Below are 144179 nucleotides of genomic sequence, written 5' to 3'. Positions count from 1 at the left end.
CCCCTGACCTCCGCCCCCCCCTTCAGCACTGCACACACACACACTCCTAACACACACACACACACACACAAACAGAGCTCTGCAGCAGTTCATTTAGACCAAGCCGTCAATCATCAAAGACTGGACAGGTCCAGTCTGGACTAGCCTATCTGGGACGCCGGAGGGGGGGCGGGGGGGGTTGTGTATGTGCGTTTATGTGGATGAGATATTACATGTCTGCTCGGTCCATCTGTCTTGTGGCGTGAGTCCCAATTAGTTCAGGTTCCTTGTTATCCTCGCCGATGATGTCAGGGCAACACGGGGCAGGTGGATCGATGGTCAATAATCCTGAGGTCGGGGCTGATTTATTTGATTATTCTTTCTTTTTTTTTTTGCCCTTTAAATACTTTAAACCAAGTGTGAAAACTTGAGAGTGATACATGTTTGACTTGCGGGCTGAGCCACACACTGCGCACGGGCCGCATGATGTCACTACCCGGCGCAACCACAAGACCTCACCGCCGAATATTAGGTTAACTGCTGAGCTCAAGGGCACTTTGACATTAATTGTGGAGGGAAGTCGGAGCATTTTATCATCCGAATTTTCCCATGTGGTCCAGTAATTGGAACGGGGGGGGAACAAAAGAACCATTAGGCGATCACCTGCAGCTTTATAAAGTGGATAAAAGACATTAAATAATGAAAACAGCAGCTTCGTACGCGTCCCATTGTTAAATAAACGCAACAAAGCCGTGCATTTTTAATTATTCCTTGAGCGGAGGAAGTTTTGCGATGGGTCAGATTTGCGAAAACTCTTTTACAATAATGTCAGAAAGTGCAAATCTAGTTTTGACTTTCATCTGCATGATCAGCTTCACGTTAGAATATACAGTAAACATTCACTTGCCTCTTTATTCTCCCCTTTGCTCTTCAAAACAAAGGGAATCAACTGTAGCTGTAAATATGTATTCTTTAGTTTCAATATTTAGCATTATTAACATTAGACGTGGGAAAAAATATCGATATGGCAATATATCGCGATATTTTTAATCCAATACAGTATCAATTTTAAAAGAAAAAGTCATAATTCGGGACAATCCACACTTTTTTCACCACCTTTTTTCTGGATAAATTGGAAATGGATCATTTGGATTAATATTGTTTTTTGACCCAATTTACTTAAAATATTGAAATATATCGCAATATCATGACATCGTATCGTGACTCAAGTATCGTATCGGTGAAGTCCTTGCCAATATCCACCCCTAATTAACATCTACCACCGTTAAGGCCTGAAATTTCAACACTCTAGGCCATGGGTCTTCAACAGGGGGTCTGCAACCCCTAGGGGATCTGCAGAGGTGCTGCACGGGGGTCGCAAAATCTTTGGTTGATTAGACATTTTTTTTATATATTTTAAAAAAAAAATTAACTTTCTTTAACTTAAAGTCATCTTTCAGTCAGCACTCCACTCATTCAGCGATGCAGGAGCTGTCTCCACAGCCACCGTTTCACACAGAGCGCCACACTAGACCTGTTAAACTATATATAGCTGCTCAGCCAATCACGACATTACACGCTTACTGTCGGGTTCCAAGAGCCTGTTCAGTCCCCAGGCTGTAATATTAGCAGAAGAGAAGCTAACAGTGCAGCTCGCTCTCATCAGCCAAATACTGACGCCAAAATGCATCGCTTTGTAACTTGAGCAAACTTTTTTTTAAACAGCTTAACACTGAATGCAAAATGATAATGATGATGTCTATTTATAAATAGCACTAGGTTGATTTTAATATAGAACACATATCGTAGGTAGGGGGTCCCTAATTAATCTCTGCATCAGGTGGGGGTCCTAAGCCATTGGTAGAGATCCCACATGAGATCCCCAGAGGGAAAACTCTGTGAACGGTGGTAATTATTGGGGGATCTTATAATAAATTTAACAAAGGCGACCGAGATCCTTTTGATTAAACGCCTTCGAGATCAGACTCGGAGGTGTTAATTCGTCACGACTGAAGCCGACCTCAGGCCCCGAGCGTGTCACAGCGGGGTCGGCGCTCCCTCCTAACAGTCGCTTTGGTTCCCTGTGTGGTCCCCTTGTCCGAGCTAAATGGAAACAAGAGTGTTCGACAAACAGCCTGTCCGCCCACGGGCCATTCCCCCCCCTCCAGACGCCACCGCGGCTGCACGCTGGATTTCACACCGCCGTTTAAACTCGTCGCCTTAACCCCTACGGCGCCCTCCAGACACCGAAACACAGCCCGCCGCCCACGCCGCCGCCCACGCCGCCGTCACTCACTCACCCGTGGCTCCGCCCACACGCGCACACGTGCCGGTTAACCTCCTAATGAGGCGGCACGGGTCGCGTCGCCTTTCCGCCGGGCCCCCGCGGGCCCAGGCCGACCTGTCTCGGCGCCTCGGCTTTATCCTCGCCCACGCTGACTGATGCCTGATGGACTGCCTCACCTAATTGAGAGGCTGAATTACCGACTGACTGACGGACTGTGTGACTGACTGGGTAAACACGGGGGCAACGCTGGGACGGCGTGGGCGTGGGAAACCGCTCTGTGGACCGGAGCGCCATGGGGTATTTTTGCGGTAGCGCTTTTCAAACTTCAAGTCTCCCAACGGGTTGCACAGCTTCGCCGTACAAAAGCGTCATTTCGTCCAATTTTTCGTAAAATAACGGTGGTTTTTGTTCACCACTTTTCACTCCTCTGCTTCGAAGTGTGATGGCGAACACATTGCGAGCAGAATGTAAAAGATTTGTGTAGGAGAAGCCGCTAATTCTCTTCATTTTCTTGACGTTGAATATGTTACACACCTCCTTTTTTTTTTTTTTATTATCACACTTTAAGAATAATGGTTGGGCCTATAACGTCTCCTACGCAAAAGCGATGGGCCAACACATAAGCATCACCTATTTGTCTATTCCTTTCAGTGATTGTATGATGGAACGTGTTTGTGTGTGTGTTTCTGTCTGTGTGTGTGTGTGTGTGTGACTCATGCCAGTCCGTCACTGATGATCATCTGCTGCGAGTGTGGCAGCAGCGCCGAACACTTGACTGCACAACTGTTAATTTCTCTCTCTGTGAATAAATTAATAGTTCATAAATAAGCGAATAAATTAAAGAATGGATGGGAGGAGAGAATGGGAGGAGAGGAACGGGGGCAGGAAAGGGAAGAAGAAAAAAAAAAAACGTTCTCATCAGAAAAATTTAATTTCTCACTCCGACACCCACGAGAACGGGGGGAGGGAGGGAGGGGGGGAGGTAATGGATGCGAGTGTGCGCGCTTGTGCAAAAGGAATTCATTTTCAGCGTTTCTTATCACACTCTTCTGAGCACTGACATGTTTGCGTGTTTTTCTTTTTTTTTTTTTACTGTTTCCCAAGATCCACATTTGACAAACATCTGTGCTTATTATTGAACACACACGACCACAGATGCCTGACGGAGAATTTATTTTTTTTTCTTATGATGATGAACTGTGATGTCGCTGCAGCTTTGGTTTAATTTAGTTTATTGGCGCGTCAATAACAATAAGTCGATATGACCTTAAACTCCTGCAGCCACTCCCCTGTTTCACCTTTAAGGCTTCGGGAGAAAGTCGATCAGGGTGGAAAAAAAAAAAGGTGGAGGCTGCTTCTTCAGCTGCTCGGCCGTCAGCTGACGTTAAATGTACGATTATTACGTGCGATGCTGTGTCTTCTCTTAACGTTAGTCCATGCGACGGTGAATGTTGCTGCAGTATTTCAAATATTTAAATTTAGTTGAGTAATTCAGAGATTTCTTCCGTCTGTGTGAGTTTATGTGTACATACACGGATCAGCCAGAACATTATGACCACCGGCTGAGGAGAAGTGAGTGACACTGACCATCTTGTGACATCACAGCGTTGTGCTTGGAAACCTTCGCACCTGACGACCACGTCCATGTCGACCTTTTTCTCTGAATATTACCGTCAAGTTGGCAAAATGCTAGCAAGCGTAGATCGCTAGCCGGCTTCAAATGCTGAAAAGCAGAACAAAAGAAAACAAACAACAACCAAAAAAAAGGCGTCCCATCGACCAATCAGGACATGATGTGTCAGCGGTTGCTAAGGAAGAGGGAAAAGTTGATATTATTTATTTGTTTATTTTAGATAGGATTTATCCTGCATTTTAATGGAAATAGTTATAAATAGCGTTGTTGTTTGCTAAGTTTGTGAAATTTACACTTTAGATTTGCATTCTTAATTATAAAAATGGTTCATTAATCACGTTTGTGGTGTTTATATATAAAAAATCTAACTTTTTCCTACTCAGATTCTATGGTTTCATGTGGTTTTAGGTCTAATGTGTGAATACAGTTTGTCAAAAATGAAAAAAACTAAGCGTAAAATGACACGTGAGGTTGTGCTGAACAGAACGGCACCAAACAAGGCGACAGTGTGAACTAATTTTAAGTAACTTAAAGCGAACAGACAGTGGGACTGAAAGCTGATGAGCGTTAAACTAATGACCACAGTTACCACACACGTCCACCAGTAGCATCTACAAACAGGGATGAATGTGTAAACTGTAACATGCTGCTCATGCTGCAGTCGACCCTGCACAAGGACAGAGGTTGATGATGTCCAGCTGTTGATCAGCTGCTGTGATTGGCCTCATGTTCCTTCCTGGAGGAGGAGGAGGAGGAGGAGGAGGAGGAGGAGGAGGAAGCAGCAGTGGCTCCCTTTTTGGCAGAGTGTTGACTTGGAATGCAGAGAAGTGTAACTTCAGAAACTGTTCTCAAGTTCAATTCCCTCTCGTATTCCCCCTTTTCTTTCCCTGTTCTTTTTCTAGACTTGTTTTCCAGCTAAAATGCCACAGAAGCTCCATCGTTAAAGTGATGAACTGAACTTTAACTGTGGTCAATAGCTGCTAAACACTTGAGTTGTTGTTGTTTTCCTTTTTAATCTGTTTTCGTCATTAAAGGAGTCTTCTCTCTGGATGCTCTGCTCACGTTTTATCTACATGTCACTCAGGGTTAGACTCTACGGTGTTTGTCACGGCTCAGACCCAGAACCAGACCAGAACCAGACCCAGACCCAGATCCAGACCCAGATCCAGACCCAGACCCCCTGAGACGGGCTGGTGACGCTGGGAGTTCGCTCTGAAGGAGGGAACTTAAAGGTCAAAGGTCGGGCTGGAGGCGGAGGTTTGAACGGTCGGAGGCAGGACTGTGGTTCAGATGGAGACGGTCTGAGTCAGACTGTCAGAGAACGGACCCTGATCCAGGACCCTGATCCAGGACCCTGATCCAGAACTCTGACCAGTCTGGTTCACATGAGACAAGTCAGCTGTGACAGACCCCGAGGAGACCTCAGTTCACCTCCTTTTCTTTTCTTTCTCTCATCCTGTCTTTTCCCTTCTTTTTGGTTTCCTTCCTTCCTTCACTCCTTCCTTTCTTTCCCTCCTTCCTTCCTTTCATCTGTTTTCCCTTCCTTCCTTCCTTCCTTCCTTTCTTCCTTCATTTTCTTTCATCCTTTCTTTTTCCCTTCTTTTTGCCTTCCTTCCTTCCTTCCTTCCTTCCTTCCTTCTTTTTGGTTTCCTTCCTTCCTTCCTTCCTTCCTTCCTTCCTTCCTTCCTTCCTTCCTTCCTTCCTTCCTTCCTTTCATCCATCCTTTCTTTTTGGTTTCCTTCCTTCCTTCCTTCCTTCCTTCCTTCCTTCCTTCCTTTCTTTTTGGTTTCCTTCCTTCCTTCCTTCCTTCCTTCCTTCCTTCCTTCCTTCCTTCCTTCCTTCCTTTTCTTTTTGGTGTCCTTCTTTCCTTCCTTTCATCCATCCTTCCTTCCTTTCTTTTTGGTTTCCTTCCTTTCATCCATCCTTCCTTCCTTTCTTTTTGGTTTCCTTCCTTCCTTCTGTCCTTCCTTCCTTCCTTCTTTCCTTCCTTCCTTATTTTCTTTTTGGGTTCCTTCCTTCCTTCCTTCCTTCCTTTCTTTTTGGTTTCCTTCCTTTCTTCCGTCCTTTTCTTTTTGGTTTCCTTCCTTCTTTCCTTCCTTCCTTTCATCCATCCTTTCTTTTTGGTTTCCTTCCTTCCTTCCTTCCTTCCTTCCTTCCTTCCTTCCTTCCTTCCTTCCTTCCTCCCTCCCCCCCTTCCTTCCTTCCTTCCTTTCATCTGTTTTTCCTTCCTTCCTTCCTTCCTTCCTTCCTTCCTTCCTTCCTTCCTTTCATCTGTTTTTCCTTCCTTCCTTCCTTCCTTCCTTTCATCCATCCTTTCTTTCTGTTTTCCTTCCTTCCTTCCTTCCTTCCATCCTTTCTTTTTGGTTTCCTTCCTTCCTTCCTTCCTTCCTTCCTTCCTTCCTTTTCTTTTTGGTGTCCTTCTTTCCTTCCTTTCATCCATCCTTCCTTCCTTTCTTTTTGGTTTCCTTCCTTTCATCCATCCTTCCTTCCTTTCTTTTTGGTTTTCCTTCCTTCCTTCTTCCTTCCTTCCTTCCTTCTTTCCTTCCTTCCTTCTTTTTCTTTTTGGTTCTCCTTCCTTCCTTCCTTCCTTCCTTTCTTTTTGGTTTCCTTCCTTTCTTCCGTCCTTTCTTTTTGGTTTTCCCTTCCTTCTTCCTTCTTCCTTCCTTTTCTTCCTTCCTTTCTTTTTGGTTTCCTTCCTTCCTTCCTTCCTTCCTTCCTTCCTTCCTTCCTCCTCCTCCTTCCTTCCTTCCTTCCTTTCATCTGTTTTTCCTTCCTTCCTTCCTTCCTTCCTTCCTTCCTTCCTTCCTTCCTTCCTTCCTTCCTTTCTTTCTTTTTTCCTTCCTTCCTTCCTTCCTTCCTTTCATCCATCCTTTCTTTCTGTTTTCCTTCCTTCCTTCCTTCCTTCCTTCCATCCTTTCTTTTTGGTTTCCTTCCTTCCTTCCTTCCTTCCTTCCTTCCTTCCTTCCTTCCTTCCTTCCTTTTCTTTTTGGTGTCCTTCTTTCCTTCCTTATCCATCCTTCCTTCCTTTCTTTTGGTTTCCTTCCTTTCTTCCTTCCTCTTTCTTTTTGGTTTCCTTCCTTTCTTTCCTTCCTTCTTCTTTTTCCTTCTTCCTTTTTTCTTTGTTCCTTCCTTCCTTCCTTCCTTCCTTCCTTCCTTCCTTTCTTTTTGGTTTCCTTCCTTCTTCCGTCCTTTCTTTGGTTCCTTCTCTTTCCTTCCTTCCTTCATCCATCCTTTCTTTTTGTTTCCTTCCTTCCTTCCTTCCTTCCTTCCTTCCTTCCTTCCTTCCTTCCCCCCCTTCCTTCCTTCCTTCCTTTCATCTGTTTTTCCTTCCTTCCTTCCTTCCTTTCATCCATCCTTTCTTTTTGTTTCCTCCCTCCTTTCCATGGACCGTGGTTTTTGTGGCAGGTGGAGGTGTAGTTGGAGGTGCAGGTGTAGGTTGAGGTTGTGTTGTAGGTGTAGGTGTAGGTGTAGGTGGAGTCCGTCCGTCTGTCAGAGAGCGTCTGACGTGAGAGAAGTGAGCTGTGACGGCTCCTGTGGAAAAAACCTCCGAGTCCACATTAAAACATTAATACATGAACGTTTCGACTAAACCGAACGATGTCGCGGCCCGACATCTTGTTCCAGATGAAAGTGTGATGAGCGAGGGGAAGCACTAAAAAGCTGTCTTGTTTACGACTTTAAAGAGAATACGTCTTCATTTTTGATGAGCTCCACATCAAAAAACTAATGCGTCCTCAATGAGCGATAATGTTGCGCTGCCGAGAATGTGTAATATGCGCTGATTTCCCTCGCTTGTCATTAGCGTTTCCAATAAACAGCGCAGATACTTGGCCGGCCGTCCGGGTTTTAAGGATGACTCCTCGGGGCTGGAACGAGGCCACGGCTCGTTTGTTTTCATCCTCTCTTCCTCTTACGCCGCGCGCCGTTTGGAAAGACTTTCCCCGGGATTACATACACCATGAAAAGCAGATTACTACACTCGCTGAGGCAGCCGCGGGATGAGGTCTGCTCAGACCACTCCCCCTTCAATTATTTAGTTTGGCGCCGCTCGTTTTTGGACGCGGGCCCGCGCGACCTTACGACTACATTTTTTATTTTTTTTGTTCCCACTTTCCCCCGAATCAAAATGCGATGATATACTCAGTGAAAGCAAAGGCCAGACTAAACACCTTGAGTCACTTGCAGAGACAAAATAAGCCAGAGAAGTAGTTTCATGGATGGTTTGCAGCCTTGGCTGGTGTTGACCTTTCCTTACACACGTTTTTTTTGTGTTTTTTTTTGTGTGTGTTTTTGTGCAGCGTTTCCAAACTTTTTCTCCGCGTGATCGTCCTGAACGCGCCCTTGAAGCGAGCGAGCGGCCTGACGACGACGACGACGGACGCTGCAGAGAATCCTCCCCATAAAGAAAAAAAAAAATGTTTTTAATTATTAACGCCGGCCCCTCTCCGCACTGGCAGGACTCCAGGACACCCGTGGACACACACCACATCTCACTCACTGCCATGAATTCACACACACAGACACACACACAGACACATGAACTCCCATGAAAGTGAGCGGACATATGGAAGCAGTGTGTCTCACCTCTCTAATAAAGCGTGACACACATGCTCACTAATGAGGCGATACATCCCCGACACCAAAGGCTTTTTGTTGCATTTCACATGAAAGTAAACACAACGGACACAGTGCAACAACGCACGCACACACACCTACATGCAGGAGCAAGTGTGCGTTCCCCCTTATATGTGAACACACACACACAGAGTGGATCCCCGGGCGCACACAGGCCGTGTGCAGCGTTTGTTTGTTGTGTTGTGTTGCGTGTGTCAGCAGCCTGTCAGTGTGTTGTGTTGTGTTGTGTTGCCAGGCGAGCGGCTCCGCCCCCTCCCACTGATAAAATATGCCTTTAAAATGTCAGCGTGTCCCCACAGACCAGAGCACAGGCAACAAATCGATTCACATTAGTTGTTCAATTGACTTTGGCTTGAACTTCGCTCCTGCTCTCTCTCCCTTTGTCACCACGTTCTCTTCTTTCTTTCTTTCTTTCTTTCTTTCTTTCTTTCTTGTTGCATCTGTTTGTCCTTCCTTCCTTCCTTCCTAGTTTCTTCTTCTGTTCTTCATTTTCTGTATTCCTTTCTTCCCTGTCTTTTTTTGTCTGTTCTTCCTTGCTTCATCTATTCCTTTATTTCTTCGTTTCTTTTATCATCCATTCTTTCAATTGTGCTTCCTTCCTTCCTTCTTTTACTCATCCGTTCTTTCTATCATCCTTTCTTTTCTTTTTGGTTACTTTCCTTCCTTCCTTTCCCCTTTTCGTCTGTTTTCCTTCGTTCCTTCCTTTTCTTTCTTTTGTCCTTTTTTCTTTCATCCTTTCTTTATTCCCTTGTTTTTGATTTCCTTCCTCCCTTCCGTTGTCCCTTCTTTCTTTCCTTCCTTTCTTCCTTCCTTCCTTCTTTTTCACCTATTTTTTCTTTCTATCATCCTTTCTTTTTCCTTTCATTTTGGTTTCCTTCCTTTTCTTTCTTTTGTCTGTTTTTATCATCCTTTCTTTTCTCTTCATTTTGGGTACTTCCTTCCTTCCTTTCCCTCTTTCGTCAGTTTTCGTTCCTTCTTTTCTTCCTTTTCTTTCTTTTTTCTGTCCTTTTTTATTTCCTTCCTTCCTCCCTTCCTTCCTTCCTTCCTTCCTTCCTTCCTTCCTTCCTTCCTCTTTCTTCTGTTTTCATTCGTTCCTTCCTTTCTTCCTTTTCTTTATTTTTTCTGTCCTTTTTTATTTCATCCTTTCTTTATTCCCTTGTTTTTTATTTCCTTCCCCCCTTCCTTTGTCCCTTCCTTCCTTTTATTTCTTTTGCCCTTTTCCTTCCTTCCTTCCTTCCTTCCTTCCTTCTTTTTCACCTATTCTTTCTTTCTATCATCCTTTCTTTTTCCCTTCATTTTGGTTTTCTTCCGTCTTTCTGGTACTTTCATTCATCTTTTATTTCCTTCCTTCATTCACTTCTGTTCATCCTTCCATCCTTTCTTTTTTCCCTTCTTTTAACCGTCCTTCCTGTCCTCTTTATTTCTTCCTGGGTTCCTTCTCTCACTTCTATCCTTCTTTTGTCTGTTCTTCTTTCTTCTTTCCTCATCTTTCCCACCTTTTGTCATCCCTTCCTTTCTCCTCCTGGGCCCCGGCCGTCATCTTTTTTCTCTCCTCCTCCTCTATTCTCTCCTCCAGCTGATCTGAGTGAGTGAATGTGGCGTCCCCGTTCAGCCTCCACCTCCTCCACCTCCGCGGTGGCAGCGCTCATTTCAATTTTCACCTCGTTTCAGACTTATCACATTGACATCATTAAGGCTCCCTCTCAGCGGCGCACTCATTCGTTATCCTCTCCATTTTACACCTTTCCATCTCTCCCTCCCTCTGTTTCTCCCCCTCTCTCTCCTGCTCCTTATCTGTCCCGCTCATTGTCAGAGGATTTAAAAGGCTCTCTGTTTGAGAGCACTGAGTGTCTGGGCTTTGGTTTTTCATCCCGGTGACAGAAAACCTGTTGGAGTCTCCTTATTCAGAATGAAAGAGTGGGACATTCCTGCCTTTCAGAGGCGGGTAGCAGGGAGCCGCGCTGGGCTCGTAAACCTGAAAAAAGTGCCACATGACTCACTCTGTTTGTTCCTTTCAGCAGCGATAATATGTATTTGTCCCGGTGCAAGCTTAGGGGAATGTTTTATTTAACTATTAACGGAGCTCTGCAGATGATTTAAACTGGTAATTAAGAAGAAAGTGGAGATTCAGGATTGTGCAGCGATACACTGGTCGCCTTGAAGATTAGTTGCCCTGATGAAAATCGCAAAAGCGTTTTCTCAAATGTCAACATTTGCTGCTTTCCTCATTAATATTTCATGACAAATTATTTTTGGACTTCAAGGAATTTAAGGTCGTCGCCACTTGGAATTTGTGGAGGAGCGTTTCAGCGGCGCTTTCTGCCACTTTCTTAAATTATTAAAGACAAACTTGATGGTTCTGACCCTTCAGCTGATTAGTTGATCATGGAAAAAAAAAAGAAAGATTTATTGGCACAAAGTTAATAAAGTAAATAAAACTAAAAGATGATTTTAACCGCGCGGAGCGGCGTGCTACACTGAAAACTGGGCTCGGATCTAATCAAAGCATCAAGTGATCTGCAGCTGCTGTTTGTTCAAATGACCAGAAAGCAAACTTGGCACAGTGCGTCTCCCAGGTGACCACTTTGACACGATGTCACACAGTGTGACCTAGATGTGACCTAGATTACAAAAGCTGTGCTTTAAAGCAGCGTATCGCAACCGTTATTGAGCCACGGCACATGTTAAACATTAGAAAAATCCAATGGCTCACCACCAAAACACATATATAACGAAGTAATGATCATCTACTGTTAATTTACCTTGTACCATACCTAATGGTGTGGTCCATTTACCTCGGGGGGCGGAGTCAGGCCCTGGGAATGACGTCACATCTGAGTTATTGGCGTTCCAGTTACAGAAGTCAGGAAAACAAGATGGTTGCCTCCATGAAAGCGCTAGCCTTATCCATTTTTTTGAATTTTATAGTTTTAAAAAATCTTGATTTGAACTGATGTTATTGCTGTAATGTTAAACTAATTTTATGCCATTTAAGTTGCACCAATTGTAGATCAAACAGATAACTTGAACCGAGTTGGGTTGGAGTTGAGTGAGCAGACGTTTCGATTTTACCTGGGTATTGTTTTTGTAGTTCCCAAGTAACACATGAAAAACTTCCACCGTAACAGCATTTCAACACATGTATGTCGAAAAATACTGTCTGTTCATAATATTACAGGAGATTCTAATGACTGTTTAGACACGGTTCGGCCATATTGGATCCTATGACTTTCTGAGTAGAAAATCCGGGGGACGTTCCAGTTGAAAATTCCAACTCAAAACTTGGAAATTTCTCGCACTAGCCGTAGAATCTGGACTTAAGGCGGCAAACGTGCTTGGACACGGGACGATTGCCTAGCACAAGTGCGCCCTTAAACAACTTTTCTCCACATGCTAAGCGTAAACTAAGTCGGCTCGGTTGGTTCCCCAGTGAAAGTAAATCCAAAGGCAGGAGAACTTTCATTGTATTGTCTTGAGCTCCACTTTGTTGCTTTCTTCTTGTCACTGCTCGTGCTCGGACCTTCATCCTGGTCAGAATTTTCTCCAGGGACCAGTTCGGATTGAGTGCTTCTTCTTTTCCAGTATTTATCCATCACTGCTGTCTCACTCCAAGTATCATGACTTATTCTTTTGTTTGAATGGCAGCGTTAGTGATCTACCTTCTGCCATCTAGTGGTAGAGTATTAAATTGTTCTGCCTGTCACTATATGTCACTGACGTAGACAAACAAAGACTAATTATTTGCAATAAATAAGTAATACTTTTTGGACCAATTTAGTGAAATTGGTTAATTTCGTATGGTGATCTCCAATGGGAATCGCTCCTTTAAAGCATTGACTCGTTTTCACACTAAGTCCGGACCTCCCGACACTAAAAATAAAGGATTAATCCACCAAGCCTGTTGTTGCAGTGCTTACCTCATTACACACCAAGGCGGTTGTTAGTGTTGGGTTGTGGCCGATTGTCTGTGGCCCCAGTTTTTTTTCCGGCGCGTCCCATTCTTTTTGGCACCAGTCAGACCCCTGTCGCCATCTGCACTAGTGACTCAACACGACGACAGACGAGAGAAACCTCCGAGTTAAAACGGCTCTTTGTGTTTGGCGTCTTTATATCATCTGAACATTCAAATAGACAAATATTTTCACGAGAAGGCGACCATCCAGAATGAGTCATCTGTACGTGAACAGATGACCGGTCAACCAGACAGCCTGGAGCCTGGAGCCTACGGTCCTGTCGACGTCCATCTACTGAAGAAGTTTTCTTAGGAAATGGTAGAAACTCTTTCCACGGGCCGGTTTGGCGAAATTGAACCGGGAACCAAAGCCGAACATACTGATTAAACCCAGTAATGAAGTGTATCGCGTCACGTGACCGGCCCGGAGCTCCTCCCGCAGCCCCGCGCTGTACAGTGTGTTTATGCGCACAGCCTTGCAGCTATATGTTTGCCCGACTACTTGCCTCAGCTTATCTCCCAACCGGCAGCGTCTCGTTATCTGTGACTTGGAATAAACGCGGTCGTAATGTGTGGTACTTTACTCCTCTTATCTGCGCGCACTGTTTTCACAACACTGAAATCAGTTTCACCACAGTGTTGATACTTGACTACGGCTCATCTTATTGTGCTGACAACATTAGAGGATCTTTTTTTTTTTTTATTCCTACAACATCTGAATGTATTCCGCTTCTTGGCCCGGCTCTCGCTTTTAAAAGATTATCCGAACAGCCGTGTTTTCACAGAAGGTGTTGGTGGTGCTGACAGGTCGGAGGTCAAGTGAAGTGAAACCGGCGGAGCGAGAGGTCGAAGAAGAGGGAAGAAGAGAGCACTCGCGAGGCGAGGAGGAGGCGGAGGAAGGTTAAGACCTCGGCGAAAAACGAGACCGTGCTTTAACCTTCGGGCTAAACCAACACTGCCTTTTACCTAATGAACAACAGGGGCCCACATCTGCATTGTTCGTTAGGAATCTGCACGGCCATCTTGGATCAATTTGAGGACAAATAAAAAAAAAAAAAAAAAAAAAAATCCAAGTGCCAGGGCCATTTCTGGGTCTCCGGTGTCCTGCCTGCCACACCGCAGACTTTCACAAGCCGGGACGTTAGACTGCGCCTCAAGGGAAGAAAGTGAAAGCTTTTCCACACACACACACACACATACACACAGTTTAACACACAGTTTAACACACAGCGCTCACCTCCCATCTATAAACAGAAGCTCAGAAGCAGGGCGCGGCCCTGCGGGCAGTGTTTTTGGAGGGGGGAGCTACAGGTTCGAGGCTGGTGGCGACAGTGGCAGCGCCGCGGTGAGCCCTTACGAGCTTGGCGTCATGCTTCCAGCGTGTCGTACCTCCCCGCCGCAAGAGCCCGTAAGGACGCCGTAAAGTCCAACAGCCGTTCTCGACAGGAAACTGAGGTCTGCTCCTTTTTTATAAACATCAAAACCAGCGCGTCCTAATTACCATCCGCCCTGCGCGTATGCACATTTGAGCGTGCGCGCGTGCTTACGTAAAGGCTCGCCGTCTGTCCAGTGTGTTCACACTTTTCACAGACGCACACACACGCGCACAGACACACAAACGCGACGCTGATAAAAGTCAAAATAAGGGTGCCACATGGGATCGTTTATCTCGCGACAGACCACTTCTGTCTAATTAGTGTGAAACAGTGGAGAGAAATATAGGCAACTGTAATTAAAGAAGGGGGCCGAGGCGCGTTGTGTATGTGTGTGTGTGTGTGTGTGTTGCACATATGTTGCTCACGACTGTGTTTTGCACACGAGGTGCGTCCGAATCCCCGCGGCGATTCGGATGCGGCTTTTTTTTAAAACAAAATTTCATCCACACCTCACGTCTTTGAAGTAAACGCCAAGATTAAAGGTTTCCTGCGAGCCTAAAACACTCGCTCACGTTTCTTTCGTCTGTCCAGGTGACTTTCTTTTTTTTTTTTACAGAAATACCTCAAAATTCAGGTCTCTCCGACAACCGGGGCATCTGCAGCCGTGTTGTGGTAGGAGTGAGAACATAATCTGAACAGGAAATTGCTTCGGAACGCAAGGGTTTATGGGTATATGGAGACAGATTATAACGTCTTAAAGCCAAGTCACTGATGCTTGGGAAGCAAAACAGAAAAAAATAACCTTGGGCAGATTGCAGTCTGGGCTGATGCTCAGATTCTATTTTTGTATGTACGTTTTAACCGGTTTATACGGCAGGGAGGGTTAATTATAAGAACACAAAGCTATTTCGCTGAGCTGAAGTTTACGGGACTAGAGTGAGATTGGTTTTATATGGCCCCGAGGGCCAAATATACAACCCAGTGTGAAATGCTGGTCAGATAAATAGTTTAATTGAGTCTGGCTTGTTTTTAATTGTCTGGATTCACCTGCCATTAAGAGACGTGACCACAGGAATTCAACCAAAAATAATATTATCATGTAGGGTAAATAAAAAATCCAGAGCGTACACCGTCACGTGTCGGTCATCTCCGACTTTGCTTGCTTTGCTTTTTTTTTTTTTTTTTTGTTGCGTCATGTTTACCGTTGTGTTGCGTACAGAGGGGTTTGCGAAAACAATTTGTCTCGGCATAGAATGTGATAAATAAAAGCCATATGTCTTTGCGAGAACAGATTGAGCCCCGTGTGTGTTGACAGTACATTTTGTCCCAGTGGGGCTTCCATCTAAGCCTTGACATTTTCAGACAATATTGCGGTGTTGAGCCACAGTTAGGATTTCATAAGTCAAGTTAACACTAGAGACGCTTGTGTGTGTGTGTGTGTGTGTGGATCTACTCGCATAACGATCATCTCTCTCCCTGTCTTAGTCTTTCAGTGTCTGTGTCGCAACACTTATTACTTTTTTGCGGCGGGTGTGTACATGTTTGTGTGTGTCTGTGCGCATCTGTCACCCGACGTGCCTCAAGTCTCCGACTACGTTTCTTTTGAATTCGCACTCCTTCTCTTTCGTTTCATTAACCTGTCTGCTTTCTGTCTGGGGTATTATTTTTCCATATTTATCCGTCTGTCTTTCCCCATTTTTGTCTTTCATCCAGGTGTCTTTTCTGTTTTTTTTTGTTTCTTGTTTGTTGTTGCCATCAGGGTGCACAGTGTCCACGGTTTTGATGCTATCTGCCGCCTGATATTTGAACTAATGCGACAATTTTGTGCCATTCCCTCCAGCGATTGCTTGGTAAAAACAGGCTTTTCCTCTTTTTCGGGCGGTTGGAAACCGACAGGAGGCTGAGAGAAGCTTCAGGTACACACTCACCGGCCACTTTATTAGGTACACCTTGCTAGTAAAAGGTTGGACCCCTTTTACCTTCAGAACTGCCTTAATTCTTGGTGTCATACTATCATAGAGGTGTTGGAAACATTCCTCAGAGATTTTGGTCCATATTGACATGATGGCATCACACAGTTGCTGCAGATTTGTCGGCTGCACATCTATGATGAGAATCTCCTGTTCCACCACATCCCAAAGGTGATTAGTTGGTCTGTTAGGTTGAGATCTGGTGACTGTGGAGGCCTTTGGAGCACAGTGAACTCATTGTCATGTTAAAGAAACCAGTTTGAGATGATATGAGCTTTGTGACATGGTGCATTATCCTGCTGGAAGTAGCCGTCAGAAGATGGGTCCACTGTGGTCATAAAGGGATGGACATGGTCAGCAACAATACTCAGGTAGACTGTGGCATTCAAACCATGCTCAGTTTGTACTAATGGGCCAAGAAAATATCCCTCACACCATTACACCACCACCACCAGCATGAACCGTTGATACAAGGCAGGATGGATCCCTGCTTTCATATTGTTTACACTAAATTCTGACCCTGATATCTGAATGATTGGAAGAAGATTGGAAAAACGTTGCCTGGTCTAACGAGTCTTGATTTCAGCTCCAGTTTCATTGAGCCTGTGAGAACTGTAGTCTCAGTTTCCTGTTCTTATCTGACAGGAGTGGCCCCCGGTGTGGTCTTCTGCTGCTGTAGCCCATCTTCTTCAAGGTTGGACGTGTTGTACGTTCAGAGATGGTATTCTGCATTCCTTGGTTGTAACCAGTGGTTATTTGAGTTACTTTTGCCTTTCTATCATCTCCAACCAGTCTGCCCGTTCTCCTCTGACCTCTCACATCATCATTTCTATCCATAACAACTGCCACTCACTGGATATTTTCTCTTTATCAGACCGTTCTCTGTAAACCCTAGAGATGGTTGTGTGTGAAAATCCCAGTAGATCAGTAATTTCTGTCTGGCACCAACAACCATATCATGTTCAAAATCACTTAAATCCTCTTTCTTCCTCATTCTGGTGCTCATCTAGAACTTCTGCAAGTTGTGTTGATCACCTCTACACACCTTTGCAGCCATGTGATTGGCTGATTAGCTATTTGTTTTAACATTCAGTTGAACAAGTGAGTCTATACTTAGATATACTTTCAAAAAAATGACATTCTATAGGCTTTGAGTGCATTATATATGTGACATGTCACAGTATTAAAACCACAATAGCAGTGGTAATAATGTCTGAATTCTATTTAGCTGCTTCGGTTTCAGAGTCCTGGGGATTTCCGTCTCTGGCTCAGTGTCACAACTTAATGGAACCCGCGAATAAAAACACATAGTAACTCTACGCTTTCACGAGTAGAACAAACGTAGGCTGAGAACTAGCGCACGATACATCATCTTAAGAGGATTTATTATTGTAGAAGTTGCCATGTAGAGTTTACACAGCTTCTGCAAAACCAATTTAGCCTGAAATAACACGCGTGCAATAAATCCTGCCTACGTTTCGAGGTTATAACGTTCGGTGCTTCGGAGAGGTGTTGAGTCAACTTTGTGGTCATTTTGGAGGGAAGCGAGCTCGGACCGCTGTGGAGCTGTATTACGTTACGCCGAGACGTCTTTTTTAATATTTGGTCATAAATTGATATAAATTGCGCGGACGATCATGCCTCCGCTTCGCGCTGCTACCACCGACAAGTTTAATGTACCACCGTGTGATGTTGCGGTGTGTTCGGTGCACTGCTGTGCTCAGAGCGTTATACGCCGCTATACGGCACACAGCATTTATGAAAAGCTTTCAGGGATGTGACAGTGTTTGTTCATTCTGGCGGAAACACAACAGAGGGAAAGGGAATTCTGCACTTTATCCCCTTTTCAATACATAATGCTCACTCGGGGAATTCTTTGAGCCACAGCCACAATCATCACCTCCCTCTGCCCTCTCTCTCTCTCTCGCTCCTCTTAGTTTCTTTCTACCTCCCTCTACCCATCATACCGCCCTGCTTGCTTTTCTTTCTCCTCTCACAGGATCCAGTGTGTGTGCCTCTGCATCTGCCATGACACAGCGTGTGTCTCCTGTGAGAGTTTTTTATATATATATATGAATGTATATAATGATTTTTACGCTTGTCTTCATGGCCTTCCGTTATGTCTCAGAATAGCACGGCTCTTTTTCTTTTCTTTTCTGCACGCAATTGCATTCACAGTCTATGCAGCTTGTGCGTTTGTGCAACATACATGTTATGAATCCTCTCAATGTTGCTCCCTGATCGATATGGATTCTCTGGGGCCGATGCCGATTCTGACAATAGGGCACAAAAAATGATGATAACCGATGTATCGGCTGATAAAATTTTTACTTTTTGCAATAATGATGATACAATGATACAAAGATATAAGTTGAAGGGAGAACATTGTACTATTTTCAAATAATATTATCGTAACTTGTGAAGGACAAGCAGCATATCGACATAAAATAAATCAAAAACATGATAAATATCAACTTCCACCTGAAATGCTTTTTCCGTATCAGTGCCATATGTTAAAAAACGCAATCCATGTTCGGATGAAAATAAATATAGAAGACAATGGTTTTTGCACGGCAGCGATGGTCTTATCTAGTCTGGAAGCATGTAGCTGAGTCTGAGTGAGCGTAAAATTGCTTTGAGGATCTGTAACGACTCGGTTAAAGTCTTTATCGAGGTAATATGTAAGCTAGTTATCTTAGCGTTACACTAACTTAAGCCTCCATTAAAGTGATTAGCAAGGTCATTTTTAAACTATGTTATCTAAGCGATATCCTAACTTTAGCCATTACTGACTCGGTTAAAGTCTTTATTGAGGTAATATTTAGGCTAGTTATGCTAGAGTTATCCTAACTTTTGGATGCTAGAGTTATCCCGCCTTTTGGATTACCATGACCTGGATGACTAAGAACCTTCACAGACTTAGCGTTATCCTAACTTTGGCCATTACGGACTCGGTTAAAGTCTTTTGTGAGGTAATATTTAAGCTAGTTAACCTAGCGTCACCCTAACGTCAGCATTTACTGCCTCTGTTAAAGGTTTTAGTGAGGTGATTTTTAAGGTAGTTGGTAATGTTTAAGCTAATTACCCTAGCTTGATCTTAACTTAAGCCGTTACTGACTCAGTTAAAGTCTTTAGCAGGATATTATTTAAGCTAGTTATCCAGCGTTATCCTCCAAAGGGCATTTGAAGAAAGACAACTGGACTTGTGTTATGTAACTGTGAGAACCTTCACAGACCTAGCGTTATCCTAACTTTAGCCATTGCTGACTCGGTTAAAGTCTTTATCGAGGTAATATTTAGGCTAATTATGCTAGAGTTATCCTAACTTTTGGATTACCATGACCTGGATGACTAAGAACCTACACAGACTTAACTTTATCCTAACTTTGGCCATTACTGACTTGGTTTAAGTCTTTTGTGAGGTAATATTTAAGCTAGTTAACCTAGCGTCACCCTAACTGCAGCATTTACTGACTCGGTTAAAGGTTTTAGTGAGGTGATTTTTAAGGTAGTTGGTAATGTTTAAGCTAATTACGTTAGCTTGATCTTAACTTTAGCCGTTACTGACTCAGTTAACGTCTTTAGCAAGGTGATGTTTAAGCTAGTTATCCTAGCCTTACCCTAACTTTAGCTGTTGCTGACTCAGTTAAAGTCTTTAGCAGGATATTATTTAGGCTAGTTATCCAGCGTTATCCTAACTTTAGCTGTTACTGACTCAGTTAAAGTCTTTAACAGGATATTATTTAGGCTAGTTATCCAGCGTTATCCTAACTTTAGCCGTTACTGACTCAGTTTAAGTCTTTAACAGGATATTATTTAAGCTAGTTATTCTAGCATTATCCTCCAAAGGGCGTTTGAAGAAAGACAACTGGACTTGTGCTATGTGAGAACCTACACAGACCTAGCGTTATCCTAACTTTAGCCATTACTAACTTGGTTAAAGTCTTTAGCAAGGTGATATTTAAGCTAGGCTATGCTAACTTTAGCTTGCTAACACATCATTCCTGCGTGACAGACACAACGAGGCACGTCATTGTAAATGGGAAACACAAGGACATCATTTCTAATAAAAGCACCATATTACCTGCATTTTATTTGTGAAAAATTAGCGTTAAAATAAACCAACTTTTGGCCGATTACCAATTATTCTCTCATGGCTGTAATTGGCCAATTAAATCGATTGGGCCCTATTATGCATTTTAGATTTTCCCACTCACCTTTTATAGCGTTTGTGTTCACGTTCACATAAAGTCATTGATTTGAAGCACGGTGCTTATTGGGTTTGTCTGATTTTTCTGCTTGTGTTGCTTGTTTTTTTTTCTATATGGCATGAGTTTGCATGTTTCCCTGCCTGTGTGCGTATTAATGTGCTTGGGAAACAGCTGGCGTGGCTAATGGCTGTCCCTCCCTGCGTCCCTCCCAGATCCTGTCCTCTCCTCCACACTCTGCTCATTCAACTGAACACTGATTCTTCTTTTTCTTCTTCTGCTGCTGCTGCTGCTGCTGTTGTTGCTCTTCCCTCGTCCTCGAGGCTTCACACAGGAGCAGGTGTGTGTCTGTGTGTGCACACATGTGTGTGTCATAGGGGGAAGATACTGAACCATATATGAAGAGAGGGATGAAATGCTAAAAAAGAAAGAAAAAGAGGTTGAAAATAGGTGAATGCGGGATTAGTGTTGGGGAATTATTTACGGTAATGATGAAAGAACAGAGATTGCATTAGTCTGTGGAACAGTAATGTAATCACCGTGCAAATTTAAATTAAAGCTAACAGCGTGGTCTTGAAGTCCGGAGAGAATGAAAGAGTAGCGGAGGAGTAGGAGGAAGAGAAGGGGGTTCGGCATAAGCGAGTTCAATTAGCAGAATTTAGTCTATTAATTAGCGCTATTAGCAACACCACGCTGGGGTGTTACTTAGCGAGTGTGTGTTTGACCGTTTGAGATTTGATTTGAAAGTGACTTGTTAAGAGCCGTAAACAAGGAGCTTTGAAAATGCCGGGGAAGGAACACACACACACACGCACGCTAACGCTAACGCAGTCTATGGAGATGTGGTTTGCATTAGCATTTTCGAGAGCGTTCCTGCTCCGAGTTGCACAAACACACACATCCGATGAGCAGTGTGTGTGTGTGTGTGTGTGTTTGTGCAGTGGTGCGGCCCGTCTTAGCCCTGGAGTGTGTTTGTGTGTCTGCATGTGTGTGTCTGCATGTGTGTGTGTGCGTGCCAGGCTGTCGTGAAGTGGGCGCAGTTTGTCGTCCTGGCTTGCGTGTCTTTTCTTCATAAAAATGCCACTCAACTCCTCCACTGAGAAATCAGGAGCAGCTGGCGGCATTTTCTCTCTCTTCTCTCTCTTTCTTTTTTTTTTCCTCTTCCTTTTCTTTCCCTCCTTTTTCAGGCCACTCAAGTTTGCCTCTTCACGAGTCTCTTCCTCTATTTTTAGTTTCGCCTGCACTCCGAGTTTCGTATCTCGTCGGCTTTTGTGCTCTGTCTATCTGTGACTTTTTTGTCCCGAACCAACTCGCCGGCCTCTCTTGACTTCCAAAGGCCAGGAGCTCCACTTTTTCAACAACACCCGCCCTCCTCCTCCGCCGTGAAAGACATGAATCATTTTTAATTCATGATCGGACAGGACTCCTGACGGGGGGGCCCGAGAGGTCCGACTGTGCGTTTGAGTCTCGTGTGATGATCGATGGTGAGAAACGGGGGAATTTTCCAACATTTTCAAGTTCAGATTAATCTAATTCAAGAGGTCGTACAAAAGCCAACGCGCACACAAGCGCGTTCGCACTGGAGAAACGGTGGAGAAGCAACAAAGGAAACCTCAGACCACCCTCTTTTCACCCTCGTGTCCACTCAGGCTGGTGAAGCTCATCGACGCCCTCTGCTGGCGGGAAGCGTCCCCTCCGCCGGGGACACTTGTTGCCTGTCTGCCTCCACTCACTTGGTTTTAATTGTGTTCTTATTTATATATTTCACTATTGATTTTTTCCTTTGGAGGCTGATGTGGCTCTAATCCACAGTGACTGGCTGTCATGGTGTGATGGATGGAACAAAGCCAGTAGGCAAACACAATGCAAGACAAGTGTGACATGCGTGTGTGTGTGTGTGTGTGTGTGTGTGTGTGTGCGCGAGTGAGTCACCGCGTGTGTCTTGCTTGTTTAGTTGTGCGTTTATGTTTGTGTCTATGTTTGCACTTTGTTCTCTATTAAAGTGTGTGCGCGTACAGATTGGCAACGCCGTGCATGTGTGTGTGTGTGTGTGTGTGTGTGTGTTGGCGACATGATGAGCATGTGGTAGCTGCCGAAGAAAAATGGCAAGACGCAGGACAATGTGTCATAATTATGCTCAGGGTGTCACCCTGAAAACGGCGTTAAAGTCAGATGAGGTGGTGTTTACCAGTACGAACAGACAAATAGAACACCATATTGGTGTCAGCTATCTGCCTCTTTCTTTTTTTTCCTCTCTCCAGCACTCACACATATGCACACACACACACAAAACTCCCCATCCCTTGTGGCCACGCTTCCCTTGTCTGTCACTTCCTGTGTGTATTTATGGGTGTGTGCCAGTACGGTAAGTGTATGCAGTGTCTGCCCCATTTCTTCCCTTTGCTTCAGATATTATAGTGATGTGGGGGAGGAGGAGGAGGTGGGTGGTGGAGTAGGGGACAAGTCCCGCAATAGATCCAGGCATGGAAAGAAGGTCAGCGTATTACTTATCAAGGAGGGGGAAAGAGAGTAGCGCAGAAGCACCAGGAACAAAGACGCGAGCATAATTTAGGCAGAAACAGAAGGTGAGCCCACTAGGCGATGATGTACCGTGAGTACGCACTGTACGTCCAGGACACGGGAAAAAGATTTACAGCGGCAAAAAAAATTTAAAGCTACGCCGCGGTTCAGTAACCTGACGTGACAGATGGTTTATTGCACCATCTGGGAAGCCATTTGGAAAATGGCAGGCACTTTCAAACAATACTTGGCAGGTGAGTGGATGAACCATCTGCCTGTCACCGGGGCTAACTTCAACCGATCGGTTCAGCTGAACCGCACGAGGAGAAAACGACGCGCGTTTCGTCGAATGCCGAAGCGCGACGACTTCGGACTTCGGGCGGTTGGTAGGTTTGGATTTGACGAGTTCAGATAAAAGTAGAGACAAGAAGGCGCAGAGAGAGCTAGCATGCGTGCAGTGTAGCTAGTCATGTAGTTAGCATCTTTGCCTTTTTCGGTAGCCGCTAATAGTTCCTAGCCAGGTTTACACGGAGACTTTTTTTCCTAATTTTGTAGTTTCAGGACAGCTGTTTACATGTGAGGTGATATATTCCAATGATGTTTCCATGTGTCTCTACTTTTAAGATGCGACATCTATGAAAACATCATGTGACCGATCTCTCGTCTAATCAGCAGTAGTTTCTATTGTTCTTACGCTTTTATTATTAAAGCAACAGCTCGATTCGGAAAGTTTCTATCCACTCTTGCTGTTGTGTTGTTCAGCCTTATAGTAGCCGGTCTTCAACGTCTTCCAGTGGCTCACTTCGGTCTACACCAGCTTCAGTTCATTTCTGATGGACCTTTTTAAACAGTTGTATTTTTTCCTGCTATTAAAAACAAGCAAAATCTACCAGGTTGACTGATCTAACCTTGTATGTAGGATGAGATATATGCTTCCCTTAGTGACACCCTCTGTCTCTTTCTATATCTACATAACATATATATATATATATATATGTGCTTCATTTTTATTTGTCCGCCTTGTTGATGTTGAGTTTTTCCTAGTTTTGATGGTGTCTGGTCAGTTCGTAACTGTAACCTTGTTCTTGAAAACGTTAAAAATAACATATCCCCGCGGCAGCGCAGACCAGTCGAGGAAAAGAAAACGTCACTGCGCATTCTCGATGGAGCTGATGGTTTCATTCGGTTTGGGCTCCTAAACCGAATTTAACTGGAACATATGGCTCCATGTAAACCCAGCTACCGATGGGTGTCCCCCCCCCCCAACACACATCTGTGTATCATCCACCAACACGTGAAGCCTGGCGGGGCTGGACTCTTGTAGCGATCCCCGTGAGTCTTTTCCGAGAATTCCAGCTGCCTCTCAGACTCGGAAGTTTTATTGGATCTGAATCCAGTGTCAAATAAAACCCGCATCCTTTTTAAATCCCAGATTGAGATTTGAGAGGCTGTTTCACGATGTGGAGATGATGGAGTTTTGATGCGTCGAATTAAAGAGCGTAAATTACTTTTGCACAGCCTCGTTCGAGAAGCCACAATAGACCCAACGTCCAGTTCAGGTGCTTAAAGTCTGGCCTTGGCTGCGCATGTGAATCCAGGGCCATCGTTTCAGTGTAAACGCACGGGGGGCGGACTCGGAAAGAGCAGCCCGGTGCTTGTATAGTGACTTTTCTCTTGGCTTGTAACAAAGTCGTTACACAACTTCCTTTTGTTAGCCTTGGAGCCTAGCGTCTCTTAAGACGCAGTTACCCATAGAGCTCAGCCCTATATAGAAAGGTGAATGAAAACAGCGAAACCGAAGGGACACGGTGAAAAAAAAAACGATAGGAGTCTCCGGAGACGGATTGGAAAAGATGAGAAAGGGGATGAGAAGGCAAACAGAGAAGAGATTCAATTTCAAACATTACAATTCAATCAACATTATTCTTCCCCAGGCGGCAATGACTGCAGGAACGCTTTTAAAAACACATAAAAACATCACAAAGATTATATTATGCACTCCAAAGGTCACGATTGATTCAAGATAGGGCACACTTAAACCGTTCCACTCCAGCAACGCAAAAACGCATGAGTACATAAACGCTGAAAGAGGAGTGGGCTGACAATGAGAGAAAAGACAAAAATAAAAAATAAAGAGGAGAGAGCGCGTGCAAATGTGAATGGGAGTTATCAAAGAAATTGGAAGATTGACGAAAAAGGGAGAGAGGCTGTGGAGGTAAAAAAAAAAAAAAGAAAAAGAAAGAAAAAAGCTGTACTTAGCAGAAAGAGACGTGAAAATGCCTGTAAAGAGGATGAGGCGATAAAAAAAGCTGATAAAAGGAGAGGAATATGCTTTAGCCGGAGCTCGTAGCAGCGAGAAATTATCTAAAATGATATAAAAGAGCTTTATGCGGCTCGCATAAAAGAAGGAACGTGCTTAATGCGCGCCGCGCACTTTCCTTCCCTGAATCTGCCCCCAAAAAACATCCTTAAACGTCCTCCTCATTTACTCCCGAGCTCCAAATATCATAAAAGGCGTGCATGTGCTAAATGGATGTTATCACGTGTTGAGCTTCATGTGTGTGTGTGTGTGTGCAGTAAGTGATGTTTGCTCTAAGCACTCGCTCGTCCAGGACAGTGAAGTGGTATAATGTGTTAGAGTCCCTCCAATATCTATCGAGCTACACGGCTGCTACCAACTAATACACACCCAAGGGCACAGTGAAAGTTCTTTCTTCACTTATTTTTTTCAACTTCCACGTGTTCCTGTTTAACTAAAGTAAATATAGACGTTTAAATTTACTAGTGAGGACTGTCCTCGCCCTTAACTTGTACTCTAAATCCTAAAAAACAGACATTTTTTCTAATAAACTGCACGATGAAGCGCTCACAGGAGAGCACTATTTTAGGCCTTTCTTCTCCCACTGGGGCGTTTTTTTTTAATTATTTATTTCATTTTTTTTGGGTGTCACAGGATAGTAAAAAACGCAGTCTACTCACACTTAAGCAAACACACACGGACACGGCACAATAAAGCGGATTTACGACGGGGCAATTTATGATGTAGTTCCGCGAGCAGCCTCGCATAGCTCCGCGTAGGGTCATATTTGTCTTATACTTCATCCCGTTGTGCTCACTTCGGGAGTTTGTCGAGGAGGAGGGAAAAAAAAAAAAAAGCATAAAACCGAAGCCGTAAAGCGAAGCTCTCTCTGTTTGTCGGCGCACATAAAATGGCGGTCGGGGCCGAGTGTCTGAATTTCATAAATGCTGATTGGATATGGGCGCAGTGGGGGAGTTGAAGGACTTTGCGTCGATGTCACGGCGACTTCACGGCGAGGTGACGCTACCTGTAGGAGTTAATTATCACATCTTTCATATCACAATCAAAGCTTTTTGTTTGTAACCCACGTGCAGCTGAGGGACGGCGAGAGCTGCAGGAGGAGTTCAAATTGTTGCTTCACAGTGGTGGACCAATAACGGCTCCAAACACCGGCTTCAAAGCTTTAAGCTGCAGCGACTGACTACAAATAACAACTGCATGAATAGGTACTTTTATTTTTTTTTTTAGGAGTAAGGACACCTTGAGCCGCAAGTGACCAGCTTTAAGTATTCAAAACTAGAATATTTTGACTGCTTACGTCTCTAATGGATCTCTGCTGCCGTTTCAGAACCAAGAACAGTTCTGTTTTATGTCACGACACGCTTCAAACCACTGTACAGTCTATGGTCATTTTATACCGCACTTAAACATTTTTGTTGGCCTTATTAGTTTGGTTGATTTCACTTGGGAAGAAAAGTGCATCATATTGTTTACAGGAAAACAACATTTTTTTTTTAATAAAGTGATTTATGCAGTTATGTTCCGGAAAAAAACGGAAAAGTCTGGGCACCGTGGGACTGACAGCCAGTGTAAACAAAAATTCAATTTCTTCTTCTCCTTCCTTCCTTAAAACAGTCCGCGTTCGCGTAACTCCCATCTGTTTGATGACACTCGCTGTGATGTCGACGGCGAGTTTCCTCGCGTCTCATAAATATGCATGTCGGCCTCCGGTGGCGAACATGCAACGCGCGAAAAAAGGTGTACGCCGAGATTAGGTGAGGTTATTTCCTCGCGTTTGGATCGAAAAGCAGCAATGGTCGCCACCCTGCCGCCGCCACAAAAGAGGGACTGCACGCTGTCAACGTTTTAACATCGAAAATGAGGCGTAGAGAAGAAAAAAAAGAAAAAGAAAAACAGAAGGCCAACACGTGGGCTACTGTGACACATTTTCTTCTCTGTGTGCTCCTTTCTCATCGTGAATAGTGCCATTACTTGTAGTTTTAGACAGAGCGAACACACACATTGTTTGAGCGGTAAAAGGACTGAGAGAGAGGGAGAGATTCGCACACATCTCTCTTTGGCCTTTAAGAGGCGGAAGCTGTCTGCGGTTTGTCATTTAGTGACGAGCACGTGAACAGAATAGGGTCGTGACTTTAAGAGAATACTCCGAGACGGAGAGAGAGAAGGATGGAGGCGGAGTGGCGGAAAGAAAGATTGGAAATGAGGGAACGAAAGACAGAAAGAAAGAAAGAAAACGAAGGGGAGGACAGGAGGATAAAAAAAAAAAAGAGCACATTGCAAAGGGAGGAAGATGAGGAGGAATGGGTAAAAGAAACAAAACGGATGGTGGCGATAGCGGGATGCTTGATGGCGCTTCTGGGCGTTCATATTTCAGCCGGTAGATTCCTGTCAGGACGGGAAAGTGTTTGTGTGCGAGCGAAATAGAGAGAGGTAGTAGTTTGTGTGAATTAACCGCCCCCCAAAAAATTGATCAACGGTATCGCCGAGGGACAGATGTGAGTTCACACGCTTATATTGAAACTCCGACACCACGTTGAGTCCGTACGCGGCCTTCGTGCACGCGACGTCCACACATCCCGATGAGCTCATGTGCCAGTCAGCCAAGGCCTTCAGCTCTCAGCCGCACACTGTAACTCTCGCTCAATCACATGGATCTCTCTCTCTCTCTCTCCCACACACACACACACCGACACACAATCAAATGAAAGAACCCAGCGAGCGTCCCACAGCTGGGCACTGATGAGCGAGAGGGAGAGGGCGTCGGACCCGCTGTGTGAGCAGGCACTATTTCCATACAAATCAATGGAGCGTCAGGCTAAGCTCGGGGACACATCAGGGGACAAGGCTGGTCACACACGCGATGAAGCTGCACGCACACACACACACACACACACGCGTATCACACTCATCACGACATGCAGACGCAGGAAACCGCAATCACCTGCCCTTTACACTGCATCACACACCCTCGCACGCAGCCAGCTGGCTGATGATGGCGCATCTAGGGGGGGATGAGTGAGCAGGCAAGGTTATTTTCACAATAAAATGTGCTGCACTGATTACTTTCTGGAAACCTAAGATTTTTTTTTTTTTTTTTTAAAAGAAACGATTTAATGGCGTGCAGCGTGCCGCCACAAGTGTGGACATGGACACCTCCCTCCGCGTGTTCAACGTGAGGTTGGTCGTTGCGGGTTTCAAATCAAAGGGATATTCCGCATATTAGAATAAAGCTTTTTCAGTTTTGCATAAAGTGTAGAGCCTCAATGATGTATAACAACCTCCAATGTGTCTGGTTAATCTAAAACACCCAAAGTTGTGGTGTTGTGGGGTGTTGTCTGCGGAACAATTTCCGTTTGCTCGAGCCATTTTCTCGTTGATGACGTCCTGCTGCCATGCGTGCTGAAATGAGGCTTTAATTAACAAAATTAAACTGTTGGAATTCATTAAGAGATCAAACAACATGGAGACTTTGCAAAAAAATAGACATGTCATACCACTCAAAGATTTGTGGCAAAATCGACCGTTGCTCTCCTGTGCGAGCTGGGCATTTGTGGGAGAAAATGGAGGGTCGCAGTAAATAACATGTCCCTGGCAGCAGAGTGAGCAAGTGAGTGGCTGAGGAGGAAACATCCTAGCTGGGGAGCATGCTAAAGGTAAGGCCAGCTGAGTGGTTTTAGTAGTTAGTAGTAGGGCTAAACTAATCTCTTGGTTGTTGAAAGTCACATGGTTGGCAAGGCTAGTTAGCTGGTGTCTGCTTGTTGGTTGCTAGCTGGTAGCTGACTGCTAGCCTGCTGGTCAGTTTTTCAGTTGGACTGAGCTTCTAAATGTGTTTTGCCTCAGATCTTGACACAAGGGATTGTAAAATCTCATCTGTAATAATGAATGTATCAACAGGAACCATTGTGAAGGTTTCTGACCTGGACTTTGGACTGTTAAGTGCGGTTTATACCTCTGTGGGTCTAGACGCCGTATGCTAAGCACATACTTCTATGTGCTTAGCTTAGCTGTAACAACGCCACCCAAACGCTAGTCTGTGTCTTTTTTGCCAATTGGGTTAATTTCTGTTCTTCTTTCTGCTTCACTTTCAACAATGATGACTGAAACTTTGCATAAATCTCCAAACCGTGTCAGTTAACTTGTCCTCGTTGTATTCTATCTTTTTTGATCCAAAACAATCAATATGAAAATTGAGGAGACGCGCTACTACAAAGCAGACCAATCACAACAATCACAACAATCACAACCCTTGCGGTCTACGTAGCTGTGACAGATTTTCCGCGGCTACAGTGTTTGGGCCTGTGTCGGGTCTTGGGCTGTTGTTGCAGCTCAAATTGCGCAGAACCTTTTGTTGAAGACTCGAGAGCAGATGTTAATGTATAGCTGATGCAAAATGATGCTTTATGAGATATAAACACTTTGTTTATGTGTATGCGGGCGTATAAAACTAAATGATGTATATTTGTGTAGACACGGCGCTTTGAGTGGATATAGCCGCACTTTGCAGATAAATAATAAAGGCTATTTAAGTCTTGAGTTATTCAAAGTATTAAATGACTTGTTGCAGTGTGTCTTGGTGTTGGCAGGTTCTTAAATAACTAATTACCACTATGTCACATTATTCCTTTATGAGAAAACACGTCATATGAATGTGTCTCAGGCAGCTATGTGCTTTTACTAACCATCCATTGTCTATTACCACTTATTCTTAGAGGGTTATTGGGGGTGTCTGTGGGGGTTAAACTTTTGCCCGAAGACGAGTCATACAAATTTTGTATCTCCGAGCCTCCTCAGTTAATCTTTGCCCGATTTGTTCCATCTGTATTGATCCAAAACTACCTACTACTACTTTGAAAAACTGCGGAGATGGAGAGGCAGCCTGAAATACTAAAGTGGAAGCATGCAACTACCAAGCGGACCAATCGCAGCTCTTGTGGTGTGCGTCACGGCCATAACTAAACCACCTGTAACACTGAAAGGTCCCACGCCAATGGAGATGTGTCTTTTGAATGTGAGGAAAAAGCTGGAGTGCTTCAGTAAGTCTTTTTGTTGCTGAGTGGAGGCCGTCACACTTAGGTCTTTTTTTTTTTTTTTTTGGTCCACAACTATGGACTTTCTAAAATGTTGTTACATATTGTACAGCTGGCCTTCCTGTAGCCTTATGAAAGCACGTCTGTGGGCACAGTAAATATAATTTAGACGAGAGCATCTGCTTTGTGTCTCATCCCCACTTGGGCTGAAGAGGTGTATCAGCTCGTTCAGAACCAGTCCAGGCCTCTGATGACAAATGAGATATGATTCACTCTTTAATTAGAGTCCACGTGTGAGGATATATCTTCTTCTGTTTCTTTACCATCCTTCTGGCGGAAAGGGGCTAATGTCACCTCATCTTCAAGCCACAAATTCTAGGAGGGAAAAAGAAAAAGAAAAAAAAAGCTGGATACTTTTATCTTTTTGGCCTGAAGACTGTCACACGTAAAATGAATTTCAGCCCAAATAGTCTAATGGAAATGGAAATGACAAAAAAAAAAAAAAATACTCATCAGTCTTTGAAAAAAACTCATAATGTTCAAACCCTACCGCACACCAATTTTATCTGCCATCGTATTTCTTTGTGATGGGGGAACAGGAATTAAGTATTGCATTAGAGCAAGCGTATTAAAAGGATAAGAGCATCACTACAAGCCCCGACAGAATTGTCCAATGATGAGGAAAGAAAGGGATAGAAGGAGCAGGGAGGACGGAAAAAGGTGAACGGCGTAGAAAGGATGTGTGTGTGTGTCGGGGGCAGAAAGACAGAAGGAGGAGACTGAAGAAGGCTGAATTACCCTGAGTGCCGGGATGAACAAAGACGAGGAGGAGAGAGCCCGAGCGAGGGCCATTCATGCTCTGCTGTTTGGTGAAATAAAATGCTAGGACGGAGAAAGAGTGAGATGAGGAATTAGAGGGGTGATCAAACAAGCGGAGGGAAATGAGAAGGAAAGCAGAGGCGATCCATTATTAAACCGGCCGGGGCTGGACGGCCAGAGAGTAGATGGATGGAGGGGAGAGAAAAATTGAGTTAGGGAGAAGGGGGGGAGGGGAGAGAGTGAGAGACCTAGCAAATGAAAACAAACAAGCCATCATCCATCCTGTCCTCCATTGTTGCTTAGTTCCCCGTAAAGGTCGGCGTGCTTTTCTTCTACTAGAGTTGTCAGGAGGGAGGGAAGGACGGCGACCGGGTGGAGAAAAAGAGGGGGGAAAAATGGTTGAGATTTATCTGTCGTGGAGAGGAGGAGGAGGAGGAGGAGGAGGAGGAGGAGGAGTGGCAGCGACGGCGGCGGCGGCAGCGGCGGTGCTCCAGAATTCTTGATCATCGCCAGGGCGACCAGTCACCTGGCAACCGGGTACACAATGGCTGCGGTAGCCTTGGCAACAGCGTGGTTTCCGTCGGATGCACGGGGAGGATGAAGAGGCGGGCAGGGAGACAGGTAGACAGATGGAGTGATAGGGAGAGGAGTGTGAGATGGAGGGCAGGAGGGTGAGATTGAGAGATGCAGAGTGGAACAGGAGGAGGAGGAGGAGGAGGAGGAGGAGGAAAAAGGAGCAGGTGTAAACAGAAAGCTGGTATATCACACCTCAACAGGTGCAGAGGACCGGCCAAATGTGTGTAAAGGCATAATGAGAAATGTAATAAGCTACTGACCAGGAGGACGGCCCGCCATATGTGACCCCGCGCCGAGGAACAATGTGTTTGTATACCTTATTTGTACGTGTGAGTCCGCGCGGACGCGTTTAGATGGGAGGCAAGCGACGGCACGTCTCCCGGACCCGCGTGTGCGCACGCCGAGCTTTTTCACAGCAATTTCCTCTTCCCCCGTTTTCGAATGGAGGAACCCGGTGCGCTTCGGCTTCGGCGCGAGCGCCTCGAGGAAGGGAACTTGATGAGTCACATGTCGGGGCCCCCGAAGACGAGAAAAAACGCAGACTAGTTCCTCTGGCAGAAGTTGCCGGTGATTCACAGGAGCCTCGGATGGAAGCCCGCGTTACATATTCATGTGAAACGCCCACACGTCGTGACGCAACACCGATGCAAACCTGTGCGATTTGAACGTGCACACACGACCACACAAACACACACAATCTAAACTGATTAAAGTGTACCAATAGATCACCGGCACACTCATCCTCTAAATTACTCACTTTTTAATATGACATTCAGCGTAGACGTGATTTAATAGTTAGCATTTCAGATAAGACTTATTGAGGCCTCTGGGCCTGCAGAAATGAAGTTATTTAGTGTGTGTGCATGTGTTTGGAAGGGCAACTGAGATTGAGATTGGGTTTGTATCGCCGTGCGTGTGCGTGTGTGTACTGTAGTACAGCCTATAAGCCCATTAGCCCCAGGTTAAGTGATTTACAGCTTCGGCTTTAAGCTCATCCCGCAATCTCATCCCCGACGCCCCTGTCTATCTACACTCTCTATCTACCTACCTTATCTGGGAGATTATTCACACACACACCTGTCAGTCTCCTCGTGCAGACACACTTCCAGTCTCGGAGACAAACACAATACAAGAAACAGCGCTAATCACGCAAATGCATACAGTGTATATAAACATCCATACGTGAGCAAGCACGCCGCTCCTCATTAGAAGGCGCCGCGCTCCCGGAGCCCCGGAGCACAAAGGAGGTGTTTCATCTGCTCTGTATGTTTGTTCTCATTGTGGATTCTCTTTGACGCGGACGTCCTCATCAGTGCATCTAATGGCGCCATACACTCAGGTTTCAAAGTATGCATGTGTGCATGTGTGCATGTGTGCGTGTTTGGGTGAGAAGAGGAAATAAAGGAGAGCGTGTGCGCTAATGCGCGCGTGATCAACCTAATAAACTTCACAGCTGCTCCCCTCACACGGCCACTTTTATGGGAGCAGCGAGCAGCCTCCGACCTCTAAGACAAAAGGAAAACGCAGAAAGCTGCTCTAAGGACGGATAAAAGCGAAAGAGGGAAGTGCTAAACGACTGCTAGAGCTCCTGCATCACCCTCCCCAACTCCCCTCCGAACCTCCCTTACCTCCTCCTCTTCACCCCCTCCAATCCCTTTTTTTTTTCTAACTCTCTATTTCAAAGGGACAAAAACAGAAAAAAGGGAGAAACCAACAGCGTCAAAGCAGCAACTCCACTTACAAACACGCAGACATTATAATGGGGCGGCCGCAGCGTTGCCACGACAACGCACGGGGAGGGGGGGTATGGCGACACCGAGGAGTCATGAACGGGAGAGAGGGGGGGCAATAAAGGGAGGTAAAAAAAAAAAATAAATAAATAAAAGACGGAGGTTGTTATCTTGGGTGTATTTACCTGTAGCTCTTGTGGCTGTTTGGCAGGGACGTCTTTTCGTCTCGTCACTGATCTGCCGTGTCAGTCACTGAGTCGATGTGTTTATCATGCTGCCTTTTATCATGAGGGGAAGTGAGATGGAGTGCAAGCTCCCTGCATGGATGTGCTGCTCGCATCTGTATTCAGGTGGTGAAACGAAAAAATAAATAAAAAAATAATAATAGGAAAAAACAGCCGAAGCTTTGATTTCCCTACGTTTGCGGAGATATTTTTAGTTAAATGAAATGAACAGCTGTTATCGCGCGGGTTACTTTGTCACTCGCTTCGGAGTTCGCCTGATGCTGCGGCGTTTGCCAGCAAATGTTTTAATGTGGCATAGAGACAGATCTGACAGGTTGCACTGATGTTGAATGGCAAATTAGGGGTTGAGACTTTGGCTGCTATTTGTGTTTTGAGGAATCCTGGCCTAAATAACTCCCTGATATCAGTATACATTTTTAAAGCCGCTTATTAACAATTATCGTGCTTCGGCGGTTCTGAAAATACGTCGTGTTCCCACGCAGGTATCGGATATGTCGGTATTTGCATGTGTGCGCTGGTTAATGGAGGCGGACTGGATGGAATAAATGGGCGGATCAGGGTGCGAGGACACCTCTGCATGTGGCTGCCAACCTCGCGATTAGTGGAAGAGAACCACCTGAGCAACAGCCGCCATCTGAACAAAAACTACCCGAAGCCTCAAATAGGTTTTGCGTTAAAGCATGGAAGCATTTTTAAAACCTGCTTTGGAGCTTCGGTGGGTACTTTGGTCCATCTGTCCAACTTCAACAGATTAGATCAATGAACCATATAACAAAGTAGGAGAGCAAGTCTCAAGTCTGAGAAGCTTGGGTAGCTAGTAAGGTACGTAGTTAGCATTTTTGTAGGCGATTCTTACTGTCTTTACAGGAAAAATTTGGGCATAAAATGCTCTCTCAGGAGTGAACGTCGTCAATAGTTCTTCAGAGAATGGTGTACCTCTCCATCAGCCATAGATACATGGGTCAAAGCCTGGCTAGGGGTAGCTGTCATTGGGCAAGAGACGGGGTACACCCCGGACAAGTCTCCAGTCTATCACAGGGCAAACCTTTGACGGGCAACCACACTGACACCTACGACCAATTTAGTATCACCAATTAAACTAACGAGCATGACTTTGGGCGGTGGGAGGAAGCCGGAGCACCCGGAGAGAACTGGGAAATGGATTTGAACTCATAACCTTCTTCCTAGTGAGGTATCAGTGTTAACCACCTCCCTTTTTTAAACCCAGTCTCCTAGGAATTCAGTTCATGTTGGACAAACCTACCACCACCCGATGTCCTCCAGGTTTAGATGGGAGCGTACCACACCTGGCCTTCATGTATCCGAGAATTGATATGATCAAAGAGCAATTCACTTTTCAATATCAAAACTTTCCTCCCTTTGTTCCTTGCTTCGACAAGTTAACCAATTTGACCAATCCCATGTGATGACAAATTTCATAATTCCAGCAATTACTCAACCCCTATAAAAGCGCGGCATCTGGCTGTCTGCTGTTGTTGCCTGCGCCGTTTGCCCTGACTAACTGTCTGTCTCAGTAGTCACCACTCAACACAAAGCGTTTCACAAGAAAACTGGATCCCTTCTGGATGTTTTGGCTACAGGTGAATGCCAAGAGTATGTGTCGCAACCTGTTACCCCTCCTGTTCCGCGCTACCGCTGTGGTGCTTTAAGTGATAATGTCGATCAATAGTGTAATGTCGAGTCTGCTGTTGGTGGTGGAGAGTCTGAGTCAATGGTGTTTTTCCTCTTGGTGCATGGGAGCACAGTCGAGTCAAGAGCAAGGAGGGAATCCAGTAAGACTGAGGGAGGATGGGCTCTAGTGTGTTATTTACGATGTTTAAGATGTTATTTACAAGGGTGATCTGAATATATCTACCACAAAGAATGGAAATAAATAGAGTAGCATCATGAAGACTGCTGTTTTCACAGATGGCAAGGCAATGGTGTCAAGTGGTTTGAATTTGAAACAAAAGTATGTGAGTACAGGAAAAACAAAAACAACAACAAAAAGACTGAATTAATTAATAATACATGCATGTTAATATACGCTGATCGGCCACAACAATGAAATGATCTAATTGCAGTGTAATGTTCTGGGAAACCAGGGTCCTGTGGATGTTATCTTTAATACGTACCACCACTTGAACATATGTTGGAGACCGAGCACATGTTCCTTACATCCTTCTGCCATGTGTTCAACAGATAAGTGGTGCGTATTCATCTGGTGTGCACCCAAAGAAGTAACCAGAGCACCGTCTTCCATCACTCTCTAAGTCTGTATCTGTTTAGGCTCTGTCTGCGGCGGACAGACGTCAGCAAGGGAACTGGTTCACGGCCACATATAAGACAAACTGTCATTCACTCTGTGTTTTAACAGCTTTCGATCAGAACCAACGTGAACTTTTTCAGCAACTTGACCAACAGTAGCTTCTCTGCTGGATCTCACCTAACAGGCCAGCCTTCACTCTCCATATGCATCAGTGAGCCCATGGTCGCCCATGACCCACTTTCGCTGTTTCACCTCCTTCCTTGGACCATACTGACCAGTGCAGGCCCTGAACACACCACGGGCGCGGCAGTTTTGGAGATACTTGTCGTTTAGCCATCAAAATTTGGCCCTTTGCAAAGTCACTCAAATATTCTGCCATCTCAACTTTGAGGTCAAACTGTTCGCTCGGTTCCAACTGATTCAATTCATGAATACCATCATGCTTATCGGTTCGCCTCGTCAATACTTTTCATGCCCAGTCTTGACATCCCAGCCCAGATGGTGGCGGTAATGAACCTAAAAGTTATTTGCCGACCGCCATAAAACCAAAGAAGAAGAATCTTTATGTCGGAGCACGTCGTTCACATCACCTGGCGACAACAAGGAAGACGCTGTACAGACTGAAACGATCCAAAGTGTGGCTTCACTTGTCCAGAAGGAGAACGCACGACATTAAATACCGATAGTGCCAACCTCTGGTCAACAAGTGCAACAAGTCTCAGCAGAGCAGTGCTAGTGAGGATCCATTTTCTGCTTTCTTACACAAGCTCTTATCTCGTGTTTAGAAAATTGCTGTTGTTTAAACGAAACCACGAGCGGCTGCTTTTTCTAGACCAAAAATTCACAGGAGGAATTGATAAGGGAATCGATAAAGAATTGGATCGATAAACAGAAACGATGGTGCATTGGTGTCAATAAAATCTTATTGAAGCCCATCTATCCTTGTATTACGACATAATCCTTGTTATTCATTTGATCAGTGATTATGACCAGTCATAATGTTATGGAAGAATAATAATACATGTATCATAGCATACACTTAACATGAAGCCAGACTAATGAAGATGTTTCTTGCAGTTCTTAATTTGTCTAGAAATCAAAATTCTGTTGAACTGCATTATAATAGATTTCAATATGAAGTTGTGTGTTGGCTAAACTCAAATAAAAAAAGAAGGTGAACTGAGCATCTGTTGGTCTGACCTTCATAACGTCCCAGGTCACGGAGGCTGAGGCCTGGATTCAGGTCTGTGCTTTAGTAATCCTAAGAGCTAATTCGCCCAATAAGAACCACCGGCACATAAAGTACAAGTAAACCACGGGTTCAGCCTGTGGCTCAACAAAACTGAGCCTCCGACATAGAAAACAGGCCGCGGCCGTATGAAAGGGGATTTATGTTGTTGCCGGTTTGAAGCGGAGACGTCTTCCAGAGAGCGTCTGCAAGAGGTGGACGGGCGGCGCTGCCTATTGACAGTCCGCGCATGGATCAAATACCCTGGGCTGTGTTGGCGGAGACAAACAGGAGATGAACACGATGTCTGAATGTCAAGCCAAGACCGGCAGAGGGTCAGAGGAGTCAATGATGGAGCCACCCGCAGTCAATGAAGGGAGGGCGAGGAGGGAGGGGGAGGATGCTCGATGCAGTGGGTGGAGGAAGAAACGGAAAAGGACGCGGATGTTGAGTGGATGATGAGGAGAATGAGCGCGGGGAGGCGTAAACAGGCGGCCGCGCACTCACGGTTATGCCGGATTGGAGAAATGAGCTGGAGAGGGACTTAGAGAGTGAGACAGAGTGGAGTGCAGGAGGAGGCAGATGGAGCTGGTTAAATCCTTGTCCTGAGTATTGTACCAATTGTGGCATAGAGGCAGACACAATAGCCGAGCGGTCTCCTGTCGCTTCCATAAACAAGATAAATTGATGAGGCTCCCCCGCCCACTAACTTCCTCCGTTTGTTTTTATTGCCTTTCCAAGAGAACGGAATGGAAACCTACTCTGGTAAAACAAAAAGAAACCCTCCACTAAATATTCCTTTCCCGCTCTCCGAGGCTTTCTCAATAGCATCATGGATGAGTGGCAGCATTTGATGCCATTGTCTCATATGAGTAGCTTTAGCTTGTATTAGGGAAGAGGCCCTTTCAGTGTTGCTTCCATGTTGCCGAGATCAAACTAAAAGGGATGTAATTCAATCAGTTAGGTTTAAGAAGCCGCCTCTTTACAATATGATTTGATTTTAGTGTTTTTTCATTTTTTTTTTTTTTATTATTTTTGGACAGACAAAACATGATGGAGCATAACCAGTATTGATTTTGACTATATTTTCTCATCTTTGACAACCTCTGGGATGTTTTCTCTGAGTCGCATTTTATTTTGATGGACAGAAATGTTTTATACAGATGTGGCTGGCTCGGAAAAAAACACAAAGCAATCTATTGAAAATGGGGCCTGGGAGTCAGTAAACAGAAGGATTACAGCGCGTAAAGAATAAGGCTGCGAGGGAAGAGAGATGCATTAATAAAAAACAGAGGTTTCGGTTGTGTCGCTCTGTCTGAGACACTGATTTCAAGATATGCTAATGCTATCTAAATAAAACAGTGCAGACCATCCAAAAATAAAGTGAAACAATCTCATCCAAACAGGAGCTGACCTTTACACACTGACATTTTTGCAGTGAAAAATCAAAACAGGAAGGGAAAAAAACCAAAAAAAATGAACAAAAAACCCGATTATGAAAGTAGCTCCGAGTCTCCTGTGGTAATTATTCTGTGCTTGTCTACTTGTTGATGCAGTGTTGTTAGCGGTGATCTATGCTGCCTTCAGCGGAGTCGGTGATTTACTGTGAGCTCTAACTCTGACACGGGCCGCGGAGGGAAGGGATGGGGTGGGGGGTGGGGGGGTCACGTTAAATGGCTGTCGGACCGGCCATCCATCTTCCCGCCCAATCAATGACGCCATTCAGGCAGATTTTATCCAATCAAAGCGAGGCTGTGCGTCATGACGGGGCGAGAGCGGTGCAGGAAGCTTCGCACACTGATGCTGGGGACGCTTGGAAACCGTGCGGACAAAATGCAAAACAACTACAGCGGCTAACAAGGCGAGGCGCTCTGTGTCGAGGGAGGCAAAACCAAGCAATTCTTTTTGACCCAGTGGAAACAAAAACCTGAGACCGGGGGCCCCCGTTGACATACACCGATCAGGCATAACATTATGACAGAAGTAAATAACACTGACCATCTTGTGGCAATTCAGTGTTTTGGATGTGGATGTTACTTGGACGTGTACCACCCACCTAGACCAGATCAGACACTCCTTGATGGAAGTAGGATACAGCTTGACGCAAACACACACACACACACAAAGAGTTTAGGAACAACTCAAAAAATACAAAACAAAACATGAAGAATGGCGCAAGGTGTTGACCTGGCCTCCGAATTCACTAGATCCCAAACTGATCTAGTATCTGTTGGGATGATCCACAGACTCAAAGACCCCCATAAACCATATGATGCCTTCCATACATCTAAACTAGTTCAGATATTTTTTGCATCAGCAGGTCATAAATGTTACCATTTTCACCAGTTAATGTCGTGCAGATGACGTCACCACAACTCGACCAACATTTCAAGGTCTACCCTGCGGGAACGTAGCTGCCCACACCGATCGCGTCGTGGCATTTGTCGCAGTTTCAGCACAATGTTGGGAGCTGGGAGTGTGGTAAAGAGGCAGTAGCTTGGTAAGCAGAGCGATTGTCCAACAATTGAAAGGTTGTCAGTTCCCGTGCTATCCCTAGTTTGTCTGTTGTGTCCTAGGGCAAGACACTTAACCCACCTTTCTCCCAGTGTGAACCCCACTGGTGAATGATTGCGAGTGATTGATGTTTGTTGGTGGTCTGAAGGGCCGTTGGCGTGGATTGGCAGCCATGTTTCCATCCGGTTGCCTCAGGGCAGCTGTGACTACTGAGGTAGTTTACCACCACCACCAGGGTGTGACTGAGCAGATGAATAATGTATTATTATTATTTAACAACACAAAGGAAATACGTCTTAACACCTTCCAGTGACGGTAGTCGTTATTAGTCACTTCTCTTTCTCTTGCCGTGCTCTGGTTCCCTAAACTAAACAACCAATCATAACTCTTCTGACACTGACTGACGCTAACTGGGGACCGGCTAGTGCTAATGGTGCTTATGGCCGTCAGCTTGATGGTACAACAATCATTATGTTGATGCGCTACGTTGTTGGAGGATCAAAACCAGAAGATACACTGGAAGTAAATATATATACACATCATGTCATGAGAAAGTCTGATTGAAGCTGTGAACGGTGCAATTTCACAGCCAAGAACTCCAAAAATCCAGCCTTCCCTGAATGCACCAGCAGGAGTTACTAAAGCAGACGTGCTTGCAGTCGGTACAGAGGTTGGAAATCAGCCTTCAAAGTTACAGTGGAAATGGAACGATGTGAAGTCTGTGTGATTTGTAGTTAATGGGCTAAAATGCGGAAAACTGCCAGCGCAGTCTCCTAAGCTAATAACCCCACTGAGAGGCGTCCTTGTCAATCTGAAGCCTTTAATCCATCTGTGTGCTCTGACTGGCTCCTATATTATTCATGGAAAAGTTTCCCTCTTTCTTTAAGGTAATTTATTTTCATCATTCACTGCGAGTTTCTGCTCTGGGTTTGTTTCTGGGGCCTCTGTGGAAAGCACTTATGGGGAAGCAGAAATTGTTTTTGGATGTCTCTATTGTGTTATATATACAGTATAAAACACAATATCTTTGTGCTCATAACTGAGCCAAATATTAAAAAAAAAAAGAAAAAAGAAACACAGAACAGGGTAATGTTGCGGAAAATTCCATTTTATCCCGATACAAGGAAGATGATTCATAGCATCTAAGTGGTATTTTGAGGCCATGCATATTGGCTATTTGTCAACACAACTAATAATTAAAAAGATTTCCTTTTTAAATGGCACTTTCTCCGTCTGCACTTCACAATGACTTCCAACTTTTGCCAAGTCACACTCAGGCTCATTCCCCAGTGCCCTTGCTTCAGAAAGAAATCCTCTCCTTCAAAGTCATGCATTTACCAGAGTAGCGCATGGTCAGAATTGCAAATAAATCATCAAGTCGGGCCCAGACGTCTCACCAGGAGGAAGCTACACACATCTATCGGTAAATGATTGGTGTGTGTCTAAGCCAGGCTCCTATAGAGGAGGGAAGCAGGCTGCTGATGAATGAGAGTCTGTGGCTTAATGAAGTGAGTTTATTGCCCGGTGATCAGTAGTTAACGGACAGACCTCCTCTGGAAATATACTAAAAGCACATTACCTCAGGGAGACGGAAGGGGCAGGCCGACGAATGTAAGGAACCCAGAGTAAACATGTAATCACAGAAAAGGTGGAAAAAAAAGAGTTTCAAAAGAGAGAAGGAAGAAAAAGGCTTTAAATGAGCCAAGATACAAACATTTAGGAGGTGAGTAGATACCTGTAGTGTCTAAATTACAGTGTCTAAATTACGCAATTTATGCCGCGGGGGTTTCACATCACCGCAAGAATGCTAGAGCTAATGTCAAACAATATATCCCGGCGCACGCAAAACCCAATCCGTCAGCTCGTCACTTTCAGTTTTGGTCGTTTATGTACAAGCGGCGCGGGGAGTTCCTCCCAAGGTCATCTTAATAGACTTTTCCTTTCTCACACATCACACTCGCGCGGCCATACGTACTTCGCCCCAGCGCCATAAATCACGTTCACCGGCGCACGCACATCCATCACTCCGAGCGAGTCAGAATGACAAATAATACCTCCAACAATAGGTCCTATTCATCAATACGGCCATATGTTTTTCAGCAGTGAAAAATGTTGAAATAATGGAGCAAAACGTATCCCAAACAAATATGCATGAGAAATGTTTGAAGAACTTTTCGTCGCGGGCCAAACTGAAACGGAATATTTCTGACAGAGGCAAGCAATAAACCTTGGGTTTAATTTATCTGCCTCCTTTGTTATGTCTATTTGCATTTCCCATGGTTTTTTATATTTTAAATAGAGAATGCAAAGTTTGTGTAATACATTGCAGTCCATATGTATGGTTTGGGTAAAATCATTTATATATCTAAACAAATGTATTTGGAAGGGGACTAAATGTAAGAATTTATAATAAAAACTTGAGGCACAGAAACCAGCCATCAGCTCACTAATGCAGCTCGGAGAATCCTGCATAATAGCCGTAAATGACTGCACAGCTAGCCAGAAAGGATTCCAGTGTCAGCCCTCCTGAGTCGGTGTTAGATGTCAAGAGAGAGTGTTTCTACTTTGAAAACAAAGGAAGTTGAAGGGGTGGTGGAGTCGCAAGAGTCGCATGGCTTTCACCTACAAGGTCGTGTGCTGTGTGGATTATTTCACCGCTGAGGTTCATTTTATATTGGGATAAAAACTCCTTAGTTGGGCTCAGGCATTCTGAGTCCTAGACGCTTTCCAGCTACTTTAGGCTAAGAAAATGCAATAGTTTAGAGCATACGTCTTCAACAGGGGGTTTGTGGAGGTACTGCAGGAGGGTGGCAAAGTCTTTGGTTGATTAGACATTTTTCTATATATATGTATATATATATATATATTTAGAATTTTCCACCACAAATTTAAATCTCTTTAAATACATGTTATGAATATGAATCCAACATATTTTAGAGCAGAGGAGAAGCTAACGGTGCGTGGTTTATATTAGGGATGCACCGATCCGATATTTGTATCGGTATCGGTACCGATATCGAAGAAAATTCTAGATCGGGTATCGGTGACAATGAGCCGATCCATATCAGTAGTGGATGTTTAATTCCCATTTGCACTAAACTATATTAAGAGCTGATTGCTATTTATTTTGAAAGTCTATCAACCAAACCAGTGAAGCTCAATTTCAGCTCCTTTATTTATTATTTAATATTTATTTTGTTTTACATTGGATTTTGAATCCCTAATTGCACTGACCGAACCACTTACACTTGTTGTATTTTTATGGTTAAGATTGCTTTACTGGTGCACAGTTATTAAATAAATAAGTGATTCAATACATTTATATCTGTTGATTTGTTTTTTAAAAAATAGGAAAGAAATATTTAAGTCAAGTCTGATGTTGCTTTGTACAAAAGAAAGATCCCAGTCTTTTCCACACAATGAAACTTACTGTTTCTTACCATAATTCTGCGTTGTTTATCTGTATCGGTATTGGCTTGGTATCGGCCGATACTAAACCTCAGATATCGGTATCGGTGGTTAAAAAAAAGGCGGATCGGTGCATCCCTAGTATATACAGGTATGTTTGTGTTTATGGCAGTTGCACTTGTGTATTTTCTGAATAGCTTAATATTGAAAGCAAAATAAATGTTAAAATACGTCAAATGTTGGACGGATATCAGACACACCAAACAGACATAGGCTAAGACATGTGATGAATATACCATGTTGTAAAAGAATATCGCCTGTAGTTTTCACAGTGGCTGGATTATTCAGTCTTAACAGAGGGATGAAAACATCGACTCAATGCCAGAAAATAGGTTGTAATTGAGCAAAAATCGTAAAACAGTGAATTATTGCACAGGGCAGCAACTTTTAGAATATCCCTAGTACCTGGAAAAGCACAGACTGCAGCACAGAACATTCGACTTAAGCCTCGCGGCGTCTAGCATTGCCCAAGTGGGTTTCCATTGGATTCCATTCAAAACACCTTGTGTCTGGCAGGCTTTGACCAAACAGCAGCATCTGACACGGTTTGAACGAGAGCAAGCACCTCCTTATTTAGATCCGGCACCGGCCAATTTTCACAATGATTCAGACGCTGACCTTGACTCGGAAGGTTTTCTGAGTCTAATTCTGTTACATACGCTGTATGTTCTCTGGTCGCAGCAACACACAGTGATACATCGCGAGGGAGTGTTTATAGAGTCGGCCAGTGCAACAACAGAGTAAATATTCCTGTTCCTGCATGAACAGGCAGGAAATAGATGATATTTACAGTGGATGATAGAAATGACAATAGCAACTCTACGATACAGATAAACAGAATACCGCTCTGTTAAATAGACCCACGGAGTATAATGCAGTCTGCTGCAACTGTTACTGCCATTACACACTATCGCTGAAGTGGTATTGATACTGTATGTTGTGACCCTGAGGTAGACGCTGCGTTAGTTAGATGTGTTACTTCTATACGTCCAACCACACAAATGTAAATATTATGGACAGAAACACCAGCTTTTATTTGACCTATTTAATGTACATGTGATTGCAAATGTTTTTAACAACATAACCAAATACTGAACATTATATACACTGATCAGGCATAACATTATGACCACCTTCGCATTATCGTGTGGGTCTCTCTTGTGCTTCCAAATTAGTTGTGACTCATCAGAGAATGGACTTTTTTCTGTGTGTCATTGCTATGAGGTGGGGCTGCTTGGTCCTGCTACATGTCTAAGTAACATCCACATGAATGCCACATCCAAAAGTTTCCCAACACAACTTGTCAGAAGATCAGTCAGTGTTATTTACTTTTCCTGTCAGTGGTTTTAATGCTGTGGCTGATTGTTGTGCTCAGTAGATTGTACAGTAATGTGACCCCTGAGTAGCGCTGGCTTTAAAAAATTCCATTTTCCATTTTCAAATTGATTGTTGTTTGTAACAACGCGTCGATTGATAAAATCCTTTTATATGTTGTTTATGTTTTTTTTTTTTTTTTTTAATGTGCCATTTCCTGCATCCTCTTGTTAAAAACCTTTCTGTGGTCTCGCATGACTCGTCCCCTGAGACCTCACAATGAGATTTGTCCGTCTGTGATGAAGTTACAGATCAGAGAGCACCATCAGGATTGGAAACTGAAGCGTGGCAGCATCCTGGCTTTGAAACGTATGACGACGGAGAAGAGCTGGACAAAAGCAAAGCCGAGCGCAGGATGTGACAGGTACAGGTAAATCCCTGAAAACGGTGCCGACGTTGTTTTTGAAAATCTCATCCTTAACTTTTTATTGAATCGAACTGAAATAAAATTGAATCAAAACTAAGTAGCGATACCCAGCTCTACCCTCTAATAAACCCCTTCATGGCCTACGTCACTGTGACGTCACAACGTTAGCTGGAGGCAAAACAGAGGGAAGCTGGAGGCGAACACTGTCACTTTCAACCAGGAAAATGTCGTCTTGCTGTATTTTGGGGAGTGAGACAACAACGTTCACACTTGATATCGGATAAGATTAATATGTAAAGCATCATCAGTTTCAGCCTGGATAACGTTATGGGTTAGAATAAATCGTGACTGAAATTACGTCTTAGGTTAATGCTTATTCAGGGGATACATGCTAATGCTAACTGCTAGGTAACTCAACATTAATTGTATGTTTCAGGGGCGTCCAAACAGCATTTACTACGTTACCTTCCACAGTGGTTCCACTCACTTAATATCTCTAATATCTTCTAACATCTAATATCTTCACTTGATAAAGACTTCGTCCCCTCTTTGTCCTCCTTTGGTCAAATTGTCCATCCAGTGAGTGAGAGTGTAGGGGTCGGTGAATATAGTCCCATCAGTCAGTCAACTTTTTAAAATAACACTCACAGTCTCAGAGAGTGAATGTATCAGTATATTCTCTAAAATATGTGTTTTCCTCCTCCATCTGTGCCAAAACAGTCCATTGAAATATGCTAATTGGTGTCTACAGGCTATAGTGTTTGAGATCTTTTGCCTCCAGTTAAGCCCCGCCCCTCCAAAGAAGGTCACATTGTTTACAAACCGTGAAGGGTCTATAGAGTAAAAAGTATAAAGAAGTTAATCAGCTTCACTGCATTAAGCACATTTCTAAATTTACAAAATTTTAACTACTATACAATCCTTTCTTTGAAGTGTGAGCTGAGGTGTGGATGGCTTGAACCCTGCACCGTTGATTTTAGCGACCGCTGACCAGTCACATGACCCCCCTATTAGAATCTATTTGAATATACTCGAGCTGAAATCTATGAGGCCAAATAGTGGCTAGATTGGAGCTCTGATGAGGTCCATCAGCCCCGTTAACAATCTGCATTCAGGCACAATGCTGACTGATTACTAATCAGAGACGCTAAGAAACAGCCAGCTGCTCAGCCTATCGCGCCTTTCCTGCAGACACGCACAAACACACACACACACACACACACATAATGCAAGAGCGGAGCCGAACACGCACGGCGGGTCAAAAATTGTGATTGCATCTAGGTGTGGAGGCAAGTGTAATGCACAACATGTATGCGTTTGTGCGCACACACACACTCGCGCACAACATCCTTTTCACTTTTTTTCTGTGTGTTTCGCTCAAACACCACTACACACACACACACACACACACACAGACACACTAACGCAGACCTCTAACAGCCTTCAATCAGCACCAGTGCCATGCAGAGATGAGAGGACCACACCTTGTTCTGAAAACAACTGAAATCAGTTTAAGCACACGTTTTACCACAGTGCTCCTTGTCCGCCTCCCCCCCCCCCCCCGTCAGCCTCACCCCATCTCCCCCCCACCTTCCTCGCGCACTCTGCACCGTCTCCTGCTTTTTTTATTTTTCGCCGTGTACCACCTGAGCTCTTCAAGGTTGCCGCCACAATTTGGGTCATTCGGCTCGGCCCCGTTTCAGCCGCCCGGCGCAGACACGGACGCGTGCGCACACATCCAATCACACACCTCCCCCTCTGTGTATTACCTGACACTGCCAGGTGGGAGAGACTCCATTACCGAGTTGAACTCTGACCCCGCCTTCGACTGCCCGGCCAGAGAAAAAGAGATGTGTGCCGTGTATCTGTGTGTGTGTGTGTGTTTGGAAAAGAGAGGGAACAAGAGACGGAGGAAAAAAAGAAAGAAAAAGAAAGAGGCGAGCAGCTGAAATGAGGCCAGCCTAAATGTTTGTGCGCCAATGAGCGTGCACATTTGTTTTTTTGTGCCTGTGTGTGCACGCATGGGGTGGAGGCGGAGGTGGATCTGGAGGGGTGGGGGGGTGGGGGTTGATCGTGCGTGTCTCAAATGACACCTCTGGCCATTATTAAGTCCACTTTATTCTCCGGCCTCTGGCACATTTCCACTCTCCATATGTTCGTATTTTTCTCTTGAACCCTGGTCCACAACAGCGCTCGGCGAGTTTTCACACACAAACAACATCTTATTAATATTCAAAGGAGTCCAAATAGTGTCTGACTTTGGGAGTTGGATCACGTAACGTCAAGTCTTGCACACAATAACTTGGAGAAGGCCTCGACTATAATAACCAGATAACACAATGTGCGAAGCTAGGTGTTCGCACTCGGTTGCTATCTTTTGTCGCGAGTTAATATTATTTTTATTCCGCGCATTCCGACACGCAGACAGGGCGCAGTTAACGTGATCCAGATAAGCGTGTTTTTTTTTTTTTTTTTTGTTTTCGCCGTCACCCCGGTGAAAAACAGGTGAATGACTCGGGGTTTATTGGGATTAATGCATTGAAAAATGACACAATGACACTGATTTCAACCCTCAGCGCTGCTGCATTAGCTCCAGTTTGTCTCCGCGGCCGCACCGTGAAAACCTTTTCTAAACAAACCGCCAAAGAGAGACGTCCATAGTTTGGCGCAAACAAAATTCCACTCACCCTCCATTGTGTTGCTGTTGGAGTTCACTCTCTATCTCAAATCAGCCGTGAGCGAAGTGACACAACAAGCTCGCGGTGGGCCTTTTTTTTTGTGATGCCGGGCTGTGTCCGTGGGCGTCTGCGGCCCTAGTTTTACGCTGCTTGCGATAGTCGGAGCCCTGTCGCTGGCTTTTCTACTCGCTCAGCGTGATGGATTGGCGGAGGAACAAGATCTCTGTGATTTGCTGTTCGTCTTACAACCAGTGTTATGAGAAGCAAAATGGATGTGACGAAAGTAATGACACGGTCATCTAGAATGAATACATTTTAGGCCACGATTGGTATCGTTGGCCGATTTTTTACCCATTTAGGACCTAAACACATGGAACTTCCTTAATTCACCAATGGAAATAAATGTATTCATTGCTGAACGTTGGGTAGTTGGCCCTTTACGGTAAAGATGACGCTTTGCAAAACCTCAGGAAGAGTTGTTTGGAGGAATTTGTTGGTAAAAACCAAGTCAGTTATACCTTTGAGATATCACAAAGGTCTCCCAAACAAAAAGCACACTTTGAATTTTGTCAATGGTCCAAACCATTGTGAAGTACGATAATTTAAAAACTGCCTACTTCAATGGATTGCCGCCGATCCCTTTGGTTGTAAAGGGTTAAAATGATCAGGTCAGTGTCGGGGCCTCAGTCAGCTCTGATCTCCTGTGGTTATTTATTTTGGCTCCACCATAAACCAAAACCAACATCCCCGTCGTGTCAAAACATCTTCTTCCTCTTCTGTTTTAATGGTGGTTTCCTTGCATCAAAGCCGCCGGAAAATCAAAGAAGATGATGAACACGACTAAACATGTCAGCTGTCTGGTGGTGCTTTGCTCTGGAAAATGAAGTCCGTCAGATGGCAATTTGCAAATTTTTAAGTAAGTAAGTGGATGCTTGGCGAGGTGGTGGTGAGACATTGATGCAATGGAGCGGAATACGTCGATTACACTCAGGCAAAAGCTGCATTGATGCAACAGACGCTGAATGCTGCATTTAAAAGAAGAGCGATAGAAGGCGGTAGAGATGGTTACAGAGTTTATGGCGTTGACTTTGACAGCTCTGTTTACTGGACTTAATACAGTAACATGGTGCACATGTGGTTTAAGGGAATACAAGTAAGTCAGGATCTCAAGGGGAGGAAGTTTTGTTTATTCAGGATCAGATCAGGACCAGCTGATATTGTTTGCACTGGTCAGATCTTACATGCAAGTTGTCCGTTGGCTGTATTCTTTGGTTAGTTCTTGTTTTTGACCAAGAGAATGACAATATGAGTCTTTAATGTTGGCTCCATGTGTCCATACATTTAGGTTACTGTCACATATTTGTGTAACCAGCAGTTTGTATTAAGATTTTGATCTCTATATGTACAGTAGATACAAATAAAAAACAGTCTGCCACACTTGTTAAATGTGTATGTTTGTGATAAAAAAGGATAAATCCCTTTGTACGGAAGCCCTAAGCGGTCATTTATTTACATATTATAATTTTTTTTTCCATTGTCCTGTGATAACGAGTTAATTTCCTCTCTTTTGTCGAGATGTCGATATATTTAATCCGAGAGTGGTTCCGTCACGCTTACTGATGGATGACCTTAGCGCTATAATGTAGCGAAATAATAGCCTGATGTAATGGGTCCGCTGTAAGGTGAGACGTTCGTTTAGCGCCCTAATGTTTGCTAGATTTCTGGGAATCTTGAGAAAACAAAGCTTCGTTTTACCAAGATAAGGAGATGAATCACCCGAGATCTTGAGAAAACAGGAGGAAAGAGGAAATAAACTCATTATCATGGAGAAACAGAGGAAATAATGTGTATGAATGTATGGCCTCTTAGGGCTTCCGTATCTACGAACATTTATACCTTTTATTTTAGAAAATACAACCTTTTTTTTTTAAGGCCTGAACTGAATTTAAAGTACAAATTGTTGAACTGGGATCAACGAGAAAAAACTGGAAGATACGTATGAGCGGTAACAAATGTCATGACCGAACAGAGCCCCCCCCAAACTCAACTTGGATTTCATGAACAGGGACTTCAATGAAGCGAAGGAGGCAGCTGGCTCCTGCCTACACGGTTTGACTGATGAGTAGGAAACGTAATATCAAAAGAACACTCCATTGTTTATTTTACTGCCAACGATGAAAACGAAATCCCGCGTATTAAACCGGGGACGGGAGCTCCGAGCCAAAAACGCCTTGCCAACGTAAGGCCGCACTCCTCGTCTCTGTTTACAACATCACGCCCCAAAGCAGTGCACCGTGATATGGAGAGAAGGAGGGTGGTGGGGGGGGGTTTGGCTAATGTGCACTGAAGAGTGTGGGAGACTTTCCGCTCGTCTTTCATCCTGGCTTTTGCGGTGACGCTGCAGGCGTCTCCTGGTGCTCGAGCTCTCAAACCGATGCAGAGCAACAGCCCCCTTTCTGTTTCCTGAACGCGGCCTCCCGCCTCCCTCGACGCCATGCCAAGGCTGCGGCGGAGGCGCTGGCGACGAGGGAGGAGAAGGGTTCCCTCTGTGTGGAACTTTTAGCGCACGTGTGGGCGTGTCCACCGGGGGGGGGGGGGAGAAAGAGAGATCTTGCTGTGAGGGTGAGTTTTCATTATGCATGCTGCACCTCTGGGTGCATGTGCATTTGTGTGTGTGTGTGTGTGTGTTTGAAGTTGGGGGAGGTGGCTGCGTGACAGAGTGCGTTTGACGGAGGCAGGCAAAATGGTAGTCGGATCAGTCACTGTGGTAATTGGGCGCTCTTGACGTTGTCATTTTCGGCGCCTGGAGCTGCCATTACGGCGTATGAGTTTGTGTGTGTGCAGCTTCTCTGTGTGTGTATGTTTTTAGTGATGCTTCACATTAGGCAACCTCGAATGCAGACCACATGCAACTTAACACGTGTGGCTCCTGTGCACAGCATCCCTGTCATGTATGTGGAAGTGACACACACACACACACACATGTTTATGCATATCTGTTCAGTAGTTAATAAGACAAATCCGACGCATGAATATTTAACCGTGACACGCGTCCCATATGGAACTCCCACCGCACCACGCTGCACAAACACATGCCTTTATTGTCGTAGGCAGCCTCCCTCTTTGAGGAAAAGCAAACAAACAAACGTTTAACGCGTCTGATTTCACATCAGTCTCGACTTCAACCGCCTTGGTGAGTTTTTATTTTTTAGCGGCAGCTTGGGGACACGACACTATCAAGCATCTATCAAGCATCTATCAAGCATCTATCAAGCATCTCCCCTCCCCTCAACCCATAGTAACCCCCCCGAAGACGCCCCCTAACAACATCCTGTTACCAGACAGCGCTCAGAAGACCCACGTCCATTCTCTGATGGGCCGTTTTGAAGCTACACAATATTAGGACGGTGGTCATAATGTTATGCCTGATCAGGGTATATATACATATATATATGAGGCATATTTATAATAGTAAAAATAAATAAAAAAAATTTAAAAAGTACAATTTGTTACTCAATTCTCCCCACTTTACTTGCTCATATGAGTATTTACTGTAAGAAATTAAAATTTAAGGAGCTATTTAGCTCAAAAGTACAAAACTGTCCTTCCTGATATTTTGACCTTTTCACTCAATGGTACGTGATGTATCACCATGATGTGTCTTTCTGGATAACGCTAATAACACATTTATAATTTTTTTTATTTTAAAATAACCTATTTCATGTGAAATATGACATTGATGTGTTGAAGATTAAGCTAATGTTTTACACAGTAGACCCAGTTAGTGCCCGATTATAAAGGAAAAATAGTTGTTTTGTCGTTCCTGGATAACGAAGGTTTTCTGTTACCCAGGACATGTCCTCTGTTAGAAAGATAAAGATGTTAATCAATTCAGTAGCTGTAGGTTTTTAGACATTGATTTGATGTTGTACTGTTGTTCTTTTATTATTATTATTAATAGCAGCTGATTTTGATTTTGTTTCACTTTTAAAATCCTTATACGTCTTTGACCCATATATACTTGGAGCAGCCGTACAAGGTGACACCCTGTGATCGGTGTCTTGCTCAAGGACTCTTTGTCCATGGATGTAGAGGAGAACCGTTAACCTTTTAGTCCCGCGTCCACTTTCGTAACCACTTAAAACGAACCGATTGCTCTTTTAAAGGCAGGACTCCAGTTAGAAGGACCTTTCATTAACCACTGTTAACCGGGGACTAAAAATCGGTACAACCAAGGACTCCGGCTGTGTCCTTTCAGGATGGTATTCATTTAAACCAGTTTGTTTAAGGTGTGGACACGTTTCCGTACACGGGGAAGGTGTTTTTCCCCTGAAAAAAGGGTGCGTGATTAAGCAGATCTACTCTGGATGTCTCACTGGCAGCTCGATCCGTGCAACGTGTTTCCTTCGTGCACTTTTAAAGGGAATTTGTTATTTTAGTACCTTAACACGTGTCAGTGCGCTGGAATTGTCTTACCTCCTGTTTCCTCCGTTTAGTCTGCAACTGCATCACATTCGCCGTCGAATGGTTGAGTTTAGACAACCGACAAGCGCTTGATTAAAAGTTTCTGGTGTCGATTCAGTCATGAAAAATTCAATGTTGACTCAAACCGCGGCACCGGAATCACTGGCTTTTTCATTAGCCAACCACAACTGTGTTCCTTCTCCCACCTCAAAATAAATGTTTTATCAGTCTAAACCTAGTGCTGAGGGACACGCCTGCAGTCTCAAAGCTGTCTGCTTTATAAGCCCAGCCATGCGCACTGACCTTTTTTCCGTCACCTGCATCCCGTGACTTTGCTGATTGTGAAGAAATGATGAGAACTTTTGTTGCCGGCCGACATAAGCCTGCCTCTTTATCTTCAGTGATAAATGGAAAAATAAACTACGAATTCAGTCAGTTCATTTTACGTGCACGTGAAAAACACAAATTATTGCTTTCACCCTTTAAAACCTGAACTAGATTTTTTAAATTTTGAACTAAACACTGGGAAGTTGCGCTTTCTGGATAAAAAAGCTGCCATTATGGTAATGATGATTCACTGCTGCTGCAGGTTGGGGAGCAATGCACTGTAAGACAGGGGAGCCGCAGGAAGAGAGAGTTGTTTGGAGGAATTTCTTGGTAAAAACGAAGTTAGTCATACCTTTGAGATGTCACAAAGATGTTCCAGACAAAAGCACAACTTGCCAGTGTTAAGTCACACTTTGAATTTTGTCAATAGTGCACAACTACACAACTACTCTGAGCAACAGTAATTCAAAAAACACGAGTTTTGCATATTGCCGGCGATCGGTTTGGTTTGAAAGTGTTAATCCTACTTTAATTGGACAACTTAAGCACATGTAAACACGAATAAAATCTGACTAACACAGATAATGGTTAAGGAATTGATTTTCTCCGGCATGTATACGCCTTAATCGGAGTTAAACTAGACTACGCGGGTGCACATGCTGCTGTGCTGGTGTATGACCCCGGAGCAAAAACATCCAAGAAAGCAGGTCGCAGAAGAAGAAGAAGGTAAACAGAGCCGGTAGAAGAACCACCTGAGGGATAGCGCCACCTTGTCTGCACCAGAAGTAACGAGATTAAAAAAGCTCTACTATTATCTAGGGCTGCACGATAAATCGTTAAAAACATGCACACATGACACATACACGTGATCTCATTTCGAAACACAACGAAGCACTGCCGCTGACTCCTCCCTCGACTTATGGTTAAGCGTCTTTAGAACATGTGATTCCGTCAGTGGAGCGGTAAAGAGAGTTAAATGGATGGCGAAGAAACCCCAGTTGGTGATGGTGAGAGTCAAACACAGACCCGAACCGAAATCGTGCCCAAATAAAGTTTGTGGAAATATTTTGGATTTAAGCCAGACGATGACAAACCGTCTGAGGTGCATTGCAAAGTGTGTTCTGCCCTTGTTGCAGCACCACAAGGCAACTTGAATGACCATTTGAATGTTTTTTTGTTTTGCTTTGTTTTGCTAAAGTTCATTAGTGCAATAAGCATTTTTTTTTTAAAATCGTGCCAAAGAATCGTGATCTCAATTCTAAGCAAAAAAATCGTGATTCACATTATTTCCAGAATCGTGCTACTATTAACCATCTTGTTTATTATATGACGTAATAGGTCAGCCGGAAAGGGGGTGTCGTATTAACTTGCTGAAAACACACATATCGCCACCTAGTGTGCAGGAGGAGGCCATGTTCCCGACAGTTATTTGATTTTCTCCGTCGCATGCAAACAGGGACAAGGACCTCGTTCCGAAACTCGATGTGGAGCATAGCTCGATTACGCTGCGCATGCAAACGCACTGATTGTTTTTAACGTTTGACTTGCATCACCCGCTCTCGCCTGAACACGATCACCTCCGTTACATTAAGGCTTTGACCTGTTTGGTGACTTTCCTCCTTCCTCACCTCTAAGTCTGATTTCTATGCATATGTACCCACACTCAGATATAAAAACAGATACTCCACATTTTCTCATTCCCTACCTTTTTCACACCCTCTCTCTCTCTCTCTCCCTCCATGTTTCATAATGTGTGTGTTGAGTTGACATTTTACCGTTCGCTCAGTGCCGGCTGCCATCTCTCGCTCTGCACCCCTCAGTAATTTCCCCACTGACTGTCTGCTATCTTCCTGTCTGTACCTTCCTCTGCTCTCTCCCCCCTCTATCTCTGCTCTCCTATATGAGATGGTATGCGTGACTCGCCTCCATTTTCTTGCCATGACCTCAATATAGCTTGTCCAGTTCCCATATATCCGCCGCCCCGTACGTCTTCCTGTTTGTACAGTGGATCTGTCACTCAGTGCTGGCTGCCTCGCGTTTTTCTCTGCCTCTATTGATAATGAGCGCTAATCAATTCATTCATTTACTGACCTTTACAGGCACAGACCGTTAGTCTGGCGTCACTGGATAGAAAGAAATCGATAGTTCTCCATTAATGATTGAATATGAAAAAAAAAAGAAGAGGAAAAGCTAGAGAGCGCGGTTCAGTAGCCAATAACGGAGCCTCCAATAGCTGATCACTCATATATTAATCTGTAAATCCAATCATTATTCAAGAGTTTCTCTTAGAACTGAAGCAGACTGGAAATTCCTCAGAAGCAGCATTAGACACGGTCTGCTGAAACCTGCCGCACTAAATCCACTGATACAGAGAATGGTAATCATAATATTAATTAATTCACACGCACTTGAAGAATATCTGATTAAGATGTTATGTTACAGCTTAGCTGAAAGAATGAGGACCTCTCAAGAGGTTTTTCTTACTTTGCCATTGAACTTAATGAATTCTCAATCAGCCAAAGTACAGTCATCTGTACAATACTGTAGAGCAGAGGTCTCCAACCTTTTTTAAGAGCAGCACCTCAAAACTGATGGAGGGATTAAGTATGAACCCACTACCAACTAAACACACCTTACTACACACACACACATATATATATATGTATATATATATATATACATATATATATATACATATACAGGTGAATAAAACAATTGACAGATTCAAGTTTTACCTTTAAACACAGCTAAATGTAGCAGCGACAGTGAATCACGAAGCCGTTTCGGCCTCAGTAGTTGGATTATCACGGGAGCGAGCTGCAGAGTCATTGTGTAATACGCGGCCTCGTGATTGGCTCGGCGGCGATAGGGCCCACTGTGTACAGGAGGCTTGGATTGACAGGTCTATTGTGGCGCTCTGTGTGAAGCGGTGCACTGTTCAGCTCCCGTATCGCTGAATGAAAGATAACGTCTCCTGCCTCCGTTTATTCCTTTTCTGAAATATGTTGGAATTATGTCAAATGTGTATTTGAAGGAAATTTAAAACTGTGGGGGAACATTGAAAAAAAAATATATATATATATAAAAATGTCTAATCAACCAAAGGTTTTGCGACCCCACCGCAGTACCTCTGCAGACCCCCCTAGGGGACGCAGACCCCCTGTTGAAGACCGAGGCTGTGCAGTATTTCACAGGTTGGTACATTTGTCATAGTACCTGTTGCAGGTTTAATCTTTACAGTTTATACTTTGAGGCCCACGTGCTTCATATCAGGTCAATTAATGTTCTGTTTCAAGTTTTAATGTATTATATTTTCCAAAGGGCTCGTATTTGCTGTTTGTGGCAATTTAATTTAAAAAAATGACATCCAACAAATGGTTTGCACCATTTTTACAAAAGCTGCCTTTTTGACTTCTGTCTTTCTGGATATATGCGATTCCATATCCCAATACGTCAAAGTTAAAGAAAGGCAATTGGACTTGTAGAGTTTCTTCAACACATTTTGCCAATTATGGAACCATCTTCTTCAGTTCTGAATCACTGGTGGTGAGTTGGGTTTTAGGAACATCTACTGACCACGCAAAACCCTACGGAGAACCTAACCTGATGCAGACCGACAGTATTTCCGGCTGCTTCTCCATCTCCACAATTTTCCAATTGATTGTTTCGGATCAAAGCTCAACTGAGCGACTCAACTTTGGCGAAATTTCGGTGTAAGTTTCAGTCGCCATTGTTGAAAGTGAAGCAGGAAGTGGAGACAAAAAAATGAACTGATGAGCTCAGATGTATAAATGGGTCGGCATAGGTCAGAAATTCCCTTGACTTGTCTGATAATCACCAGATACTTACCGGTTCTTGGGGAGCATTGTTGGTTCCTGTCCTCTTTCTCCAATGAATGTTCTACCCAACGTAATGACCCAATCACTGCAAGCTTGACGCACATGCTCCGCCTCTTCTTCTTATTTTGGCTGAGGTCTCTAGCAGAAACAGCGCCATACATAGGCCTAGAATATGTACTGCAGCCGTTCTACAACTAGCTGTGGTTTCAGAGTGGATTGCCATTTATGGAGAAATACTCGACGCAACGGCAAAGTAAATCGGACCGTTTCCAGACCAAGCTCTGGTCTCAAGGTGTGAATGAGGGTAAAACTTCTTGGGGACAGAAGTTACAACAGACTGTGTTGTAAATGAATGCCAGACCAAATCTGAGTCCGCATCCCTCACAGTCCAAACACATCCATTTAAAACCAGAGCTAGAGTTGCAAACTTCAGTCAGACTGCTGACAACAAAAAAGTGGCCCCTAACAGCCGTCTCATATAAACGAGTCGCATCTTTTATTCCCCAGGTCTGCGTCCTGCGCAATAATGCTTCGTAAAAAGGTCTTTCAAAGGCCTTGGGCTGAGTTTGTAAAGCCCATTAAGGGACTGAAATAGATATTTGGTTGTAAAACTCTACCTGACTCCACTATGTTGTTCCCATCAATGCCACGTGTGATCAATTATTCAACCGTCTGATCGATGCAGCGGCATCAGCTTCAGATAAAGATGTCACTCGTGCATCAACAAACCATCAACAAACCTCGGTAGACGTTGAGACGCTTTAGATGTTCCTGTTACTGAGTACGTGAATTATCCCGTGGTATTTGCTCCTCTGCCTGTTTGCATTCTCCTGTTCTTACCCTCTGTTTATTGACCTTTGCTTCTCTCTGTCTGCTCATCTTTCTTCCACGTTGTCCTCTTGCCTCTCCAACTGTCCGCCCCGTTTTATTTCTGTATCTGTAGCATCCAGTCGCCTTCGTAGTCACACATGCCTCCCTTAACCCTTATACCTGATTTTCTTCAAAAACCTTGAAAAATCTTTAAATCCACTAATCATAAATACCCATAGTTTGATTATTTTTTGACTTTTAACCCTTTATATGCCAGTGTTTGTGATGGCATCACAATTTTTTTGAATTAAAAAAACAACAACAAAAAAACAAAATTAAAATATATTCAACAATATAAATTAAAAGTGGATTTTTGGACATGGACACGTCAATGATTTTTTTTTTTAAAAAAATTGTTGTAGTGCCTGATTTACCAAAAATTTTACATTGTTACCGTTAAGGGACAAATGTGTAGTATTCAAAAACACCATAAAAATAGCATAATGTTAATATTTCTTTCAAATTTTTTTACCTGAATCATTTAATCCACTTCAGTACTAATCTTAAATACCCAAAGTTTGATTATTTTTTTACTTTAAACCCTTTATATGCCAATGTTTGTGATGGCATCACAATTTTTTTGAATTAAGAGAAAAACAACAAAACAAAATTAAAATATATTCAACAATATAAATTGAAAGTAGATTTTTCTTGGGGGGTGAGGTGGCTATTACAGACTTGGACATGTTAGTGATTTGTAGCAACATTGAATTTTATGGATTTTTTTTTGTAGTGCCTGATTTACAAAAAATTTTACGTTGTTACCATTAAGGGACAAAAGCGTCTTATTCAACAACACCCTGAAAATATGTTAATATTTCTTTCTATTTTTTTTTAAAGTAAATCATTCAATCAACTTCAGTACTAATCATAAATTCCAAAAGTTTGATTATTTTTTTTACTTTTAACCCTTTATATGCCAATGTTTGTGATGCATTGAAGTTTTTTATTTTTTTCCCAAAACACAAAAATTTTAATATTATAAATTGAAAGTGGATTTTTCTTGGGGGGATTATTGGAGCCTTGGACATCATTTGGATTTTCATGTATTTTTTATAAAAAATAATAATAAAAAAAATGTTGCATTATGGGATTTGAGTTTGAAATATCAAAATTTGCCAAATACGATAGCAAAAAGCATAACTACTATTAAAAAAATGAAATAAAATAAAATGGAAAAGGACGCTTTTGTGCTTATCAGGGCATGAGGGTTAACCCTACCACGCTCCCTCTGCTGGGGATCAACCTAAACACAAGTGAGGTATGAGTCACTCGTGTGCAGCTGTGTGAGCATTTGTCTATGTGCATTTGTGTATCCGTTCTTAATTAACCCCTTTGACCAAACTCAGCCACCCGCCTCCTCCCCAGGAGTGGCTGTGTGCTGAGCTCGCTCCCTGAGCCCCAGTCTGCTAATCCACACCTGAGTCTCCCACGCACACACTCGTACACAATCACACACACACACACGCACTCACCCGGATCACATAGTTGAGTTGTTTAAGGTGCGAAAGATACGTAACTCGTACAAATCTGAGAACACAAAAGCGTATCAGCGCTGCAACACCTGTGCAACGGTGATTGTTGCATCTGAGCGCGATATCACACGGTCTGAGGAGGAAGGCGTTGTGCACACCTGGGAGGGTTTCAGACTCTACATTGCTACACACCTAATCACGTATAAGCAGACACACACACACACACACGCGCGCCACAACAATGCAGACACACACACTCAGAGTCCCGGGCAGGCGCACCTCTCCAGGGCCCGAGCGCCGCTTGTCTGGCTGTCACTGCGGCGCGTCGTGCCAAAGGAGGAGGAAAGCCGAAGCGTGCTGTTACGCAACCCACCGAGGACAAATGTGTCTCTTCATGACACACACACACACACACAAAACGCACGCACAAAACCCCCACCCAAACTCACCAAGGGCTGGGTCTAGATTACAGCTCTCTGCCTCTTTGTGTGGACACCAGACACGCGTGCCGCGCTGCCAATGCTAATGCCAGCGTCGACGGCCAACCGGGCGTGCATGTGTGTGTGCGCGTTTGTGCGGTATAAGTGCGGCCACAATGCACACACAAGTGGCAACGGCCGTTTGATCGGCGAGCAAACAAGCGGGCCGGGCCGCAGTGCAGCTTGGCACGCGTTTGTGCGCACTTGTGCGAGTGGCGAGCGAGCGCGCGTGTGCGGGAGCTAATTGTCTCTCCGTTTCGCCATTATGTGCTTTCTCCCACCACTCCTCTGTTTAAACGGAGATACTGTTCAACACTTTTGCAAAGCGCGTGCTTTTTGTGCGCGCGCGCGAGCCATTTCAATCCCCTCACTTGGACGCCCACAAAAAAAAAAAAAAAAAAAAACGCTTGTCCTGAAAGAGTTCCTGCTGTTGATGTGATTGTTTTATGGCTGTTTCCATATTTGGGCAGATTCAATATTCCATTCTCCTGTCTGGCTTGCCAGCCGCTTTGACCGCGCTATTTGCCTTTCCCTGTCATTCAGGAATGCTCGGGCCCATTCAAACCTAAACACAGCTTGTGTTTATACCACCAACCTCGTGAAACGCTGGGCCTGTTAATACACTTGAGAATTATCTTAAAACAAATAACTTTCAATCGACAAGGTCAGGGGACTACGAAAAATATGCGATGCCCGCACGGCTCGCCGCCTCCTCCTCCTCCTCCTCCTCCTCCTCCTCGATGGCGGCGTTATGAGCTCAGCTGGCAGCGGGGCATTTTATGGAGCCCATATTAGGGTTGGACGGTGATCAGGATGTTATTGAATGTGTGTCTGGCCTGCTAAATCCGTCCACTGGATGACAGAGCCAAGACTGTCGGAGAGGGCTAAACGCCGCTCAAAAGTAGATTTTGCTGAGCCACAGCCTCTCTCTACAGTCAATTTCACTTCGTTTTAGAGCCTGCGCCGGCACCGGCGACAAGTCATTGTCAAGTGGGAATAAAGGAGCGTGTTTTTTCTTTCTTTTTTTTTTTTTTTTTTGGGCGCTCGGGCGACAGTCCAGGGAGGCGTCCAAAAACTGCCGGCTGCTTTATGAGCGCTGACCGGGCACAGGTGGTCGGGATTTAATGAAGAGGCTGCGACTGTGGCTGCTAGGAAATGTAGAAAGGGGAGCACGGAGAACTCTTATAAAAACGTAGGGAACGTATAGAAGGAGTTCACCTTGTGTTCGCTGCACCCCAGCTCTCCTTTACAGGCCTGTACAATGTGACAATTTGCGTCGCCAGCTCCCGCTAGTATCTAAGAATTTATGTTAATTAATTTGAGGAATGATGAGATGAGCAATTTAACCATTTAATGCACTGAATTGGACACACTCTCCATCTTTCCGACAACAATGACTTCAATTAAAAAACGCCGGCTTAGATGATGCCTTCGGGAAAAACTCAAAAATTCTATGTTCTAACTCTAAAACTTCAGACTTCCGACATCGTATCGTTCGCGTTACAACTCGGAGGAGAAAAAATACATTTGTCACCATTTGCTGAACGTTAAAAATATGTACAGCAGCTATTTTAGAGTTTGGAAACAATTTTTGAGTTTGACAACCTGGAGTCCAAGATGTCTTGAACGCATCACCAGCTCCAGCTGGATCTCAACCAAACCCTTCATGACCCACCCCCACCCTACTTCTGATTGGCTAGTGCCGTTAGCTTGGAGAGGGAAAAGCTGCTTTACTCTCGTTACATTGGTAGATGAACTCAATTGACTGACTGAACCTGAAAACAACCATCAACAATTTATTTATTTTTTATTTTCCAATTATTGATCTTTATTTTATTCGTGATCAAACGCCACACACTGGAGATTCAACACTGTCAGTGAGCTCAGATCAGACAAGTTTTGATCAACCCCTGTGATCACTAGTGCCCCCTCCCACAGGTTGGGAACCACTGCACAGGAGTTGTGCTGGTATCTTCTTTAAAAAGTAAGGGAAACTAGAAGGGCAGAAACTACAATGCTCTGTGGGTTTTGTTGATGTCCCTTTAGCGTGTTAGCATCAATGTTAGCGATATATAAAATGGTGCAATGAGCCTGAATGAGCCGCTCGAGTTTAAGACTCCAGCCGACACAAATAATAACGCTGTCAGTAAAATGACACTGAAAAACTCACCGCTGCTGGTTTTTACTGTGAGCCGAACGTACCGGGACATTCTGCCCTCAACGACACGACTGAAGGCCTGAGCGGTTCATCTGCTGCATTCGTGAAATTTACGGGCGCTCCTTAAAGTGGCAGATTTTTGAATGGAGTACTGATGTAAACAAACAATCTTTGACCGCAAAAATGGCGCTTGTGACCCACAGAATACCTGAAATGGATGTTTAAATAGCTTAATACCGAATGCAAGATGATGCTAATGATAATGTATATTTATAAATGGCACTAGGCTGAGTTTGGGGCCTGAAAAACATGGAAGACCCTTGTCCTAGAAACACAGGAGCTAATGAATGCAGACAAAGACCAGTGCTGTTCTTGGCCTTTTTGTCTCATTTTTGTCCTGTAATTTGTAAATAAAATAATGTATTTGGTTTAAAGGATGTTGTCCTTTATTGGATTAACATACTAATACATTATCTTCAAACACACTTCACCATCTTTAAACATGATGTTTCTAAAGATAGTTCAACAATGTTTCTGAATTTCTTATCAGTATCAAATAAATTAACTGTCCACCTGCGTGCGCTACTAATTGTTTCTTTGTGCTGCCAATTTTTTTGACTTGCTAGCACCAGCGCTACCACCTAAAAAAAAAAAAAAAAGTAAGCGCACAACTCTCCTTTTTATACACTTTGACTTTTCCTCCTGACCAAGCGACACACGGGATGGAGTGTATTAGGAAGCACTTAGCCACTTACCAGTAATGGCCGAACCAGTGCGGAGCCTGTCTTTAACATAGTTACAGAATATTGGACAATACATTACTAAGCCGGGCTGTTACTGGGCTACACTGAAATGGGTTTGTTGAAAATGGTGGTTTTTTTTGTTTTAAGGGGGGTGTTTTCTGTACACACGCTTATTTTCTTCAGCTAAAATACCTTATCATCACAAACACATGTGTTTTCCTCTCATTGTAAATGCATGTGTTTTGTCGTAAAGACCCCCGTCCACCCGGAGAAGTGCGGTCACCCCCCCGTAGCGCGACCCCTTCATTACACATGTGTGTGTGTCTGTGTGTGTGGCCGTGACTCCGACACGTGGGTTAACATAATAACTGCTATGATAATGAAGCAGCAACCCCCCCCCCCCTCGCCCCAGACCCCTTACTGCTCTCAGGTAATTGGTGTGTTTACAGACGGAAATATTGCGTTGAATGTGTGTGCGTCTGAGGGGGATGTGTTTGCATGTGTTCGGATTGTGTGCGTGTGTGTGTGTGTGTGTGTGTGTGTGTGTGGACAGGTGGGCGGCCGTGTTTGGACAGTTGACAGTTGAGTGTGACAGATGACGTCTCTATCCTACCATTATAGAAAGATGAGAGCGAAGGACGAATGTGTGTTTGTCCGTGTGATTTACTGGAGGTGGGAGGGTGGCTCTCAACTATCTGGCGCGGACGCACACACACACACACACACACACGCGCGCGCACAAACACACTTTTTCCAGCCGGCGTGCGTTCGGGGGCCGCCGCGCACGCGCCGGCGAACATTTTGGCGCTGTTGTTGAGTAGCGAGGGGCGTAAGCTGACAGCCATGACAGATGATGTCTTTATCCAGCTGTTTCAGAAGACTGTACACCCTTTATAAGTGTGTGTGTGTGTATGTGTGTGTGTGTGTGTGTGTGTGTGTGTGTGTGTGTTGCAGTGCGCAGGCATATGTGTAATTTTCAGGGTCATATATGCCCCCAGGCTTTTTGGACCTGATTCTACTAGGGCGGGATAAAAAAGGGAGGCGTCGTTACAATTCACACCCCAGGAATGTCTGTACTCCCCGTCTCCTCTTCTGGGAATTTCCTCTTCTCTCACTCCCTCTTCATTCCTTCATCCCCGAGGTGACAGGTAGAGGGAGGAGGGGACGCCAGATGTACACCTGGTTTATTTTTTGCGGAAAGGAAGATGAGAGAAATTGAGAGTAGGAAAGAAAAAATGAAAAAATAAAAGAGATAGATGGTCCTTGAGGTAGTTCCTTTGCATCATTGGTTTATTCATTCAAGTTCTTGTGCGTGAATGTGTGTGCGTCCTCGTCGGTTTGCGCATACACAATATGTGCACATTGTGCCGTTTGGTGGCGTGAGTGATGTGCAGTAGTGTGAGTGCGTACAGTTTCGCTGTAGTTTGGATTGTTGATGTATTAAATGATGAGGATTAAATTATTCCAACAGCACTATGCCAACAATTTTACAATTACCAGTAATAACAGGAATGAGATAAAATGTGTTATTATGCACAATGTGTCCTTAACGGCATAAATATTGTTCATTCAGTCGGCTATATGGAAAAGTTGTATTCATTTGTGAATAGAGTAGTTAGCGTTTGAGACATAGGCTGTGACCTCATCACTCCCTTAAGCCTGCACAAAAAAACAACAAAAAAAAACCAAACAAAATCCTGCCCTCGGGGTAAAGTGCTGTCAGTGCAGGTGGAGGTTGAAGTGGAGGTGGTGCTGTTAAAATGTTAATGGGAGACAAACCAGTTTTAAATTACAGGGTGTGATTTTTGTGAGGCCTATCTGCAGCTAGCTAAAGGATCGACTATATGCAAGTACGCTTCTGTTAACAATGCAGAGAAGACAATTCAGTGACAGAAAAAAAAAAAATGTTCCCACATTTAAGACTGTGACCTGCTGCCAGATCTTAAGTACGCAGACTATAGGTACTATTTAGAGATTATCCCATATGCATTACCTTCAGGGAGGCCCACCTATGCAGTTCCTCGAATGGCCACTTGAGACTGGCTCATAGACACAATAAAGATGAAGTCAGAGCAAGTAGAGCTCCCCCTGGTGACTTGGCTGCAGTTTAGGTCATAAGCTCCACCTCCTCCGTGTTAGTTGATGGACTAAAATGCACGTCAAACTAGCTTTCTTTAAGGATGGTTTCTGTTATTTTAGGTTGTTAATATAATGTCTGATGCACGTCCAAGTGTGAATTGTTTGAATAAGTTTTGTTTTAGTTATTTGATGCTATAGGAGCAGGATGTGATATAATGGTGACTACCAGTTGGCATGCCAACCGCTCTGTAAAGCCTTTGTGTAAAAGAAATTAATAATAATATTACCCTTATAAAATGGCATAAAGATACATAAAAGATGTAAATATAATTAATTTTACTCACCGTTGAGAAACAGTGTAGAGTTTTCCTCTAAAGGGGTCCTGCTCTTAGTTAGTGGACTGAAAGTGGCTGACGAATCCTTTTCTGCAGCATCTTAGTTGCCTGGTTTTTCTCGAAGATTGTCTGTCTTGAAAATGGCTTAGAGTGTAAATTCTCAACCAAATCCATTTCTTCTCTTCCTTCATCTATTGTGGGGTGACAATGGCTGAAGCTATTAAATCAACCCAACTATATTTTTGCTCGTCCAGTTCACAACAGATGCAACAGATGTTTGTTAGCTCATGCTAGCTCGCTCTCTGACTATCGATCAAAGGGCGTGAATATGCTAACGTCACCGTACGCCTGCTAGGAGGCCCTGGTGTCCTCAACTCAAAATCTGATTGGTTAAACCAAACAGTCTGAGCAACACTTATTTTATACTGCTGGGCCTGCAGAACTGATTCTGAAGGCCTCTAGGCAGATTTATTTGACCCCAGCAACAAATGAATGCAGAAATGTGATTGGATAAGAGCTTTTATGTGAAAATACATGTTTGGAAGCAGTGCAAACAAGGTAAAATCTATGAAAGGAAGTGAGCAGACGTTTAGGAATTATTTGCTAGGGCTGACAGCCCACCGACCACTGGTATGATCCAACATTTCCTTTCAAGTGGTGGAGGTGGAGCATTAATCAAATGTGTAATGCGATACTGGGCAGACTTTGGCTCCAAAGTCGGAAGATGGCGCCGCCCTTTGCGTCACTTTGGCCAATGCATTTATAAAGAGTATGGGCTGACTCCAGAAACCCCATAGACCTCCAGGTCAAATGTACAACAGAAATAAACATGTTACCGCATGTTGCAAAAACTCTGCATAACATTTGCAAACTACTGTAACTGAAACAACTCTATATAAAAACACGTGCATCTTGTATTGAAGGTGCTGCTTTTCACGGTTTAATATTGAAAGATACTGATACAATAGATGAACGGGCGGTTAATATAATAACCATAAATTCCGGCTTCAAGCTCGCCCCTCTGTCATTGTCCTGTGTCTCTGTTCTCCATTGACAGTTAAATAGCCTAACAACCAAAACGAAGCTGGAATTTAAACAAGCAGAATAAAAGACTTATTACTCCTACGCAGCCCTAATAAGTCGGCTTACAATTTGGGGTAGCAATCAATTGCTCGCTTCCTTGTAATGACTTGCAGAACATTTGAGCTACCGCCTCACATCCCCGTCAGCGCGGCCGCGGTGGAGCTTAGAGGACGGGTGATGTAAAAACCTGTAGGAATCGGCGTAAGTTGTGATCAGACCCTTTGGTCCACGACCGACTCGACGGCTCCAGCGAAGTCTCCCCACCACCACCACCAGGTCAGACGTTAGAAATCACCCCGCTAAACTGCTCCTCATCCGCAGTGTGCCAGAATTGTATCACCGAACCAGGACTGCAACATGGAATTTCTCCATTTGGTTTGGTTGTGTGACGATCCGTGCGATTTTCATTTCATGGCCCTGAGACGCCGGCTAAGACAGAATGTGTAGCTTCACGGATAAAAAAACAAAAAAAAAACAAAGGCTCGACAGGTATCTTAGCAGATGGGGGCATGTTTTATCTGGGTCTGGAGGCCATGCTTGTGTATATGAGGAGCTTCTGCTATTGGATTTGCATTCAGAGAAAAAAAAAAAAAGAAGAAGAAGAAGAACCAAGGGACAGATTTGCATATGGGTAAAGGTGCAGGTGTACCTTGGGCTATCCTATCCTGTGTATGCAGTCTGCATCAAATATACCGAATTACCAAAAGGTCAGTCGTCTTATTTCTCACCGGCTTGATACATCGCAATAATTTATGCGAGCGTTAGCAGGTAGCGCCAGAGCTGGAGATTTTTGCTCGTGACGCATGCGCACGCGTTTGCGCCGCCGGCGTTTTAACCCTCACCTCGTGAAAGTCTGGACGAAAAAAAACACGTTCAAAATGCAACAAATGTTCGCCGTGAGCGCGTCTGCAGCAGCAGCAGCAGAGCGCCTCGCGTTCGAGGAGCACATCTGGCTGCATCGATGTGAAGTGGCCGAAAAGAGTCCCCGTGTTTTCTTTGTGCCGATAAGTGGCCAGGCCTTGGGCACTTGTATTTTTAATTAGCATCAGGTTGTGTGAACTTGAAATGCATGAAATGATGTGTAAGATCTGTCCTTTTTTTTTTTTTTTTTTTTTTTTCTTTCTTTGCATTTTTTTTTTTTTTGAAAGCGCCATGAAGAGGCTTTGTCAAAGACGGCAAAATGGCCAGGGCAGCTGAGGGAGATGCAGCTTTGAGCGAGAGAAAACAACCTGAAATGGCGGCGGCTGCTGGGTTCACGGCCAGAGCACGAGTGTGTGTAGGGAGATACAGACAAAGTATAGTGGAGGAAAAAAATACAACCTGACAAACACGAGTATTGATTTGAATGTCCTCTCTCTTCTTCCTCCCTTCCTTTCTTTCCTTTGCCCTCCCCACTGCTTTTATTTTCTTGTCTGTTTGCCTCCCCCCCCTCCTCCTCCTCCTCCTCCTCCCCATCTAGAGAGCCGCTGGAGGACTTTATTTTCTATCCATCTTCAAGTACTGTAAGGATGGATGGAGGACAGGATGAAGGGGTGGAGGAGAGAGGAGGAGGCGGCGGCGGCGGCGGCTTTAAGAGGGAAGCAAAAATGGATTGGAAAAGAAAAGTGGAAATGGAGAGACCGCGAGAGAGAAAAAAAAGAAAGAAATGGGGCCGGTAGTTGTTGAAATGAGTGCGGCAACCGGCGCAGCTGAGATGGAGAGACGGTTAAAGTGGAAAAGATGGGTGGAGGGGGGAAAAAAAAAAAAGCGTGAGAGGAAGAAATAAGGGGTAGCATGAGACAGACGGAGAGGGAGATGAGGAGGAAGAAAGGACTAAGCCAAATGAGGAAGAGGACTAGACAGAAGGTGTCCAGTGAAGTGAAGGATGCTGGGAGAGGTTAGGTGGTGTAAATAGGGTTTCTGGTCTTGCCCCCCCACACACACACACACCCACCCATCCCACCCCACCCACCACCAAACACCCCCTTGTTATCTCTATTAGCACCTGCTGGGTTAACGAGGACCCCGCTCCCCGTTTCCAAGGCAACACCTCGCCAACCTTCGCTCATTCTTTCTTCCCTTCTCTCGTCGTAACCCCCCCCTTCCACCCCCCCACCCCCAAACACACACACACACACACACACACACACACACACACACACACACACACACTCACACGCCTACACACACACACTCTCCTTTAACTCCAGCAACCACTAACTACCTTCAATCTGAGCCCCTCCCTCCTTCCCTGCTCCGCTTCCTCTCCAGGTAATGAAAGGAAGATATGAAGCAGAGTGTGTGTGTGTGTGTGTGTGTTAGAGAGAGAGAGTGTGTTTTTGGAGGGGGGGTTGTGGGGGGTGGGGGGGGATCTGTAAAAGGAAAGAAAGAAGATTTGAAGTGAACATGCATTATACCCTGTTTCCCTTTCCTCCGCCACATTATCTGCTGCTGTATCCTATTGACTATTCAGTGCATTCAGATGGGCCACTCATTGAAGTAATGGCAGCATGTGGAGTGGACAATGTCCCCCGGTTTTATTGCGGGAAAACCAATGAGAGAAACCTGTAAACAAGGAGCTAATGCAGCGCGCTTTCTTTTTACCGACGGGCCTTTTCAGTCCACCAAGACGGACCGGTACTCAATGAAATAATATGGTTAATTAACCCATTGGCCTTATATTAAATGCCACATTAAATGCCACGTGATTTTGCCCTTTCAGATGCTTGATAATATACTTATTATCAGGGATGGCTGGTATAAATGGGCTAACACAAGCTAACGCAAAAAAAAATGGAGAAAACTATTTTTTTTTTGGGTGAAACCAATGATAGAAGCAGCCGCCAAAAAGTCTAAAATAATAATAATAACATCTCTAAATGGGCCCCTGGTCTGTTTCCATTAATTTAATTCTTGTAAGTGATTGACAGGTGTCATGCCACGCCCCCGTCATTCATTTGGGTTAAATCCAGTCAGCCCTCAGGTCATTGGTCAAAAGTGCTGCTGGTGTCACAGTGGGAGAAGTTCAGCCATGGTGGCGTTAGCATGAACGAGGTGGATTACTTGATTCCTAATCCATTTTCCTCCTTGTTTTTGGAGGAAAAGTTGTGAGTCTGGAGTCTGGGATCACGTTGGTCAAACGAAGTTCAAATAACTCAAAGTGACAAACAACAAAATTGTATGTTTTTGTGTTTCTTGGTTTGACAGAAAGGTCTAGCTAACGGCAAGTGTAGCCAAGAATTCACTTTTCTGTTTTCTATGCCTGCTTTATGGAGGAGATGGAGCATGGAAACGCCTTTAAGTCAGGATTCCCATGTTGGGAATTAACTGATTCAGCATTGTGAGATGCGACACTGGCTCCCATACGAGACGTCTGGGTTCAAATCCTGGTCAAAATATTCTTAAAATGGGTTTTAGTGCCGTGTTGATTGTCATAGTTTCAGTGAAGTGAAGATTCTCGGCTAAAGCTGCATAATTAGTTATTTCATTTGTTGTCACTCTTTACCAGAAGCTTTTTTTATTTCACATATTTCATATTTATTGCATAAAAACACAAACTGAGTCTGGTAATAAATGGCTGTTAGTGAAATGTTGTGATTGTCATGCCTCATGATTAATGCTGGAAGAAGAAGTGACTGAACGGAGCAACACCTGGAATAGTTCAAGTTCTAGTAATGGATTGGTTTTATCACGACATGTGTGATGTAATTGTGTGTATTTTAGCATTTCACCACCATCCACCACTGCTTAATACATATATTTAATGTCCAGTTGGTTTCATCATATAGATCATACTTGATCTACAGATACATCCCTTTTTAGAAAAGTGACAGGAATACAACTTTCAACAAGCTCTTTTGTTACGACATTTGGTGTCACAGTTAATAAAGCGTAGGTGTGAATCTAAAAATTAATTACACTGTAATTGTTTACTTGAAAAGGATGGTGTTATCAGTAGGAGATGTGCTTCTCCTCCAATGACAACTGAAAATCATCCTTTCATTAGCAGTCACAGTGTTGAACATCCATTAATCATTTATTGTATAAAAGTACTCGTTTTATTCCAATTAGCATCTGAAGAACGACAATTCACTGTGTACTGTTATTTGTAAAAGTGATGCAAACTAAACATGGATTAATATTTTTACTCGCGTATTAACATAGAAGCTTTATTTTAAAAGAAATGATCTGATTGGTCTGCTGTAACGTCCTGAATAGCCACATACTATACATAAAAGAGGGGAAGGGGGCGGGGAAAGGGAGAAAGCATTTCATTGGACGCAAAGTTAGGACACGCCCTAGAGTGCAGGATGAGTCATCAACATTTTCTGCAAAAATAATTAGCTCAAAAATACCGTTAAGAATGCTTAGAATGGCATATAATACAATATATATATCATTTGAAAATGGATTTTAACTTTTATTTAATTAGAAAATTGATTTGATTTGATTTGTATAGGTTTAGCTTAGGGCTAATAATCTTTTCTTATTGCTGGAGCCAGCGGCCCGTTAGCCTAACTTAGCGTTAAAGACTGGAAACAGGACAGATAGCTATCCTGGCTGTGTCCAAAGGTAAAAAAAATACAAAAATAAATAAAAAATTAGCCTACTATCACCTCTAACGCTCTCTAATTAGCGTGCTATATCTCATTAGTTTAATCCGTTTTTACGGGGGCTTATGTGGCTATTCCTCGGCCACACGCAGTTGCCAAGCAACGGGGGGGGGGACTCCGGAGCCGTTGTCCAAAAATCAACCTCCCTGTTTACTCATTAACTGCTCCATAATGGACTATATCAGTCGTGAGCAGGAAATTGAGATTTCGGACACTGAAGGATTATCGTGACTTTGCGTCGTCGCTTGTTGGTTGTTGAGACGCACGGCATTCGTTAATGCATCTGTAAAACGGCATTGTGAGATTGCTAGCGCTGGGTGAATTGCTAGGGAAATAACACACAGTTACCTTAACCCAGTGGGTTTCAATTAGCGTTTTCTGCACCGATATTGATGACGGCCTCGAAAAGCTTTATTATTAGTAGACTCCAACAAATCCGTCTCCCAGACGAAGGCCTTGTTGTTACATCTCACAAAAGGCTGTTTTGTTTTCCTGTTCTTTCCTTCCTCCCTTTCACTGTCGCATGGTCCTCCTCAAGCGTTCAGTGCTCCGGCTTTCAGAGAGATGTCTTTGTCATTAATTCATGAATGTAGTGCTGGTGTAAGTGCTCACTCCCGACTGTTACAGGGCCGCGGGGGCACGACCGCGGCGAACACAGGTACACACAATCGTGATAACGCGCACAAAGACGCAAGGTTACGGCGGAGAATTTCCAGATAAATGGGTATTGAAGTAATCTGGTCACAATAAATAACGTCTTTATTCAGTAGTTTTTCAGATAAGTTCCTCTTCTGTAGGGAGTGGATTTCGGAGGTGAGCAAGCACATAACAAATGGACCAGACTAGTTTATAATAAAGTGTATGCAATGCTCCTTAGATACAGATGCACATACACACCACCACCACCACCACCACCACCCACGCTCAGAAGGAAGTGGTTCTGAATTCACGTCGTGTCCAGTAAGTGCTGATAATGAAGCTGTCTGCGGTGATCAATAGAGATCAGCTCTCGTCACTTCTCGCCGCTCCGGCCCTCACCGCCTCCCTCCCCGGCCTTATCTCGGTCCTCCCTCTCCATTTCCCCTCCGCACCTCCTCGCCTCGCTACTGATTTGCGGTTGCTCCGCCGTCGCACACTCTCCTCCCTCACATCTACCGGCGGCATCGCCCGAGAAATATGGCATCCGGCTGGACTTTAACGAAAGTCCCCTGTTTGTAGCGTATTGCTTTTTGGGGCTGTCCGCATGTCGGTAAAAAATATATCATTTGCTGGTCAGCATCGTCAATACTGGATATTTCATAAGTTTAATTTTGAAGGACATATGGAAACTCGGGAGTGACAGTTTATCTTTTTTAAAGGCAGTAGGAAATGTGTTTTTTAAAGTTGCACCAATCAATGTTGAAGGACTGGGCATAATGTCAGCTGATTAGCTCTGATGAATCGACTCTGCAGCATACGCCTAGCGCCAAACAGCAGACAACGTTGACAACTATCTGGTCAATATAGCACTAGTCGCGTTGGGAGTTGAGAGATGCTTATCGGTACATAGATAAAACATGACTGAATATTATACTCAACATTCACTGGGAGCGTGACTCCAAACGAGGGCTGATGTTGCTCCACATCTGCTAGATGTGCAAATAAAAAATGATTAGCTGTCAAAGAGGCGACTGCATCAATGTTTACCAGCTCCTTTGCCCTCACATGGCCTTAAAAAAAACACCAATTAACATCTTAATGAGAGCAGAGAACAGTCGTCTTTTACTAATATTAATCTTAACATGGGTGCTAACGCAATATGGAAATTCTGGAAATGTAGACGTGAGTTTAGCTTTGACATGACATGTTTATTTATCGTTTCTCATTTTGCAAAGGCAGTCAGTCCTTACAGTCCAGGTGACTCCTGTTCCTTAATGGTAAACCGGTAAAGAAAAGTGCACTGTCACTGACCTCAGTTGTATTGTTTTAATCTGCGTAATTTTATGTATTTTCTGACAGCACCATTCTGGATTGATGAATGAACCTCCCGACTGAGGTCACGATGTTACTTAAAAACTGAAAGAAAATGTGGTTTAGTTTGTAGTTTCCACCTGTGACATTAAACGGCTAGCGTAGTGCTATTTCATTCTGCGTATTCATACGTTTTCATTTAAAAGTGGAGTTAAAGAGGAAGTCGCTGGTAAAGGAAGGTACATGCAGATTCTGGATATGTAATTAGTGTAGAAGTGCAGAATGGGTCGTCAATAATTTTTTCATAATTTCCAAGTGTTAGGGTTAGGGGTTAGGGAGTAAGGGGTAAGTGGTCATTTGTCCACCCAAATTAAGGGCAAATTCGGTATTAATTTTCTTCATAAGGTGGACCAAAGCTAGCTCCTACAACTTCTTCAGAATTCCCAGTCATACACCAATCAGGCATAACATCATGACCATCTTCCTTATATTTGGTAGGTCCACCCTGGTCAAATGTGACCAACGCGAATATTTCTAGTAGAACTGTACCGTTCCCAAGATATGGGGATTTTAATGTCCAAAGTTTTCATATCTGGTGGATGGAAGTTCGTAGACTCGGGCACAAGTCCAGCGTGTTCAGCGTGGTCGAAATATGTTCGCACATATCTCACATTTCCAAGTCTCTACGAGCTTCCGTTGAGGACGATTAGAAGTTCAGGATTTCAGAATAGGAAATGAATGAAATGAATTTTGAAAATTTTACAGTGTCGAGGGCGAAATTGTTCCCTCCCAGAATGTTGCTAGGAGCATGTTCCAGGTTATTTGGAGTCGACAGGTACCATTTTTGGGTGACAGTTACACTTGTCGTACACTTGTTGGACTGTAAGAATGTGTTCATTCAGACCTACCTTTGGGACCTTCCACAGATGCTTTGAGGATCGTTCAGAGATGCTTCAGGGACCTTAGGGTTAGGGTTAGGGTTATGACGAAGCTCTTTCCGTGTTTTCCGTGATACTGGTGTATATCTAACACAGTGATAAACCTAACTTAGAAAACATTTAAACATTTTTTAAAATCAGCAGAATCAAATTAACAGAGCTAGGCTTAGGGTTAGTGCCATCCGTACTCTGAAAGACCAGCTATTTCTAATGTCAAACAGCTGCACCCTTGCATCCATTTCCTTAATCTTCATCCCTCTCTCGCTGCCATCCTCCTCCTCCTCCTCTTCATGCTTTCTGCGCCCTCCCTCTCAGCTCTCAGCGAAGATCTCGGGCTGATTGCTGTGGTTGATGGCTGCCTCGTGGAGAGAAGGAAAGAGGCGAGATGGAGAGGGAAGATGATCGGGTGCGGCGGAGAAATGACGGGGTGCTGTTTGCCCCCTCGCGCAAATTTTGGATTTAGGGTTTTCAGATGTTCACGCCACTGCAGCTGCGAAATGGATGGGAGACGGAGAGAGAGATGCTGCAGAGAATTTGGGGAATGGGAAAGTGAGGGGAAAATAAAAACAAACTGGCATAAAAACCCTGAGTGGTAGCAGAAAATAATAATAGTCGGAGCAGAAACCGCAATTGTTGGAGGTGGTTGTAGAGGTTGGGTAGTTTCTTCTTCTCGCCGCTGCGGCTGGAGCCGCTTGCGTTGGTATTTTTTGAGCCATTGTTGCCGCTGTGTGAGTGGTTGTTATTGTTGACGTCTCAGAAGAAGTCGCTTGGCCGGTCTGGTCGAGCGCAGTGATTGTGGCGCGTTCGGTCGTTAGCGCTCTTCGCCCTTTTCTGTCCTCTTTGGCGCCAGCGTTGTCATAGCTGTGGTGGTTGTTGATGCAGTGATTCTACTATTTTCCCTCCATGTTGGTGCCGCCAGCTGGCTTTTCATCCCGCGGCCCAGTGTCAACAGATAGCCCTGAGATGGAGGCCCACTGGTCTTTTGTTGAAGAGGAAGGGGGGGAGTAGAAAAAGGACAGAGCACCTCACTAATGCCTCCCCTCCTTTTAACATTTTCTGTTCCTCTCTTTCTTCCCCGTCCCCCTCTGTCCTTTCAGTCTTTCTGCTGCTGTGATTTGTGGCAGCGGGCAACGATAGGGGAGGAGGTAACTGCAGGGGAGGCTCGTTTTAAAGGAGGGGAAGAAAAAGGATGGATGGAGGGACACAGGACACATTGCCGGGTAAATAAAGGGATGTGAGTTGGGTAGTAGCAGTAGTTTGTCAGACCAGACGCACTGCGCCGGCTTGTGTGTGTGTGTGTGTGTTTGTGTTTGTGTGTGTCCCTGCCGCATGTGTGCACAAACCTGTACTAAGTCAGTAAATCTGCATGGTGTGTGTTCGTGCACACATGGCCGACACACATGCTCTGCTGCGAATCCTCTCACAGATGGACTGCTGCAAACACACAGCAGACCTCATTCATATTAATGAGCCGAATCTATACAATGAAAATTTAATGCCAACTATTTGTGACTTGGTGCCCAGTGTATATCAGTGCGCACAATTAGTGGGAGGCATTGGTATGTATGAGTGTGTCGGGTAGGTACAGATGGGGTGACAAATTAAAGGCAGATTCGAGATTAAGTGTCTTTCGTAAGGTGGACCGCAGCTAGCCTCTACAACTGCTCCAGAGCCAGCCATACACCAATCAGACATAACATTATGACCGCCTTCCTAATATTGGGTAGGTCTGTCTCATGCCTCCAAATCTTGGGAATAATTTGGAGGTAAGGTCAAAACCTTGTGGTGTTTTGTCAATTTTTTTGTGTCAGGTTGCATCCTGCTGGGGATGACTGCCGCCATCAAGGAGTGTCATTGCTATGGGGTGGGGGTGCACGGTCTGGACTAGGTGGGTGATACAAGTCTAAGTAACATCCATGTGAATGAATGCCAAAAGTTTCCCAGCAGAACATGGAATTGTCACAAGATGGTCAATGTTTCTTACTTCTCTTGCCAGTGGTTATAATGTTGTGGCAGATCTGTTTATATTGGTTGTTGAGTCATACTTGATGGATAAACCTTCCTAAACATATTCTGCTCATTTCTGATGAGTTTTTGTGGAGACGTGGCTCATGCAGAGGCCACAGAATGAAAGTTGTACTGTTCACCACTACACTCATTAATATGAAGGTCATGATTTTATATAAAGCGCATATGATCAACTTAAACTACCCAACACAGTGGAAAGTTTTTAAAGTTAAAGATGCACTACACCATCCAGCTGTGATGATGAAGCGCTGCTTATGTGTTAATCACCAGTAAAAAAAAAACATGAGCCATGTTTGTAGATGGTGGTAAAGGTGAGGTCTTAAATGACAATGAAACTAAATCTAAATGAAAAAGGAAGAAAACCAGTCACAAGACTTAAGACTTTTTTTTTTTTACATTGGTCAAGTGGTAAAGCAATTCTTATTTTACATCATGCTGAAGACAGAGAAATGGAATCATTTTAATTTATGCGCCACCAACAAATTAACACCTCATAGCAAGAGACAAACTTCTGAGTCTTTGACCTCCACTCCTTCATCTTCTCTTACTTCTTACAAGCTGAAACAAGTGACCTGATCCATTATTTCAAAAGTTATTTGTGAAAATACGTTACCATCCTTCCTCCAACTCATCTTCAAATGAAATCTTGACCGTCTACTGTTCCTAACAAGTGCTTTTATTGGTATATTTTGCTGATATTGCATTTGTGCAAAAGCATTCGTTGACCTTTTGGACTCTACGCGGAAAATATCCAGCCTGGAAGCCAAACTCAAGCGCAAACGTCCCATGTCCTTGAGAGTTCTGTTTGAGAAAGCTGGTCTGGGGCAGCTCTGTTGGGAAATGATAGTGCCCCCGGCCAAGATCTGCAGGGCCAATCAAAACCTTTGGTCGACTCTGTGTGATGACAGACAGCAATGGTGTCAAAAAGATGTGCTGAGGACTACCCAGTTATGTGGAGGTGGTTATTTCTTTCCCCTCTATATCAGCTGAAAGACCCCTTAATGAAATCTTAATGTCATGTTCCCAATCTGATATTCTCATGGGCACTGAGCCAGGCTACACCAGACTAGGAAGTATTAGCAGTCGTTATGCTTCTGCACATCACTTGGTTTAATTTGCGAGCCATTCAAAGCCCACAATGCATCATCATCCATCATAACCTCAATTTAAAGTCATTTGTGAAGGTAAGGAAATGCACGAAAGTAAAGTGGACCAACAACTGATTTAGATCATTAATCAACAATGTGAGTTTTTATTTTGTTTTATATCTGCCCACACATTCCTTGTCAAAATAAAGGATGTTGGAGTGAAGTTTGGTAACCAATACCATAGAAATCCCATGGTTCTTAATACCAATATCCCCATGAAATACTGACTCAACAAAAAGGATATTTATCAAGATAATGCATTCTTGCTTCAAACTCTACCTGCACACACTGGATGTTAACATACACACAAAGTATTTTCATAGACAGCTGACATCGTGACCCATGGCTAAGTCAGCCTGAACAAAATAACCTTGGTAAATGTTATGCGTGGAACATAATAGATGCCAACAGTCGGCCTTTGCAACAGTAACATTTCAAGTGAAAACTAAAAGTCGCTTACTTTAGGTTTTGTTTACAGATCAGGGTCTTGTTCTGGGAGGTGCTTTGATAACTTCTTTTGTTCAAAATGCTCGGTGATAACTATTACTGGCTTTGGTCTGTCCTAAACTGGTCGACGATTGTTCAACTTTTGCTGTGTTTTGTATTTCCACTAGAGGTGATCTTGAGAAATAATCCACCAGGAGAGTTGGATTAGCAGCCAGACATGTTGTCATAATACCGTATTCCCTGTAATAGTGGCCATTATTGGAGGCGGGCTTTTATTACCCCTTTTGTTTCATATCGGTACATACCGGTACATTTGCTCAACGATTTCCCACCATTTCCTCTGCTTTTCTATTTTATTTTTTTTAGCAGGTACACCATACACATAACCGCAGCCAGGCAGGATTAATAATAGTAGTTATGCCTAAGCACAGGTGGTCAGAACGAACAAATTAATCAATGACATCATTGTATCAGTTTGAACCTTTTTTTGGGCAAATTGACAAAGTTTTTTTTTTTTTTTTTTAATGGTACATGAAAGTTTTATGTCAACTTAAATGACCATAGTGTACCAGAAACTTTAACCTTTCTTATAGAAGTCCAATCCAGATGGTTCAAATGAAAATCAGAGTTCAAGAGTTATTTCAAATGCAGCTACTGCCACCTGTGGCACCAGTGTGTTACTACATCACCCGGCCTTTATTTGTTTGTGTGAACCACGCCTCCGTCTATTGCGAGAAACACGGCTATTAATTGAATACTGGCCACTATCAGAGGAAACACGGTACACATTTTACTCGATAAGTGAGCACATTTGCTTATAAAGCGTTTCTTTTATTCACTGTAAATATCCATAGATCTTTTTGTTATTACAGGTGACTCTAACTGTGAGTAATGTCAAAGTACACCTGTCTCTTTGCAAGTTTTATTATATACACTACACTGCGGCCATGATATTTTCAGCAATACTTTGGGGCGAGGTCAAATCCCAGTTTGACAGCGCTGACCTCAAGCAGCCCTAATTTGAGCACCTCCAGTACCTGTACATGTGCTGTTCACCTGTGTGAGGCTTTTATTACATTTCCCCCTCGTTCCCTTGGGGCCTCAGCTATGTGTCACCACTTTCTCCCCTACTCTATGCGACAATAGCACCCAAAATAAACTGTCAGAAAGTTACTCAGATGAAGGAATATGAAGTAAAAATGTTGCGCGTGAGTGAGTGAGAGTGTGTGTGTGTGCGCGCGTGCACGATTGTGTAAGCATCCCACCTGCGTTTGTACTTCCCGATGTGTCACACCGCGGCGCGCTTATGCAGTTATTTGGCAGTGATGGCCGCTCCCATGTCAAAACACACTCGCGCACCTGCACACACACACACACACACACACACACACACTCACACTCACACTCACACACACACATACACATGCATACCTGATACCCAGTCCAATATCGGTGTAAATGAGACAGGAGGGCCACTCCTAACGCTGCGTGCACACAGCACTGCGTGTCACTGTCACTGCAGGAGGAGCGAGGGTGAGGAAGCAGAGTCAACAGTGTAGGAGAGAAAAAAAAAAGGGAAAGTAGAGGGCTGGAAAGAGGCAAAGCCGGAAAGGGGAGGGCAGGGGAGTGGATACTGCTCATTGCCATTGTTATTCCCCCCTGAAGAAAATGGCCACCTCCATTAAGTCGCTAATGATGCCTGCACTGTGCCTTGGCAGTGTCGGAGAGAGATGCAGAGCAGAGGTGAAATTATGGAGTGAGTGATAGAGAGGGAAAGGCAGGAGCAGGGGCGGGCAGGAGGAAGTGGTGGAAAAGTAAATGGAGAACGAGTGAGCGAGGGGGACGATAAATGACAGGGGCGTTTGAGTGAAGGATGTCGCCGCGGGCGGAGAACATGGGAGGAACATGCGTTCGCCATATGGCGCCGCTTCCGAAACATGGCGCCCTTCCCCGCGATCCCGTGCCAGCGGCGGCATCTGACGCGTCGCGTCACTCGCTCGGCGCTCGGAGGAGCGTGACATTAACGGACATGTGTGGCGAAGGCGGACGCATGGGAGCTCAGACGCCGGATGAGGAGGCATCCAGATACCCCAGATCCTCCTCACATCCTCGCGCACGTGGCGCACCGAGTTCAAACGCATGCATCACGATCGGGCGAGACCTATAGGAAGCGGCAGCCGCTCGCCGAAAATTACTCTTGAAGATGAAGCAGCCCAGACACGAATGTTCGGGCTGACTTGCTTGAACTTGGCTTGTGCGCTCAAGTGCACAGAGACTCACCTGTGTGTTCGCGACTCCCCGAAATATCCTCAAATTAATCTCCTCCCTTCATGCGCCGGCGAGCACCGTAGTCGCACAAGCCCCCGTCCTCGAGCCAATCACCGGAAATATCTGCTTTTTGAAGAACGGGGCGAATGCCACAGCTAGTTGTTTGATTTGAATTTGAATTTTAAAACATCTCCCTCATTACATTTTCTATTATCTAATCAATTATTCATGAAATCCACAAACGAGCAAAGGGTGCTCGGATGCCGAGCAAACACTTGGGCCGCCCTGAACTTGATTCACTGTTTCTCCTTCATAACCTCCGAATGTATGAGCCCCTGCCTCATCTACAAGTGTCTCCTAAGGACACTCAGAGACGAAGGAGGAGGAGGAGGAGGAGGAGGAGGCGAGGGCTGCCGCGGACAATGAGGCAGCTATGGAAGCAGAAGCAGGAGGGGATGCGGAGAGGGGTGGCAGATGGAGGAAGATGAGAAGTGGGGCGCTTGGGAAAGGCAGAAGGATGGAGTGGAGGCGCAGACACAAAGAGGGAGAAGAAGACAGAAGGCAAGACAGAGGGCAAACCGAGTCGAAGCTACCAAGACGACCGGCGAAATCTGGGATCGATAAACATGCGCCCAACGTGTGATCGGCGGTGCGGTATAAGCCTGTGAAGGTTCTCGGTCCTCCAGGTCATCGTAATCCAAATGGTGCTGAATGAAGGCCTGAGAAACCGGTGGGAAGTTGAGGTTTAAATAGGAAACTCTGAAGGAAACTTCCCATCAGTCTCTCAGGTGAAACGCCTTCAAGAAAGTCCAGTTGCCTTTTATCAGCACCTTCTGGATTGCAGTGCAGTGTCCTCCAGCGATGGCTCGGCTAACAGGGCTAACAGGGCTAACAGGGCTAACAGGGCTAAGCCCTCCCAAGCTAGCATAAAAACTAACTTTTAAATAATTGTTTTGGTGAAACCAAGGGCTGCAATAGCACTAAAAAGGATGGGCCGACCTTTTACAACCCCAGCGCCCCCCCTGTCCACTTCCACTCATTTAATCTGGGCTAAATCCAGTCAGCCCTCAGGCCACCGGTCATTGGTCACGAGTGCTCCTGGTGTCAGATGTGGGGGCGTTAGCATGAACGAGGTGGAATACGTGATTTCTAATCCATTTTCCTCAACGTCTTTGGAGGAAAAAGTTCGGACTCCAACTCAACTTCCCACTGAACATTCAGGAAATGATGTGTCAACGGTTGCTAAGGAAGAGGGGAAAAGTTGTGGGAGTGATGCTATATTCAGTCTATGGAGTGACTGCAGCCAAAGAGAGAGAAGACGTAGACTTGGGACTTTACCTGTAATGGATGTAACTGAGTGTATTGTAGGTGATGTTCCTTCTGCTGCTGTGTTAACTATTTATTCGTTATCATGCATTCGTTAAGCCCACCCACCAAATTTCACCGCTCGGATCCCGCACTCAGGCCTCGGACACGTCACGTTATCGCCGCAAAACGCTGCACCTCCTGGAACAGGATATTGTGCTTAAATAATAAAAGAAATCACTTATTTCCTCCTCCTCTCTTCGCACCACACTCTGTCTCCCTGCTGGCAAGATAAATAAGGAGACGTAATGAGAAATCGTAGAACATTGTGAGTAGCAGCCATTGTGTTCACATATTGCAAGTCGTGAATAGTAAAAGGCCCTCGCAGTCTCACTCCAGTCAAGACACGGTCCGAGGAAAGACAAATAGGCACTTGGATAAAATAAAAGGCAGTACCGAGGGGCGGGGGGGCTTGAGGATATTGAAAAAGCAACAAATGACCTTCTCCAAGTTTCATCTCTTCCACCCCCCCCCCACCCCCCCCCCTCTCTCATTCTCTGCCTCTGCCTTGCCATCTCCCTCTTTCCCACTCACTCACCCACTAATGGTTATTTACCTTGCTGGAAAAGGGCTTCGCTTTCTCACCGGAGAGATCGACAACAGGACTTGAGCGAAAGCAGAGGAGCCTCGCAAAAAAAAAAAAAACACGAAGAAACAGCACGGGAAGGAAAATATATATATATATATCATTCATGTCCGTCTCCCCGGCGACACCGACGCTGCCTCCTACTCTCCCTCACAGCTGTAATGGAAGTGAAGGTTCGGCCACGGACGGGCGGGAGGGAGGGGGGTGAAGAGAGGGGAGAAGAATGAATTACATGTCAATATTTGTTCCCACTGGCTGCCTGGAAAGAAACAGATACATTACACGCTCTTAGTCTTCTTCCCCTAAAGCCAATTCAAGAGACGCTACCTTTTGTTTGGGTTCAGGACGACCGCTGGGGTCGCCTGGGAGAAGGCGGACGCGGCGAGGTAGTGATGCGACCACGGCCGAGGTATGAGCGCGAGGAGGATGACTAACGCCGACAAACAGTGATTTTAAGGCCACAGAATGAGAAGACACCGAGAGTGGACATTTCCCATAGCAAATCTTTGCAATACAAACAGTGAGTCGAATCATTGTTCAGGGCCCCCGACTCCTCCATCTCACTGACTACAGGCTGTATCATCAGCGCTGCTCTTGAGCCACAGGCTGCACTCGTAAATTGCACTGGGCCATAAGAATAGATTTAAAAAAAAAAACACAACCAAAAAACAGATATGACACGAGCAGCGTGCACTTTGGAATAAGCACCGATGGTAATATCACACATACTGTTTGCTTTCTGTGCACCAAAACCACGAGTTTGCTTTGTTGTATTTGTTTTGTTAAGGTTGACAATATCTGTTTGCCTGAAAGCTGCGGCTTGAAAAGAGACACCTTTTCATTACTCTTTGCTTTCAGCTGGTGAACCCGGGTAAACTCAGATACTGTTGTTGGTTGCTGAGGCGCAGCGTGAATCCATCTCCACTGTTGGGAACTAGTCATACGGGCTACAGTGTATCCCAGATTTTGACTTGTGCTCGTGTGCTTTTTGCTAAATTCTTCATGTTTGGCAGTACGGTACAGTTATGAAAGCATGAACATGATACCATTGTCTGTATGATTATGGGTCTATAGCTGAGCTAGCGGCTGTGGTTATTCCTATGGTTTGCAGTAGGGTAATACCGAATATCGGTATTTTATTCCGTTATGATATAAGTTTTTAATATACCATCATACCGGTGTATTTGATTACACAGCATCCGGATTCCAGTCACTCTTTCAGACCGGACTATTTTCACTGTAGCTCTTCTAAACACACATGGTGCGACTGTGTCACTGCGACGCGTGGTGAAGATGGAAAGGTCTGAAAAATTAAGCGGAAGAACGAGAAGACAAAAAATGTTGTTGTTTTTTTTTTTTTTTTTTTTTTCAGGGTGACCAGACGTCCCAGATTTCTGGGGACACCCTCTGTTTTGGATGACCTGTCCCCCGGCTATAGCTGTCCCTGAAAGTGTCCCCAATTTGAACTTTTTATGAATGCCAAAAAAAGAATTGTGCACAGACTACAGGTATTACGGTAACCGGTCACGCTGCTATTGACATTACAGAAACTGTAATTGTGATTGTTTATTAATTGCATCTTGAAAACATTTGATTGCGTTTTTGTTTGTTTGTTTTTATCTCCAAGCTGTAAATGTCCCCGGATTTCCACATCAGTAGCCATGTGAACCTGTTTTACTACTAGTGTGGGATTATCCAAAAAAAACTGTGCTACCATCAGAATCTTGATAAAAACCATGATATACATTTTTGGTCATACAGCCCAGCCCTGATTTCCAGTGTTTGGTGGTAAATGTGAATGTCAGCAGACTCTGTCTGCCCTCTTATTATTTCAGAAATTCCTAAAATGAATGGAAGTTAATGATAATACCACCAACTTCCTCACACCTCCATGTTTTTGCATTTCCTACAATAATTTAACCAGTTTTAAGAGTTGCCAAACTGTGGTGTCTTCACGACTTAAGGCTGACGTTATCAAAGGTTCTCATGTTATATCCACAAACTCATGAGTTTTTATTCGAATGCACCAATAGTTAACTCAGTTTGCAGTGAATGGAGTTGATGCAGATGGGTCTTGGGAATTGGTCGAGCAAAGTTAATTGTCAGATTTAATCAAATACTACTGTTTATAGTGCACATCTGTGGAGTTCATGTTACTGTAGATGCAAGTCTACTCTCCACCAAGTGGGAGAGGAAAAAGTAGTATTACTGCTAATTCACCAAAGATAAGGTTGCAGGTAGAACCAAAGTGGTGGTGGACCAACATTACCCCATCAGACACAGCTTACAGCTCATTTTTAGTAGATCAGTATATTTAAATAATTCAGTCTAATCCTAACCCCCGTGGACCATTGGATGCCACTGAATATGTGTGAATAGCCCCAAATAAAGGTAGTTGTGTTAACTTCACTGATATGGAAATTAATGGTTTTGTAATTGTCCAACATGGAACAAGCCACTGCTGTCTAAAGGTTGTGATCAACAGTAAACATAGTAGCGCTAGCTCAAACACTGCAGCCTCATTTGAGAAGTTAGAGGTGCTGGCTTTTTGCACTGTTGAAAATCTATCTCTTTGTAAGGATGTTATTATAGCAGATTTAGCATTTATTCGCTCCATCAAATCGTCTCAAAATATGACAGAAGATCAAAACATGTGCAGCAGCTGGAGAAGGCATTGATTTGATTTTTTGGGCCGTGTCGCCCCGGCCCTACTTTCTAGTTATTACATGCCACCGGAGTTTTAATGGCAATGTCACTACGAGGCCAAACAAAGAGCACCAACTCGATATATGCTGGACTGCTTCAGGCTTGTTGAATCCCAACTCATCATTTGTGCGGCAGCTCATTTAACACAGAGGAAAGTAGCAAACGAGGGTAAAACTGGCTAATGCCCTTGTGTGTGTAACAAACTGACAACCTTACTGTGTCACTGTCGGTGTTTCATTACATTAATACTTACTGTACGCTACACGAGGGCCCAGAGCTTGTAGAACAGAGTTTATAAGTCACTTTGTGTCAGGATTGATGACATGTGTGACACCGACTAATTAATTAGCCGGAGGCAGTCAGCCCTTCCGTCCGGCACCATTTGGAAGTGCTTTCTGTGCTTACAAACAGCACTTACCAATCAATGCAGTGCTATCTTAGAGTGCCTTTGGAGTATTGAATGGGGGGGAAGGGTGGGGGGGATGTGTTAAGGTCACCCAGAGTTGTACAGCAGCAGAAAAATCCAATCCCTGTTTTAAATGCGTGTCCCCATTGCACTGAGCAAACATTCAGGAAGGCACTTAATGTTATCTGAATAATAATAAAAAAAAAAGTCGTGGCGTGGAAGAATCTTTGGTGCTTCCTCTTATAAGGAAACTGCTGATCCATTTTGTTGGATCGCTGTCAGACGTTTAACCTCGTAGCCTCCTCGCGGTCGCCATTTTCCTTCGCTTCGTCAAAGTCAAGTCTGCACATCCAAATCCAGTCGTGTGAAACAATGATGCTGATTGTCTCTGAGGCGGCACTGTTCTCGCAGCAACCAAAGTATTTATTTGATTGTTAGATTAGAGTTGCAGCCATTTAACTCAACCTGAATAAAGGTTAATTACAGCTGTAGATAAAAAATTTGCATAACATTCAGACTAATCTGTTTGGAAGGAGTTGTTTATTGAGCACCGTAATAATTCACTTTTTGCGCAGGACGTGGATCACCTGAGGCCGACTTGGGATTTGCAATAATTGCACAAGAACTGCTCCCATATTAATCTGCCACACCTGTAATCTATGAAATCCATCGGAAATGAGAATAGTTTGGATCTCATTAATTTGGCTTCATTTTATTTTGCATGGATGTTTCTTTTGCTCATCACAAAGATGTTTGTATGTAGTGGAAGCTCGATAGAAATGTTGGTGCAAATACAGGCCAGACACGGTAAAATGTATGGAAGTTTCAGACAGTAAACCAAACGGCAACGTGACGTCACAGCTAGCTGAAGTCTCCATGGTTACGGCCACTGAGTGGCAAAAAGTTGAACATGAAGATTAGCAGCATTAGCTTGAATCACAGGCTTTAATAGTGTCTAAATTGGAAAATTAATTAAAAAAGAGCTGATTTGAAAAGCAGTCAGGGATATATTTATACAGATATCTGCCAAAGAAAAGAGAAGTAAATGTATCACTGCATTATGAAGAAACATCTGGAATCCAGATACAGAAACCTGGTGTTGTGGTTCACATTCACTGTCATGTAATAATTTATAGCATAATTTATGCTGTGTTTTTTAACCATAAGTTACTTCTTCTAATCTCCAATAGCTTCTGTGGGTTGTTTGCGGAACAAAGGATATTTGTGATATTTATATATATATATATATATATATATATAATAAATAGTTTAGGCCCTAACACTGACCCTTGTGGGACTCCACACCTTATATCTATGAAAGATGATTTATAGGTTCTGCATATAGCTTTTCAGTTAATCCAATACAATCCTTCTGATGCCATACCTTTTTTTTTTTAAATAATATGCTGAGGTAGGACGGCACAGTGGATCGGTGGTTACCGCTGATACCTCCCAGTGAGAAGGTCCGGATTCGAGTCTAACTCGGGCCTTTCTGGGTGGAGTTTGCATGTTCTCCTTGTGTTCACGTAGGTTTTCTCCGGGTACTCCGGCTTCCTCCCACCTCCAAAGACATGCTCGTTAGGCTGATTTGTGATTCTAAATTGACTCTAGGTGTGAGTGTGAGTGCAAATGGTTGTATGTTTCAGTGTTAGCCCTGCAATAAGCGCTCGACTTGTCCAGGGTGGACCCCGCCTCTCGCCTGATGCCAACTGAGATAGGCTCCAGCAACTCCCGCGACCCTAGTGCAGGATTAAGCGGTACGGAAGATGAGATGATATAATATGCTGTGGTGTGTGCGCTTTTATTTTTTTTTAGATCAGTAAATACCCCCAGTGCAGTGTTTTTATTGTCAGTGCAAATTGTTACCTCTTCTATTAGTTTCATAAGTGCCATTACATCGTGTTAATGAACTCCTCATAACTGAAATGAACTAACTTAAACTAATTGAAACTCAGGCCAGCCCACTTCTCCAAATAAGGGGTAGCTCTAGTACAAAGCTGATGGAGCTGTGACCAAAAGGTCGTACTTTAGCATAAGTGTAGTATTTCCTGGCACTGAAATCAAGTTCATATAAATATCAGGATAACAGATTTTTGGCCACATGTCAACATTTGTGGACCATTTGTTATTTTGCATGGACCATTGTCGAGTCCAATTGTCCTTAATTTGATCTGATAATTGCACATTTTTCCCGGTCTAGCTGTATCTACTGATACATACCCTCTATTCAATCCACTAGTGCCACAAACCACAGCCTCAGCAATGAAAACACAGTTGAATCAACAGCTTTGAAATGAATGCTAAATACCTTAACCTTCATGAAGCAAACATTAAATGCAGGGCAGTTATATTATTCGTTTTTCAGTAGTGTGCCTAATGAACTGGCAAGTGGCTGCACGGCAGTTCCCCGAACGTAAAGGTCAACACTGAAGAAGTGCACCGGCGGAGGGGTTGAAACCGAAGAAGCATCCTGGAACGACACCTCCGCCGCGAGTCAGAACATTCGGTCAAGGGCCTCGCTACCGCTGTATGTGGCGCGCAGACCCGAGAGCCCTTTTGTTCCGGGACAGGTTGCCCTTTTTGAATAATGTAACCTTCACAATGTGAGAGGTGACTAGTTGCGCTATTCACTGTACTCATTTTAAACGCTCACTTCAAATCGAGGCCCCAGGGGCTTCATTTGAGCGTGGACCGCGCCTCACGGCCAATATTTGACCTTTAAAGCCTCAAATGTTTTGTTTTTGTCGTTTTTTTTGTTGTTTTTTTCTCCCCCTTTCAGTTATTTCACCATTGCATATGCACAATTTTCCCAAAGGATATGGATTGCAGATGGCAAATAGCTTTTTCGGATTGTTTTCATTTAGGATTTTCCCTTGTTGTGGGGCTCAGAATAATACAATCAGAGTAATGTAACTTCAAAAACCACTGATTTAGTTTGATTTACTGACGAGTTGAAAGGACGATTGAGAAAAAAAAATCGCTTGACATGTCGGTCATACTTTTGCTGTTTCCCACATTGTGCGTGCGCCTCATCTCGTCTGTTTGTGTTACTTTTCTGTTCGTCCACCGTGAAATCCGTTGCATCTGTTCAAGATAATCATAAAACAAAAAGCAGAGCAACACGGACGCAAAGAGGCTAATACACTTGGTAATGGATGGAAACTGTAATCTCCTACTCAAAAAGTCTGAGGTAATCTTTTGTATTTATTTATTTATTTATTTATTTTTCCGCGAGGGAAGCCGATTGACCTCTCCGAAACTCGGTGGCATTTTACAGGAAATTATATATTTTATTTTTTTCTCCGCCGGGTCTTATCACCTGTGCCCTAAAGAGATTTAGACGCCACCAGGCCCATACAAACATATGATTTCAATCACATCTGATACACCGATAGGGAAGGAATGGGGGGGGCAGCGACACACACACACACACACACACACACACAAACGCTAATATTGCTGCAAGCTGTAGCAATCACATAATAATGCAAGACGCACACTGGAGGGAACAAAAAAAAAAAAAAGCAATCATCACAAGGGGAAAAAAATCTAGTCCTCGTAACCAAAGAAGGTGTTTATTACGGATCTGCAAAAAGAAAAATGGATTTACAGCAGCCACGGCTGAGCCTGTATGCTAATTTGTCTCGGAGCGTTAGCATGAAGCATCCTATCAGATTCTGGGAGACAAACATCCACCCTTCCCTTGATGGTCTCGTTGTATGATTTGCACTTCACCCTGCGACAGCAGCGACGCCTCACATCCCGGGAACAGAGGCGTGCGGACGTCAGAACATGCTTTAGTTACGGCCCCAACATTTTGGGGGTCCTTTAACTCCACCTGAAACACAACGCTAGCTGAGCCCGTGCCCTCATGAACCCACTGCAGTATCCACTGTGTGTGTGCTCGCGCTGCTCTGAACTGGGTGCCCTGAAATAAATGCCGTATTAAGTTATTAAGTCACTGCTATAAACAGATGCCTGGATATAAACACAGAATATTAAATGGATCCAGAGATCGCCGCTAATGCAAACCAAACATTTCCTCCTTCTCCGGCTTCGCATTAAAAGCATTTAGCTGGCAAAACGCGAGTTGAGTAGTCGCGGGGAATGCATTGTTTGGCACTTACCGCCATCAAAAAAAAAAAAAAGGAAACAAGACTGCTGTCATTTCCGTCATTGACCGAGTAAATATTGCAGGGTGTAATAGACGAAAAGAGGGGGGTTGAGGAAAATGATTTATTGTTGTAACCCAGTTTGACAGAAGTGTATAAATTACACTTCTGGTTCACAAAGACACTAAAAATAACATCGATTTTCAAACGGATCTGCAGAAATACTCACACGCACGCTTTGGCGTTCTTTTCTTTCTCATATGTCTGTGGGCAAAATCAAATCTACATCCCCAGCTCAGCACCATACGTGCTAATGTTTTTTTATATATACATATAATTTGGGTGAATTGACCCTTTAACGACAGGTCAGTCGCTTTCTAACGCCCGATGCATTGATTGCCAGCATTATAATAAAGTTCAGGTGCCACGCGTCGAGTGAGTGATCGCGCCACTAAAGAGAAACGTGCGACAACAAAGAGTCATTGAAAGGTGGCGCCTATAGCATAACACTGATTGGCAGACTTATTAAGAAGCTCAGGTGCGCGGTGAGCAGTGTTCGTAATGAATGGGTCCGACTGGTGTCAGATGCCCATCAGGGCACAATAGCGGGGGTGACGGGGCTGGGCCGGCCCATCAGTCACAGTGCGGTAGGGGGGTCAGAGGTGACCCTGGCACCCCATCTGGTTTTTTAGAATACACTGATATGTGAGGGGAGGGGAGGGGTGCATGTGCTGAAAGGAGCATTGGTGGTTGTGGGGTCAAGCATGCTTAGGATATATATATACAAGCAGACATATGGAGGCTTGCGCAAGCTCTCAGATCTGTACGTATGAACCGGGGCTGCATGTGTAGTAAGTAACAAGAGCAATCCACGCAGACATTCCCTCCCAGAGGGGTTAGGTCAGGGGGTGATCTGTCACACGAAGCACCTCGATTGTAACAGATGGATGTGCACACACACTCACACACACACACACACACTCTCGCGTCCCAGTGACGCTGGCAGGGTCCTGACCTGTGTGATCAGGCTTGCAGACCAGGCAGGCATATGGGCCAGGACCCCCGGGGGGGGGCGGCCACACAGACAAAGAGCTGATTGGCACCGTTCTAGAGTAAACACACACGGTTCACCCAGCTGCTTTTTAAAGTCGGGGAAATGAAGTTTTGCGCAGCCCCAAAAAAAAAAAAAAAAAAAGATAGCTTCTTCGCCAATCGCTGTCGGTCTCTTGTTCGCCACCTGCGATTATTCTTCCCCTTCTTAAAAAAAAAAGGGGAGAAATTCAAGCATAACCTGATGCTGATATGAAAATGTTTTGATTTGCACCAGGCGGGCGGGAGTGGGGAGGGAAGCAGGTGCGAGTGGAAGTTGGCAGCGCCGGCTTGGCCGAGGAAGGGCATACACTGGTAGGCATGGCCGCGTCCAAATTAACACGGGCCGGCTCACATGCTGCAAACTGTGTCATTTATATCTCACATCAGTGCGTCTAATTCCTTTGTACTTATTTTATGTGCAGTCATTTTGTTTTTGCCGTGGGGCGGTAGGAATTGGCAGATGGCTGAAAACAATCCGTGCCTCCGTCTCTATTCTTGTCTCCTGCTTAAAGATGCATGGGAACCCACACACACACACATATTATATATATATATATATATACATATACACATACATACAGGCAGGAGCAGTGGCACCTTTTTTTTTGTCTTTGTGGGATATGTAATACCTTCAAACATCCAAGAAATGGCAAATAAAGACCGAATCTGTTCCACACGAACACAACAGTGTCGTCAGTATAACCAGCTTTACATGTTTTACAGCTCTTTATATCAATCGGCCAAACTGAGAAAGACCCGCAATAATAATCTTGCCTGCACTGGGATCTGCACTGTTTAAAAAAGAGTTTAAATTAATATTTTTCACGTCGTAGAAAACGTGCTGGCTCGCTTGCTCGTCTAGGGGTTAGATGGGAATATGAATGCCTCTTTAATAATATCCGTCAACCAGATAAGAATCTACAGCCGGAACCAGAAGGTCTGGCTCAGTCCAAAAGTAATAAAAATGGAGCTACCTGCGCCATTTGAAGCTTAACAACATGTAAAAAAAATGTAAAAAAGTCGTTCACACCAGGCATTAACAACCATCCTGGTTAATCCACTCGCAAATGACGAGCTTTAGATACGTGCAGACCTGCATTGTTGCGCTGTGTGTGTTAATAAATCCAGACATCAGATTGTTGTTGAAAGCACCGATGCTTCGCAGCAGGAAGGTTCTGGGTTCGAATGGATCGACGCCTTCCTGTGTGGAGTTTGCATGTTCTCACTGTGTCTGCGTGGGGTTCTCTCCCACCGTCCAAAGACCACCCTGGTGAGATTAATTGTCTGTCTTTCTGCGTTAGCCTTGCTGTAGGATGGCATGATAAAGACCCTTTATTTATTTACATCACTGTGATGTCGCTATGTTAGCTGGAGGCACAATGGAGACAAGTTAGAGACGAACTCTGTCACTTTCAACCATGAAAATGTCTTCTTGTTGTATTTTTTTTGGTGCCAAAACACCGATTTGAGGTTTTATCACATACCAGCCACTGCTTTTGGTTTGGTTTGGCTTTGGAGATTAAAAGAACGGATTGGAGTGAGACAATGAACAACATGCACACTACATATCAGGTCAGATTAATATGTAAAGCATCATCAGTTTTCTCCTGGATAACGTTATTGGTTAGAATTAATCGTGACTGAAATTACGTCTTAGGTTGATGCTTATTTAGGGGATTCTTGTTACGTGTTAATGCTAATGCTAACCGCTAGGTAACTCAACATTAGTAGTGTGTTTCAGGGGTGTTCAAGCAGAAGTTACTTCTTATAATATCTTTGTTGGAAAAGATTCACTTGATGAAGACAAACCCTTTGTGTCTCCATATGGACAAAAGTCATCCTTCAGATTCGTCTATTGCAAATCTTGCACATGTCCATTCAAGACATTGTTAGAGGCGTCTAATGATTTGTGTGCCTTCAACTTTTCTTTTGTGTAGACGCTGGGTTTCTCAATTAGGTACATGTAAATGTCTGCCCATTGCACCTTAGACAGTCCTGTCAACTCGTCCATCACTCACTTGATGGATGATTTGACAAATTACGTTAAGTTACTCATTATTTAGACTATTCTTGTTACAGGCTAATGCTAATGCTAACCATGAGCTAACGCAATGTTAGTTGTGTGTTTCAAGCAGAAGTTGCATTTACTACGTTACCCTCCACAGTGGTTCTACTTACTTCTTGTAATATCTTTGTTGGAGAAGCTTCACGTGATAAAGACAGACCAGATTTCGTCCCCTCTGTGTCCTTTGGTCAAATCGTCCATCCAGTGAATCAGAGTGTAGGGGTCAGTGAATATAGTCCCATCAGTCAGAATCAACTTTTTATGATATGATAACACTCATGTTCTCAGAGAGTGAGTTTATTAGTATATTATCTAAAATATGTGTTTTCCTCTTCCATTCTTGCCAACATTAAAATATGCTAACCGCCGTTTACATGTCGTAGTGTTCGAGATGTTTGGGATCCTGTTAAGCCCCGCCCCTCGAAAACACTGTAACTCCAACCCTTTGACTTATTAGATTCGTCTTTAACCTTTAACCCACTGTTTTAAGTAGGAGCAACAAAGCACTCAGATCAGTAATTACTCAGAGATGAAAAGCCTATGTTTTCCACCTGTGTGATTGGTTTCTTTAAGCGTTGCCCAAGGCCTCACAAACAAAAGTATTAGCTGAGTGGTTCTTTACCTGCTCACGAGTGGAAAGACCAGCAAAAGGTTACCCATTCACTCCTTTTCAGCCTTATCAAAGTGCATAATTACTCCGCTGGATTTGTTCTTTAATAAGAACGCTCGGAGCCCTGGTTTTTGGTCGGGTTGAGTCTTAACGCTTAAAGAGCGCAAACTGCTCAACACACGACATTTTCATGTAAGTGTCTCTTGCCAAGTGTCTCTTGCCAAGATGTGCTTTAAGCAAATGAAGCTGTCCTGCTTGCTCCTGATCAATTCTACATCAGCAACCTTCACCTGTGATCTCTCCTCTCTTATCAACAGAGATTAGCCTTCTCCTCACATTTACCATCCATCACTCCGTCTGTTCTCTTGTCTCTCTCCCCCACACATCACTACATGTGATATACACTCAGTCGATCAGCTTGAGTTGAAATCTCTTCACTCTCCATTTACTCCCGAGTCCGTGTGTATGCATGCACACCGGCGCACACGTAATCTCCATGCACAAACACACACACACACACCAGTGAGATGTGCACAGGAACAAATCACCGGCTGCCAGCGGTAAATGAAGATATAACCACTCCTGGCCACCGTGTACCTTCAGCGGCGCCACTTAATCGTGCCATAGGATCTAATGTGGATGGACACTCTGTGATTGAGAAGGACATGCGCTAACAAACACATCCACTCCGGCTAACGGTGACTGACACGGGGCAGCACAAAACCCTCTTCGTCTTTAACACACACGCACGGACTCGACAACAAAGCCAACAGGCCCAACTTGTACAAACGCACAGATGTGGGAACAAACGGGAGCCCGTCGCACATTTTTATCACGACGGCAACAACCACACACACGTACACACACACACATGCATGCACACACGCGGTGTTAAATAATTTAAAAGATGCAGCGTTTCCTCTTTCAACTGCTGCCACTTGTGTTTATCACTGAATAAAAGCCCGGGCTAGGCTTTATAAAGCCAAGGCACACTCGACAAACGTTTTGTAGATTAATCGTCACGCATTCCCCCTTTTGACTGCGCTCCAATCAGCCACAACATTACGACCGTGTAGTTATAGTCACGGTTCAAGTGGATGACACCGATCGTCACATTATCGCGTCTGTTGTCGGTGGATGAGGTGCGTGAGGCGGGTGTACGAGTGAACGCTGGGCCTTCAAAGCTCGCGTGTTCGAAGCAGCAAAACTTGGGGTGGCAAGACAACTGGAGCATCTCTGACAGTGAAGCTCTGGATTGGTATCCACAGTTTGCAGTGGTCAGTATTTATCAAAAGTGATCTAAGGAAGGAAAAGAGGGGCATTGGTGACAGATACACAGTGAATCCCAGTTTGTTCTGTATGGTTCTAAGTAGCTGTTCATGCTAACCAGTGTCCATCAGATCTGGATCGCTAAGCGTTAGCAAAAAGGTTGACTTTGTATACATCGTGTAGATAGACTGGGAAAACACATAGCACCAGGATGCTGAAGGAACACCTCCTAGGCGTTGCCATGGGGGTGTTCTTGGTCTGAAACATCGTTAAGTTAGGAAAGTAACATCCACATAAATGCCAGGACCCAGGATTCCCAGAGGAGCATTACATCATAATTAGATCATCGGTGTAGCTGATCGTTTTATACACACTAGCTAGCATATCCATCTGGCATAGTTTATTTCTGATTATATAAAGACTTTGTTGTCCAAGAAATGAAAAAAGAAACAAACAAAGAATTAGTGTTATCAGGCTTTGATAAGGTCGTTTGAATGAATGGATTTGATGATGGAGTGAATGCACAGTGTCAGAAATGCACACAAACACTTTTTAACTGGTGTATATCTTTGTATGGAGCCACTAAATATTTCACCTTAGGAAGCTGGAATAGTTATTTTCCAGCGTGTTGCAATTTAATCCAGATAAAACGCTTAAGTTCAAGTTTTATTATGTCTCCACACCCACAGCAGACTTGGCCACAACCCTTGTGTTTTGTGGTTGTGTCATCCATCTCTTCTCTATCCAGCCCATTCCTGTCAACGTGATTTCTCAAGAATGCCTCCATTAAATTGCTTCAAATTTGGCACAAATATCCACCTGGACTCAAAGATGAACTGATTTTAATTTAGAAAAAATACAAAAGGTCCCTCAGGTCAAACTCAGCAAGTCATGTCTCAGTGTAATGGGATAAAATTATGAAGTGACGACATTGCCAAACTGCCTGTCCCAAAGCTGCAAGGGGGCCCTGACAGAAGGCTGATATTGGTCCATATCAATGACAATGATGGAACTGCCTTAGATACTGCAACAACAACACATTGGGAGTCTCCCTAATGGGGCCCCCTACTTGAATCGGGGTGCCGGGCAAAATTAAATAAACCTACCTCTCAAGACACCCAAAAAGAACCAAAGTAAAAAAAAAAAAAAAAAAAAAGTAATTATTGCCACATGCCACTTTGTCCCAGTCCCACTAAGAATCAGAAAAGTTGCACAACAACAGCTAATACTAATTAGAAAGTGGAAGCTTTTAAAAGGCCAAGCCAAGGCTTGGAAACATCCGTTTTAAAAGAAAAATGCACTAGGACTACAGCAAATATGTAAATTAGAACAAAATGTAAAAACTCCAGATAGTGATTGTATTGCTATTACACGTATTTGTTATTTAAATAATGTACGCCAATTTTGTTTTTTCCAAATGCTTCATGTTTTGTTGGAATGGGGACGTGTGGGGGTCCTCGGAAAGACATGTTGCCCGGGGCTCCCAGAGTGTCTTGAAACAGCCCTGGACATTGCACGTCCAAAAAGTCCACTTCCCTGCGTCATCACAACGACCTGCGTCAGCAGTTTAGCTAAAGTAGTTTTTAAAGATTAATAAAATAGCCGTTTAGTCACAGTGGTGGTTCGAGGTAAACACCAGCACGGCAAAAAGCCGCAAAAAGTCTTTTTCTCGCATTAGAAAAAAAAAATGTGAGTAATTAAGAATGTCGAAAACAACTGAATTCCATTTAAGTTTCCAAGTCTGAGGTCCCGGAGCCAGATACACAATCGATGCCAAGATACCAAAAACTCTTGCATACATCACTTTCCCACATGAAAACTGGTATTTTGTAAAAGACTGATGTGTGCGCTTGAGGTTTCTAGGGCCAGCTGCGGGTGATACGATAAGAACTAGATTAAATAAGATGTAATCTCACAGTGGAGCAGCGGTTGGGAGTTTTTGCTGATTTCTCTGTTGTTATTTTTGCTATCCATTTTTTTTTTCTTTTTTAATTTAAATTCAAGCCATTATTTTAGCCAGTAGTGATCTTATATTGTGATACTGGTTTATAGATATGTGCATTATAAATAGTCAAATATGTTCTTTTTATTCATAACAATAAAAATGATATGACTTAACATTAAGTAAATAGAAATGTTAGGTCATAAGGGGTTAGCTGTGAAAGATGTAGGAGGTGTGTGCTGTCCACTGACGTCCCTATGACAATACATTGCTTTAAACATGCTTTAAACCTGTAATCCAGGTAAGTTAATTGAGGTATGGACTAACCATTTTTTTTTAAAAAGCCACTTTTAGTGACCTGAACTCCAAAGATGATACTAACTAACTAACTAACGGTCCCCTTAGGGCCTGCCAATTCCGGTGGCAGGAATCTGCTGTCCTGTTCCCAATCTGATTTAAGATGGAAAGGTAATTTGGACGCCCCTGTCAATTCCATCGTACCCCCGAAATAACGCGTTAATTTGAGGCGCCTATGGTACTGCTGGCGGGGTGCCGGACCTGACTCTGGTGTTGGTGGATAACAACAGCCTTGCTAAGTGTATGGCTTCCGTAGTGAGAAAATATCGATGAATGGGTCTCGATTGGTATTGCTGAAGAAGTGAAGCCCGATGGCTCCCTCAAACTAAAAAAAAAACCTTCCAGTGGTTCCAGACGGCCCTCCCTGTCTCATTGGTCCATTGGTGAATATTATCCCTGACAGTCCTGAATGCCGAACCATGCAGCAATGGGATGAATTTGTGGGTCCCCCTAATGATGTCATTCAGGTCCCGGATGTTCCGTTGCACCTACCTCGGAAGTCTGAAGGATGTGTTTATGAGGGGTATGTAAATGGACGCGTAGGGAAAGGTAGCTCTCGCAATGTTGATCATCCTCTGAATTTTGTCCCCCAACAGCGTGGCATTCAAAGCGTCACGGTCATTCATTTGGATCCTGGCATCCCGGATCAGTGGGAGCCTGGCCAACTTGGAGTCCCCCAGAATAAGTAGGGGCCTCGAGGGATTAAGACTCCAGTTGGCTTTCTTGTTCCCGTTGTGCTCATCTGCCTGTCTAATTTACTCGATGATGTCGCTCAACCGTTCTTCCAGAGCGGAAGAAGTGGAAGGTAGCTCTCCGTCCAGTGGTTGCCATTGTAGGGCCGATCGGGATCGCGGTGACATCAACTTGGTTCTTTCCAATGGGGAAACCGCCCACGACGGAGAGTTCAATGGGGGTTTTTAACGCTTTGACTAGGGTTAGCAAAATCGTTTTAGCAGCATTGCACTTAAAAACAACAATCCAAGAAATTTGGTGTTTCCAATTTTCGGTACATGAATCCCTAGCCATAGAGGAATAGCCATAGGAACACCATATTCAATAAAATCCATCCATAGTAAGGGTCATCTGTCAGTCTGTCCAATAGTTATTAAGATAAGTCAGTCTGGATAAAGCTGTTGGACTGACAGATAGACACCACTATCCCTAGAGGCAGAATAAAGAAGGCCTCACATGGATCCATCCACAATGTCCACCCACCCCCTCCTCCTCCGTCGGCCCCTTTTGTTCCTGTCCTCCCTCTGTCAGGCTCTGTCACCGCTGCCTCCATCTGCAGTGAGCGGCGATCACCGCTAATGACATGCGGCCTTTAATTAGCCCACAGTAAACAATTAACACAACATGCGGGAAAAAAAAAATAATAATAATAATAATGAATGCAAATCACATCCTCCGACGATAAAGTACGGCAACAATATCATTGAATGCGCATCTTTGTAATTAGGAATACCTTCCCGGGTTCATTCCGTGCGCGTGTTTGTGCGCCCGCGTGCATACAAATGATTATATGTGTCTTGTATTTAATAAATTCCTTTAAAACTGTTTTCTTCTCCACTTTGCCGTCCCTTTTGTGCGACTCGCTCATTAACGCTCATAGAATTGCCGTTTCAGTAATGGATGTCTGAGAGTAAAGGCATAGAAACTACAATCAAAAGAGGCTGAATGGGCCGCGGATGAATGGGGGAAACGGGATACGCTGAAATAGCTTCCTCCGCGTCTCTCTTCACTTGACATGTTTTTTTTTTTTTTTTAACACGTCCTGTTTATTATTTCCCAACGTAAAGACGTCCAACCTGCATTGGTTTTTTCGAACGGACCTGACAGCTCGCGAATGGCGTGCGGGGCGCACTTGTTGCGTCGCATGCGAGGACGCATCCCGTCTCGCAATTACATTGTTAAGAAGAAGACTAGGAATTGCAGGCGGAGGGAATTAAGTCGTATTAGTCCATCTGTCATTTACGGCTTGTTAGACTCCGCGGAACATCTTCTCTCCGTTGGCGATTTTGTATGGTGGAGCCTCTCCATATGCATCACGCAGATCCCTCCGTCACGGATGAAATAGTGGACTCCAGCGTTAATATGACGCCGGGGCTAACAAATTAAAGACAGACGAACGGCATCGATCCTCCAAGAATGCTTTGTGTTAATTGATGCGGAGTAAATAATCGGCCTTGGCTTAATGGCTGCTAAAAAAAAAACACTCGTGAATGATCAAAGTTCCTACATGGAATGACACGGTCTTTGTGGTGGTATTTTTCACTTTCAGTCTCGGGCTTTTAGTAAATGGCGTGGAGTGAAAACGGGGCTGTTGACATAATAAATAATTTGTCACCTTTCCCTGGTGATACCGTAGGGTTTTTTTACCGCAAGCAAATTGAAATGCCTTCTCCGTGGTAACAATACACCGGCCGATAAGCTTGCTGCAAAACCAGACAAAAGCACAAAATGTCACTTCCAGTAAATGCCGCCGTACTTATCTGGGTCATTCACTTACAAACATGCCACCTGGTTTTGACCTGTAATTGTAGAGCCTCCATTTGGGCAAGTCTCGGTGATATGAGGAAAAAAAAAAAAAAAAAAAAACACAGTGAACCCAGATGTACGCATAAAGAATTCCACTTTTCCCACACTGAATCTGGTATTTATTGCTGAAAAATGTGCATACCTTCACGCACACTTTGCACCACATGTGACACTCCATTTGAAACCACAACCTTTTCATTTTTTTTTCTTTTTTTTTTCTCTTATATGACATCATAGCTTTCAACAGCGGCCGAAACATTTATCGTGAATGAATATGTCTTTCTGCGAGTGTGATTTTATTCCGGCTTGTGTAAATTGTTTATATGGTGTATCCCCCCACCACCCACCTCGCCCCCACCCACCCACCCAAACCGTAGCGCATTGTGCGTGGAGTAATCATAAATTTAACCCGTTGCGTTTGCAGAGTTGCTGGTATTAGCGCTACGAGTCACGGAGCCCCGTTCACTAATACATGTGTGGAGCACACAGGCATCGACAGCGCCAGGCCCAGAGTGGAATGAGTCTGGGTTCTGTCCAAACTAGATTAAACAAGGGAGTGTTGACAGAAATTTATGAATAATTTGGGAAATGGGCGTTAGGCTTGCACACATGCAAACACTCTCATAAATGACTCAGATGTATAAATCTGCCATGAAGCTTTCAGCATTTTCATCCTAAGCCACGGAACCGCGCCGCGTTTTTAACCTGGCACCGCGGAAACACGAGCGCAATCTAAAGTCTTGAACGTGATAAATATAATATAGATGGAGCTGGAGATGCTCGGAGACGGAGTAAATTTTTAATATGGGGATTTGTACAATATTCCGTTTTGAACTAAACCTCCGTGTTATGTCTCCATCTGGATCCCTGCAAATGGATTTTGCATTGTCAAAATTACCACTTTGATTTTAGCCCGTATTGACTTCATCCCTTTAAGGGCTAAAATTACCCCCCCCCCCTCCTTTTTTTATTCCATGTTTTTCATGGCATCTCCATTTGGCCCTGTTCTCCCATTTTATTTCCCTCCCTCTCTCTCTGCCTTTTCTCTCTTTCTCCATTCTCTGGAGTAATTGCATTGATAGTGAACAGTGCTGCTAATTAATTATGCAACAGCCGAAAATTGAGGTGAGAGCGAGGGATGAGAGGAGGAGAGATGAGGTTTGTGCCAAATGGTCTACAGTAGAGAGAGGGAGAGACGGCGTATGAAGTACTTTGTGCACAGAAAAAAAAGAAAGAAGAAGAAGCCAGATGGGAAGTAGAACAAAGGAAAAGGCACAAGAAGAAAACGAGAAAAGGAGGAAGATGAGAGGCGAAGAACGTAACAACCGAGAGGTTACGTCTGTAACGAGGATCTGTCGGAAACGTGGAGATCAACAGCGCGGAGGCAAAATCAGGGCCTCGGCTACAGAGCGAGATCAGAAGGATGGATGCGAAACACTGGTGGGGAAGTCGAAAGATGATATCAGCATCCCCGCGCTATTCTCCGCTGAAAGGCACAGATGTGTTTCTCATACTTAACATGTGTCCCCCGCGCTCCACGGAGGAAATCCTGCGGGAACGCTTCATCGCATGGGCTCGGCGTGGTCGCTTGGGTTGAGATGTCTTAGGAAAATATACTCCTACCCCCCCCGACCCCCCCTCCTCCTCTCCCGTTTGGGCTGCTAGTAGCTGCAATTTCCGGCGGCATGTGGTGGTTTAACAACTGAAAGTGTTTATTAATTCACACAGGCCCTGCAGCAGGACTAAGCTTTTATATTAATTAACTGTTTAACTTAGTACCACTACAGTTTATAGCCTTGAAACACAAGCAATTGCTTAAAACATGCAAAAAAAAAAAAAAAAAAATGTGTACATTCTCACTTTTACATATATTTTTTTTTTTTTCACATTGTATCTTGAGTGCACTGAGCTGACTGGACACTTTTCAGCCCCGAGCTGAAGCTCCTCCACCGATGGACGCTGACCAGGGGGTTCATTACATTCACTTAGTGCCAGTAAACTGATTTTTACAGGCTTAATTAAAACATGCATCACTTATGAAACATCTTTTCCCACAGGCTGCACAATGGCAAATGGACTTTTAGGGTTTTAGAAGACGGTGACGAGAAATAAAACAGAGTAGAGTAGAATAGAAAACCTTTATTTGCCCCACTAGTGGGGGAAATTGCAGTTTGCAACGGCATACATGGTGCAATAATGAGTGAACTGTGTAAAAGATAAATAATAAGATTAAAAAAACAATATACAAGTATTGGCATATATACAAAAAGTAATGAATTGCAACAAAAAGTAGTCATTGCAGTAGTAATTGCAACCTGTAGTATTAATATACACCAATCGACCACAACTGTGGCTCCTCAGAGAATGGACATGGGTCTTCTGAGGGTGTCCTGTGGTGTCCTATGGGTTGAGGGGAGGGGCCTTTGTGGATCATCCCACAGATACTTGATCAGTTTGGGATCTAGTGAATCTGGATGTGGCTACGTCAACACCTGGTTGGTTTTTTGAGTTGCCGCATGCTCCTAACAGGTTGACGCATGATGTCTGGGCGTATCTCCTTCAACATCTGGACCAGGGCGTCACTTAGATGCAACCTGGCGGCATCAGATGCACTGAAACGTAATGTCCCAGAGGTGGATTTAGGTCAGCAGGGATTGCCGTGCAGCAGGAGGAAACCCTGGACCCACTGCACCAGCGTAGGTAGGGTAGGTAGGGTCTTGTGGGCAGGTCTGGAGGTAGAGCGGTCGCCCAATAACCGAAAAGGCCGGCGGATTCCGTCCTATCCCTGATTTGGGTGGGGTAAGACACTTACCCCACCCTTCTCCCAGTGTGAACTCTGCTGGTGTATGATTGAGAATGAGTGATGTTGGTCGGAGAGGCCGTAGGGTTGGAAGCCATGTTTCCATCAGTCTGCCAAGGACAGCTGTGACTACTGAGGTAGTTTACCACCATCACCAGGGTGTGACTGAGCACATGAATAATGTGTCCAGTGTAAAAGATTTGGACTCATTTGGCTCGTAATCGACTGTTGACTCTCTTTGTCACTACTGTATTTTTTCTTTTTTTATTCAGTGGCAGCTTCACTATCTCATTTCATTCCATTCATTTCAAAGTGATTTCCTAAAAATAGCTGCAGTGGGATTTTTCTATCTAGCCTTGATTTGGGTTTGACATTGAACTGAGCCACCTCTCACGCATCCCCATTCAGTCGCTGCTTTGCGGAGCCTCATTGAGAAAGGTTTTAGATCAGTATCTTTCATAAGTCAGTGTCAACTGTTTTTAAATGGAGCAATGAAGCTCCATTGAATCGGGCTCAGCTCGGGCTGAAACGCTCCAAGCTCAGTAAAGCTCTTGTCCTGTGTATCCAAGGCTTTTTCTCCTCGCGTGTCACTTATTCTCTTGCCGTTCAGGGTTATATAATTCAGATGAATATTCAGCCTTATCAATGTTGTATTAATATTCCGTCTCATTTGCTCTCTCCGCACCTCACCTCGGTTTTCTCCGCGGACCCCTCCCTCTGCCACTCTTTCCGTCGAATCCCAAACCCTCCCTCCCGCCCTTCTCTCCCGCTGTCTTCTCCATCTCTGCCGCCCTCTCCAGCTGAAGTGCTGGCTCGACTAATTAAAAGCCTTAATCAGGATTCATAATTAGGTCTAATCAGCGCCTTGTACATCATTCCCTTGCATTCACCCCTTCTCTGGTGGTGAAGGCCGAGATGCTTATGAAATAATTTAGGCAACTTAATGTGTCCAAATGCGGAGCTGGGAGCAGGGCTTCAGTGGGAAAGAAATAGAGAGGAACATGATTGGGACCAGGCGGCTGATTGCTTCCACTTCCTCCCTACCTCCCCCTCTGGTTTTTCTACTTCACACATTCAGATTTGCTCGCTCTGTTTTTTTTTTTTTTCCACTCCTTCTCTGTCTTTTCTGCTCTTTTTCTTTCTTGTGTGCGGCGTCCTCGTGGCAGGCCAGAGGGGTGATAAAGCAGACAGGCTTCCAGATTACAGCTCCCTCCTCTACCTCCACCAGCATCCACCTGCTTCATTACAGCAGAGGCCAGAGCGCACTAAACCCTGCCTCCCTGCTCTTTACTGCCTTCTGTCCACCTGAGCTCTCATCTGTTAGAATTAACGTCCGGTATAATAGGAACAGGAAAATTACGCCGTTTCGTTATCCAAAAAAAAAAGGGCCTCGGCGTAGCTGAGACCGCGGTCTTGTTTTTTCGCGCCTGTGCCGCTCTCATCACTTCAACAAAGTAGGAATATGATCCCCCTGCAAAGGAGCCTTTGAATTCCACCGGCCTGTATCTCTGTAGGTGTAGAGTCCCGGGCGTGCAGAACGTTTCTCTTGTGCCACTGGTGTCAGCCTCCCGCTGCCTGAATAAAAAACTGTTAAAGGAGGGGGGGGAAAAAAATTAAATCGCCTTCAAAAGGAAAAACAGCAAACAGTAGGAGTCTGGAGAACAGATTTCAGTACGCCGCTTGTTCTGCCCTCTTTGTCTGGGCTGTCAGAACCAGACCATTTAAAAAAAAACTACACACCAGGTGCCCAGGTACGCGCTCACGCTGAGGCGCACACACATGTAATCGCAATTACGATGACAATGATTTTTCCGGGCGAGCCACGCAAGAAATTTGTCGAAAATTATGACGTGCATTGTTCTGGGCGAGCTATTAGGCTTATAATGGAGCGGTTGCCCTGACAACCGTAAATCAAGCCAGGTAGTGGAGCTGGATGGATGGATGGGGGGGGGGGGGTTATCGAGGGCGAAGGCAAAGCTAGAATTGCTGTCATTTTCTGAAAAGGTTGCCTTTGTCATGCGCTGTCCTGAAAGGTGGTCTCGGGATCTGCTTATGTGGCGTACAGAAAGAGGGCCATACCTGGTGGGGACAAAAAAAACATTTTATCTGTATGTTAAGAAGAAACGAGAAGTGTTTAGCACTGCTGAAAAAGTGATGAACCCGGAAAGAACACAACAAACGGATAGCCGAAGCCGGCGGGCGGCGAGGATGAGGAGAGTGCTTAAAAAGATCAAGGAGGGTCCATCCTTGAGCCAGGATGAGGGTTACTATGTTGATGTATGAAATAATATATTCTTGCTTTAATCATCCCTCTTGTCAGTGCCATTAAAACTCTCTTTGTTCTGGAGACACTGATTTTTATTTCTTTGTTTTTTGAACACTGATTCAGGATAGTTTTTTAGTGTAAAACATATTTCCTATGTATAGATGGGTGAGGCGGTTTAGCTACGACTGGAAAAAAAAATGGTATTAAAGGCTCACACCTGCGTAGACTACATGCGTAGGTTATGTCGTCTATTTCCCCCATTACCCTAAATGAGCCTTTAGAGCAGTTGTGCCCAAACTGTTCCCAAAACTGAGTCCGGGGGGAGGCCCAACATGTTAGCTTTGCAGCACATTAAATTAAATATGAGTATATATAGCATGCATGTGCAAGATAAACACTATCAATAAACCAAAAGAAAATATTCACATATGTGTACACACACGTGCCTGTACACACACATGCGTATGTCTGTAATTCACTTGCAAATAACGCTCCAGTGCTGTTGTGATGTATTTGATAAGCCTGATCAGGCGCTGCGTCCAGTCGAGTCGAATCAGTGATGAAGATATTACGTAAAAATTAAAATTTCATATTTTTCATATGTGGTTTGGCTGCTGTACTTTTGAAACCTCCCTAACACCAAGTCCGTGTCATTCAGATGTGATTTATACACGTTAACAAAAAAAAAAAAACAGGCGGGTACGTCAATCAGCCCATCAGTCTCATGGTTGCCTTGGCAACCGTTCGGTAGAGTAGTAGAGCAGCTTCTGAAGCTCCATCAGTCCACACGGTTAACCGATAAAAGCTCCATCCACAAGCATTAGAGCACTAAATACTTAAATATGTCAACAGAGATTCTGACACAAAGACGTGGTAACGCTGTACCAGTTAGCTAACCGGTTAGCCTACTGTTCCACGGTAGCGCACACACGGCAAAAAGAAAACTAAACTAAAATGTAAAGACAGTGCAATTACAGCTAAACACCAGTCTGTTAACATACACACTAACATAGAGTCACACTGAAAGAGTCTGTCAGTTAAGTAACAGCAGCATGTTTAACACGGCCTCAGCATGCTAACTTAGCCCCATGGTTAGCTCCACTCTCCACAGTACGGACACCACCACGTTAGCCTTGCTAGCCCTGGTTTTATTATGTGTGCAGAGCACGCTTTACAAGTGCAATAAATAGGAAGTGGATCATTTGGATTGATATTGTTTTTTTATTCAATGAATTATCACTGTAATCTGATCTACATATATACCACTTATATTTTAAGATATTGCGATAATGTATCGTATCGTGACTCAAGTATCGTGATACGTATCGTATCGTGAAGTCCTTGCCAATATCATGCAATACTCCAACGATGAGCAGGCTTGAGAGTTTCCTACTCATGAAAACCTACTTCTGTCTCATTCCACTCTTTCTTTCTGATGGCTATAGATATGGCAGATAGATTTTAAATCCACTGCATAATGAATGTGATAGCGTGAAATACACAACTACATCCAAAACAGCCAACATTAAAATGTTCAGTCCATTAATAATGTAAAAGGACACATTCTTCACAAAGAGTACTTGTACTAAATTAAATTAACTTGCTAATACATCTGTCCCTTTGAGTTGAATTTTAATGCAGGACTTGAACTTGTGAGGATTTTTTTCCCCCTTTTTTTTTTTTTATTGTGGTAATGCTACTTTTACATAATTTTTTTCCACCTCTGTTCTATCCACTCAGTTATTAATGAAAACGAAAAAACAGAGCATGTTAAATTAGAAGTGGATGGAGTACGGTGCTGTGGCACTTCAGGGCAAAAGAAATGAATCGGACCCAATCAGACAGACCCTCGTGATGACATCTGCTGTGGCTTTGTGGAGCAATGTCAATCCAAAAACTATAAAGTAAGAAGTGTTCTCGCATTAACGCACACATCTAAAATGTAGAATCAGCTGAGATGGCGCCCGTATTGCCCACTATTGTTACTTTTTGTGGCACGGACAGTGTATTATGGAGCACAGAGGCCAATAAAGGCTGCTCTTCTTGTCAGCTGTGGTCTTTTTTCTGTTTATGGTAATTGCTTTTATGTCGCAAAATTAATGCGGCACTAAATTATTGAGATTCAAATGCTCCGTCTGGAACCAGCAATCATGCGCTTGTGGGTCTCAAGAAGAAGAAGAAGAAAAAAAAAAAGATATATAGTTTAAGCTCACACTGCTGGATATATGTCCTAAGGTTTGCTCTTAAAGTGGCTGTTGTGGGGTTATTTAAAAATGTCCTGTGAGTCTTTTATTGCTCGCTGCAGCAGGGCTGAGGCGCGGAGTGAGTCTGCAGATCGGCATCCCAACACTGTGCAATTCAACAGTTTAAAAATTCAAAATATGCTTTTAATAAATGCATGAGGGCTGCACCTGCGGCCGCTCTTCGGAATCACGGCTAAGTAATATTTACAAGCCTCTCCGTGTACGTCTTTTGACTCCCGCTGCTGGATGAGGAGGCTAGAAACTGAATACGTACGCGCCCGCACCTTCCGCCAAACACGTGCTTTGACTAAATGCCACAAAATGACATTTATTTCCCTTTTATAAAAAAAAAAATCACTGGGTTTGTAGCGCTTTAGAGGATGCTAAAGGGCTAAAGAGGAACTGTAAACTAAAGGTCAAAACAGAGGCTGGCGTCGCGAACAAGTGAACGGTTAAAACCACCAAAAAAAAAAAAAAAAAGTGCTTTTGTGAGTTTGAAAGCCTCTGATTCAAAAGGCCCGTAATTAGTTGACGTCTTGTGACTCGGTGCAAGGTGGTCTCGGGGCCTCGTTGATGTGTTCACACACACATACATAGACACACACAGTGCGAGCAGTCATTTTCAGGGGTATTAGGGGCCCTATAACACGGTGGGCCATTAACGGCGGAATAATATCACAACTTGACCCTTGACATTCACAGCAGCTTATGTCTCCTTGCTGATAGACGGCGGGCTCTACATATAGCGCTCCGTACTGGAAATGAACTGACACGGTGGGAGAAGAGGGCAAAAATCCCTCCATCTTAAGCCTCGGGCGGAGCGAATAGCAGAGCGGCTTAGCGGAGGGAGACAGAGGGGCTTTGATATGGACTGGGGAGAGAAGGCGAGATGATGGGATAATGAGAATGGAGAGAGCAGATTTTTCCTCTTTCACAAGGTTGCAGTTACACCCCCCACCCCTCCCCCCCTCCTCCCTTTGGCTGCCTCAAACCTGCCGCTCTGAACCCAGAGTGACAGGCATTCAACCAGGAGACATCACCTGTTGATTTGATACATTACTTGCGTTTCGTTGCCTTTCCCCTTATCTTAATGCATGCTCCCCTGCATCCAGCGCACCGTTCCCAGGCAGAGTGATTATTAAAGCAGTGACACGATTCATTTGCATCTCCCACTCGCCCAAATCCCCCCCCACCCCCCACCCGTGCCCCAAATTTTGACCTTTTACCCTTTCCCCTTCGGCCCCGCTTCCCTTTCCCACATTATTCCAGTTTCCACCTTCGATCGGCGTGCCCTTAAGCGGCGGCGGTGGAACAAGTTTCCCATGAGGCTGAGTGGCAGCGTGACCGACAGGCTACCTCTGCAGAACTTCATCTCTTCAAACCACCCCCCCCCTCCCCGCCCTGAAATTTTCCACCCATTTCCCCCTCCATCCATCCACCTCCCAACACCCGGCAATGACTCACTGCCCACCTGCCCTGCAGCCATCATCTATCAGTCAATCTGAATCACACACACACACACACACAATGGAGGTCTTTGTGTGCTCTGCGGGAAACACGCGTACAGTAACCGCTGTGAAGGACTAAAATGACAGCTCCAGCCCTCGGGGATAGGCTGAACTTCTGCGTGCACGTGTGCGTGCACGCGTGCTCAAGCGGTGTCCGTGCACATGTAAATGCAGTTATCTCTATAAATATGTATGGTAATGCATGGAGAGAGGTGGTGAATAAAACATGGGGACGGGGCGACGGTACTCTTTATGGATGTTAATCTCTGAGGCCGTTACCTGGCTGTGATTGTGAGGACTTTACCATATCCTGCTCAAATGTCAGCGCCTTCTGCTGCGGGTTATGTGAAAGTGAATATGTGTTATACGACTGCTCTTTCTGATAGGAATCGCATTATAATAACAATGGCTTTAGAATAAGCCCGGCCTCTGTCTCTATAAGAGAGATTGGTGAGCTCATTTAAACAGTAAAACTATAAAAACTTTTTAAAGGCAGCCATACGTTACTTCCTGCTTATAAGAAGAGCATAGGATACTTTGGGTGTTACAAGGAAATGTTGGATTATACACTGTACTTATTTATTTCTTCTCCCGTTGCTGCAGTACTACTTCGCTAGGCGGTTGTCGTGGCAACTGTCAGTCATCATGATGTCATATCCTGTTTCTGCAGCATACATCTGCATCATGTTAACTACCTATAATGACAGAAACCACCCTTGAATCAAATGTTTTAGTTTGGCCCAAGTCCCATCGACTAACATGGGGGCTCTTATGACCTATACTGCATCCAGCCACCAGGGGGAGCTCCACTTGCTTTGGCTTCACTTTTGAGGAGCTGTCATGGCGTCCACTTGCTGTTTCCCACCTGTGTTTAAAAAAAATAAATAAATAAAATAAAAAGTGCTTGTTCTACTTATTCACCTGTTATTCGTTTTTGTATCGCAAATAATTACAAAACCCGTTCTGAATTGCTACCGTGAACCAAACATACCCGGAGATTTATTTTTCGTGTGAGTCACACAAATTTAAAAGCCGATCCATCAACCGGGGCTCGGTGTCCAGTTTTCCCTCGGGCTGTATGAACGATGTTTCTAAACTATTTAAACAGTGTGTTGTGGTGAAGGCACTTGGCCGTGACGTTACTCTTTCACGAGAGCAAAAAAAAAAAAAATAAAGTGAACGTGACGTAATGGCAGCAAGAATAGAAAGAGGTGAGAAACATGGTGCCACAGAAGGGTAATGTTGGTGGAGAGGCCTGCTTAAAGCATTACATACATTTATAATATTAATATACTATTATATTTTTTAATGTTGAGGTGTTTTTATTTGAACATTTTGCCTCTTATTACCAGTTCTACTGGTTGAAATGTCAAGTAAACACCATGGAGTTTGGTACAGGTGTTCATGGTCCTCATGGGATATACCCTAGTGACTGTGGAGTTACCCCGCCTCTTGCCTCTTGCCTCTTGACCCTCATCACCAACAGCTCATGGTTTTCATTAAGCCTGAAAAAACGGTACGAATATTTGTGGCATGGACTGAAATGACTTAGCAACTGTCAGAGCAATGATGTGGCATTTGGTCCCGGCATTCGTTTTCCCCCCAGGATGAGTTTACTGATGTCCTGATGCGTCATTCAAGAGAAGTAAAGTTTCATTTTGGTTGTTTGACACATATGCCCTTTTTTTTAGCTGTGTGGGGGAGTTTTTTTTACTTAATAATGCATGAGGCATTTATTTTTTAACTGAGCCCCACTAAAGAATTCGCCTGTTTTTGCATATCACTATTAAAAAAAAAAATCCATTTTATAACTTTTAGATTAAATTTGCCATCAGAAAGAATCAACACAGTCTATTGACATAGTAAAATTGGACAATGGAATTTGAACATTTCTTTTTAGGGGTCTTAACTTTGGATGACAGTCAACCTCAACTCTTATTAGCAAATCAAGCTAATACGCTTACCTAAATGAACATGATAAATATTACAGTCAAAGCTAAATATCCTCCGTCTATTTTAGGATTTAGCTGAAAGCGCTGCTGCCTTCAAACATGGAGGTGTTTACTGTTGTTTGTCGATCGCCTTCATTACTCAAACACTATGCAGGGTATGTTTTATTTAACTTAATGATGTGTGACCTATTAGGAGCTTTTTGAATAACATTATTAGCTCTGTGTTTCCTCCTTAGCTAGCGTGCTAGCATGCTAGCTAAGGAGGGGTGACCCAAGGACACTGGAACTCACTGTTTAGCCTTCTCGAGGTGTCGTGGGCCTAACTTAACCAAACAGTGGTGAACGGAGGTGCCCACTTGAAAACCCTAATGATGTGCAGCATATTACCTACTGCTGTTGGCTAGGCTAGTAAGCTGGTGTTTCTTGCTAGTTGGTAGCTAACTGCTAACCTGCTGGTCAGGTTTTTTTTTTCTTTCAGCTGCACTGGGTTTCTAAATGTGTTGTGCAGAGGGAAGATGTTTGGGTTAACATGTAGTTGCATATCCCATCACTTCTTACCTACTGCTGTTGGCTAGGCTAGTTAGCTGGTGTCTACTTGTTGGTTGCTAGCTGGTAGCTGACTGCTAGCCTGCTGGACATTTTTTTTTTCTTTCAGCTGCACTGGGTTTCTAAATGTGTTTTGCAGAGGGAAGATTTTTGGGTTAACATGTAGTCGCATGTCCTATCACTTCTTACCTGCTGCTGTTGGCTAGGCTAGTTAGCTGGTATCTTCTTGTTGGTTGCTAGCTGGTAGCTGACTGCTAGCCTGCTGCTTGGTTGAACTGAGCTATTAAATGTGTTTTGCCTCAGATCTTGGCACAAGAGATTGTAACATCTACTAATGAAAGAAACAAATCTTTAAAAAAAAAAAAAATCCATACCTTTAGGATTAGGTGTGTCCTGATTGGCCGTCAGCAAAAACCTCCAAATATCATCTTGAAAATTGGACGGTTGCACTTGCTACCGAATCCCCAGGAACATTTGTCTTCAGCGGACAGTTTGGTTTTGCATTGAGACGTCTGTGACCTTTATCGGCTGCTGCCCGTGTGAACAGGAAGTCTCCCAAACAGCACTTTTTCACAGCGCAAGCAAAAAAAAAAAAAAGATTGTCTAACCTAAAGTACAGACACTGCAGATACTGGAGTCATTGTTAAACTTGAGTATTTTTTTTTCTTCTTCTTTTTTTTAAGTGTTGGTATGAGTTTGTTTTTGAAAGACAGAAATCAAATAGGAGAATAATAGAGCTGTTTGTCCGGATCAGCAACTATTTAATTATGTTTTTTTTTTCTCATAAGGCCTCGAAGAAATTCTCACTTATTATTTCTCTTTTATTAAAAACAACATTGAATAAAGCGTTTTCCGAAAGCATTATCTCTCTCTCGCGGATGTGCGTGAGCGTTCATCGCCGCGATCACACAGAAGTTACTTAAAACTGAAATTGGAGTCGAAAACACGGTGCGGGTCATTCAAGGAAACGTGAGAGCTGCAGACAGACAATGCTGTGTAGTTTCGAGGACTGGGATGAGGGATGAGGGATGAGGGGATTGTGGGAGGGGGGGTGGGAGCTCCCTGTGGACCCAAATGAGACAGTGTAATGAGTTGCCAGGCTTTGATACAGTTTTCCCAAATCAGTAACACACTCATCCAGACAGACAGGGTCTTACTAATACATTCTGCTGTAGACATTTTCCCAGCTTGCCTCCCTGCTTCCTTCGTTCCTCTCCCAGCCTCGTCTCCATCTCTGTCTCTGTTCCAGCCTATCAGACATGACAGTACCAGCTGGCTGCTGGCAAACTCACAGCCAGAGGATATAAGCTGCGTGTTTGTGAGTGTGTTATGTGTGTTATGTGTGTTATGTGTGTGTGTGTGTGTAGGGGAGGATGGGCGCGCTGGTGTCAACATATCTGTCTTGCGAAGGTGCGTGTCCGTATTTCTGACAAGCTTTAGCTGCGTGCGAGGAACATCGTGTGCAACGTGATTCGTCAAAAAAAAGAAGAAGAAGAGAAAAAAAATGTTGATTTAATGTCCCTGGACTCTGAGTGATGTGAGTCACAGGTGTGTGGCGGTAACTCGGGGTGGGGTTCGGAGCGGCGCTTAGTTCCTATAAAGATAGTTGTCAGCACTCGCGTGAAGCAGCTGTGCGCTCTTGTGGGCGCTTGGCATTTGCCTGACTCACCGAGCACATTAAAAGACACTTATTTGCCTTTCTTTCTGCGTCTGTAGATATGTGCTCGCGCTCTTTTGTACTTCTGCAGATTTTTTTTCTTTGTGTCCGTTCACAGGTCTGCGGGAAACATTTGAAGCTTATTGGAAACATTCGGAGATGAACAGCAGATGTGTCTGTGATTCTGCCGCTGTTCGACACGTTCACCCCGACCCCCCCAACCAACGCTGGGGCTGCCCCCTGCTCACCTTTCCTCCACAGCACCCCTCGTTTTCTCTCCCCTGCATCGATTAAAAACACATATCCCCCCCCCGTCTTTCCATCTGTCCACCCCTACCTCCTGTTGCCTTGGAAAGTTTTGCCCCAGATTTATAACAGGGGAAGAAAAAAAAAAAGAACGTCCCAGTTGGGAACGCTCTCGTCTCCCACTTCTCCCCACATCACAAAATATGTATTTTTAGATCTTCACACTCGACATCTTTTTTTTTTTTTTAGCCGTTTTCTTCTGTTTGCGCTTTTCAGAAATCATCGCTCCACATACTTCGTGCATTTTTCTCATTGTTCTTTTCAGCACAATTAAACTGAGCAAAATTCAATTTCAGAATCCTCAGGATTTCCACTTATGGTGAAGTTTTGGCGTCTCCAACCAGGATGAAACTGGTTTTATGTCAAAGCTTCAGCAGCTTAGAAGCTCAGCTGGTTATTAACCCTCTGGAGTATAATATAGTATAATCGACCTTTATATTTCATCTTAAAAACGGTTTACAATGCATTGTTTGGTGTCGTTCTTTTCACCACAACCTCACCTGTATCATTTTACAGTTATTATTATTTTTTTTCATTTTGGCAAACTGTATCAACACATTGGACTTAAAACCAGACTAAAATCATTACATCGGAGTAGATTCAAGTTACATTTTTCACTGTGAAAACCACAAACGTGTTAAAAGAATCAACATTTCAAAAGCAAGAACAAGTTTAGCCAACAACAAAGCTATTTATAACTACTTCCATTAAAATGCAGGAAATGCATCACACACTTTTGTACAACCACAACCGGCAACACATCATTTCCTGATTGGTTGATGGGATGCGTTTTTCCACCAATAGGAAAGGGGTTGTCTTTGTTTGTTGGTTTGTTTTCGAGCGTTTTAAGCTGGTTAGCGATCTCCGCTTGCTAGCGTTTGCTTGTTTTTCACCGTTTCTCCCGTGCACTGGATGCGCACCAACACCTAGTCTAGTTTTACTTGGCATTTCAACAAAATTTAAAACTGATACATAATTCGAAGTTCTACAAAAGTGTCGTCTTAAATTGGTCATGTGATTTGGACGCAAAAAACGGCGCGTCCGTCAACTCCAGAGGTTTTAAGTAAGAGACCTAATTTTAGTGGCCGATAATGGAGCCTGATGGAAACCAACGGGGTAGAATCCACCTTTCTCCATCGTTTGAAACGAGATCTGGGTCTCACATGTTAAACCCTGTTTGTTCTGTACGGTCTCCAGAACATGTGAGATTTACACGGCACATGAAGAAGGAGGAGGAGGAGGAGGAGAAGGAGGGAAGGTGCGAAATGAGTAGGAGTCAGGGTGAGACTGGTGACACTGAGTAAGAGGAGAGAAGGTGGAGGTGGAGGGACATTTTTACATATTCACAGGGAGAAGATTTGACGGTAAACTGTCTCCGTCTGCTTCTAGGAGAGTGAACGGGAAGACGTGTGGACGGAGACCTTCAGATGTTTTTTATGGTGTTGGTTCGCAACTGGAGCTGATGATCTACACATACGATCAGATGGTTTGACTGGTGATGGACGGCAGAGTGAAAGTCATAGTCCCACTTGTCGCACAGTACGGTGTCCAGGAGGGACGCAGCGACGTCCAGACACGTGCTCGAAAGATGAACGAAACCAGAACTTCTCCGTCCTCCTCGAGGAGTTATTTGTTTTGGGCCTGCGTAAACACGTATATCTTAACAGATCATTTCATTTAGCGTCCGCGTAAACAGTTAAGTCGGGATCTCTAATCACAACGATTTGAGTCGGGGCCGGAGAAACGTCGGCCGCGTAAACAATACACACTGATGTGGAAGAGTGGATGAAAAGGAAGAGTAACAGGAAATGAACATCAGCGAGTGAGAGGGAGTCTAATGAAGCCGCTGCGGTCGGTTCTGGAAAGAGCGAAGGGGGGAAAAAAAAAAGAATGGCAGAATAAAACAAACACTGCAACATGTGCGAACGAGCGTTGAGGAGAGACGCGGGGTGAGCGGGGACAGGGCGCGGGGGTGAGCGCGTCGCTTCGGGCCAGTTGGCAGCGGTCACGTCGGCTTTTTTGTTGCAAGGTGCTGATTCTGGGCCCCGGAGCCCGGGGGGCGTTTAACCCCCCGACAGCAGCCAAGAACGGCAGCGCTTAAAACCCGCGGCACGTGGAGCGAATTATTACAATATTTTTTTTTACTGGAGCGGGCAAATGGACGACAAGGCGTTTGCGGGGCGAGGACAAGCGGGGGCGGGTTGCAGGTGAGATCTTTAGAGGTAAAGAAAAAAAAAACGACATGAGCAATCCGCTGACCGAGGAGCTTCTCGCCTTCCAACCCGATTCCCCCCGGACTCGTTTAGCCGCCGCGGTGCAAGCCCTGCTTTTTTATGAATCACCTGCTCTGTGAGGCTCCCGCTCATTACCCACCAGACTGACTGTGATGCGTTGCTGGTCTGGGGTTGGGGTTGATCCCAGGAGGTGCCCGGCGACTCCTCCTCTGGTGAAGGTTCCAACCTTTGTGGTCGCACATATCGACTTCACATCGCCAACACCAACACCACGTTGTGTCACTGTCCTCTCCGCCGTCATTAAACGGTTCAACGTCCACAATGCAGTTTCACGTCTCTCCTTTTTATTTATTTATTTATTCATTTTTGGACTTGTGCTCCTTTGCTTGGTGCGTCTGTCCCGCAATTAAACGATTCGTGTGCTATTTCTCGGGGTAACGCGGCGTCTGCGCTGCTCGCAAAAGGAGACAGAGAGTGAGAGCGCTCAGTGTGGGCTCGTGCTGTCTGCTGCGAATGTGTTCTAGATAGTGCCGCTGATGGCTATCTTTTCCGAGAGAGCTCTATTGATTTGGCTGGGGTAAATAATTGGTTGGGTCTACAAGCTGTCATGTTCGGCCTGATTGCCGAGCATCGGTGGTCCCGAGCAGTTATCTCCCTCCGCATCCCGCTCTGATCCTCCTCCAGCCTCCTTAGTATATATATATCTCTGCATTTATCGACCGGGACCCTATACGACCGTTCTCCCGCCTTAAATTTAAGGAGATAATCCCGGCTGCAAAAGAGACGTGTTGCGGGTTTTCCAGTCGTCCTGCTGTAGGAAGAGGGCACGGGTGCAATTTAGGGGAATGTGTGGCCTAGTTTTCCTACTGCGAAGCTGCGCTGCAGCAGATTTTATTCTGTTAACTTAAAATATAAAGCGTAAATATTCCAACATGTCTGTCTTTCAATCCATTTTAATTAACTAAAAAAAAATGCAGGTGAATTCAAAAGTAGGATAAAAAGCATCCTCAGCTCCCACTGTGGTCCACGTCCTTCCCGGTGGGGGGAGGTCTGCCGGGGGGGGGGGTTGAGCTTTGGGAGGCCCCCCTTTTGGTCCGCGTGCATGCAGCCTCTCCAAGGGTCACCGAGCCGAGGCCATGAGAAGAACATTAGCGCCCCCGCTTGAGTGGCTTCCTGAACTGCAGCTCTCCTCCTCCCCCACCCCCTCCCCTCCACCAATGAGCCAAGAACAAGAGTTTTTTTTTTTATTATCCCTTTCAGCGTATGGAGAAACGCTTCAGTTGCTGCAACTTCTCCTGAATTCTTGTTCGTGTGTAAAAAAAAAAGAAAAAAAAAAAAAGAAGTACATCCACATAATCCCCACCAAACTCCCAGAGAGAGGCTACAGTATACCCCTGCAGGGATTTAGTGATATTTAATTATGGTTTTGTAGAGCATAAATGTTTTATGTCTGCATAAACCAGTTAGATGCGGATTAAATAAAAAAGAAAAAGAAAGAAAAAAAAGAGCCCGTGCACCTTTTTCTTTTTTTCTTCTTCTTCCGCGTATGTTTCCTTAATGGACATTAAATACATGTTAGATGTGTGGACGAGATTGCACGGACCACAGAGGTAGTAATGCGTTTAGCGTAAGTTGTCGGTGAAGTTTCTGGAAGTTTTAGAAACTTAAAAAAAATAAAAAAAAATAAATAAAAAGACGAGGGGTGAAGTTGAGGGGAGACTTCCTCCGCGAGGCTGCCACGTCTGAACCCAGCATCGGCTCTACTTCCTCTGGAGCTCAGCTGGAAGAGACGGCGACGGAGGGCAGGGACACACGTAAATTAATTAACGGTAAATTTAAACAAATGCTTCCTCATTTTTTTTTTTATATTTCATTTTTTATTATTATCATTTTTTATTTCACCGAGAGGGCTTCTGAAACCATAACAGAGTAGGCTGAAGTAGACGGCAGCTGTTTCCCGTCACTCCTGTCGGCAAAATCAATGAGTCGGGTTTTTTTTTTTTCCTCCCCACTTTTCTTTCTCTTTTTCCCTGTGAAGCAGACCATTTTTTTCTTTATTATTTTTCTCCCTTTCATCCGCTCGTTCAGACTGAAAAGCAGCTTCCTTGAAACTTCATCAAAGTTAATTGTCACACGCCGCTTTTTTTGCGCTGCTGCCAAGTGGGGAGGAATTAACAAAAATCAAGTTTAGTCAGTTTACACAGATACGCAGATAGGAAACCCCGAGGATGTGTTTACGTGTCTTTATCTCTGATACGAACACCTGTAGGAGTAACTAGTACCTGTGTTATAAATCGAAATACGCGAATCAGCCAAATCAGTAGGTACAGTAGCGTTATTTTATTAATTCTATTATAATATTGTTGCTCTAAATCCTAGGTCCATGACTGTTATAATGTCAAGAAGGTGTTAATTCATCTGTTTGATCAGTTTGGAGGATGTAGTTTGTGGTTTGGGGTGTGTATTGGCAACGACTTCACCATACGATATGTACCACGATACTTGAATCGCGATATGATACGTTTATTGCGATATTATGATGTTGCAATATTTTACATAGTTGACTGGGAAATTTTTAAGGTAGCTTAAAATACACGCTGTGTACATGTACATCAGATGACAGTGATAATTCACTTGACAAATTGAGTCAAAAAACAATATTAATCCAAATTATCCATTTCCAATTTGTTGCTGAGGAAGTCGTTCACGATCGGCTGAAAAAATGACTTTTTACTTTAAAGTCGGTATTGTATTGGAAGAAAAAGTATCACAATATATTGCCATATCGATATTTTTTCCCACCCCGTATTTGTGGTGCTGTTAAACCGTGTTTGTTCCGACTAAATCTGTGTGTGCAATTAAATCATACTACGATCCACCACAACCTCCTCAATGAAAACACAGTTGAATCAACAGCCCCCCCAACCCCCTTCTCTGTTTATTTGAAACAAATGCCTAATACCCCACCCTCCTTGAAGCTAAGATTTGTTTTCGCTAGTGTACCTAATGAACTGGCAAATGAGTGTATTTGAGTTGAATGCAGCCGCAGTCTTTGCCTGCATCATAAACACCGCGTCCTCTTCAAAAGCTCTCATCATTATGCGCATGTAACAGCTCGCAAATGTTCATGCTCTTATTCTTTCCTCCAGATCTACCATGCTGCCCAGACTGCCTTTCTTCCTGCTCGTTTCCTTGCCATCCCTCCTGGTGGGAAGCAGCACCACTAATTCAACCAAGACTCATCCTCCGCCACGTCCTCCTCCTCCTTCCCCTCTGGGTGACCCGAGCTGGGCTCTGGGTCTGCGCCTCTACCAGGCCCTCCGCTCCGACCCGAACGCCGTAAACACCGTCTTCTCCCCTCTGCTCGTGGCCTCCTCGCTCGGGGCGCTGGCCGAAGGCTCTTCCGGTAAAACCGCCAGCCAGGTGCAAGACCTCCTCAAGCCGACCTCCTCCTCCTCCAAAGCAGGAGCTCAGGTCGGGGACCTCCTGTCCGCCGCGTTGAAGAGCGTCGCCGAAGCCAACGGGACCAGCTTTCACTTGCATGCAGCCTCGGCCGTGTTCGCCAAGCAGGCTCCCGCGGTCAGCAAGGAGTTCGCAAAGAAGAGCCAGACCAGGTTCGGGCTGCGGCACCAGGCGCTCGGGAAAGGAGACAGCAAGGCTGACCTGAAGCAGCTCCGTGACTGGGCTAAGGCTGGACTCAGTGGGCTGGAGGCAGCTCCTCTGGGGGATGAAATCAAGGCTAAGGCCGGAGCGCTGATTCTGGCAAATGCTCTACGCTTTAAAGGTAAAGTATCTTAAAATACTAACCATTTAGAGATCAACAGAGAGTACTCAACGTGTATGAGTTTTCTTTAATATCCATTCCCACAGAAAGACACTGAAAATCTGAAGGTACATAGGAAGAAATGACCATGCATGAAAAGTAATATCTGTAGTAGATTGCCACTGTTAGCAAGGCTGCTAATGTTAGCAGTCTTACTTCCATGTTACCTCTGGACTATATTATAACAGGTTTGATGTTTTTCTATGGGAATGGACCCCGACATTATTGTTATTTGTTGAACCTAGCATAGGAAGTCAGGATTTGCACAGGTAGGAAGACCAATCAGAAGGCCGTCAAGTGGTCTAGTGCAGGGGTCAGTGACCCCCAGACTGGTGGAGATATTAAGTAGTGACCCCCTACCTACTATATGGGTTCAATATTAAACTCGGCCTAGTGCTGTTTATAAATATACATTATTATTATCATTGTGCTCAGTATTAAGCTATTCCTTTACTAAAATATGTTGGATTGATGTTAAAATTAAATATATATATAAAAAAAGTCCAATCAACCAAAATTTTTGGTCGATTGTACCTCCGCGGAAGAAATGTGACTATGATGCTTTGGTTTTATATAGTGCTTTACCATTAGATGCCCACATCAGATGCAACTGAATCCATTATTCATTCGCTCACACAGTCACACCCTGTAGGTCATAAACTACCTCAGTAGTCACATCTGCCCTGGGGCAGACTGATGGGAACATGGCTGCCAATTCAGACCACCACCAAACATCACTCACTCGCATCCATACACCGGTGGAGTTCACACCGGGAGCAAGGTGGGTTAAGCGTCTCGCCCAAGGACGAGACGGACACTCTAGTGATAAGTCCGTCCGTTACCGGGTGCTCACTCATTTCTCAGTACAGAAATTGAACATGGTACCATTTCATTAGAGTTCACAAGTCGTCAACGACGCACCCATGTGATCTGGATATGGCACTTTTGTATCTTTTCCTGATATTGATACCGTCTAGAAATAAAGGCGGTAGCATCAGATTTCCATGCATGAAGCAGTTCCTGTGAATTTGGTTTGGGATTTCGTCAGCGATCCAGTGATTATTCAAAGATTATCTGGCAGACACGATTCTGGATGGGAATGCGATACAATAAGGGACTACAATGTGCGTACCCTTGGATAAGGTGTTACACAAGTCACGCCAGAATGTTCTCACCTTATCACAACACCACATCTAAAGCACAACCTCGGATACTTCAGGTTTAGAGTTGTGTAACGATAACGAACAAGCCCGAACATTAATAGTCGACTCTCCTGACACGAATCCGTCCAAAGTTGTTCTCCGTCTGTTGCGTTAAAGTCGTATTGGAGTGGGAGTCCGTGTCGCAAAGCGTCTGATAAATTGCGTCCCGGTGGATATTTCATTCTGGCGAGCGTTAAAGGGTAAAGCTGCTTGGAGGTAGACGTGACGTACGAGGGATCAGGGGGGGGGGGGAGCGGCTTTTTAGCCGCGGACTCATTTGTAATTCTACAACTGTTTGCTGCTTTGCATGAGAAATCTTCGAGTGCTAATCTGGCACGCACCGTTTTCTGGTGTTCACACTGCACAGAGAGCCGCCTTGCCCGCGCCAGCACTGTGTGCCCGCGAGTGTGCAAGTGTGCGTATCCATGTGCACGTTTTTTCACGTGCGCGCGGATGCGTCGGACTCCAGCTGGTGGACGCAGCGGATAAAGGATGATTCCGGGGTCCATCACTGAGAGCTTATTCATCTTCCGTCGGGGGGCGATGTGTCATCTTAAATAATTGAGTAACAAGTGTCCAGACCCCTCTCCCTCGGCGTCACGCCTAACATCTGTGGCTCGGAGCCGTTTTCCACGGCTTGGCTCGGTTTCCCGCTCATTGTGACGGGCTGCGGCGGTGGGAAGTAGTCGGTATTTCTCTGCACGGGCTGCCGGCTCCGTCTGCCATTTTTAACATATCCATCTATTTCTTATCGTTGCTGCACCCTAAAGGTGCTATTAAAAAAAAAAAAAAAGAAAAAAAAAGTTAAACTCATTTAGCGGTATTTGTTCCACCGGTTCATCATGAGCAATATTTTCCATTTTCGTAACTTTTTAGGAATGTAATCTACCATATCTCCGAGTTTGCATCCGCCTCCTGACGCAGGGACTCACTTTTGTTTGCAGGCGCCACGAAAGATGATGATGTGTTAAATATATCCCTCCGTTTTGTCTTCTTCTTTTTCTTTTTTTTTTGTGTGTGTGCCTTTGTCGTCATTTATCGTGAGGCTAATCTACCTTCCCTCCCTCCCTCCCCCCCACGCCTCTCCTCTGCTCACATCCTTATCTGAGCCTATCTGCCTCCATTCCTTCTGTTTCCTCCTGCAGGTATTCTTTTTTTATTAGGCGCGAAGACGCCGAGGCTGCTGAAGTGAAAACAGGTTGCCAGCAGATACAGAGCAACAGCCCCTCTTTAAAAAAAAAAACAAAAAAACAGATTATACAGTATATTGATAAGCAACTTAATTAATTTTCTTTGTTTGATGTTTTGACTTCATTAAAAAACATAATTTTTTTTTATTATTATTATTGGTTTGTTCATTTTTTTCTGTGGGAAACACACAAATTAGATTATACAGTAGATTGCAGCACACAATTGAGAAAGAAATTACAGAAAATTGTTTTCTTATTATATAATTTTAAAAATTATTTATTTATTTTCATTTATTGATCCTAAAGCAGTTTACAGTGTGTGATGATTTAACGGTTTTGAAATGGCCACCGATTTTTCTTTCTTTCTGTCTTTTTCGGCTCACACTTTTTCCTTTCCCATTTCCATTTGTTTAACTTTGGTTGAAAACGCGACGTCCAGAGGAAGGAAGGGAAGGTCAGGGCCAGTTCAGTAATGAGCGGAACGTGTTTATAGGACGGAGATGTTTAAAAGCTGGGAGAAAGACACATTTTGTGTTTGGAAAAGGGGGTAAAGAAATGTTGAGAGAGAGAGAGGGTGCGGGAGATTGACAGACGCGGTGAAAGGCCTTTTTTGCTTTGGGAGTTCCGGTCCCGGCTGGTTAATTAATTCAGGCTTTGTCTCCGATAAACAAACAACGAACAGAAAAAAGAAAACAATATTGAACGGAGGAATTTATACGGGGGTAACGCGACAACGTCTGGGACTAAAGAAGCAGAACACATTTAACCTCTAATAATGGCTTCTGAAATACCACAACTAATCAAAAGTTGATGAGGGAGAGCTGGTGTTTTGACTGTGCCCTGGATTTTGAAGTTTAGCGCGAGCGCTGGGTTTCCAAGCCGGGGCGCGATTGTCTCGTTGCTCGACGCTGATGGATATTAATGGACTCAGGTTCCATGTGAACTCTCCGCTGCAGCGTTGCACTGTACCAGCCACCCACGGAGATCAACAGACTCCGCTGTGCGCCCCGGTGAGGTCATTAAATCCCCGCTCCGTTCGCGCACATGTTTTCCGCGCTGCGGGGGAAAATTGTTCATCATCGTCGTCGTCGTCGTGACATCATCCCAGCAACGCACACGGTTGCCACTTCGGGTCACCTTCAGCCCCGTCGTCTTCGGTATTCCAGGCCGATCGGATTTCTCCGCTCTGTCACGGGGAGCGGAGTGAATGTCTGAGGCGTGTGCTAGCACGCCGGCGAGGGAGAAGCTCATGTCGCTGTTGCTTGTGATTTGGGATTGGCTGGGCTCCAGCAGAGCCTGGGAGGATTTTTTTTATTTTGAAAGCAAACACTGGCGTTGAAATGGCTAGTTAATTGATCAACAGAAAATGAATCAAAGCCAATTTTGATAATCTGTCTGGTGATTTGTAGCAACAGTCTTACTCTTTAATTACACTTCATTAGTCATGAGCGGTGCTAGTCGGCCTGTGGGGAAAAAAAAAAAATAACGTTTATACTTCTTCAGTGTATTTGGAGCATAGACTGTATATAAATATGGACAACATGTCGCCACGTCCTTGCATTGACCAAACTGACCTTATTTCCCTGGGGCGTGGGTGGCGCCATCTTGTGATTTTGTAGCCAGAGTCTGACTCATTCACATTTTCGTTTGACTGATACTACGCTCTGTTCTATCTCCACCATTTACAAAGAAATGCTGCGTACTTTCCTTCTATAGCTTCAAATAGCCGACTAAAACAAAACTTGTCCAAACAATTCATTTCATTTATTTGTTCATTTGACCAGGTTAAAACAAACAATCAAATCAGAATAAAATAAAGTTTGGGCAAAAAACAAGTTGATAAGACAACTCTATAACAACATAAATAACCATTGCATGTTCAAAAGGTTGTAGGATGAAGTTAATAAAAACTTATCTAGCCCTACCCCATTTTTGTTTGTTTTTATAGTTTACAAAGAGTGAGCTTTTGACCTGTACTGGAGCCAGTCACCAGGGGGAGCCCTACTCGCTTTGACTTCACTTTTATGGAGCAGTTCTTTATACTTTACGTTACTTTATAGTGTCTGTGGTTTGGAACTTTCTAGCTTGTCGAAGAAATAACACAGATGACACTTTAGATATTGAAAGAAGTCCCACCTATTGCTAAATGTACCAAGCTTCATATATTTATATTTTAGTCCATTGTTTTTTGACAATGGCACAATATTTGGCAGAGTTCGATTTGTCATCTCAGACAGTGAGACGACCAACACCAGCAGAACTTATGCATCCTGAAACCATGATACTGCCTCCACCATGTTTGACAGTAGGTTCTGTTCATGCTGGAGATAAAGCTTCTCCTGGTCTTCTGCGTAGCCTCACATCAGCAGGAGGAAGAAGAAGCTGGAAACTGGACTCTTCTGACCACAGAATCTTCTTCCAGGTCCTGACTGTCCACTTCTTGTGTTCTTGGGCCCAACAACACTGGGCTAACCTCTGTCTTTCATTGATCAGGAGCTTCTTGACAACCTTGTAGGACCTTAAGCTATGATCTAACACTGGACACCAGTTTGGTTTGACCACTGCTGTTGGAGCTCCTGTGATGTTTTCTCTGCACATGTGGGTCAGGATGAGGTCATTTCTTGCTGAAGAAACTCTTGGACGCCCAGATCTTGGTTTTTCTTCCAAGCTGTTGGTTCGTCTGCATTTCTGCTGAGTTTATCCAACTACTGAAGGACTAGCATCTGCACTTCCTGGTGATCTGGTGGCAGCTGTACCCTTCCTGGCTGAGTTTCCTGCGTTTGGTTCCTTGTTTGAGCCATTTTTGTCTCTGAAGAACTTTCAAATGTACTGACTTTATATGGACACGAAGCACGGCAACAGAAAAAATGTGTCTTTTAATAAAAATCACCGCCTGCATTAGTGGAACCAAAATGACCCAATACTCAAAATTTCTTTTGTATTTTTATGGAACCAATCAATTTGAAGTGTTTAATGGCTGTTTTAGGATTTGTTTAGTGTTTATTCTTTAACTTTTGGGCATAGCTATTACAAACTGATGTGATCAAGGTTTTAGGATCGGGTTAGTTGGCTCATTGGTTGGTTGGAACATCGAATGTTCATGTTCATATTGGACTAATCTGCAAAATCCAAGTCAGAGCTGTTGTTGACGTCTGGCAAACTTGTCGTAGTTTTGTCGCTTCCACTCTTAAGATTCCAGGATTAACATGTGTATTTAAAGTTCAGTTATGAACGATATGGGCAAAAAAAAAAAAAAAGTATTTTAAGTATTTATTGCAAATATGTAGCAATCACTCTCCAGACTTTGACAACCTGAGCTTTCGATTTCTTTGACCTCCTTGCACCTCGTGCATTGTGTCCTAAGTGCTGTGGTCTTTTAAACTATTAATCAATGGCGAGGATCATCATTAGCTATAGCCGCAGCCAGACCCATTCACAAAGAGCTGAATGGGCACCAGTCATAATCTGTAGACCTCGGCGCTCCATCCAGCGCGCCCCGCTCTATTGAACGGACCGGCTGCTTTGAAAATGTGTCGTGAGGTTATTACAAGAGTAATTCCACTGCTCTTAGCCCCTCTTAAACTGACAGCTGTCAGGGGGTTAGCGGGGCCGAGTGGGACGCCGATGCAGAGGCCTTAAGGGCTTCGCGGCTGCCGCTCGACACGTTTTGACAACAGCATGCATTTTTAAATGGGCAGCGCACACACGGGTTGATTCAGGAGCTGTGTCAGCTGGTGTCAGAGCGCGTGAGGCCTATAGGTGCTCCACGGACACGGCGTCGTTAAATCTCACGTTGACCCTTTTCGCCCTTTTTTCAATCATTTATTATTTTCTCAGGGCTGTGGGAGAGGGAGTTCAGCGAGGAGAGCGCGGACCGTCGGACCTTCCTGGGGAAGAAATACACCAGAGTGGTGATGCTGCACAGAGCAGGTAAAATAAATAAATAAATAAATAAATAAAAAAACACCCACATGCTGTCGCCGCTGTTCTCCTGCCAGAAAAATAAATGCAGCGAAAAAAAAGGAATCAAACTCCAAAAATGGCTTGAACATCTGTAAGGTCCAATCTGCTCCTCTCTTATTTATCCCTGTGTACCTTATGATTTATGGAGCACCCGTTTCATATTTCATGTGTTGTCTAAAAACAACGAGACAAGAGTGAACTTCTGCTTTGACGGCACTGGAAGTTGGCGAGGTTGTAAAAATGACGCTTAAATGTCGTTTTCCGTCATCTGTGGTCAACCTCTCAATTTACAACTGAAGCTGAACCAACCAGTGACTCTTCAGGTGAATAGGGTCAAATTTTTAACTAATAGGTATCACCATGAAACTTCTCCAGTTGGTTACTTACATGAACACAATATTTTTTTGTATTACAAGTTTTCTGTGAATTTATATTTAAAGATGCAAATGCGGGGTTATCTACTTAAATATGTGCTCATTTGCATATTTCCAGAACAGAAATCTGATTAATGTCTGAAGCGAGGTTCAAAATTCTTGTTTCATTTTGTTAACATATTATATTTCCAGGTATTTACAGGGGGAATCTCTTTTTTATCACTCACATAAATCACATAATACTGTCAACAGTCCGAGAAAATCTAATTTTTTTCCCACGTTTTTTAAGAGTAAAATGTTCTACAAATCAGGCTCTGAATGATATATGAAAAATCCCCTCTGCAAATACCTGCGGAATGTAGTTAGGGATGAATCTGGAAAGTTTGGTGCGTGTTAGAGCTACTGATGTGGAGATTTCTGGCTCAGAGTGGCAGAAAAACTCAGCCTTTAAAGATTCACGTTGCAAAGTCATCTTTATATTTTTTTTATTGGAAACCACTATGAACCAAAACCAAATGTACTGAAATCCTTCAAAACACGTCATATAATCATATCAACACATATACCATCAAAATATCAGTAAATTTACAGTAGGTTCGTTGAAGTGTGCGACATTAATGATGAGTCACTGCTGATCGAGACGATTTACGGCCGGATGAACCCAGACGAGTCTGACTTCCCCTCCCGTCTCCTTCACGCGTCTTTTCTTTGACTTTTCTTGCTAATTTGAGCTGTAATTTTCTTCTGAGAGACGACTTCATTTCTTAAACGTCCCTAACACAGACTGGCAAAATATCTGGTCACGTGACGCCTTTTGAACCAACCATCGCCAATCAGAGTTTAGCATTAGCTCGGCCTTTCTGCTTTCACTGTTGTTTGTCAACACGGTGGATATGACCATATTTGGACCTGACTGACTTTTGCAGGAGAAAAAAACAGCTTCACAACGTTACCTCTTATGCTCCCAGGGGCTCAAACTGCTACAAGCCTGTTCAGAAAGTTAGGAGTAAATCTGAGGCACAACACAGACAAACTGTAGTGAAACGAACCCCTAAATCTGCATTTGACCACTTTTTTTAAAACCAGTTTGATAGAATAAAAAATAATGAAGCAAAATAACAAAAAAAATCTCTGATCTGATTTGCTTTGGTGTCTCGCCTTAAGCAGTCGGCGCCGTGCGACTGCAGCGAAGCAGCTGGAAAGTAAAAGTCTGAGATACGTGCAGACGTTTCAGAAGAGAAACGACTGTAAAAAGCTCTACAAGCGTTACATTACGTCTCCCTTTGACTCTCTCTGTGTCTGCCTCCCTCCGGCTCCTCCTCCTCCCGCAGGCTTGTTCCGTTACCACGAGGACGTGGAGAACATGGTGCAGGTCCTGGAGGCGCCCCTGTGGGCGGGCGGGGCCAGCCTGGTGCTGCTGCTGCCGTTCCACGTGGAGGACCTGTCCCGGCTGGAGAAGCTGCTGACCCTGGAGCGCCTCTCCAAGTGGCTGGAGGGGGCCGGCGTCAGCAGCGTGGCCGTCTCCGTGCCCAGGGCCAACGTCACCAGCGCGCTGAGTCTGCAGGTGGGTACGGGCCGGCGATCGCAACCGGGTGCCGAGTCCTTTACGGTTCACGCCGGCTCACCGTCGCGCCTCCGTTCCGTGGCGATCGCGGGACGTCCGATTCCAGCGGCTCTGATGTTCGTGCTGATGGGAGATCGGCTCGATCGGAGCCGCCCGCGACACGTTTTTTTCATTTCAGGGTCGCGTCACGAAGAAAAAGGCTCTATTTTATCGTTATCCAGATCTTCCAGGTCTTTTCGGTTGTCCCCTCCTTTTTCTTTTTTTTTTTATCCTTTCCCGCTGGATATGCACGCTGGTGGAGCATGTCCGCATTAACTGGGGCTGCTGCATTCATTAGCCGGGGCTTCTCCCCGCGTGCCGCCTCCGGCGAATCCTCGGAGTGAGAGCGCGCTGCCAGGTGCCCCGTCCTCTTCAAATGAAGCCCAGATGAGGCCCACGTCGAGTTTTTTTTTTAGAGTCACCTTAGCTACCCTAGAAACACGCTCCGCTCTGTGTCTGATTTCTATTCATTTCTACTTTGTTCTTCTGCGTTCGTGCCCAGATGAACGATCTGGGGTGATTTATTTATTTATTTTTTCTTTCCCTGTATCTTGATTGTGCTGCGGTGACGCGGTGTCTCGGTGTCTCGGCTCTTTAACGCTGTTGTGGAGTTCTCTCCGTCCATTCATTTCCTGAGCCCCGACTCGCCGTCGTTTTTCACTTCGCCTGATTCGCTCAGTCACACGACGAAGCGGCGCAGTCATCATTCTCACTCCTCCCTTGCTTTCTTCTCTCTTCCCCCGTTTCTATATCTATTATTCTTTATTCCCCGACTGTCTCGGGCCGGCTCCTCTCCCTGAGATTACCCTCTTCGGGAGTCATTTTTCCTCCGTTCGCATGCGGAGGACGTCTTTTTCTTCCCTCCCCACTCGTCTCCATGTCGGCCTGTGTTTCTCACTAGTCCGTTCTTCCCCTTTATTTCTTTTACATGCGTCCTTTTTCCGCCCCTGTGACCCCTGTTTCTCGCACAGTTTTGTGACTTCCTCTTCCTTTTAGTGCTCTCGGTAACTGAGGCGGTAGGGCCGGCCTGCTCCTTCCAGCTCACTGCAGCCCGACATCGGGCGCTTGTAAAGTGTCTCTCCCTTTCCCATTTGTCTCCGTCCCCGTTCTTCTCCCCCAGTGCGATAAGCATCCACATGTAACATATAGCCTCTAAAAGCTTTCTGAGGTGAATCCAACCCCGGCTGCTGGAGCGGTCCGTGACCATGTACCCTCCTCGGAGGCGCCTCCTTTTCCAAGAGCACCAGAGGTTACACCACAGATCAGCTGGTGGTCTAAATCTCTGCCCCTGGTACCCCCGGAGCCAGCAGGTAGCTGGTCTGACTCAGGAGAGAGGAGGCGCCAGGCTGACAGGCAGCAGCTTTACGGCAGCGGATGCTAATGTGGATGTTAGTGTTGGTACAGGCTGAAGCGCTCTCTCTGGTGAACTGCTGACTGTGAGGTTAGAGAAGTGTCACGCCGGCGGAAGACGCTTCTGTGATGCCGGGGTCAAAAGGACGCACGAGGCGTTAGAATCACACAGGATTTCACAACTCGCTGACCGACGTTTTTGCGTTGAGGCGTCGCAGCGGCTGCAGACAAAGTTAACTTTAGTCGGCGTCACATGTCAGACAGACTTCGACTTTATATCACGAGGGAAAGTGGTTGGTCACAGCAGCTCAGATGCACGTAAATATTTTTTTTAAATTAAAAAAAAACAAAAAACACAAGTAACGTCACCACAAAATAATTAAAAAATATAAGATTAAAATGAAATTAAAATAAATTAAAATGAAGTAAAAATTAAAAAAAACACAAGTAACGTCATCACAAAATAATTAAAAAATATAAGATTAAAATTAAATTAAAATAAATTAAAATTAAGTAAAAATTAAAAAAAAACAAAAAACACAAGTATTGTCACCACAAAATAATTAAAAAATATAAGATTAAAATGAAATTAAAATAAATTAAAATGAAGTAAAAATCTAGTCAAAAACAAATTTGTATATGAACAAATATAGGAAACAGAGACAGAAGTAAATAAAATAAAATATATATCCTCCATTATCCTCCCGATTATTATCACCATAGTTATTAATTATTTTGCATATGTCTGTTTGTTTGGTTATTTCTTTCTGTATTATTATGTTAAACAATTCTTAATTATATTACTTTATATATTATACTTTATTATTATATTCATAATTATCGAATGTAACACCATGTATGCTCTATCACACACACACACTTTGTTCACATTTTATTATCTATTTCACATTAAAAAAAAACTATGTATATATATATATACACACACACACACACACATATGAAGGACTAATAATGTGCAATAATTTTCATCACCATAACAATCACTAATATGTTTTTTTTATTTTTATATTTGACTTCTTATAGCTGCTACTAAACTTGTCCGACCATTAAAAGGAACTTCTCGTTGTGGTAACTATAGAAACAGCCTCAGCCGTGTAGGTGTTTCCTTCATGTAGCTTTGCAGGAGCCCAGTCCGGCGGCAGCCATGTTTAAATCCGGTCCGTCATCAGGTCACTTGCAGAGCTTGTGCGTGCGACATCAGAAGTGACCTTTTGACGGAGGAGAAGTTTGCCATTTAAACCGGTAAAAGCTGCGGCTTGAAACAAGGAGCCGCTGCAGGAAATGCTCCGTACCTCAACGCTCTCTGCCAGAAAGAAAGCGAAGAAATTTGTTAGCTTTTCATTTTAACATGTGCGGACTGGATGTCATGAGGTAAAGGAGGAACGGTGGAGCGGTGAAGAAGGAAGTGACATTTAAGACCTCGGCTAGCCGTGAAAAAAAAAAAAAACTAAACTTAGGTTGATCATATAATTGGACATCTGTCATACTCATTGGTGGAGTGAATGGGTGGCAAACTCGTGTCAGTCTGTGCTGAGTGTTACACATTTCTACTCCACTTCCTGCCATTTGGTTTGTCTCTTTCCAGTTTTAAAAGCGGAGGCCTTACAGTACAACAGTACAACCTTTTTATTATTTATTTATTTTTATTTTTAGCTTACGTTAGGTCTTTTCCCAACATGCCTGGATGCGTCTTTGCCAGAATTCCCACAGCAGACACCACCTTCCCTGCTTCTAAAACGAGCTTCGCGTCGATACCCAGGAGTCGGTTGTTGGTTAAATTTGTCGTAGCTGAATGAGAAACAAAAAAAAAAGAAAGGGGAGAGGGAGAGGTTAGTTGAAGCTGACAGATACAGAGGGTACGCCAGTAAAACCCATTTCCCCGGGGCAGGTTACGCTGACTGGAAGCTATTACCACGTCCTCTTCATATGCACATAGTAACCTCATCATGGACTGATGAAATCCTCTTTGCCCTCTTTCTAGTTTAACAAACATCCATGTAGAGCCGCGCTGCCATGTTTTTGTTTTTTTTTTCCTGCTAGCCATGCCCCAAAGAACAAGCTTTTGACATTAACATTGTCAGGACACTCTGGGGGGAGGAGGAGGAGGAGGAGGAGGAGGAGGAGGCGGCTGTAATCTAGAACTAAAGCTGGAAACAACTCCCTTTGACACGGCTACGACTTTGCCAGGGAACGAGCCGAAAAACACGCTGTTGCACAAATCCTCTTTTGTCTCTTCCAGGGAGTTTACCAGACAGGAGAAGAGGGGGAAAGAAAACAGAAAAAAGTCATGTAAATAAACTAAAAGTAGCTCCACAGTTCTCTCATTATGTAACCTAATTATGGATAAGCACATGAGCGTTTTTGGCCGCTGTTTGTCTGACTCTTTGCTCTCTCAAGAAAACCATCCAAGCCCTGAACAAACCCCTCAACCCGCTCCAATCTCTCTACGTCTGTCTGTCCACCCCTTTAGGCCAGTGACAGCATGCCATGTCTATTCTGACAGTCATTTATTTCCCCCCCAAGTCGGGTCAGACGAATAATTGCTCATCACCGTGCATTAATGCTGTTTACCACTCTATCTGTCAGGGCTCGGGACGGACGGACGGCCGTGGACTGCTGAGAGCAGAGGCCCGGCCGCCTTCCGAACAAATGAAGATCACAGTGTAGGGTGTGTTTTGTGTGTGGAAATGAGGGCAAATGAAATCACGCAGCACATCTCGAGTCATGTCGAGTCCCCCCTCTCCGTAAGGGCCTCACGTGTGCTTCTGATACGGTATCGCCGAGCGTCTGCACCTCGGCTCCGCTGACCTGGATACGAGCGACGTTCACCAGGCGTGTGAGCAGGGGTCAGGGGACTATAAATAGCCTCAAAGTTTTTTTTTTTTTTTTTTCTTTGTCTATCCGTCTCCCTATTCGTGGTGTTTTCCGTTTCCTGGTGAACGGCAGACTGTGTCGGGGTCTGCAGCCGGAGACGGAGAACCCTCTTAACAAGCCTGGCCCAGAGGTCACTGAATAAACCACCCTCATCGCTCACCACCACCACCACCACCACCACCCCCCCTCTCCTCCGTCTCTGATCTACTGCTGACCAGCCCACACACACAAACACACACATTTCTCGACACCGATAGCCAAGCCCGAGCTCCGTTCAGGCTGCATCTCCAAACGGTGACTAAGACATATGAGTGTGCACTCAATCATGGCTAATGAGGTCAAAAGGCCATCAAATATTTACAAGAGCACACTCCGCGGTATACAGTGTCGAGGGGGCAGCTGTTTTAACTCAGCTACCATAGCAGCGGCATCATATGAATTAATCAGATGTGTTTCATGGCCATTAGTTAAACATCTCGCTAAAGGCTGAGGTTTTATTTTTTTTTCCCTCTCTCTCTCTTTTTCTGTTTTGTGCTGAAATGGCCTTGTGGAATAAAGAGCTGTTCATGTGTATCCGTGAACGAGTGAATGAGGCGCACAGCGCATTGACTGTGCGAGAGAGGTAAAAGCCCATGTAAATAAGATACAAATAGGAGTATTGCTGATGAGACTCAATAAAGAGGTGGGGAGGCTTTGAAGCCTCAAGAGAGCTGACGATGTGAGAGAAAGGGAAAAGGTTTTTTTTTTTTTTTTTTCTAAAAGCCTGCATTAAACGTGTCCATGAAATGAGCTGTGGTGATGCCAGAGCCACATACTGCATGCTCGAGATCTCCCACGCAGGCAGGATTATAAGGCTGGTGTTAAATTAGGCTGAACATGTTTGTAGTTGTTTAAGGTGAGATTAAAAGAATCGTTTAGCAAGTGTTATTGGTAAGCCGGAGGGAAACATGTAAGTGTAAACTACCGCCATGGACAGAAAAAGGAAAAAAGAAAAATGGCTCAAACCAATGGTGCACTGGGAAAAAAAGAGGAACTAATGGCTGAAGGGAAATGGAAAAATCATGCAGAAAAGTGCATATAAAAATCCAGGTCCAGGCACTCAAATGGGTTTGAAAAGGCCCTTGATGAAGAGGTAGAGTTCACTCGTAGCCAACCCATTATTGCTGATGCGATCAATATCACCCTGAGGAAATTGTGAAATCACATTTACCACAAAATTTCACTTGCACTCAAAAGAAAAAGTTGGTGGTCTCAGCTCTCAAATTTGTCTATCAAACTGTCTAATATTGTGGCATTTTCATTTACTTTAGTTTATATTAAACCTCCTGTGACCCAAGCGTTTGTTTGCATCTTAATTTCTTTAAGATAAGATTAAGATCTTTAGGTATTTGGGTTTAATAAGACCTTTGAAGTATAAAAACACAAAAGAAGTTTTGGAATAAAAATAGGTGGACACGGACTACTTTGCTGTTTTCAAGTCACCAATGTGTACCAAACTATAAAACAGTTTTAATGCAAAAGCAGAATTGGAATCCCAACGTCCTCAAATGTGGACCAGTGAATCTGTTAAATTTTCATGCCACATCAAACTAGAAAAGTTAATAAGCACAAATAAACAAGTGTATTGACCCTTCACTAGCAGTACATGGCGGACAACAGGTCTAAATGAAGCAGAATAAGCTACTACAAACCTCAAAAAACATAATGTCCCCATATGAGGACGCCGGGTCTCTGGAGGTTAATGCATAAAAAAAAAAAAAAAAAAAAAAAAAGGAAAGAGAGATGTGATGCAACTACGTTCCTCATCCAGAACTGAACTGAGGGAGGTTGTGGTTAGGTACAAGCTGTAACCATTACACCTCTGTCGTGCCAACATGTTTGATATTTACAGTTGAAACTGAGGCCATTGACATCATATCGTGTACTTTGGAAGGTAGTTAGAATCCCACAAGATCGTACGACCACAGAGGGATCCATCTTGCCATGTTTCAAGCCATGTGCTTGTGTTTATAAAACATAGATAACCAGTTGGCGTTGAGTAAAGAACTAAATAAATATCTTAATGAATGAGCCGCCTGACATAAAACGAGTGTAGGCATTTTGCTAATTGGCTAATCATTTCACAGATTTTCATCAAAAATGACAAACAGTCCCCAGTGCCAGCTTCTTATTTGAGAAGATTTGTGCTTCCCCGTGTCTTGGGATTTGCACTGTTATTGTAACACAAAGTACGCCGTCTGAACGACAATATTTCACAGCTTTCTGACATCCCATAGCCCTAATAATCAGTCAGCCAATAATGAAAATGATGGTGAGCTTCAGCCCTGAGTTAAACGACTGCCAGGGACCTCGGTTCCATTTGTGTTGCAAGCCTTGTGCAACACAAATGAGTTCACGCAAGTTTATTTATTAAACTGAGCATAACAACTCCTGTAAAAATCTGGGACTGTTTGACATTAGTGATGGATGAGTGAAGTGTGGGCGGTAGAAGCAGTGTCAAATGACACAAGCGCAGAGTCAGCTTAAGTGAAGGCCATGTGCAGGTCATTTTAGCAACAAAAAGATCAAACTCTTTGGATAGTAGCCCTTACTCATAGATCCTTTGGGCACTCTGTCTTGAGGTGCTGCCAGCTAACTCTGACAGACCTCTTAACACCACTACTCCTTCAGGACCGACGGCTGAGGAATCGTAGAAAGAGGTCATCACAATGGTACTGAGGTTTATTGTGTTATTTAGGTCTTGGTCAGGGCCACTGAAGTCCACCTCTAGGTCTGTTTCAACCAAACTGAATGTTTTTTTCCTCTTTTCCTTGAATTTAAACCACTAACTATAGCAATAACTAGCAACGGATGCTATTTTTGATGGATGTCAATGGACGCCAGTGTTTTGTTTTGGACTGGAATTCACATTTCTTTCGTTTAGTTCAATGTACCCATTTGGAGTTTGTATTGGTTGTGCTGCAGCTCCTCAAACAACAATGTGCAAATGGCAGACATAAAGCATCACTAAGAAAAATAAGAAAAAAAACAAAGCAGACACAATCACATGGGATTTCATGAATTTTCTACTTGCACTCTTACTTTTAAGTTGAGCCATCTCTCTGTGTCCTTATGTTGTATTTTAATCATCCTTACGTCTTTTCTTAGGATTTCTTCTGCGCAGCGTTGCATTTTCCTTTCTTCTCATCTTACTCTTTCGCCGTCGTCATTAAAGCTGCTCTGCCTTTTTAAAAATCATCCGCAATGACTCCTCACAGTTGAAGCTGTAACATGTCCTCGCTGCCATAACCCGTCCTCATGAACCCCCCCAGCCCCAACAACCTACTTAGCGGTCTCAACCACTGAGGTGAAATAATGTGTTGCTGAGAGCTGCACGCCTGAGGGTTGATGCCATGCTACCTTAGGCATGGTTAGACTGCAACGCTGTGGGCCAAGTAAGATCCCCCCTTCACCCCCACCCTCCATACACACACACATACGTAGAGGAAACCACCAGCTGACAATGCCCGTGGCTCCACCTCGCAGACAAATAGCTCGTTGATGCGGTGCGTGAGGCATCAGCAGTCCGCCCGTTGCTGTTCCATCTAAGATTCATGTGGTGCGTCAGAGAGAAAGGGCAGCCAAAGAGCACCTCCCCGAGGTTTCTTTCCCCATATAATGCAGTGGCACACCTCTGCGGTGCTCAAGCCCTCCTTGGGCTCCTCTGACATCCCTTGTCTCTTTCCTATCATACTGCCACAGGGTTGCACCTGGGTCCCTCCATTTCTACTCTTTTATGCTTTTTTTTTTTTTTTTGCCTTGACAAGCAGAGCAGTCAGAGAGAGAAAAGACTTGTTGTGCTTTTCGAATACAGGAACTTTTGTCGTACATTTACAAAACCGTACCCCTTCATTGTACGTTTGAGGAACTAAGATCTCCTTTAAGACTATATTTATCTCCAACTTCAGAGTAGCACAAGAAGAAGTGTTTGTGTGTTGGCTCGTTTTTAGCCATTGCTTACATGTAGAGACAAGTGAATGGTTAGGGTTCCTCAAGCCCAGGAGTGAAGCCTTAGCTTTAGTGAGTTGAAATGTTGGAGCCTAGATGTTGATGCTGGTGCAGATGTGAACCAAGAACAGTTTGGTCACGTGATCCTGGTTTGTACTGTTCATTATAGTATCTGAAAACTATCCAAGTAAACAGGATAGTTTTGGAGAGGTGAGAAGAAAGGGGTTAGGGTTGGGGATGGGTTAGTGGATAGTCAAGTTAGGGTTGGTGATGGGTTTAGTGTTAGTGGGTAGTTAGGTTAGGGTTGGGGATGGGTTTAGGGTCAGCAGATAGGGTTAGGGTTGGGGCTGTGGATAGATTTAGGGTCGAGAGGTCCAGGTTAGGGTTGGGGATGGGTTTAGGGTTAATGGATAGGGGTAAGTGTTAGTTGATAGGTCCAGGTTAGGGTTGGGGATAGGCTACGGTTGGGGATGGGTTTAGGGTTAGTGGATAGTCAGGTTAGGGTTGGCGATGGGTTTAGGGTCAGCAGATAGGGTTAGGGATTGGGTTGTGGATAGATTTAGTATGAGTGGATAGGTCTAGGTTAGGGTTGGGGATGGGTTAAGGGTTAGTGGATAGTCAGGTTAGAGTTGGGGATGGGTTTAGCTTCAGGATTATGTGGGGATTTTCTGTGTTTTTCTGTTTTATTTTTCTAAAAACAAAGCTAATTCAAATATGCTTATCTCTCCTCCAAGGATCTTCAGCAGTTCTTAATGACTGAGTGGGCGCTTGGTTGTTTTTATTTGCAAATCTGTTCGTGGCGCCCACCTGAAACTCACACGACTAAGGTCTTGTAACAACCAGATATTCACCCGTAAATGCAAGAAATGTCCAGTCGCCTTTTGTCGTAGCTTTGTTGTCTGTATATACCAACATCCTGAAACGACCCGAGAATCTTCACAGACACACTTTCCTTTTTTTATCGCCAGCCAAAAAAACAAACCTTGAAACGACCGACGATGGAAAAGTTCTGTCCGTCGAAAAAAAAAAAAAAAACAGAATAGAAGAAAAGGAAGACAGTCATATCGTGGTAGCGAGTGGAAGAAAAGTGGAGGAATAATGGATGAGGACAATACAAGTGCATTAGAGCAGGAGGCGCTGTGTGTCTCTGTGGTGGTGCTGCAGGAGCTTTACATGAAAACACTGGGAACGGGAGTGGCAGGTGACTACCACTGTATATGCATTACTACTTACTCGATGTTTAGACAGAAGCTGACACGATACTTTTAGGCTAAGCAGACTTGTGCTTCTGACGTCCAAGCACGCTGAGCTATAAGAGTGTGGTTTTTAAACAGGAGTTAAAATCGGTGAGGCAGCATGTGCAGAAAGTTGAATCCGAATGATTTACTGTTGTTGTCTGCCACTAAAAAGACGTTTCCAGTGAAGAGTTTAGTCAGCTAAAGTTTAAACAATGCTACAAAACAACACTGTCACCCGCCCGTCCTCGTATTCCGGCCACATCCACACACATTCACACCCACACACATGCTCTCATCTGGCCCCTGGAGAAGCCTGTCACTGTGAGTGGCCCTCTGCCATGGGAGGATAAACTACCTGTCATGACGACGACTTTCTGTGGAATTCATATCAGAGCCAAAACAAAGGAGGTGCCGAGGTCACGGGGCATCACTCTTAAATTATTCATCCTCTGCTTCCTCCTTCCGTCTCCTCCCTGCCTGTCGCCCACTTTGTTCTGCCAGCTCACAACAAGGGCAACTGTCAGCCTCCATCCCGTCTCGAATTTTTGGGTACACACAGTAAATAAACATACTGGTATTTTTATTATTATTTTTTTTCCTTTTGGGGGGGTACGTTTGCCTAAATCGTGCGGCGAGGCTGGAGAAGGGCAGCGTTTGCCGGCAACTTCTGAATGTCATCATGAAATTTTAAAATATGCTTTCCCTCCTACTTGTTGTTCGGTCTCCTCGCGTGCATAATTGATCAGCGTCCCGGCAGCTGCTCGGCCGCGTACGCTCGCAAATTTTTTCCGCAACAGAAAGGAAAGTCCTCAAATCGCCTCGCTCTTCTCTGTGCTCTTCCCATTTCCAGAAGCAGCTGTCCGCTCTGGGACTGAGCGACGCCTGGGACCAGAAGGCGGCGGATTTCTCCGGGGTGTCGGACAAGGGCGGGGGGAAGCTGCACCTGGGTGGCGTCCTGCACTGGGCGTCCCTGGAGCTGGCGGCCCAGGCGGGGAAAGGGGACGCGGACCTGGAGGAGGAGCACGTGCAGGACGCCAAGCTCTTCTACGGCGACCACCCCTTCGTCTTCTTCGTCAGGGACGACGCCACCGGGGCCCTGCTGCTGATGGGGGCTCTGGACCACGCGGAGGGGGAGGCTTTACATGACGAACTGTAGCGTCCGTCCTTCCCTCCTTCTCGTCTCTTTCCCCTCTCGGAGACGACACAGCGGCTCCTCAGTCGAGACATTGTCATTCAGCGTAGCACACTATCACATCAGACCACGGCTGGCTGTCATGCATTGACACCGCGTAGTCGCACACTGTGACTGACACCGACACCGACACTTACACACTCGCTTGTGTGCACAGCAGCACCTACATGGCACATATAAGTGAAAATACTGTACAAGACATTACTCGCGGTGACGGATGCAGCTAAAACTTTTGAGAGGCTCCCTTGTCTTTTTTTTTTTTTATTTTTACACTCACCCACGACACACATTGAAGGCCTCGGTGATCAAGTCGACACAGAATGACAAACACAGAGCGCGCCGACGAACGCGCTGACACCGGCCTCGACAGAGAACTCGAGCAAACGGAGGCCGGCGGCGGCGCTCGGCGTGGCCGCGGCCCGAGCGCTGACGGGCTCCCCTGGGCTACATCTGAGGAAGACTGATGGATCAGGCAAGTGCTTATTGATGAGCCAGCTTAATGCTAATGACTGTGATGCGTTACGGCGCTTGTCAACAACGCGAAGGGGACGGGGGAACCTTTTAATCTCTTAATGCCATCGGGGGATCGATGACACCATTATGCCGCTGGAAGCAAACATGACTGACACGGCTCGACTTACATGTAACAGCCTGGTAGGGGTTAGAGGCGCTACAGGAACTTGATTTCCATTTGTATATTGGGAGTTTTTTTTTATTGTACTATAATGAGGGATGAGGGTGCTTTTTGCTTCTATTCACTTGCGGATACAAGAAATCAAACATTTCCTATTAATAAATAATGCGTGCGAATCGCCACTGCTCAGTCTTTCTTTGACAGGACTGATAGAAGCTTTTTTTTTTTTGTGTACTTCTACCCTGAATTGACCTGTCTGTCTGACACCAAACCTCAAGGGTGTGTGGAAGTAGATGTAAAGCCTCGAACCAGCATCGGTTATCGGATGTTAGCGACAGCAGTCAATAGCCACAGGTGAAAGGGGTGAACGGAGTTTTAGCGTTTTGATATTTCAAAAGATTTATTTAAATCTGGAGTCTTCAATGTTTTTTTCAGGCCCAGGACCCCAAACTGATGAGAGATTACCTACCTACTATATATGTTCTATATTAAACTAGTGCTATTTATAAATATACATTATTGAATTCACATAATACACAGGTTCAGATATTAATTTTTTCTTTTTTTCGAACATGCAACTGCTGCCAACGTAAACATACCTATATATATCATGCACTGTTATATTGCAGTGTGCTTCTGGATTTCACCTGGGGACCGAATAGGCTCTCACAGAGTCAGTGTGTAAAATGAATGGCTCAGCAGCGATAGGGGCGGGGCCTACCGTTTACAGGAGGCTTTGATTGACAGGTCTAGTGTGGCTCTGTGTAAAACACTGCGCTGTTGAGACAGCTCCTGTATCGTATCCATTTATCCCTTTACTAAAACATTTTGGATTCATGTTAATGTGTATTTAAAGAAACTAAATTTGTGGGGGAAAATTAAAAAAAAATATATATAGATAAAAAAAATGTCTAATCAACCAAATTTTACAAAAAAAAAATAAAATAAAAACAGAAGTGGTGCCGTATATTTTCCTGAAGGTATAAGTGTAAATGCTACATCTGTCCTTTTACAGTACTAAATAACAACGTCTAGACGCACAGCTGGCACGTCTGATTCACAGCTTTCAACAAAATGTGTCCTCCAGTGTTCCAGCTTAGTTCCTAAATTAGCCCCCCCTCCCTCCTCCAGCTCCTCCACCATAGAGGTCTTCTCAGCAACAGTGCGTGTCGCGTTGTCGCGCTCGCACACTGCTCAGGTGTTGGTTCGTGTGTAAATAAAGCCCGCTTCAATGGCCTCTCTCTGCAGCGTCCTCCCGCGCGGCGCGGAGCCGCAAAGGGCGCCGTGCTGCAGGTTCGCCCCTCGCTGAAAGGAACCGCTGCTCCAGATTTAGACAAGCCGATGATGGATCCGCGGTCGTCTGCTGTGAGCACATCAATCCCGCTTATTCCAACACCGGCTCCCCGCTGGCTCACCTTCACATTTTATTCAGCTCAAAACACTGCCAAACACATGCATGTCCACATCTGCTCGCAGGTAGCCAGACACCATATGACTTACAAGAAAGAGGTAAGAAAGGAACTCTGCGGTGTGGAGCGGCTATATTGTACCCGCACAAGGGAAAGGTACTGTACCATATGCCAACGCTATAAAGTGTTTCAAAGGGATGTCGCACCAAATAAACGCCACAACTTTCTTTTTCATCCTAGCTCGGTAAAATGCTTGGAAATCTTTTTCTTTTGGCTGAAATAGATGTATCTCTTTAGAGGCTAACAATTCCCCTCGGGGCTTCAGAAATCACACGGCAAAACTTGCCTGATCTGAGCTCACTTGTCGGTTTTCACCTGTTTACACCAGATTTTGACCAGTGTTGCGTGTCTCCCGACATGTAGAATATGCAGGGCAGTTTTGTGTGGCAAAAACAAGGGGTGCGTGTGTGTGTTTACCCGTGCATATGCGTGTATACGCCTATATACGGTAGTAAACACACGTATGTCCATACACACGTGCGTGTACACGGGCTTACGTTTAAATACGTATGGCTTTATAACATATGCGTATAAACATACAGGCGTATACATGTACATACGCATACCCGTGTGCGAAGGCGCGTATGTACAAACGCTTACGCGTATGTTTACACGTGCACACGCGCCGTTGTACATGCGTATAAACATACAGCCGTACACACGCGTACGCGTTTACACGCGTGTATGTTTACATATACGTAGGTTGGGAACCACTGCTCTACAGTGACCAGAACATAGTGTTCAGTTTGCTGCCATGAAGTGGAAATAAATCAGTCCATCGTGGTTGTTTTTCTTCGGATTGCATGAATTCACAACCTGAGTGCTTTAAAGCTATGGAATAACCCTGCTTTATTATTATTATTATTTTTAACCAGGATAGTTCCCAAACCAAATGCTTTGTTTTTGTTGTTTAGTATCGACCAATCCGTAAAATAGTAGCTGAAGTATGTTTTTAGACTAACCGACATATAAATATATGCTTAATATATTCATACAGTAAATACAGATGTATTTTTTTGGGCTGTTTAAAAAAAATACATCTGCTGACTATTTGTGTTTCTCTCTTCAGCACATTCCTCTGCACTCTGGAAATAGAAATCTGCAATATTTTGGACAGGTAATCGAGGTGGGCTGTGTTACGAGCAGCTCTGTGATGACTTGACACCATCTCCGAAGGTAGACAGACTCTCCCCGCCTCGGCTTCGCACATGGAGGAAAAAAAAAAAAAAAAAAGAGGTTTTCAGTGAATTTAATGTTTCATCGCTGTTTTTAAATAAACCATGATGTTAAAGTGAGACTGTGAACTTCCTGTCTTCTCCTCCGCACCCAGTGATGGGTTCAAGTCTTGGACAATCCAAGTGGTAGGAACGAGAGGGAGCGAGAGAGCACTCAGAGCGGAGGCATCGGAGGTACAGTGCAGTACTTACCCATTAGAGGAAATCATAGAAGTGACTGCTTAACTCAGGGTCAACTTGCTGATGAAGATGCTACAAGAGTCCCTCCATTTTTTTTTTTTTTTTTTGTGCCTTACCTTGCCTTCGTTGGAAGCAGATGTTTTCAACTAGGAGAGATTCTGCAGAGCTGCATACAGTAGAGAACCGGTACAAAAACAGAAAAAAAGACGTCTAATAATACACACTGGTGACGAATGTGAGAATCCTTTAAAGCTGATATAAATAAATGTTAATTCTCTCTTTGCTGCAACGGGGATTTTCCTCAGGCCTTGTGATACAGGCATGTACACCTACAAGAATTTAACCACATTTTTTTTTTGTGAAAATGCATTTAATAAAAGCGGCTAAGTAATCTGAAGCAGCTCAAGGTTTTGACACAAGAAGCGTTTGTGCTATGAGGAATCTTGGACTCTTTTTCCAGTGCAGACACAATAAGGAATCAGTTCCGGCTGCGTTCAGTTCAGTGGAGGTCCTGTCTTCGTGCAGGCTGGTTCATTGGCACCGCCCACACCTGCACTTAATGGGATGAGGCCTTAGCACCTGCGTCAAATCAGGGAACATACCTGTTGGTCTGATGTAGCTGTTCAACATGGGGCGTTTTAACCAGGTGAGTGGGACGTTTTCCTTTCTTTCCACCTTGTCAGCTGTTCACTGCGGTTCGTTTCATCACTACGAAGTTCAAATTTGCATATTTCTAGTGGGTCGTTTTACAGATTAGCATTCACAAACCCGACTGCCTGAACGAGGAGGTCTGTTAGCAAGGCATATGCTAGCCGAGCTAACATTGTGAAAAAACAGCAACATGTTGGTCACAGTTAGCGCAATGAAGCGTTGTAGATGAGCCATAAAAGTTAAAAATGTAACTTTTTCTTTTCTTTTCTTTTTAAAAAGGTTTAGCAGCGTTGAGACCAGGAGGTAGCTAATCATAGTCCACGGTGCGGATCGAAACTGAAATATCGATACTGCCGATACTAACTCTTCATGCTCAAAAATCGACCCTCAAATCAGAATAATGATACTTTCGATAATTCAGTCATTCGAGGTAATGTCGGAACACAGTGTTTGTAACAACATTTTCGCATTAGTTGTGTGAGAGCATCCTGTTTGTTTTTTTTCTTCTTTTTTCTGTTTCCGTTGTTGTGCTAGCTCGGCTACATCGTAAATGAGGCCACTACTTCAGTGTACTTCTGAATTTAAAACAAATAAATAAATAAATTACTCTGATATCTTTGTGAAGCTATGATTTAAAATGCACTATTTTTTAGGTTTACCTTTTAGGGTGTACTTGCATAAAGTTTCGGTATCGCTGATACCAGCCCGAATTTTACTCGGTATCAGATGTGTGGTATCGACCGTCACTCGTTTACGCCTTGAGCGACCTAACAGCCAATCAGAAAATAGTATGTATAGAGCTCTGTAGTTTAGCATTAACATTAGCTGTTCTGAGCTAATTTGGAGCAACAATAAACCAACATTCAGCAAAAATTATATAGTCAAATCTATAAGCTAAGTTCATTTTTTTAATCTTTTTCCTATAAGACAAGATTCTGTATTTTAAATAAAGCCTCACACCGCCATTCAAACTGATATATTTTCACTTCTTTTTTGTTTGTTTTTGTTTTAAGGTTATTCTTGGTCTAAATTATCTCATCTGGATTGTAAAATTTCACCGAGCTGAAGATGAAATGTAAAGTGTCAGTGTCATTGTAACTGAAATGAGACCACTCTATCAGTGCATCCTAGTAAAATAATGACAAACACCTTTCTGTCACAGTAGACAGCATGTCATGGGTTTATACAAGGGTTTGCATATAGTGCAAAAATAAAATTGTTCATTATTTAACGTTTTTAATACAAATAATTGTAATAATCATGTGTACTTTGACCATAGTGATCAATATGATGACAAAGGACATAATATTATAATATGTAATACTTTAGTAATATGACAACAACATAGTAATAGTACAATATTGGTGTAACGTGTCAATGAGTTTTATGACAACAGCTGATCCAACATATTCCATGTGAGCCCTCCCTCATTACAAGTCAAAATGACATTGTAACTGTGTGTAATTTTGTCAGATACTCACTGACTGAAAGCTGAAAGCTGTGTAAAGTACACAGTGTTCAGGCAGCACGCTGGAATCCTGTTCCCTCAAGTGTGATTTTTATTACTCGACAGAGGAAGCATTTTTGGTGCTGCTACTGTAGTGAGAAAATCCACGAGGAACTTGCACACCTTTGAGTTTTCCATAGAAATAGAGGTAGAGGTTTTGGTTTTCCATTTGAAGACTGAGTAGTAGTGCAGATAAAGAGTCTGTGCTGCCCTTCTGGTAAGAAAGCTAAAGAGTTTGTCAAACAGATACTGCGTTCTTTAATAAATAATGACGTTACTGATCTAATTTAAACAAATCTTATTTTCATTTCTCTTTCTTCATCGTTGTGTATCTGTTTTACTGTGGACGGAGCTCCACACCGACGTACACACAAACAAGTGAACACACAACTCCAGCCAGAGTGAATGAAGGGAGACTAGCGGGGCTAACGTGGTGGTTACTATGCAGTGGAGAGGAGCTAACCCTAGTATTCAATGAGCTAACCATGGGGCTAAGTTAGCATGTTGAGGCCGTGTTAAAAAGCTGCTGTTATTTGACTGATGGACTCTTTCTGTGTGTCTGTATGTTAGTGTTTATGTGTTAAACGTCGGGTGTTTAGCTGTAGTCGTGTTGTCATGCTGCTGTGGAACAGTAGGCTAACCGGTTAGCCTGTTGTCTGCTAACGGGTAGAGCGTTGCTACGTCTTTGTGTCAGAATCTCTGTTAACATATTGAAGTATTTAGTGCTCTAATGCTTGTGGTTGGAGCTTTTATCGATCACGAGACTCACGAGTTTGTCAATAAAGCTGATTGACGTACCTGCCTCATGCCAGTTCAGCTATTGCAATGCAGTCTGGGATTTGTAGTACCGGTGGTGCTCACGCAAAATCCCTGCAGGCAACTTCTGATAGATAATACCCCAAGGCCGTAAACCCAGGGGAAACATTGTGGGATTATGTCTTGTGCTGCCACCAAACTGTAAACGGTGACTATCTGATGGAACTGGCAGCCTTCGCCTCAGGTTGGGTTTGTGCTGCTAACATGACCGGACTAGTCAGTCCACTTCATAAACATTCCCAAATTTGCGCTTGTTGAAGTTTTTCCATGTGTCAGAAAATGAAATATTTGCGGGTAAGGGATCATCCTTTCAAATCACCAGCCCGCAAACACCTTTCGACAGCTAAATATCCTACAATAGCTTTACACTGTCACTATTGTCTATTGTCTTTTCCAGCGGCAGATAGTTAATCTGCCTCAAGCAGAACGTCTGTAGCAGCCCATATTAATGTTATTGATCATTGTCAAAGTTTGTGTCTTTCCAAACTTACTCACGCTGCAGTGTGCCGTTTCTTGGCCTTTTATTTCCAGTAAAGGCTTCTTTTTTCATTAGTCCCTTTCTCTGTTCGCTTCCCCAATAACCTGTCTCCTTTATTGCGCGCAGTCTTTAGAAAGTGACAACTTGGGAAACTGAATCAAAGTTTCAATAAAGCTTGGACCGCTGCAGGCTTTGACAAGTAAGGTGGATGGAGTGGAGCCGTACGGAAAGAGACTGAAGGAGGACATATCGGTTCCACAAAGATAAATAGTTCATGAAGCTGTTGACTCCACCATTTTATTACTTTTGTCTAAGATTTTTCCGCCTGCCTGCAGCTTTTTCTGCCCACAAATTATTCATTGTGCTCCCCACAGGCCCCAGCTGTCAATCCCAAGACTTGGAGTCAGTTTGGGAAGATGGGAGTTTGCCACGAGCTGAGGTGCACGCAACTATGAATGCCATCGTAATAGCACATAATCATCAGCAGATAATCGATCAAAACTGCAGAGCTACGCTAGTGGAGACTTAGGAATCAGACAAGACTGCTTCTGATTTTCTATTTTCCTTTTCCACTTTTAGCTTCTTGACCTTTCGTCTGATCTCTAGTTTTTAAGATGAAGTGCTGCAAACTTTGTGATAGCCTGGAGTCTCTCACGGTGGCTGCAAGGAAGTTCATTCTCCAGGTGAATGCTAATGATGGCTAGCGTACACCTGGTCGATCAAGAAGTGATTAGCAGTAGACTACGGCAAACGAGACCGATGATAAACAAGGCAACCTCATTTGGTGGTTGTTTCAGAGCCGACACCAAGTCTAGACCTAGAACCTACAAAAAGATGTTTATCCAGCGCTGACATGAGACTACAACAGGCATCATCCAGGTAGCCGGTATAAACTCTAAGAGTTAAGGTCTGCAGCAGTTTGAACCAACTGTACTCGGGGTGTTATTGCCTGGCTCATATCGATTTACAGCAAATTTGAATAGTTCAGGTTAGCGAGCGATAAAACTGTGAGTGACCTCTGGGTCTTTAAAAAGAAAGAAAGGTTGTTACCTTCGCTAAAAGTCTCGACGTGCTTGATTTGCAAGTCTAATTTAAAAGTGTAACAAAAAAAAAAAAAAAAAAACAACGCTGCAGAGATAAGATGACTTATTAAGTCAGACGGCCGGAAGGTGAGAGGTACCGAGCATCACAATTTAAACTTTACTTTCATTAAGATTTGGAAATTTTTTCAGGGGTCAGGTTTTGCCATCAGCCAAAACACTAATTAAAGAATTTGCAGAAGAGTTACTGTTTTTCTTGAGGGTTAGTTTTTCATTTACACCGTAAAAAGCGATAATGATGCAAAAAAATAAAAAACGAGAGAGCGTGCATATAGAATAGATTATTCTGACAACGTGAGCCATACTTTGTAAACTGATGTTGACTGCAGGAGAT

At 44.1% G+C, this 144179-nt stretch overlaps 1 protein-coding gene across 2 annotated transcripts; it reads left to right on the top strand.

The window, feature by feature from the left end:
* Positions 1 to 44285: 44285 nt before the first annotated feature.
* On the top strand, positions 44286 to 136591 carry serpinh2 (serine (or cysteine) peptidase inhibitor, clade H, member 2). Of its 2 annotated transcripts, none has more exons than XM_047578967.1 (5): positions 44286 to 44494; positions 116108 to 116742; positions 123011 to 123103; positions 124842 to 125074; positions 135434 to 136591. In XM_047578967.1, exons 1-5 carry the CDS (start codon positions 44325 to 44327, stop codon positions 135737 to 135739), a joined length of 1437 nt encoding a protein of 478 aa, XP_047434923.1. In that variant the 5' UTR covers positions 44286 to 44324; the 3' UTR covers positions 135740 to 136591. The 2 variants fall into 2 exon arrangements, with proteins under 2 accessions (XP_047434923.1, XP_047435007.1); XM_047579051.1 differs by lacking the exon at positions 44286 to 44494 and adding an exon at positions 114556 to 114787.
* Positions 136592 to 144179: the final 7588 nt, after the last annotated feature.

The sequence above is a fragment of the Mugil cephalus genome, chromosome 1 (genome assembly GCF_022458985.1).
Source record: "Mugil cephalus isolate CIBA_MC_2020 chromosome 1, CIBA_Mcephalus_1.1, whole genome shotgun sequence".
Lineage (NCBI taxonomy): Eukaryota > Metazoa > Chordata > Actinopteri > Mugiliformes > Mugilidae > Mugil > Mugil cephalus.
The sequence above is the reverse complement of the archived record's forward strand: the minus strand, read 5'-3'. Positions and strand labels throughout refer to the sequence as shown.

Bases quoted from the DNA above. Each gene is read 5' to 3' on its own strand.
- serpinh2 (XM_047578967.1), top strand. From the start codon at position 44,325: ATGACTCGTCCCCTGAGACCTCACAATGAGATTTGTCCGTCTGTGATG. The intron at 44,495-116,107 runs GTACAGGTAAAT...TCTTTCCTCCAG, and splicing joins CCGAGCGCAGGATGTGACAG to ATCTACCATGCTGCCCAGAC. The intron at 116,743-123,010 runs GTAAAGTATCTT...TTATTTTCTCAG, and splicing joins AAATGCTCTACGCTTTAAAG to GGCTGTGGGAGAGGGAGTTC.